The sequence below is a fragment of the Dipodomys spectabilis genome, unplaced genomic scaffold (assembly GCF_019054845.1).
Source record: "Dipodomys spectabilis isolate Male_0828 unplaced genomic scaffold, ASM1905484v1 ptg000238l, whole genome shotgun sequence".
NCBI lineage: Eukaryota > Metazoa > Chordata > Mammalia > Rodentia > Heteromyidae > Dipodomys > Dipodomys spectabilis.
Window position 1 is genome coordinate 2,516,527 of NW_024870915.1, and position 144,179 is coordinate 2,660,705.

Genomic DNA, 144,179 nt, shown 5'->3' on the forward strand with positions numbered 1-144,179 from the left:
AAATTAAAAAAAAATAAAGCTCCCTTGTTTGGAATTTTGGTCAGTTTTCTTTCCTAGACTGGGATTTGAACTCAGGAACATGGTAAATCTGTAGCAATGTGAGGGAAAGTGCAGATTTGGCACTACTTGAATTCAAACCCTGTGCCAAGCCAAAATTTAAAAAATTAAGTCACTGAGCCGGCAGGGGGAGTAGTTGTGGAGATGGGAGGTAAGAGATCATAGGGGGAAAACAAAGGAGGAGTTAACAATGCTCAATAGGGAATATACTCATGACCTTCTCATGTAACTGTGACCGTTCTGTACAACATTTTTACAATAAAAAACATACAAAAAAGAAACAATGTAGTGTTCAGATAAGCACTTTGGGGGTAAGGGAAGGATGTCTGAATAGATGTACAAAATTCTACACTGATTTTATTTAATGTTCAGTATGGAACTGAATAAACATAACTGTTTCTATTAAAAAAAATTAACTCACTGTCCTGGAACTGAGGCCAATATTTCTACCATTGGTGGGATTTGATCTTACTGTTCAGATAACTCTTTTGTACCATGGGTGAAACAAAGCTCACTGTCCTTGAGGAAAAGAAATTCAGGCTAGAGTTCCCATGGAAAATAACTCACTCATCATGCATGAATACCAGGGTTTGAATCCTCAGTGCCACATACTCAGAAAAAGCCAGAAGCTGTGGAGTGGCTCAAACAGTAGAGTGTTAGCCTTGAGAAAAAGAATCCCCAGGACTGCCAAAAACAATAGGCCAGATGCCTGTGGCTCATACCTGGAACCCTACCTTCTCAGGAGACTGAGATTTGAAGTCCACAGTTCAAAGACAGCGTAGGCAAGAAAAGCCTGTTAGACTCTTATCTCCAGTGAACCACCAAAACACACCCATCTGGTGCTGCGGCTCAAGTGGTAGACTGTTAGCCTTGAGCTGAATTGCTCAGGGACAGTGCCCAGGCTTGATACAAGAGACACAATTGGCAAAAAATTGAGGGTTAATCAAAGAACTTTTCCTATTTGCTAATTAGGAGAACATTCTCTGGAAAATGAACACTGATATACACCAGAATTGGAGTCATACCTCCATGCTCAAGTAAAGCAGAGCCACATGCCCAGCCTCTCAGACTATAGCATTGTAACCTTGTGTCCACAGGGTTCTGAAAGGTCCAATGTTGAAAGGCTTAATATGCTCCCCAAGCCCTTTGTGATAAGGAGTTGACTTGTATTGTCAATGTCATTACACTTCTGAACCTAGCCGAGCACCAGTAGGTCTCACCCATCACCCTAGCTCAGGAGGCTGAGGTATCAGGATCACAGTGTGAAGCCTAGCCAAGGCAGGAAAGTCTATGACATTCTGAATTCCACTACTGAAAGGTCAGATGTTGAAGAGCTTCTTGTGTTTCCCTGGGTGATGAGATATTACTTGCACTCTAAATGTTCTTAGAGTTCTTGGCCCATTGACCCATCCTGGGTTCAACTGAAGTTCTCAGGATGCAAGCCCTGGCACTGTTAGCAGGAAGAACTCCAGTGTAACACTATATTTGAAGGATAGAAAACAATTTCAAAAGCCAGGCTAGGTGAAGAGACCTAGGTCTGCAGGGTTAGGAGGCAGAACGTACACACTCCATAGGGAAGTGAGCTGCAAAACCACGTCATTCATTCCAAGCACAGCCAGCAATGGGGGGAAACCTGAAACATTTGTTAGGGTTACACCAGGGTCAGGCTTTTCTCAGCCTCTTCAAACAATGACTAATTTTCTTCCATCAGGTGAAGGGAGCCTCAGACTATGTTTAGTTTAGCAGTAGAGTGCCAGTTTATTGGGGGAGAGAGGAGGAACAGAGTAGAAAAACCCTGCTCTCTGGTCTTAGGGAGTGGGTTTTTACTCTCCACATGTCAGATTTGAAGGCCTTTCTTCTACCTCTGGCAGTCCTATCTCCTTCCTTAATTCTCCACTTTATTAATACTAATCCCCAGTCCAAGGAGAGGCAGGGTCATTTCTCTTCTGTCTCCAAGCAGCTGTGTTAGAACCTGGCTCTGCCCTTTTAAATCTGGGTTCTTCAGCTGCCTGAGAAGTGGGAAAGAGACAGTCTTCCTGCTCTGTGGTTATGTGAAGGTGATCCTGGTGGCCTGGCACACTGCAGAAGGCTGCGTGATTGGGAATTGTTCCCATCTTTCCTCCTGACGTCCAAGACCAGATTCATCTATCATTTTTCTATCTATCTATCTATCTATCTATCTATCTATCTATCTATCTATCTATCTATCTATCTATCTATCTATCTATCTATCTATCTATCTATCTATCTATCTATCTATCTATCTATCTATCTATCTATCTATCTATCTATGTACCTCCCTCCCTCCCTCCCTCCGTCCTTACCTACCTTGGGCTGAACTCAAGGCCTGGGCACTGTTTCTGGCACTCTACTCCTTGAGCCACAGCACAAATTCTGGCTTTTCCTGTGTATGTGTTACTAAGGAAGCGAACCCAGGGCTTCTTACATGCTACACAAGCACTCTTTCACTAATCCACATTCCCAGCCCCTCATCTTTTTCTTAATGGTAGTTTTACATAAGTATGCTACCATTTGTATCCCCAAGTATAATTTTCTGAATACTGCTTATTTCTATGAACTCTGATCTTCACTTCCCCTGCCTGATTTTTGACTGCTCCTGCATTGGCCTCATAATAAAATGTAAATAAAGGCTGCTAAGAGCTTCACTGTGCATCATATAAGGACACAGGCCTGGTACCCTGGAAGAGAAAAGCAATGGGGCTGACATGAAGAGTATGATGCAGTATGCACAATGAGAATATCTGAAAAATTAATCAGTAAATAAAAGCAGAAGCATTGCATACAGCCTGTTTGCACTCAGGGAAGTAATATATACATGTAAGTAAGTAGGGCACTGATACATAAACTTTGCCTTCTCTTTTTTAATTTATTTTTGTGACCATCCCATGGCTTAAACTCATGGTGCGATGTGTTCTTCAGCTGTGTTGCACAAGGCTGAGGCTCTACCACCACCACAGCTCCACTTCTAGCCATTTGGTCATTCACTGGACATAAAAGCCTCACAGGCTTTCCTGCCTGGTCTGGCCTGTGTCTCCTGCTTGGCTTTCTCTCTCAAAGCTGGAGTTCTACCCTATAGGCCACTGCTCCACTTCTGGTTTTCTTGGAGACAAGAGTTTCACAGTCTTTCCTGCTAGGGCTGGCTTTGAATGGGTTTCTTAGAATATCCTGCCAATCCTTAGTGTCAGTCCCTGGATTCAACCTCCAGGCCCAAGTTGAGGTTTTGGCTATGGCTTCCCTAATAGCTAGCCAAACATCAGCATGCAAGGTCATGTACACTTTGTCCTTTTCATTTACACCAGGACGGTCACAATGCAAAGGTAAAGAAAATGTAAAACCACCCTCTTGAACTTCTCCGTTTTATCTTTCTCCTTTTTTTTAATTTCTTGCCCACCCTGAGATTTGTACTTGGGCCCTAGGATCCCAGGGTCAGCTGTGGCTGAGATGCCAAGACATGAGTTCAAGCCCTGTACTTGGCCAATATAAAATAAAATAAAATAAAGCCCTGGCTTGGAATTTGCACCATTTTTCTGGCAGGCCTGGGATTTGAACTCAGCCTCTGGGTATCTCTGTAGCACTGTGGGTGAAGGAGAAGCTCATCATCCTTGAAGACAAGAAAATCAGCCCAGTTCCCAGGGCCTGAATTGAAGCCCCAGCACTGGAAAAAATACATACATGGGTTTAGTGAGTATGACATTTATTACCGTTATTTATGTAGTATTATTACACATATAACATTTCATTTATTACATCCTATCACACAGGATATATTTGCATATGAATTTATACATCATACTGAGACCCGGAAATTTTTTTCAGGAAAAAATGTGTCAAAATTGGCTTCTTACTCCATGAATAAATTTTTGGCAGGGCTGGGATTCCAACTCACTGCCTACAATGACCAATCCATAAATGGGGTCACAGTCTTAGCACACCAGCCTCTGGCAAAGTGAGTTGCCAGGAAGTTCTGAGGACCTATGATAAAGCCACTGTAGTGCCCAATATATATATTGATAGATGTGTAGATTTATATATATATATATATGTATTGCTGTATATATATACATATATATATTGCTGTATATATATGGAGAGAGAGAGAGAATGTGAGGATATCATTAAATTTTTTATATATAGTTACCAACAATTAGTTATTAAGTTATGTCTCCATTTAATGAAGTATCATGGTTGAATAATTATAAAACCATTAATTAAAAATTATTCAATATCCTTCCATTAGGGGAATCATACCAGGGTGCTAGAATGGAAGATATAAATCCAATAATTTTTGTTTCGCATTCTAAAATAGAATCATGAATTAACTGCAAATTAATTATTACTTTTATAACATTCCATTAGCATTCAGGTAAATAGGAACGAGTTTGACAGGATCTCCCTCCATTTGTGGGTGGCAGTCTTGGCATTCAAACTCCAGGGCTGGGTAGTTTACTTTGAATGCAAACCATTGGAATGACGCTGAAGATTTCAGATTGTCACGATTAAAAAAAGAACAACAAGAAGTAAAGAAATCCAGGTGTCAGTGGCTCCTGTATGTAATCCTAGCTCCTCAGGAGGCTGAGATGTACAGAATGCCAATTTGAATTCAGCCAGGGCAAGGAAGTCCACAACACTCTTATTTCTAAGAGATCACAGGAAAATATCCCCATGGGTTTGGGCTGTGGCTCAAGAGCAGATCACTACCCTTGAGCAAGAGGAGCTCAGGGATAGGGCGTATGTTCATAGTTCAAACTCGGACCAGCCAAAGAAAAACAGAATGCAGCAACTCCATGTCTCTGTGTATTTATGGATGATGTATGGATGATGGGCATTCAGCAGGTTGCCCATGCATAGACACCCAAACTGGGCAAGCTGGGACAAGCCTTCAGAGAGTACTAATTTTGAGCCAGTAGCTTGAACAAGCATCCTTCTCTGCCATTTAATAACTGAAGCCTGGAGTGCTTGCCTGGGCTGGTGTATGCAACGGGTGCTTTATGTTCTGGCTGAGGTGTCCCATTGGGACATACAGCAGCCAGCCACTGCCTCTAGGGAGACCACAGATTCTAGGCTATAGGAGTTGTGGAATTTTCTGGCTCCATATACCCTATCCCTCTGTAGGATGTGAACCTAGACCTCTGGCTATCAATCATTCATAATTCCTCATTGCCGAATCTCAGACTGGTCCCAAATCCTGGCAAAGATATGAAATGGCAAGCAATTTCTGTGCTGAAAAGGGTATGCAAATAAATCCCACCCTCATAGCTCCTGTTAGAAGTAGCCTTGAGATGTGAATGTGGCTTAGTCATAGATTGCTTACCTAGCAAGCATGAAGCCCTGAGTTGGATTTCTCAGTACCACATAAACAGAAAAAGTCAAAAGTGGCACTGTGGCTTAAGTGATAGAATGTAGCCTTGAGCAAAAACAGTTCAGGAACATGCCCAGAACCTGAGTTCAAGCCCCAACACTGGCAAAAAAATGTGAGCTTGATGAGACATACTCTTCTGGGATTCAGAGGAGGGCCAAGGTTATTGGTAAGAGGTAGAAGGTAGGTGCTGATGGCTCACCCTTGCATTCTTAGCCACTCAGGAGGCTGAGATCTGAGGATTATAACTGAAAGCCAGTGCAGTCAGGAAAGTCTATATGAGACTCTTTTCTCCAATTAAGCACCCCAAAAAACAGAGCTGTGGTTCAAGTATTAGAATGCTAGCCTTTAGCATAAAAACTCAGGGATAGCATCCAGTGCATGAATTTAAACCCCAGGACTCACACACACACACACACACACACACACACACACACACACACACACACACACACACACACACACACACACACACACACACCAATATAGAGTATTTGCCAGTCAGCCTGCGAAAGTTCCATCTCTAGCAACTCAATATTTAAAAAATGAGAGAGAAGGGAAGGAAAGACTTGTTCCAAGAGGTGATATAACCAGTGCCAAAATTCTACAGGAGTTCTAACATGTGGAACAGGACAGAGGGCCTAGAGCAGAAGGTACACAGCATGCACAAAGGTCCTGAGGTTTGGTGTAGTGCAGGTGGTGTGGGTGGAATGATGGTTGTGTGGCCTCAGACAAGTGTGGCAGAACATTCAAGGCTGGGTCAAGGTTTGTACTTGAGTCACAGATAGGGCAGAGGGTGGGATCCCAGAATGGGTACCAGGGGAAGATTGGCTTGTCTTTTCACCAAGGACCCCAGGCATTTTCTGTGGCTGGAAGTCTATTTTTCACAGCTCCTGACCCTCAGACCGCCTTTGCATGGAGGAGTAAGGGCAAATGCAGGGAAGAACTCTTGCTTAAGGAAAGCTTTTATCAAATGCCACCGGTGGCTCAACTCCTGTAAATCCTACTTATTCAGGATACTGAAATCAGAGATCATGTGTCAAAGCCAGCTCAGGGGAGGAAAGTGAGTGACACTCTTCTGGCCAATGAACTACCAAAAGCCAGAAATGGAGCTGTGGTTCAAGTGGTAGAATGCCAGCCTTGAGGGAAAAAGTTAAGAGACCAGAGCCCAGAGCCTGAGTTCAAGCCCCTGCACGGGCACAGAAAAAATAAAGAAAAGCTTTCAGGAGATCCAAGTCCACTGTGGAGAAAGGTCATTATCAGCTGGGTGATGGTGGCTCATGACTCCTAGCTACTCAAGGCTGAGACCTGAAGATCAATCAAGATTCAAAGCTAGCCTGGGCAGACACTTATGACAAATGAATCACCAAAAAGCTGGGAATCAGAGCTAATGTGGTTCAAGTGGTACAGCACCAACCTTGTGAAAACAAGCTAAAGGATAGCACCCAGGCTATGAGTTCAAGTCCCGTTAAACACACACACACACACACACACACACACACAACATCCTTAGCAGGTGCCAGTGGCTCATGTCAGCAATCCTAGATACTCAAGAGGCTGAGATCTTAGGATGGCAGCTTGAAGCCAGTCCAGGAAAGCCAGCCCAGGCAGGAAAGTCCATCACACACTTATCTCCACTAAACTACTAAAAAAGATGAAAGGTGAGCTGTGGTTCAAGTGGTAGAATGTCAGCTTTGAGCAAAGGAAGCTCAGGAACAGTGCCTAGGCCCTGAGTTCCAGCTCTAAGATTTTTTTAAAGACACCCTTTGCTACCCCCACAGGCCATAAATCCTTATTTTGGTCACCCTAGATCTCACTTCCACTCCTCCCACTTCCACAATACTGCCACAAGTGGCCGGTGTGTGGCAAACACTGGGTTAAGAAGTGAACGTACACAAGGGGAGGGTATAGGCTGGTCAAGACTAATGCCCCAGAACATTGAGGTATTGGCCATACCAGTCTCTCATACCACAGTTCCATGGCCCTGGAATCTAAAGTCTGCGCCTCTGTATTCTGGGCATCCAGAATTGTCTAGAAGCACATGAGAGGCCCAGCTGGGGCCAGAACATAGACTTTACTGTGATAAAGTACATTAACATTTACTAGACACCAACCAATACCTCCAAGCCACCTTGGCCTTACCTCCCATGTAGCCCTGGATCCTCCTTGCTTGGATGGCCTTCAGTCAGCTGTCAAGCTCGAATTGGCCAGAGCCACCAGGAACCCCACTTTCCCCACTCCACTGCCAGCCTGCTGAGAGAGATGTACAGTCAGAGGCCCAGCTGAGGAAAAGGACAGGACATCGCATGACTGAGGCCCTCCCTCTGAGGCAGAGGAGACCCCATGCCAGCTGTCACTGCTGTCCTAGTATCAACTGGAGGTGGCCAAGTATTGGGACAGCCAGACTTGTGCTCCAAAGAAAAGTTGGAACACAGATCTCTGGCAATTTAGGACTCATTGTAGACCCTGATAGGGGGCTAAAGGCAAGGTCGGTGTGGAGGGGCACCATCTGAGGTCAGAAAGAGGCAGACAGGCACCCAGGAAGGGGACAGGGAAAGATGAGGGAAAATCACACACACACACACACACACACACACACAAACACACACACACACACACACACACACACACACACACACACACGGACATTCCAAGGCCTCAGCAGTTCCTGAGAACAGAACCGTGAACTCTCGACCTTAGGATCACATCCGACCCATGAGAAGATGGCACGATCATACTCAGACTAACTGTAGACATAGCAGTAAGAGCAGTAAGACTCTTACATATCTTGAATGTCTCATAACCCAGCATGGAGTTTCCTGCTGTACATACTGCTATGTGGAAAACTCAGGCCACCTCTTTGTTTATTGTTGGTCATGAGGTTTGAACTCTGTGCCAGGGCACTGTCCCTCAACTCTTCAGCTAAAGATTAGCACTCTACCATTTGAGCCACAGCAGCATTGCCTGTTTTCTGGTGGTTCATTGGATATCAAGAACCACAGACTTTCCTGCCCAAGCTGGCTTTGAACCATGGTCTTTACATCTCAGCTTTATGAGTAGCTAGGATGACAGTTGTGAGCCACCAAAGGCGCCCGGCTTCAGCCACCTTCATATACCCAGAAGAAATACAATTCTTCAGGCCACAAATTTCTTGCAACCCTTTACTTTAGACTTTGATACCCAGCATCCAAATCCATCCTTCAACGGAGAGAATACAAACACAAAAATCCCACCCTTGCACCCATTTGCCCACTCCCTGCCTGCCATAGGCCTTGTCCTCTTGAGTTCTTGATAAGGCACCACCCATCTTACTGTGGATTCAAACTGGGGCAATCTTGGGGAATTCTTAGAAATGTCTGTACAATGACGCCAGCACCTGGTCTCTCAATCACAACACGCCCCCCCCCGTGCCCCAACACACACACCTCCATATCTTTTTAAGCAAAGATGTTTTACTTTCTTTCTTTTTTTGGTTGTAGGGCTTGAACTCTGGGCCTGGGTGCTGTCCCTGAGCTCTTGGACTCAAGGCAAGCACTCTACTACTTGAGCCACAGCACCCCTCCCGATTTTATGGTGGTTTTTTTGGAGATAAGAGTCTCAGGGTCTTTCCTGCTCAGGCTGGCTTGGAACCGTGATCCTCAGATCTCAGCTCCTGAGTACCTAGGATGACAGACATGAGCTACTGGCATCCAGCCGAATATACTTTTCCATGCTTGTCATCCTATCCCCTCAGAAGACTGAGATATGAGGACTGCAGGTGGATGCCACTTGGCAGCAAAGTCTGTAAGAACTCTTTATCTCCAATTAAATAGCCAAAAATGCTGGAAGTGGAGCTGTGATTCAAATGGTAGAATACTATCTTGGAGCACGCCCTAGTTTCAAGCTTTTTCTAGCATAGACCCACCCAAGAAAGAGAAGCAGGTGGACCACGGGAGCTCAAAGCTAACACATAATACTCAAGACTCTCAGAACAGACACTATCCGGCTATGATTCTCTAGATTCTATGTCCTACATCATGGCAGTCTTAGATGGGACTGACCATGCAGCAAGTTGGGACATTCAAGTACAATCTCATACTGAGGATCCCCTGACCTTATCAAAGAATCAGTATCTCTCACTGTCCTGTCTCAGCACTGGGCATTGAGGTGAGGTCTAGTTATCCAACCATATGATATGGGAACCAAAGGGTTTTCTGGTCAAGGGATGGAGACTGGGGGGATTTAGGTCCCTCCTGGGAAGGTGAAAAGAGCTGATCTATCCCAGAAATATTCTTGTGTTGCCTCTGGTTTTCCTACCAGCCTCTACCCATCCCTGCTACACCTTCAGCCTGCCCTCTCTGAATCCCAGATCTGCCATCTAAACTAAAGACTGAGCCAGAAGAGAGACACACTATGCCTCTGAGAATGGCAGTCACGGGGCCTTAGCCCCTCTAGATGAAGTCTCGGGGCAAAATGGGTCCCAACTCCCGCCCTCATTCCCAGGATGTATTGTGCCAGTGGCACAGTTTATGGTAGAGCAATGATCACCGGGAGTGTCATCTTTAGATTGAGTCCTGGAAAATCCCAGTCCCCAAGGATGTACTGCACAAGCATCCTGCAGTGAATGACAGCCATGTCATCAATGATGAACCCAAGGTGCCAGGACTTTTAATAGCAGTGTCGCTGGATCAAAAGCTGGTAGTCTACGTTGTTAGGCAAGCTCATGGCTCCAATGTCCTGACACGTTTGACCTGTGATCATCCTCCCTCTTCAAATTCCTGTTTATCCCTTGACCCCCTTGAAATTCTCTCACCCAATACCTCATTAGTCCTTGGAAACTTTTTTCTTATCTTACCAGAAAATAAACTCGATGAGGCCGGGGATAATTGAAACCTGATCAACTATCTTGAGCCCTAGGGTCTACCCGAGGGTGGTTCCCTCTATAGTTGGTGACTACAGAGCTCCTGAATGTCATGAACTTGCTGAGGGGTCAGTGGCTTGGTCCTACATACTGGCTTTAGGCTCTGAAACTGTCCCCACAGAGATTGTGAATGGTTGGCTCTCTTCATCCAGGGACTCCAAACCAAGGCTTACATGTTCTCCCTTCTTCCTTTCCTCTTTTTCTCCCTCTGTCTTTCCCTCCTCTCTCTCTCTCTCTCTCTCTCTCTCTCTCTCTCTCTCTCTCTCTCTCTCTCTCTCTCTGTCTCTCTCCCTCTCTCTCTCTTTACTTTCTTTGTGCCAGTCCTGGGCCTTGAACTCGGAGCCAAGGTGCGTCCCTGAGCCTTTTTAGTTAAGGCTAGCAGTCTATGACTTGAGCCACACATCCACTTCTGGCATTTTGTGTTTGGTAGTTAATTGAAGATACGAGTCTTACAGGCTTTCCTGCCTAGGCCAAATGCCTCAGTCCTCTGATTTCAGCCTCGTAAGTAGCTAGGATGACAGGCTTGAAACACTGGCAACCAGCTTTATCCAAGGTTTCTTCATGTGCTGTGAAACCAGTCCTGAAACATTTCATTGTCTATGAACCCCCAGAGCCTGGTGCACACTGTGATGCTTTGTTGGATAAATAAATGAGCATCTGTCTAGACAATACTACAGAAAAGTCCCATCTTATTCAGGTAAGAATCTTCTGTGGGGGAGTAAGGATTAAACCCAATGTAGCTCTTCCACAGTTCTCCCTCCTCCCTCTTCCCCCACTCCTAGTGCCACTGCACTTAACTGTTTTGGCTCCAAGGATGTGAACCATGATGTACTCGCTGGATTCTGGGGGCTATTGGATGCGTATCTTCTCAAAGATCCCTGTCCAGCAGCTGACCAGCTCTGTGGCACTCAATTCCCCACTCAGGTGTGAACGAAGTTGCTTTGAGCTGAATGCCTGACTCATTGGGCCTCCTCTCCCCCTGGGGCCAGACAGGATGGTCCACCACATCCGGCCCCCAAGTTTCATGTTGCAGAGGAAGGATCTTTGAGGAAGCCTGGGGTCTCCGACTCTCCCAGAGTCCAGTGCAGGTGCTGGGAATTATCTCTGCTCACAGCTGGCAGGCTGGGTATTGCAATGTGACAATCTCTGCTCTCTGCAACCTCCTCCACTGTGGTGGTCACCCTAGAGAGAGCTTGAGGAGATTCAGCAGCTTCAAGAGAGTCAGTCAAGGCACAACATTCAAAGCTGGAGACAATCTGGCTTGGGAACTCTGCCTGTGCTACTTTGAACATCATTGTTTGGCAGCTGAAATCATCCATCTAATTTCACCCATAATCCTAGCCATTAGTGGAAGTTTTAAAAAAAAACCTGGAAAATGTGCATTTCATTTGTCCCAATCAAACTTGAAAGGTTCCAACGTCAGTGGTCCCCTTTTCCTTCCAGACAGCCTACAGCAGGTTACAGAAACTGTCATTTAGAGAGCACTAGCTAACTGCACCTCTTGATACTGAGCAGGCTCCAGCAGGGGGAATGGATTTGCCTACCACTACCCAGCTAGAAACAGCCCAGGTGGGACACAGATTGGAGTCTGCAGGATCCCAGGGAGGACTGATGACAGGGCACTGCCCCAGGAGGGAATCCTCGCCACCAGTGTGGGCCCAGAGCCCTGGGCCTGGATGCCCACAGAGACTGTAAACACGCTATATAAGGTTCCCCTCTCATCCTTGGTCATGGTGAACCATCTTCCATGTCACACCATACGCCAACCCCTCAAACCTCATAGCTTCACAGCCCCTGCCCTGCCCTCTCCCCCATCTCATTCCCTAATTATGTTTGGCAGACACATTCCCAACCCTTGAATTACCTCCAACTATACACATGAGAGCAGAGTGTCTGGCTGGAAGAATGTGGCTGTGGTCACACTCACCTCACAAAACTTCTGCCTGGGAATAGGAGGACAGGTGTCCACTCTTGTCCAGGGGTCACACAGATCTCCTAAGGGAGGCCCATGCAGGCCCAGCAGCTACTGTAGGCTACAGGAAAGAGGAAGAGAGAGGTGGAAAGGGGAGGAAAGGAATGTCTACTGAAATCTTCCATAAAGGAGCCATGAAACTGTGAAGGAGAAAAAAAATTGTGGCTGGGCTTGTACTCGTTATTCATGAAAAAAAGAACAACAACACATACACACACAGAGAAATAAAATGCTTTTGCTGTTTTTTGACATGGTGGCTTAAATATATTTTCATTGTTCTCATCTCCCTGCTCTCCCAACACACACACACACACACACACACACACACATCCAGAACAGTGACAGAAGACGCTTCCATGCAGCACCTGCAATTTGCCAACTGATCACTCATCTGAGCACAGCAGGCTGTACAAAGAGAAAGATGCTCTCTCTCTCTCTGTCTCTGTCTCTGTCTCTGTATCTCTCTCTCTCTCTCTCTCACACACACACACACACACACACTCACACAGATTCCTCATCTGGGACAATGTAGAAGCTAGAGCATGTGGGTTCCCATTCCTGGTACCATCGTCAGAACCAAGGGCTCCCACAAAAGGAGATCACCACTCTAATGACACAGCACGACGCCACCTCTGCCCTTCTCTAGGGCCAGACCCTTCCCCTTGGAAACAACCAGCCTTAACTGTGCTAAGGATGTACCTGATGTGCTGCCTTTGTGTGCTCTATGCTCCTGGCCCAGACCTGTGCTCCTACAGCAGCAGAGACCAGCTATTGAGGCTGCCTCCCCTGGTGCATGTGCCTGCTCTTTTCTTTGCTCTATCTCTGCCCCCAATTCCCTTCTTTGCTGCCCTGCCTCTGCTGCACAAGTGGCCAGCCCAGTGTGCTCTTGGCTGCAGCAGCTATGTGGCCCTTAGCAACTGCCTGTCCTCCCCTTGGTCATGTCTCCTCCCCCTCTCAGCCACACCTCCATCCCTGGCTTTGTGCTGTCCTGACTCTGCCCTAAGGCTACCAGGCCATGGCAGAAACAGCCTCACCTCAGGTCAAGGCTTCCCCCCAACCCCAGCTGCTTCCCGGGGGATCAAATCTCCCCTCAGCCCAACTGCTGTGGGACTCTTCTCCTTCCACCCCACACACCAAGAAGGTGCACGGTAACCTCCGTGTTTGTGTGTGTGTGTGTGTGTGTGTGTGTGTGAGAGAGAGAGAGATTGTTGGGGATACCTACTTCTCAAAGACTCAGAACATAGGAACTTTTGGGATGACAGCACACAGCACATTTTTTAAAAAGAGCACAAAGAACCCTATGTAATGGACTCAGCAATATGCACCTTTTGAAGCACTCAGTACATAGGAACCTTTGCGATCCTCATGGTAATATAATGAGTAATAAATAAGACCTTCCATTTTGACATCAGTAAACTTAAATATCATAGTATTATGACATCATAAGTCAGAGTGACATTATAGACATATTGTGAATGCCTATTCTGTGATTTCATTCTATTTCAAGCGAGCAATATTGGTGGATATAAGAAATGCATTGTGACCTCAAAGCCATCGTGACATGAAAATCCCTTTATGACATCACAGTGCCATTGTGATATCGTTAACCTGTTGTGACATAACAACCCTGTCCTATCCATTGTGACCTCATCACCAATGTGACATCACAAAGCCATTGTGATATCACCTTGCTGTTGTGATATTACAATCACCTTGAGACCTCCCAAACCCTTTATGACATCTTTAGCACCTTTTAAAAAATACATGGCCTTTGTGACATGACAGTCCCTTTGTTATCCATATCCTCATTGTCAATTGAGATCAGATATGCCAATGTAATATCACAACGGATTTACAATATAATCATCGGTGTGACATCACATTGTCATTATGACATCAGCTCATGGTGACATCACAAATCTGTAATGACATCATAACACTAACACTATGACATCATCTTGTCATTGTGACATCATATATACATTATGAATGCCTATCATGTGATTTCATTATATTTCAAATGTGGCATGTGGGTTCATATAAAAAATACATTTTGACTTCATAACCGTTGTGACAACACAATCCCTTTGTGACATAACATTGCCATTGTGATATCTCTAAACAACTGCGAAAACTCAAACATGTCATGTCCTGATACGTTTTGTGACATGTTGCCACTGTGTTGTGTTAGGCCCATTGAGAGCTAAATCTATTTTCAACCTCATATTATTTCAGGTATGACATGAAATACTGTGACATCCTGAATAGTGTGACATCACACTGCTAGATGTAATGACCATTGTGTCACATTGTCACATCACAAATCTGTTCTGACTTCATCACATTTGTGCCAACAAATTCTTTGGAATCCTCATAAGCCCGTTCTAAATTTATATAATCATTGTGAATTAATGACAATTGAGGTCTGGAATGCCATTGTCACATCATCATTCTACTGCGACATCACAAAAATATTTTGAACTTATCACTATTATGGAATCCAACTAATGGTGACATAACCACAATCTTATTACATTATAATTTGACATTATATTGCAATTGTAATATTACTTTACCATCATGCTTTCACAAACCTATTATGACCTCATCACATCTTAGAATATTCATGGCCTTTGCGACATCAATCTCCTTCTGTGAACTTGTATCATTTTGAACTTGTAGCAATTGAAATTTGAAATAAGATGTGATATTGCAAACTAGTTTTGACATCACTAACCCATTTTTATATCATTAACACTTTGACAACAAAACCCCTGTTAGGGACTTTAGCACTTTTGACAAAATCATGGCGATTGTGTCATCACAGCTCATTTGTTTATGTCATTGTGACTTCATTCTCATGTCCTCACTTCAAACTAATGGCAATTAAGGTCTGACATGCCATTGTAACATCAAAAACCCTGTGCGACATCATCACGAGTGACATCAGACTGTTGCTATGATACCATCAGCTCATTGTGACATCACCAAGCTACAGTGACGTGATAGCTTTATGACATCGCATTGCCATTTTGCTGTCATAGACACATTCTGAATGTATATCCTGTGATTTCATTCTATTTCAAATGTGGCATATCAGTTGATTACAGAAACACATTGTGACCTCATAACAATTGTAACATTATAAACCCTGTGTGAAGTCATAACCAGTGTAACATCACATTGTTGTTATGACATCTTTAGCTTATGGTGACATCACAAAATGACAATGACATTATAACATTTGCATTTTGTCATTGTGATATCATAGTTACATTATGAATGCCTAATCTGTGATTTCATTGTATTTGAAATGTGGCATGTGGGTTGATATCAGAAACTCATTGTGATGTCATAACCATTGTCACATCAAAATCCCTTTGTGACATCAATTTGGCAATGTGACATCACAATGGCAATGTGATGCTACTAAGGCCTTGTGATATCACAATGGCCATGAATTCACAATGAGTTTCTGATATCAACCAACATGCTACATTAGAAATAGAATCAAATAACATAATAGGCAAATACAAAGTGTTATGACATCAGAATGACAATGTGTTGTTACAAAGCTATGATGTCATTATAGTTTTATATGTCAAAATGAGCTGATGTTGTCATAATGGCAACATGATGTCACAATTATGTCAGAGAGGATTTGTTATGTTTCAATGGTATTTCTGATGTCAGTTGTCATTAGTTCCCCATGAGGATATAGATACAAAAAGGCTCTGTGATGTCACAAAGGCCATGTGTGTTTTCAAAGGTGCTAAGAAGTCATAATAGGTTTGGGATGGCACAATGTGATCTGTAATTTCACAATGGAAATGAGATGTCCCATTGGGTTTTTGCTCTGAGCTTATGGTCAGCACCCAGGCTCTGTGTTCAACTCCAAAACCTAGCCACCAAGAGCCCAACTAGGAGTGGTCAAAGTTTCAAAACTTGATGAGCTTCAGGAGCCCTAAATGACAGGAAACATTGTGATATTACACATGTGCTTAGATTTAGCAAGCTTACAGAAACCTAGAAAGGCACCATTGCCAATAATGAATTATTTTATTAGGTTCAGCTCCCTTGTTGTCTACCAGAAGGATCCTTGAATAAATTGTAGAAATTCATGCATACATACATGCAGAGACATGGAGTTACATTTTTTTATTTGTTTTTGCAGGTCCGGGGGTTGAATTATGAGCTTAGGCACTCTCCCTGAGCTCCTTTTGCTCAAGGGTAGCAATCTGCTTTTGAGCCACAGCCCCACTCATGGCGATATTTTATTCCTGTGATCCCTCAGAAATAAGCGTGCTGTGGACTTTCTTGTCCTGGCAGAATTCATACTGGTATTCTCTACCTCTCAGCCTCCTGAAGAGCTAGGATTTCATGCAGGAGCAAATGACACCTGGCTTTCTTTTCTTCTTCTCATTCTTTTCTTTCATTGTGACAAACTGAAAACTTCACAGTGTCATTCTAATGGTTTGCATTTCGAAGTAAAATACCCAGGACTGGAGTTGAAGTGCCAGGACTGCCACCTACAAATGGACGGAGATCTTGAGAAAAACATTCCTATCCATGGGAATGCCTAATGGAATGTTATAAAAGTAACAATTAAATTTGCAGTTAGTTCATGTTTCTCTTACAGAATGCCACACAAAAATAGTGGATTATGTTTTCCATTCCAGCACCATGGTATGATTCTCCCAATTAAATAATACAGATTATTTTTACATTAATGCTTTAATAAGTATTCAACCATTGTATTTCAATAAATGAAGGCATAATTTAATAATAATTCATAATATATATAATTTAATAATCCTCACATTGTCTCTCTCTCATATATATTGCAAACTACACATCTATCTATCTATCGATCAATCGATCGATCTTTTTATATTTATATCTGTATCTATATCTATATCTATGTCTATATCTATATCTATATCTATCAGCCACTACCAAAGCTTGTTCCCAGGCCCTCAGAACTGGCTGGCAGCTCAGTTTGCGAAAGGCTTTTGTTCTACAACTGTCTCTTTCATGAATTGAGCATTGTGGGCTGTGAGTTCCAATCTCACCATGGCCAAAATTTTATATGTGGAGTCAGAAGCCAATTTTTACCCATATTTTTTCTTCTCTGTGAAAGTCCTGGGTCTCAGTATGATGTATAATCAATATGCAAATATATCCATGTGATAAGATGTAATAAATGAAATAAATGTTACATTTGTAATAATACTCAATAAAATAAAAAATGAGGATAACAAATGTAATATGGAGTAAATCCATGAATGTAAATAGATCTCATATATGAATATTACTTTTTTCAATGCTGGGGCTTGAATTTGGGGCCTGTAAACTGGGCTAAAATTCTTGTCTTCAATGACAGTGAGCTTTCTATCTGTCTCTCTCTGTATTCATTTATAGATGTATATACATATGTAAATACACACACATGCACACACACATACACTGCAATCTAAACATCTATCTGTTTATATATTTGCCATTCCTAGGATTTGATCTGAGGTCCTCAGATTTGCCCATCAACTTCACTTTCCTCAGACTGGTGTGCTAACATTTACCCATTCATGAAGTGGGCTTGCTGGGCCCTGAGTTCAAGTCACAGAACTGCCAACAACTGAATCCTGGTGGGAAAGCAAATTGTCCCACTTGTTTTCGTTATTGGTGAAAGTCCTGGGTCTCAGGAATGATGTACAATACAGAGGCAAATCTATTTCTTATGTACTAGGATGCAAAAAATGTTATATGTGTAATCATACTCACTAAAATACATAAGAAATAAATAAAACACAAAAATAAAATGAATACGCTAACCGCAAAAAGGAGTAGGCATGTATACAAATATTATTTTTTGAGTGCTGGGACTTGAGTTCAGGACCTAGGAACAAGCCTGACTTTCTTGTCTACCAGCAAGGTGATCTTCCCCATTCCCCACAGTGCTGCAGATTTATCCAGACACTGAGTTCTAATCTCAGGCCTGGCAGAAAAAAGGGCATGAATTCCAAGTCAAGGAGCCTCATAATATTTCAAATATTTTTAATGTATGTATGTATGTATTATTTATTTATTTATTTATATTTTGTCCATCACAGGGCTTGAACTGAGTTCGAGGCGATTCTTCTTCAGCTTTGATCATGCAAGGCTAGTGTGCAACCACTAGGCCCAAAGCCAAACCTGGGTTCCTGAGCCCCAAAGGCAGAAGGAAATAAAGGAAAAAAATAATTAATGCTACACAGGAAAAAAAAAAAAAAAAAACAACTAGCAACTTGCAGATGGCTGCTGGTTTTACATTTGTTTTCTTTGCAAGGTGACCATCCTGGGTCTGAATGACATGGTTGAAAAATGTTGGTAACATTGCATTGCTGAAGGCTGGCAGGCTACCAGGGAAGCCTTAGGCCAACATAGCAACATAGGCCCTGTGTTTGAAACGCAGTCCTGACCCCTGCCAATGGAGGGAGATCCTAAGAGTCTCGTTCCTATTCATAGGAATACCGATGGAAAGTTATGAATGGCAAGGTTGAATTAGTTGTTTCTGAATTAGTTGTTTCTATACAATTAGACAGAGTGATTTTAGGAGATCAATGGATTTTAATGAATATTTTTGACACATTCAAAAAGTACTATTAATTATATGGACGCAATAGTTTTGGAACAGTGGTTGATTTAATTGATAATTCATTAAGGATGAAAACAATAATATTAATTACATGGAGGCATAATAAATACCCAAGAATTGGTAGGAATGTAGCCTATATAACTGAACAATGTATAGACAACTCTGGCACTCTATAAAGATATATATTTATTTGTGTATAACCATCTGCATGTCAATCTGTTCTTATTTTGTCACCCCTGGGGCTCAATCTCAGGTGCTGGAAATGTTTGTCAGCTCAATATGCCCCAGGATGGCATACTGACACTCACCCATTCATGAATTGGGCCTTGTAGGCTGTGAGTTCAGATGTCAGCACTCACAAAAATTGAATCATGGAGTAAGAATCCCATGGTGACATGTTTTCGTTTTCCGTGAAAATCCTGGGTGTCAGCTGTGAAGTTTCAAACATAGGCAAAACTATATCCTATATAATAAATGTAATAAATATTTCATGTGTAGTAATAGTCAATAAAATAGATGGTAAATAAATGAATAAAACAAAAATTAAAATGAATAACCACACTAAGCACAATATGTGGTCAACATATGGGGCTCAATCTCAGGGCCTGGGAACTGCTTGGCAGCTGAATTGGCTACAGGCTGATGTGCTGACAGTCACTCAATCATGAATTGAACCTTCTAGGCCCTGAGTTTATATCCCAGTACTGCCATACATGTAATCAAGGAGTGAGACGCCAAGCATGAAACATGTTTTCTTTTTCTTTGAAAGTACTCGGTGACTCGATGTATAATTCAGATGCACATCTATATGCTATATAATAGGATGTCATAAATGTAAAAAATGTCCTAGGTGGAAGAATTGTCACTACAATAAATGAAAAACAGTTTAATTTAGTAGTGAATGATTCTAGAATAAAATTAGACATAACAATTATAGGACGTGGATTAAGTTCAATATTTTATCAATCATTAAAAGAATAAAAATTGCATGGAAACATAAATACCTAATAATTGGTAATAACACATAATGCATAATTTATTAATATCTAGACATCTGTCTCATTCTATAAAATATGTAATTATATGTATGGATGTATGTACATGTGTGATAAACAATAACAGGCTAGTGACTAATTATTAATTAATTCTTTATGAATTGTTAACAAGGACACATCATTAAATGGAGACATAATTTAATATTTAATAATTGATAGTAATATTATCTATGAATTAATAATATACCGACATCTTTTGTGTATATAATATTCATATATAGCAATCTCTTTCTATTTATACCTCATTCACTCCTGGGACTCAGTGTTTGAGTGCTCACCTATAAGCACGAAGCCGTGGGTTCAATTCCTCAGAGCCACATAAACAGAAAACTCAGAAGTTCTGCTGTCTTTCAATTAATTGAGTGCTAGCCTTGAGTACAAATGCTTAGGGACAGTGTCAAAGCCCTTACTCAATCTCCAGGACTGCCGCCAAAAAAGGTAGTATGCTCTAACTGCAACTATCTAAGGACAGGTCTTCAAGTACCTCATCACAGAGAAAGCTAGTAGTCTGGTGCTGACAGCTGCCACCTAACCTGACTTAACCAGATGTAAACTGCTGCAACCCAGCTCTATGGGTTACCCCATCATCCCTGCTTACCCTGACTTACCACGATATCCTGGCTTCTCAGGGGCTTTAAAACATGGCAGGAAGTCGGCTAGAGTCTTTGAAATATGGCTCGAAGTGTAGAGCTCTAGCCTTGAGCAAATGTTATTAAAACAGTATCCCCATGCTTTGAGTTAGAGAACCATGGCTAATCCCCCCCCCAAAAAAAAACCACCCCACTAAACCATTAGATGTGAACTTGTGTGGTTTGTGAAATGTTCCTCAAAGAATGGGGATTGTAATGACAGCTTGTGGAATAGTGCTATGTGCTGAATCCTTCATAGGGTGCTCTGTGCTGAGTCATGCAAAGAGTGCAATGTGCTATGTCCTACACAGAGTGCATTCTTCAATATGGTCCTTGTAAGAGCTCCAGAACTGAGATGATCATACAGAGAATATTGAGACTAAGATATGTCCCCTTGGCAGGAACAAAATTATGTATTCCTGAAGACTAGTGAGTTGTTTACTGCAGACAAATGTTTTGTTTTGTTTTTTCTGTCATGAACCTTGAAATAGGGGCCTAGGTGCTGTCCCTTACCCCTTGATCTCATGACTAGTACTCCATCACATGGAACCAAAAACCCCCTTTCAGCAGAGGCCACAGCCTAGTGATCTATACCTGAGGTCTGTTATCCTGCCTTCTCAGGAAGCTGAGATCTGACGATCTGAGTTCCAAACCATCCCAGACACTAAAGGTCCTATGAGACTATCATCTGCAATTCACCACTAAGAAATCTGAAGTGTAATCTTGGTGCTTGTGTCTCATGTCTGTCATCCTAGATACTCAGGAGGATGAGATCTGAAGATCATGGTTCAGAGCTAGCTTGGGCAGGAAAGTCCTTGAGACACATATCTCCAATGGACCACAAGAAAAGCTGAAGTGGGGCTTTTGCTCAAGTGGTATAGCACAAGACTTGAGCCAAAGAGCTCAAGGACAGCACCCAGGCCAGACTTCAATTCCTACAACAATAAAAAAAGACAGAAACAAACTAACAAACCTGAAGTAGAGGGCTGGGAATGTGCCTTAGTGGTAGAGTGCTTTACATGTATGAAACCCTGGGTTTAATTTCTCAGGACCACATCACTAAAAAAAATGCCTGAAGTGGCTCTGTGGCTCAAGTGGAAGAGGCTATCCGTGTAAAAGAGAAACTATATACAGTACTCAGGTCCTGAGTTCAAACTCAAGGAATGGTATATGCGCCTGCACACATGCGTGCTTACACACACACACACACACACACACACACACACACACAGACTAGAAAGTGATGCTGTTACACAAAATGGTAAAGGACTGGGCTTCTGCAATGAGCTCATGATCAGCACCCCAGCCCTGTGTTCAACCCCAAAACTTAGTCATCCAGGGCCCAACTAGGAGAGGTCAAAGGTTACAATACCTGATGAGATTCACCTGCCCTTGATGACAGGAAGCTTTGTGATATCACATATATGCTTGGATTTTCCAAGCTTCTGGAAACCTAGGAGAGACATCATAGGCCCATCATCACCCTCAATGAAACATTTCTGAGGTTCAGTGCCCTAGTTGTCTGCCAGAAGGACTCCTGAATAAGATTAAGCACTGTATCTGAACACCGGAATATAGTCTCCTAAAGGCAGGATAAGTGCACAGGACTTGGCCTGCCACTGAAGGTGACGCAAATGAAGGCTTCCTGTCAAACCAGAGCACTGGGGAGAGAGATAGCTAAGGCTACAGACCTTTAGAGCCTGCCCACACTCATCCTCACTATCTGACCCGGAGGGAGTTGTTTGTTACAGAGCTGTACAGGACTGAGGCCTTTTGTCTGCCTATCCAGAAAATGAGAGAGATTTCTTCCAGCAGGCCTGGTATGCAGAGAAACCCTCAGGCTACACTGGGAAAAGTGAGAGGAGGCCGGGAACATGCATTGTCATCAAAATACTCCATGTTATGAAATCATTGTATTGAATACAAATTTCCTAGCTTGGTGCTGTTCATCATAGCTACTCTGGAGCTTCACCAATAGAAATACATCCATATATACACAAAGACATGGAGGTACAAGTTCTCTTTTAGGGGGCAGGTCCTAGGGATGAACTATGAGCCTCTGCATTGTCCTTGAGCTCTTTTGCTCAAGGGTAGTGCATTAACTTTGAATCACAGCCCCACTTCTGGGTTTTTCTGTGATTTCTTAGAAATAACAGTGTCATGGACTTTCCTAAGCTGGCTGGATTCAAACTCATATTCTCTACATCTCAGGTTGCTGAGGAGCTGGGATTACAGTGAGAAGCCACTGACACCTTCTTTCCTATTTCTTCATTTTTTTAGTCTGGACAATCTTACTCCTTGAAAGGGTCATTAAAATGGTTTGAATTTATAAGTTAACTACCCAATGTTCTTTATAACTGCTTTCTCTGAAAAGAATTTTCTCTCCTCATCTTCTCCTCTGGTCACAGGTTTGAAGCCAAAAGTGATAAATGAATGTCACAGCATTTGGCAGCAAATGTTTACAGGACATGCCAGCTCTGTCATTTACCATTGAGTTGAAGTGAATTTACTGTCTCAGGGTGAGAGGACCAAAAACTGGAGCGATCCTCACACTGTCTGCATTGCACCTTTTCCCTATAAAATGATCTAACAATTATGAGTGTTGGGTGTCTCAAACCTTAAATATCTAGAACACACTAGAAGTATCTTCATGTATCTCTTTTTTTCTAGTGCATCTTGAGATTTCGACTAAGGGTTTGTGTAGAGAGGCTCCTAAGAGAATCCCTGAGGAAAGCCACTTGAAGCCTCTTCAGGAGATTGCCATTCAAAATCAGCCTGAGCAGGAAGTCTGTGAAAATCTAATCTCCAACAAACTACCAGAGAACCAGAAGTGGAACAGTGGCACAGAGGGTAGAGCTCCAGCTTTGAGGAAGAAAGCTGAGCAGGAGACATAGCCTAGACCAGGCAGGAAAGCCTGGTATGTGCTTATGTCCAATTAACCACCAGATGGCTGGAAGTGGAGCTGTGGAGGTGGTAAAGCTTCAGGCTTGGGTAAAACAGCTGAGGAATGCATTGGGCCCTGAGTTTAACCCATGGGATGGACACAAAAAAATTTCAAAAAGAGAAGGCCAAGTTTATGTATCAGTGCCCTACCTACCTATGTGTGTATATTACTTCCCTGAGTGCAAACAGACTGTATGAAATACTTCTGCTTTTATTTACAGAATCATTTTTCTGATATGCTCCCTGTGCATACTGCGCCATTCTCTTTATTTCAGGCCTATGGATTTTCTCTTCCAGGTTCCCGGCCTGTGTCCTTATATGATGCACAGTGAAGCTTTCAGCAGCCTTTATTTACAGTTTATTATGAGGCCAATGCAGGAGCCATCACAAATCAGGCAGGGGAAGAGAAAATCAGGTTTCATAGAAGTAACCAATATTCAGAAAGTTAACCTTGAGGACATAAAATGGTAGCATACTTAAGTAAAAAACTATCATTAAGGAAGAGATGAGGGGGCAGGGAATGTGGATTACTGAGAAAGTGCTTGCCTAGCATGCAAGAAGACCTGGGTATGATTCCTCAGTAGTACATACACAGAACAAGCTAGAATATGTGCTGTGGCTCAAGCAATAGAGTGCTGCAGACAATGTCCAGGCCTTGAGTTCAACCCAAGAACTGGCAAAGAGATAGCTAGCTAGGTAGGTAGGTAGACAGACAGACAGACAGACAGACACACAGATAGATGGATTAGATAGATAGGTAGATAGGTAGATAGGTAGATAGATAGATAGATAGATAGATAGATAGATAGATAGATAGATAGATAGATAGATAGATAGATAGATAGATAGATAGATAGATAGATAGATAGATAGATAGATAGATAGATAGATAGGTAGGTAGATAGGTAGATAGGTAGATAGGTAGATAGGTAGATAGGTAGATAGGTAGATAGGTAGATAGATAGATAGGTAGATAGATAGATAGGTAGATAGATAGATAGGTAGATAGATAGATAGATAGATAGATAGATAGATAGATAGATAGATAGATAGATAGATAGATAGATAGATAGATAGATAGATAGATAGATAGATAGATAGATAGATAGATAGATAGATAGATAGATAGATAGATAGATAGATAGATAGATAGATGAATAGATAGAAAAATGATAGATAAATCTGGTGTTGGATGTCAGGATGAAAGAAAGGAACAATTCCCAGTCATGAAGCCTTCTGCAGTGTGCCAGGCTACCGGCATCACATTCACACAATCACAGGGCAGGAAGACTGTCTCTTTCCCACTTCTCAGTCAAGGGCTCCAGAGCCAAGAGGGCAGAGTTAGGTTCTAACTTTGGTGCTTGGAGAGGGAAGAGAGACAGCCTTGCCTCTAGTTGGTCTTGGGATTTGCATTAATTACTTGGAGAATGAAGGAAGGAGAACCGACTGGCAGAGGTAGAAGAAGGGCCTTCAAATCTGATATGTGGAGAGTAAAAAAACCCACTCCCTAAGACCAGAGAGCAGTGGTTTTCTTCTCTGATCCTCCCCTTTCTCCCTCTAAACTGACTCTCTTTTGGTAAACTAAACATAGCCTGAGGCTCCCTTCACCTGAGGGAGGAAGGTTAACTAGTCATTGTTTGAAGAGTCTGAGAAAAGCCTGACAGTGGTTTAACTCTAACAAATGTTTCGGGTTTCCCCCCATTGCTGGCTGTGCCTGGAATGAATGAAGTGGTTTTGCAACTCACTTCCCTGTTGAGTGTGTACATTCTGCCTCCTAATCTTACATGCCTGGACTCTTCACCTAGCCTGGCTTTTGAAACTGTTTTCTGTCCTTCAAATACAGTGTTACACTGGAGTTCTTCCTGCTAACAGGGCTAGGGCTTGGATCCTGAGAACTTCATTGAACCCAGGATGGGTCAATAATGTTTCTTTCCGGCTTCTATAGCTGAAGAACTCTAAGAACATTTAGAGTGCCAGTACTTCTCATCACCAAGGGAAAGATAGGACGCTCTTGAACATCTGAACTTTCAGAAGTGAAAGTCAGATTGTCATAGACTTTTCTGCCCTGGCTGGTTTTACTGTGTCCTGAGACCTCTGCCTCCTGAGCTAGGGGGATGGGCCTGAGTTACTGGTGCTCTGCTAGGTTCAGAACTGTAATGATATTGACAATACAGGTCAACTGCTTATCCCAAAGGGCTTGGAGAGTATATTAAGCCTTTCAACATTGGACCTTTCAGAACCCTGTGGACACAAGGTTACAATGCTGGAGTCTGAGAGGCTGGGCATATGGATCTGTTACACTTGAATCTGGAGCTCTAACTCCAATTCTGGTGTACATCAGTGTTCATTTTCCAAAGAATGATCTCATAATTAGCAAATAACCCTCACTATTTTTCCAATTCAGTGTCTTGAACTCAAGCCTGGGCACTGTCCCTGAGCCCTTCAGCTCAAGGCAAACACCCTACCATTTGAGCTACAGTGCCACTTGGGGTCTTTTGATGGTTCACTTGAGATAAGAGTCCAACTGGCTTTCCTTGCCTAGGCTGTCTTTGAACTGTGGTCTTCAGCTCTCAGCCTCTTGAGATGCTAGGGTTCCAGGTGTGAGCCATTGTCATCTGGCCTATTATTTTTGACAGCCCTGGGGCTTGATTGTAGGGCCTGGGTACTGTCTTTGAGATTCTTTTTCTCAAGTCTAGTGCTCTACCATTTGAGCCACTCCATAGCTTCTGGCTTTTTCTGAGTATGTGGCACTGAGGATTCAAACCCTGGCATTCACGCATGATGAGCAAGCTGTTTACTACTAAGCCACATTTCTAGCCCCAACCTGACAATTTTATCCCTCACTTGCCTATCCACAAGAAAAGGCTTCTGAGTATAAATCATCGAAAGAAATTCCAATAAGAAAATATCCAGAGAAGGGGAAAAACAAGTCGTTTAAGGATACAGGTGGACCCATTGCAATAATGAGAAGTACAAGTTGACGAACTTTACAACTTTGGTGGAGGGGGGGAGGATTGGGTGGGGGGGGAGGAGAAGGGATGTGAAGGGTAAACAAAGGAGGAGGCTGCAATGCTTGATAAGAAATGTACTCATTATCTTGCCCATGTAATTGTAACCCCTCTGTACAGTATGTTCACAAAAAAAAAATAAATAAATTTTAAAAAAATGTCCAAAGATAAGACAAACTCACTCATACTTGGGAGAGAGTCTAAACATGTGAAGAATGTGACAAATGCTTAAATTTAATTATGTATTATATTTCAACACTTAATAAAATATTAATGAAAAATGAGTCAATGTCCCAAGTTATTGCGTATAATTTTAGCATAGATATGCAAAATGTAATAAATATTATGTGTATAATAATACTAAATAAAATAATCAATAAATAAATGAAACAAATCCATAATAAAAATCATAATATGAAATTAACATACATATATAAGTATATTTCATATATTACACATATATAGAATATTTTTTCCATTGCAGGGCCTTCATTCAGGTCCTGGGAACTCTAGCCTGAATTTCTTTTCTTCAAGGACAGTGAGCTTCGCATTCACCCAGATTGCAAATGAGTTACCTGGACCGTGAGGCAAATCCTAGCAATGGCAGAAATACTAGCCCCTGTTCCCAGACAGTGACTTAATTTTTGTTAATGGAAGCAGTTATGTTTATTCAGTTCTATACTGAACATTAAAAAAAGCAGTGTAAAATTTTGTACAGCTCTTCAGACACCCTTCCTTTACCTCCAAAGTGCTTCTCTGAGAACTACATTCTCTTTTGATTTGTACGTTTTTTTATTGTAAAAATGTTGTACAGAGGGTTATAGTTACAGGAGCAAGGTAATGAGTACCTTTCTTATTGAGCATTGTTGACTCTTCCTTTGTTCTCACACTACCATCCCTTCCCTCCCATCTCCACAACTACCTCCCCCTACTGATATCAGTGACTTAGTGTTGTTTCTTTTTTTTTTTTAATTTTGGTTGGCACGGGGTTTGAACTCAAGTAGTGCCAACTCTTCCCTCACATTGCTACAGATTTAGCAAGACCCTGAGTTCAAATCCCAGGCTAGAAAATAAAACTGGCTGAAATTCCACACCTGGCAGTCTTATTTTTTTAATTTATTCAAGTAAATAATTTTATTTTATTTATTTATTTATTTATTTATGCTAAACATGGAGCTGGAACTCAGGTCATGGAAATTCTGCCTCAGCTTGGATATCACTAGGCTGGGGTACAGTCTCCAGACCCATAGCCAATCATGAGATCCTAGGCCCAGAGGGCTTTCAGGAAGAAAAAAAAAAGCTGGAAAGCACAAAAAGTGGAGAGCTGCAAAGGGCTGGTTTTTTACGATTATTTTCTTTGCATGGTGACCCTCCTGGGTCTGAATAATATGGTTGCAATGTGGACCTGACCTGCCTTTGCTGATGGCTGGTGGTCTATCAGAGAAGCCATCGGCCAACTTGTCAACATAGGACCTGGGTTCAAATCCCAGTCTTGACACCAATGGCAGGAGATTACAAGAGACTCATTCCTAAGCATAGGAATACTGTTTGAAAGAGTAGTTCATGAATCCATCTAGTCTAAAATTGGATGCAATAATCCTAGAATGCTGATTGATCTTAATTAATAGTTTATTAAGCATGAAAAGAATAATATTCCTCAAATGGCTATATAATAAATACCTAAAAGTTGGTAGGAACGTAGTAGGTGTCATTAAATCATAGATAGATGGCTCTGGAACTCTTTATCAATATATATTTATTGGTATACCACCGTCTATCTATTCATGTATAGCTGTTTTGGCCAAACCTGGGTGTCGATCTCAGTGCCTGTGCACCACCTTACAGCTTCATTGGCTAGAGGCTGCCACGCTCAAACTCACCAATTCATGAATTGGGTCTGATAGGCACTGAGTTCAGAACCTCACACTGCCAGGCATGATGGACAACACATCTAAAATCTAGATGCTATGTGATAGGATGTAAACAATGTAATAAATGGTATAGGTGTCACCAGAGTCAATAAAATAAATGGTAAATTTTCACAATAAAAAAATAAATAATAAAAAAGAAAAGTTCAAACAATTGCATCTCCAATTAGCTAGCAAAATGCTGGACTGGAGACATTACTCAAGTAGTAGAATGTCAGGAGCACAAATGCCAAGCAAGAGTTTGAGACCCTGAATTCAAACCCCAGTACCAAATCTGCCCTCCAGCCCTGCCAAGATGCCCGTAAACAAGTAAAGCTTGCTTCTGTATTTAAAAAAAAAGCTCAGAAGCGGGCAACCAACCCTTTTACAAAAGGGTCTGGGAGTTTGCCTTGATCAGAGAAGTCAGGGAATCAGGACTGGGATCTGGTGGATATTTATCTAGTGAACCATCATTCCAGTCCAGTGGTGATAAATAGCACTTCAAACCAGTGGCTACCCTACCCTTCCTGGTGAAATGATTTTATCTGGAAGACTATATATGAACTTCTGAGCAATGACTTTGTCTCAAGTGTATATATATATGTCCATGTGCAGAAACAATGTAAAAAAGGCAAATATAAGTAATTCCAAATACAATTAATTCCACAATAAAGGACTTAAATGATTGTAAAAAAAATAAAAAAAAATTAATGAAACAAGAAATAAAATGAATAACCACACCAAACACAATATCGACTGAACATCTGTACAGAAGTATAAATCCTATCTTTAAAATGTTTATAAGGAGTATCTTTTCCAGGCTCAAGGTTTGAATTCAGGCCCCCTAGGAGGAGGGAATGGCAGGAGATCCTGAGATACTCGTTTCTGGACCTAGGAAGAGCCATGGAATGCAATCGATTTCATCTTTGAGTGTGCATTTCATGTATGATGCGAATAGGAAATGATAGGCAAGACTCATGGGGTACTGATTATTTGTAAAGAGCAGTAGATGAAGCATGACAATAATCATCACTGTCATGAAATGGAGTGATCAGGAAAGATCCAAGAATCGGTAGTCACACAGATTGGATTCCATCACAGGTCAACATCTCTCCTACTCTATACAAATATGTACTTATTTGCATACTACCTTCAGCTTTTAAATGGATGACTATTGTGCTTCCCACTCCACCTCCCCACCCCAGGGGGGACTAAATCTCAGGTCCTGGGAACAGCCCAGCTCCTTCCTGGCTCACAGCCTGGTGTGTTCATGTGGACCCATTCACCAATTGGGCCTGCTGGGCCTTGAATTCAGATCCCAGCCCTGCCAAAAGATTCATCTTCATATCAGAAGCCAATCGTTGCACCTGTTTTCCTTTCCTGTGCAAGTCCTAGGTCTCGGCTATGATGGAGAATATATGGGCCACCCTGTGGCCATAGGAATAAGTTGTTATCCATGTCAGCCCAGTTATACCTGTCACCATATCCTCAAGAAAATACACAATGCATCCATGAATAATATACAAAATAAAGAGAATAACTACACTCAATGCACGATGCAGTCCACACACGGATGTGAATATATATCCCATGTTTCAATGATGCATTGAGGAATATTTTGACTTCCCTGGGGCTTGATCTCTGTTCCTGGGAATGGCCCAGCTCCTTAGTCTCTCACAGGCTGGTGTGATCACGTGGACCCATTGGGCAGTACTGCTAACAATTCACCCTGATGTGAGAAGCGAGTCGTTGCATCTGTTTTCCTGTGCTGTGCAAGTTCTGGGTCTCGCCTAGGAGGAAGACTGTATAGACAACTCTATATTCATGGGAATAGGTTGTCATCCAGTTCACCAGAGTTATATCTGTCATGCTTTACTCAAGAAAATACACAATACATCAATGAATAAGATACAAAATAAAGAGAACGACTACACCGAAGGCAAAATGCTGCTCACCCATGTTTGGAAATATAGATGCTCTGTTTAATTATGAATTTATGACTATATTGGCCCTCACCAGAGCTCAATCTCAGATCCCAGGAATGGCCTAGCTTCTTAGTGGCTCACAGATTGGTGTGCTCACCATGACCCATTCACCAATTGGGCTTGCTAGGCATTGAGTTCAAATTCCAACACTGACAAAAGAGTCATTCTGATGTGAGAAGCCTATGGTTGCACATGTTTTCCTGTCCTATGAATATCCTGGGTCTCAGGGAGGATGGAGAATGCTCTATAGGCAACTCTATAGCCATGGGAATAGGTTGTCATCCATGTCAGCACAGTTATATCTGTCACCATACTTAATAAAACACACAATACATCCATGAATAAGACACAAATAAAAAGAATAACTACACTGAATGCAAGATGCATACCATACCTGTAGGTCAAGAGATACCCTATGTTTAAAAAAGGTGGGCTGGCTATTTTGTCCAGTGCTGGGGCTTCAAATCAGGCCCTGGACCAGGCCTGACATTCTAGTCTTCAAGGATGGTGAGCTTTCACTTTCCCCAAAGTGCAACAGAGCTACCCAGACCTGAGTTCAAATCCCAGCATGGACAAAAGATTCATCCTGATGTCAGAAGCAAGTTGTTGCACACGTTTTCCTCTCCTGTGAAAGTCATGGGTCTCAACTATGATGGAGAATGCATAGGCAACCCTATAACCATGGGAACAAGTTGACATCCATGTCAGCACAGTTATAACTGTCACCATATTTAGTAAGAAACAAAATACCTCCATGAATTAGAGACAAAAACGGAGTAGTGCACGGAACACAAGATGCTGACCACACATGTATGTCAGTATAGATTCTATGTTTAAATTATGGATTTATGACTATAGTGGACCACCTCCTGAGGATCAATGTAAGATCCTGGGAATGGCCTAGCTCCTTAGTTGCTCACATATTGATGTGTTCACCTTGATTTATTGGACAATTAATCCTGCTGGCCCTGAGTTCAGATCTCAGTACTACCAACAAGTGGATCATGGAGTCAACAGCCGAATGTGAAACTTGTTTTCCTATTCTCTGAGAATCCTGGGTGTCACGCATGATGGAGAACATGTCTACAAATCTAGATGCTCTGTGATAGGATGTCATCAATGTAATAAACATAATGGGTTTCATCATAGTAAAATCAATGGTAAATAAATAGACAAAACAAAAAATAAAAGGAACAACCACACCAAACATGTATGGACTGAACATCTATAAGTATAAATCCTAACTACAATGTGTATAAATAGTATATTTACAGGGCTGGGTCTTGAATTAAGGACTAGTGAACAGGCCTGATTTTATCTTCAAGTACAGTTATCTTCCCCTTCATCCACACTGCTGCAGATTTACCCAGATCCTGAGTTCAAATACAAAGCCTGGAAGAATAAACAGCACGAAGTGCAAGCCAGGGAACTAATTTATTTTTTAAATTTTTCTCAGCACAGGGCTTGAACTCAGGTCTTGGCAGCTCTGCCTCAGCTTTGATCACACTATGCTGGGATGCAGCCACTGGACCCACAGCTGTCCTGGGATCCTAGACCCCCAGGTCTTGCAGAAACAATGCTCAGAAAACATGTGGCCTTTTTACATTTTCTTCCTTTGCACGGTGACCCTCCTGGGTCTGAATGACACTGTTGCAAAGGATACTTCACCTTGCATTGCTGAAGGCTGGCAGAATACCGGGAAAGCCATAGGCCCACGTGGCAACATAAATAGGCCCTGATTTCGAATCCCCGTACTGACACCAACCAATGGCAGGAGATACTAAGAAACTGGTTCCCATCCATAGCAATAACAATGGAATGTTATCAATGTCATGGTTGAATGAGTTGATTGTGAATCATGCTCCTATAAAATTAGACAGCATCATTTCAGGAGGCTGATTGATTTTATTTATTATTTATAAAGAATTAAAACAATATTATTACTTACAAGAACACAATAATTTCAGGACACTGATTGATTTCATTCACAGTATAAGGATGAAAACAATAACATTAATTACATAGAGGCATAATAAATACCCAAGAATTGGTAGGAATGTATTCTATGTAAATGACTAATGTATAGACATCTCTGGCAATCTAAAAGATATATATTTATTAGCGTGCTGCCATCTGCATGTCAATCTGTTCTTATTTTGTTAACCCTTGGGACTCAGGGTCCTGGGAATTGCCTGTTAGCTCAATTTGCCCCAGGATGGCATGTTGACACTCACCCATTCATTACTTTGGCCTTGTAGGCCATGAGTTCCGATGCAAGCACTCCCAAACAATGAATCATGGAGTACGAAGCTGATGGTGACACATGTTTTCCTTTTCTATGAATATCCTGGGTGTCAGGTATGAAGTGGAATACATATGCAGACCTATATCCTATGTAATCAATGTAATCAATGTTCTATGTGTCATAATAGTCAATAAAATAAATGGTCAATACATGAATAAAAAAATAAAACTACACTGAATGCAATATGGAGTCAACATATGTATATAAATATAAATCATATATGTAAATTGTACATGAATGTGTCGTTTTCTAGAAGTGGGGATTGATTTCAGGCCTAAGGAACAGACTTTAATTTTTTTATTGTGAAAATACTGTACAGAGGGGTTACAATCAGACTTGAATTTTTTTACTTCAACAGACTTTAATTTTTTTATTGTGAAAATACTGTACAGAGGGGTTACAATCCGACTTGAATTTTTTTACTTCAAGGGGGCAAGCTTCCCCATCCCACACAGTGGAACAGAGTTACCCAGACAATGAGTCCCAGTCCCAGTCCTGGCAGAAAAAATGGCACCTTTATACTATGTAACGCCCAATTCTTAGGTATTTCATTATGCCTCCATTTTATTAATGTGATTGTTTAAATGCTTCATAAAGTATTAATTAAAATAAATCAGTGTCCTATATTTGTGTATAATTTTATCCTAGAATCATTCTAAAACTGCTCATTCAATCATGACATACATCACATTCTATTGGTAATCATATGGATAGGAACAATTTTCTTAGGATCTCTTGCCATTTGGAGGTGGTGGTAGGACCAGGACTCAAACTGTGTGCTCCAATTCCTACTTCAACCCAAGGATAGGGAACTCACCAGTCTGTCCAAGAAAATCAGCAAGACCAATTAGGTAGGCACCAGTGGCTCTCAGTAGTTCTCCTTAATAATTACAAGACTGTGATAGGACGAAGATGGTCAAAGTCACCCTAGGCAGGAAAGTCCTTGAGACCTCTGTCCAACTTCAGTGTCAACAAAGCCAGAAGCCCTGTGGCTCCTGTGTGAAGGCTGAGCCTTGAGCAAAAACAGCTCACAGACAGTGCCCAGATCCTGAGTTCAAGGTCAGGACTGGCAACAAATAAACATATACAAGTATCTATGCAGCCATCCAGCTAAAGCAGGTCACCCTCTTGTCCACAACTGAATTGGGCAGAGTTCCATGGGAAAAGTGCTAGGGGATCCGCTGTCATCTTGACTCTGCCCATGCTGCTTGCATCACAGGATTCTGGCCACACCCCCATTCTTTCATGTTTCTTTCTGACCAATGAGATACAAGAATGGCGACCACACCCACATTCCATGCTGCCCAGTAGCACCTGGGTTCCCTCTGTTAGTTTACATCACTACCAGCAATTGAGGAAGGTAGAGGTGACTGAGTGCTAAGCAGGAGACTAGATGTGACTTTGGAGTATAGTAGGAAATTGATGCACTCCCCAGCTCCCCCACGCCCTCCTTACATTCCTGAGGTGCCGGGTTTCAAGCTCAGACAATGGTTTGCTGCCAGCCGACCTAAGGCCCTGACCTGGTCCCTGCCCTTGGTCCTCTGCTCTGGGCCCATGTATCCATAATGCCGCAGCCCAGGCTGCTCACACCACCTGGAGCAGCCGCCAACAGCTTCTCCCAGCAGCACAGGTGAGTGACTGTCCCACCACCTCCACCCTGGGTCAGACTCCCCTCTGGGGTAACCATGACCCCCTGCTTGTTTCCTCTCCCTGGCTCTGAGGACCCACCTTTCTGTCTTGGGCATTTCTGAGATAGAGACTCAACATATGCTCAGGCTTGGCTGGATCGTGTTCCTCCTATCTGTAACAGGTATGATCCACCAGGCCTGGTCCTCTATAGTTGGGATGGTAGACATATACCACCATTCTCAGTCATCAGTTTAGATGGATTTACCCAAACTCTTAGTCCACAGCAGCCATTCTTGACCACAGGTGAAGCTCTGGGTAGGGCCTCAAACATGGGACCTCAGTCTCCTCACAGGCGAGTTGTGAGGAAACTGATTTATACAGAGGGATCTCTGGAGCATGTCTAGGAATAGAGGGAGCAGCATTCAGATAAAGTTCTCAGCTGCCGGCAATTCTGTGAGCATATGACAGGAAGATACCCCGAAAGGGCTCAGGTGGGGCCTGTTACGAATCGTGCAACAAGTGTGGGATTATGAAACAAAACATGACTCTCTTTCATCATTCCCCTATCCCCATAAGGAAGGGGAGCCTTCACTCTTGAGTTTTTCAGCTGGGGAAACCGAGGCACAGAAAAGCCAGGTAACCTACTTATGACCTCAACTTCACAGGACCTCGGCCTGACTTCTCTACCATGTTCCCTAGGACAATGGGTGCTATTCAGTCCACTTCTTGTGGTGGGAAGTCCACTTCTTGTCAGTCGTGGTGCTTGAACTCTAGGCCTGGGTGCTGTTCCCTAGCTCCTCAGATCAAGGCTAGCACTCTACCACTTGAGCCCATAGCGCCACTTCCAGTTTTCTGGTAGATCTTTGGAGATAAGAGTCTCACAGTCGTTCCTTCCTGGGATGACTATAAACCATGATCCTCATATCTCAGCCTCCTGTGTAGTTAGGATTAGAGTTCTGAGCCACCAGCACCCGACTTGTGTAATTCTGACTTTCTTTTTCTTTCTCACAGGAACTGGTTGAATGGGTGCTGGAGGAAGTGACCCAGCGTTCCCATGCTGCTGGAACCCAAGTGGCCCTCTCATTCTGGAGGTTGGTTGTGGGTCAGGAGCTGTCTCACTCAGCCTGTTGAAACAGCTCCATGAGGTAAGCCCCTCTGTGCCCTGGCTAGAATATGAGGGTTATTCATTGTCCATCCAGCCTTACTGGACTTATTGTATTGTATTGCTTTCAACATCATTTTGTAGAACCTGGACAAAATTATGATACATAGTTATGGAATGAAAATATAATGTCAACTTAAGAATGTCATTTAGGGCTCTGGGAATGTGGCTTCATGGTGCAGTCATTGCCTAGCATGCATAAAACCCTGGGTTCAGTTCCTCATATCACATAAACAGAAAAAAAAATGAAAATGGTGCTATGACTCAAGTGGTAGAGTGCTAACCTTGAGAGAGAGAAAAAAAGCTCAGGAATAATTCCCTAGCTCTGAGTTTAAGCCCCTGGACTGGCAAAAACAAACAAAACAAAATAAAATACATTTGGTTAGTAAATGGAAAACAAAGAACCCATACTTGGAATATATAAATGCTCCTTCCATACTGACACTGGACAATAGTCCCTAAGTCATGTATTTTACTTATATTAGGATACTGTGTTGAAAAAAATGTTTTGTTCAATAGGTCACAGCAATTAATGACAGGAATGTGCTTAGATGTCAGGTGAAGATTAACTCTGGAAATTCAAAGATTCTAGGATTTTGTGTGGTCACTGCTAATCACAAAAAGAAGGGTAGTCTAAGTGAGATTTGAAATCTTTTTGGTCAGTCATGACACCAAAAATGTAGAGGCTAAGTAACAGTTGTGACAGAAGAGAAGGAATAACTTCAGATGCAAGGAATAAATGATAGTAACTAAGGTATACCAGAAACTCTTCTAGAGAATCATTTTTGGTTATTGAAGTACTAGTTATCAACTAGGCTTACTACTCATTGCCTTTAGCATTCTAAGTCTCTTAGGCTAGTTCTTAATCTCTGTGTGATAAATGTATCTCCTTCTATGCTGTTCTTTCATATCTTATCTTGTTTGCTTTCTAAAAATCTGTCTTTCTATATTTCTCTATGAACATTTCCTAATACTAAACACACCTATACAGATGGCTCATGAGTCATTAATGTAACAACAAAGAAAAGGAGGACATATTTATTGCTACCTCAATTTTTCTGAAAAGCATCAATGTTATCATTTGGTTCAAATTTCCATTCTTTGGCTACAAAGTGTCATTCATTGCACATAAATGCAAATATGAGCTGGGTCCTGGTTGTTTACTCCTGTAATCCTATCTACTCAGTAAATTGAGACCAGAGGATTGTGGTTCAAAAAAGCCAACCTGGTCAGGAAAGACCATGAGACCCTTACCTTCAATTAACCACCAGAAACCAAGAAGCAGTGCTGTAGCTAAAGTGGTAGAGTATTCAGCATGACCTGAAGAGCTGAGGGACAGCGCCCAGGATCAGAGTTCAAGCCCCACGACCAATAAAATAAGTGAAAATATGACTTTAAGTTTCCCCAAAAGGAAGGAAAAGGTTAATAATCTTCCCAACAGAAAAAATAATTCCAAACTGATTCAGTGCACCTACTTTTGCTGAGTTATTGAGGTTATGGCTTCTTTGCTGGACATATTTTCTTCTTTTAAAAACTGTCAAATATTAGCTTTATAATAAACTTCATTTAATATTTCTTGTTTCAAAAGAGAAGTCCATGCAGTTGATTTCACTTAGCTTTCTTAATATCTTAGCTCAAAGCCACCACAGTCAGAAGAGTCTGTCAAACTCTTATCGCTAATTAGCACCAAAAAAACAGAAGTGGAGTTTTGGTTTGAGCAGTAGAGTACTAGCTTTGGAGGCAGTTGGGCAGGAAAGACAAGTGTTCAGGGACAGGGTTCAGCCTCTGGGTTCAATCCCCAGAACCAACACAAACTAAACAAACAAGTAAAAAAAACAAAACCCAGATATTTCTTTGGGACCCTCCTTAAAAGAGTACTGGTCTGAGAAGAGGCTCCTTTTGCTGATCATGCTCACTGGATCCTGCTTTTCTGGAATCCTTATTGCTATGGAGAACTCAGGACCAGACTAAAGGAATTGATAACTGACTCCTGAAAGAAGAGAATCATCTCAGGGTTAAAATATCTATCCATAAGACACTTTAAAACCTCCATGACTTTGTTTCTTTGCAGTTGAACCCTTTTAAAACAACCTTATTTCCTTTTTTTTCTATGTTGGCCTTCAAATGGCATATTATTTCTTTTTGTGATATTCTCAATTAGAAGTTTACAGAAGTTTTATATGAGTAAAGAACACACTCGAACAAGTCAGGGACAGAGTTTCCATCAAGCCTTTTGATATTTTTCTTGTACAGTAAAAAGGAAAGCAGAAGTTAACTTGAATTTTGTCATTCCTCTATGTTCAATTCTTCCCCGGGATCAGTTTCCACATCCAGTAACAGTTACTTCCACTAATAATCGATGGTGCTGCTTGAGGTATAATGAATATTTTCTTTCTTCACTGAAATAACACAAGGATATCTTTGGACCTGAGGTAACATGTGTTTCAGAGACAAGTTAGTAAAGAGAAAATATGAAATTTATATTGCTTATAAATACATTATCCATGAGTACATTGAGTTAAAACTTTTAAGTTCTCGGTAAATTAAGGCAAGTTTGAAATAGGAAGAAGGTTCTCAGACCATTCATTTTTGAGTGCATGTGCTGTGCATTATTTCCCATGTGCATATGAATTAACAGTAAGAGAAACAATAGCAATAATAAGAGAAAGAGAAGTTTTGTGTTTAAATATAAGGGTTCAATACATTATAGAAGACTCTACAAATAAGACAACATTGAAACAACAAAGCCAAATCCAGTATGTACATTTATGGGAGTGATATAGAGAAAGCATTACTCCTAAGTGGAGCATGAATTATGAGGCCACTCCCTTTCTAAATAACGCTTGCTAATCATGCAAATTTGTTGAAAGTACAAAGGAAGAATAATTCTTCCCCAGTGCAAGTCAGATATAAAAGCATGGATTTACCTAGGGAAAAAAAGTCCATCTTGAGAAAGCAGGGATTATACTAGAAATGAACTGGTGGCTGACATTTATTTTTCTTTACTTATATTTTTTTTGTTGGTGGTGGTTTTGGCACTTGAACTCTGGGCCTGGGCACTGTCCCTCTGCTATTTGGCTCAAGGCTAATGCTCTGCCACGTGAGCCACAGTACCACTTCCAGTTTTCTGGTAGTTAATTGGAGAAAAGGGTCTCTGGGACTTTCCTGCCCAGTCTGGCTTTGAACCTCAATCCTCAGATCTCACTGCCACCCAGTTAAGATCACATTTCTAACAGTGTACAGTTAGCATATGTAATGTGTATGTTCATCTACCCTTATATGAATTCTTGAGTTAAAAATCTGGGCTACAGCTTAGACTTTACACTCACAAAAATGTTTGTAGTTTAAAATTGATACTCCTGGAAAAATAAAACCTAAGAATGTAAAGGAGTCTGGGAAGTTCAGTTTGCATACAGCCTGGACAGAACAATCTTTGTGACATTACCTATAATTAAGCAGACAAAAGCTGAATTGGAAGAATGGCTCAGGTGATGGAATACCAGTCATGAGCAAGATTGATGAATAAGAGCTTGAGACATATACACACAGAGGCACTTATATGTGCAAACACAAATACATAAATGAAACAACTCTCAGAATATGTAGAAAAATTAGAAAACAATAGAAAATATGTCCTGAGTAAGACTAGAATCAAGTGATAATTTTTAATAGTAGAAAGTCCTTAGTGAAATTCTTCAAGTTTGAGAATATTACATAGGTAAGGACCAGAGATAGTAAGAGTCAAGTAATCATTATTCAAGGGATCAGATATATGGAGGAATGAATCAGAGACCCGTTCAGGTGCATCTGAAAATGTTCATATCCTGTGTCAAATGTTAGAAAATCTTTGAAAATAGTAGATAAACAGTCTGAGCAGTTACTTTGGTGGATAACATCACTGGAGAAGTTCATAATTGCTAGTCTCTACCTAGATTAAACAAACCAAGAAACTATGGCAGGGCAATGTGATACAAGCCTAGAATTCAATCAGTCAGTCTAATACAGGAGATTAGAGATTGGAATTACATAGTGATACCTTCTCTGGACCAGGTAGTATAATGTTGTATTCATAAAGCAAAACAGTCAAGAAAGGAATACACAGAAAGAAGTTTGGGCTAATTTTGTCATTATGTTTTGAGAAGTCAAGTTTCCTATTGAAATGCAACACATATATAATATTCAGTTGTGTTTTAAATGCTCTCTTCATTACAGAACATTCCTAGATGCAAAATGGCTCATGATTCCCATCCAAAATTTGGAAAAGTAAATAATCATCATTCTTTTGGATTCCAAAGAAATGATGAAGGATTACAGAAGGTTATCCCTGGAGAAAAAGCAAAGTTCATCTTATATAGGACTATGTAGATATTGCTAAATTAGAATTTCGATTTAAAATAAATATTTTGGTTTTGTTTGTAATCATATTCTATAGGATACTACAAAATTCTTCTTAAGTTGAGGGTTTAATTGACAAATTCACAAATGATTCTCACATTCCATTTGCCTAGAATATTCTTTCAAAAGAGTTATAATTAGAACTTAGTTAATAGATAATTCCAACAGTTCATGTATAAAATGATAATGTGAATAATATAGACAGAGTTGCCAACAAATGGATGAAATTAATTTATAAATTAAGAAATATAGCATTTTTTGAGGCTTTGGTTTAACATGGCATGAACAGAATAATTGTGTGACATCTTTCTTCTACATATATGTAACATAGGAAGCAATTTCCTTAATTACTTGCCTCTTTATACAATGAGAAAAAATGCTAGCTTTGAAGTTTGTTTTTATTTTTGTTTTGTTTTATTGATTTGTCCTTGGGCTTGAACTCTGGGCCTGGATACTGTCTCTGAGCCTGTTTTTGCTCAAGGCTTGTGCCCTACCACTTCAACCTCAATGCCACTTGTGTCTGGCTTTTTCTGAGAAGTTTATTGGAGATAAGAATCTAAGGAACCTTCCTGCCTGGGTGGGCTTTCAACAGTAATCTTCCCATCTTAGCATCCTGAATATCTATGATAGTTAAAAAAATTATAAAATATAGATAATATTTGCAAGTGTTCTGATGTAAAGGATACCACTGGGGGAAAAATTCATAAAACCCACTTGATTATGGTGTTCTTTCCAGAACAAGGAGGACATCACACAGAGGTGTAGTATTTTTTCACAATAGAGATAGGCTATTTGTGATGTGAATTAAGGGAATTTTGAGGTGCACCCTACAAGTTGGAAACTGTTGGGCTAGGATGACTTTATGAGCTAAATCTTGGGATTGATGGTCATAGAAATAATAGCTTACTCTGATAAACAATTGCTTACTCTTAAATAATTAATTGTTACAGATGCCTCATAGTTTTATCTTCTACCAGTATGTGGCTATTTTTCTATTGACTTCTCAATCTGTAACACCCCATTGGAAACTGCATCTATTGCAGAATTACATAACATGCAAACATGTACTGTTTTGAATCTCTCAGATATGGAATGTTCAGAATTTGAAAATGAGTAGTTATTAGTCATAGGAATTTTGAAGAGCACATATATCCTTTCCTCTTAACAATTATTTACATCTAAAATTTACGGTTTCCACAGAATTAATCTGTTTTCGGTTTTAGGATGAGAAAGTACTATATTTATTCTTTTTTGAAAATATAGGCAAGTATATTGTGAAAATATTGTCTAGTTGGATAACATTCAAGTTGATGACCCTCTGATTAAAAAGGGGTAATTAATTCAAATTAGATGCCAAATAGTATTGATTTTTAAAAAGTTACTACAAAAAGAATAATATTTATTATACTAATCCAGTGATATTTATTTCATGCTGCTTATTTTTTAATTTTTTTATTGGAAAAGTGAGGTACAGTTTGGTTACAGTGATTGTAAGGTACTGAATACATAACTTTTCAAACTTGTTACCCTCTCTCTCATTTTTCTCACAATTTTCTTTCACCCCAATACTCCTCACAAGTTGTAACGTACATTTCCAACATATTATCTTGTGAGTATTGCTATTGAATTGGATTGTACTTGGTCCTTTTTCTCGCCATTTGTTGTTCCTCTTCCCTTACCTAATTAAGGTAAATGTATGAACAAATACGAAGGGTACCAAAGTCAAATACAGCAGGGGATAAACCATAGGGGAAAACCCCAAAGAAAATAGAAACCACATAGTACATTAAAAAAAAAATCGCAAATAAAAATCTCTGTTTCCTTATCTTGGGGTTCATTTTGCTCAGCATCAGCTTATATGGTCATATATATGCATAACAAAGCCACTGGAAAATAATAGTTTCATGGACACTATATCATGAAAACAACATTTTAACTGTTACTGATGGTAAGGTGGGAATTAGCATTGGTGAATTCACGATTCTGATAAAGTAATTTCAAAAGAGTTTTAAAATTATGACAGGTAAATTTTAATTGTTCAAAATTTTTAACAATTTAGCCTATGAAGAAAATTTAAAATTGCTTGGGAAAATAGGCTTTCATGCAATGTGGGTAAAGATGGCTCATTTTCACACTAAACAAACAAACCTTAGAAACCTGGATATAAATCCTGTAGGTTTCCTTGAGAATTGTCCTTTCCCAGGAAATATACTCTTACTGTGTGAAACAATGTTGTAGTGTAATTTAAATTCAAAACTTAAAAAAAAATATCAAAATTTGTGAATTGACCTTTAATTATCAACCAGTAGTTCTCTGAAAAAGATAATTTGGGTCAAAATATTTAGGGAGAAAGTGCCATGCAAAATGAAAGGAGGTATTGGGTTTACACTTTTCTGTTTGTAATAGTTTCCAAATGTCTTTGCACGTGAAATACTGAAAAAGAGAAAAAAAATCTGATTGGATACTTCAAACCAATGATTTCTCATTTCTAAGTATCTCACAAAAAATATCCTTATTAACATGAGATAATGAGGACTTATCTTATTACATAAGCCAAAAAGTTTTGGGATCAGAAAAGAATTGAGCAAATTGAAAAGGTAAGAAAACGTGATCTTAGAAGCCGTAGCTAAGCGTATTGGCTTCAGTAGTGGAAAGAGCCCAAAACTTTTTGATATAGATTGTCATAATAATTTTGCTACCTTAAGTGATTTTACAGAGCCTATTTGGCTCACTACAATGTGGAATAGATTGAACGAAGACATGAAAATAAATTCCACATCCAAATAAAAGTTTTAAAAGAGAAACCATGAAGATGAACCAGTGGGCAAGGCCTTATAGTCCTTCAGCTTCACTAGACTTAAAGCCAAGAAGCTGTGATTAATTGGAAATCACACAAGAGCTAAAAGGAGGACATAGAAGTAGGACATAGAAGCATTGTCCTTTGTAACAGACACTGTCATCCAAGAAATGAGTGATTTAACTCTATTCTTCTCTATACAACTTGTTGAGCAAATGCAAGACGAAGAGAAAATCTATTGAAATAATTTTGCAAAGAATAACTTCACTGTTCCTGATATGGTATCTAAGGAGAATATTAAGAGAGAAGATAAAAGTGGAGTGTTTTTCGGTTTCCTCTAAGCATATTGTTAGCAAAATGTATCTTTGAGGTTAGAAGTGATTGAACCAAAAAGAGTTGGAGTATTTAATTTTGTGGGCACTTTAGACACAAGAAGACTTTCAAGGTAAAAGAAAAAAGAAGATCTAAATATTTGTGATCACAGCTTCTTGGACTGGTTTTTTGGAGACAAAGTTTTACATTAGAGTTTGTCCTCATTATCATAGATGATTGGTTTTCTTTGCAACCAAATGCAAGGGGGAAGTTTAATGTACTCGCTTGGACAAGAAAACAGATTGATAGAAAAAAATGGTACATAATATTTAGTGAATTACTTTAACCAATTACTTTGTCAGAACAAAGAAGGAAAGATATAATTCAAAATCACTTGACTTAAAAGTATGAAAAAAAGAGTAATGGAGAGATTTGAGAGAAAACAGGATTGTTTTCTCTCCAGTGGAGTAATGGGTTCTTGATCTTGTTTCTATCATTCTATATTCACAAACTATCAAGTGTGGCTCAGGACTAGAGGCTCCAGTTCACAGAAGAATATATTTGCAGCAGATGTAGGTGATTTATAACCTTGGACAATCTATTTAAATCTGTTGAAAATTCTCCCGTACCTCTTTGAACAGTTTTTTTTTTTTTTTTTTGCTTTTCCCAAGACTGCCCTTAATTAACAGCTTAAAATTTTGAGAGGTCATATGCAAACTCCTAGAGATTGCTGTTTGGTTGTGATTTTTGTGTGATTTTGTTTTTTAACTGCATTTCAAAGGTTGTGCAAATACGTTACAATTAAATATTTCCATCTAATGGTCCAATGCTCCTGGATCAGAGACACTCCTTCTATCATTCTCAACCAACCCCTTCTCCAAGATTTATTTCGATTTACCACTTCCTTTATCACATGTGTACATTGAGTATTCTAGCTGTACTTGTCCCTTGCTCTGTTTTTCATTCATTCTATGTCTTTACTATTATTCCTCTCTGGTTTCAACTTCCAGATAGTCATTCTCTTAAACTGTCTGTTAATATTTTGAAAGGTTTATATACATTACATGGAGTTTCAATCCTGCACATACTTGAACTTATGTCAACTTCTATTTCTATAATTCATTCATCCGGAATAACAATTTGCAAGTCTGGAGACGTGAATCACCTAGACATGATTTTATTCTATTCATTTGGAAGATTAATCTTTAGTCAACAAAAAAGTTTAAAAATGGCTTAGAATATATTCCTAAATACCAATTTTTATAAATGGCTTAGTACAATGGTTTGTGATTATTTTATTTTACATGGGATAGTATTTTCTGCTACCTATATGTTTTGGAAAAAAGAAAACTAATAATTACTACTATAGAGGAATATGATACATATAGAAGACAGATTTTATGTTTGTCACAATTCTGATGAGTACCCATATTCAAGAATTAAAATCATATTTCTTACTATGTTAGACAGACAAAGAAAACATAAAACAACATATGATAAGGCAACTATTTGTGACTTTTTAAAATTTACCTCATTATGTGATGAAATTTACTTTATTAGCTAATGTTTGGGTTTGAAATATTGGAGGCTGATCTATTTAACACATTTCTGCAAGGCACCTATTGAACAACACAAAGGGTGGGTGATATTATTTCTAAACTTTAATCAATGGTTGAAACTGTTTGACATTAGTGCTGGATAAACAAATCAACTGTATTGTAACTTGCTCCCTCCACTTGAAAAATTGTAATGTCACTAAGTATCATCTACTTGTCAAATGTTATTTTGGCGAATGTGATTTTAAAAAGTTTATTTGAAAAGGAATATGCTTTCAGGAGATTAAATGTAGGTTATCACTGGATTGAGAATGACAAAATCTTTATATTACAGAACCAAGTTTTACTGAAGTACCAGTGTTTTGAAGCACTAAGGATCTTCTTAATGTTTTTTCTGAATTATATTTGACCTCTAAGTCAAGTTTTGCTAGCCTTGGTAGACCAATTATGGATCTATCGTTCCAGGAACTATTTTTTGGCCTACTTATGCTGGACTGAAATCTTTCATTAATCATTAGGAAAGGGGTATTAAAAATAATCTTGTGAAATTTGTGATCTTGCTCACTCATATGGGCTGGTCATCTGTAAATTAGAAATTTGAATTACAGTACTTTCTCTCAGATTTTTTTATCTCATCATGTATTTCACAATTGCTTACTGCTAATTCGTATGTCTCAAGGAATTGGAGTCCTGAAATATTATACTAAATGAGAATTTGAGATGAGTCTTCAATTACTTTCTGTTGGCATATTGCATGGGCCTAAGTGATAAGTCTGACCCTTCTTATCTGATGATGTGGATAACTGTGACCTGGGATCCTCGGATCCCTCGGTCCTGCAGGAAAATAATACCTTTTAGGCATAATATCAGCAAAATTTGGGTGTACTCAGTAGGAATGATTCAAAAATATGGAGAAAACAGTTTGGGACCAGCAAGTTAAAACAATAAACAGAATAGCAGAGTAAAATCCCTTATAGATTAGAGGAAAACAGCATTGTTTTTTTTTATCATGTGAATTCAGATGACCAAGAACACTTAGAAGGTATCCCAAGTTAATACCGAAGATATTTCATTGATACTTTTATATTCTAATATATATTCTAAACCTAATTATTTATATTCCCATTGTATTTATTGGAATAAATAAATATAAATGTATTTCTTAAATTATCAACGGATTCTAGTAAGTTTCACTGGGTAAAATATAAAATCAGCACATATAAATATAAAATATATAACTATATATAATATAATAAAAAGGCACATGTTTTGCATTGCTCTGTTGTTAGGATATCAAAGGCAACTCTGTTTTAAAGATTTCTTCCATGATCTCTACCTCAGTGTTTGGTAGAGTTAGGCCTAAAGATTTACCATTTGTAGGTTTACAGACTGGAGGCAAGAGGAAACAATGTGATAAAAAAAAAAAAATAACAATTTAAGGCCTAAAATCGAGGAGAAACGTATGGACTTCTCCTGGAGCTATGGAAATATTTGGTGATATAAACGCAGTACTGTAAGTTCCTGCCTGGTTGGAAGGTAGACAGACCAGGACATTAGGTAATCATGCATATGAACAATTTTTCACCTTTCTGGCTTTAGCTACTTTTGAATTGGTAGGTATAATAAACAATTATTTTTTGATAAAATACCTTCTAGTCTGAACAGTTCTGTCTGAACTGTTCATCTCTCTATGATCCCTTGTAACTAAGATTAATTTTGTTGCAGTAAGACATTCTTTGCTGTCAGCGTAAGATATTCTGGTTGGTCTGTTCCTACATGGAAGAATGGGAAAGGGTCCGGGAGACATTTTCTGCCATTTGGGAAATTTTAAGCTGCAGAAGTTTAGAAGTAGCACTTAAGCAAGGCTTACTTTGAATCCATTAGCTCCACAAAGCTAACTCAGTTCATAAATAATTGAAAAGACATCACCTTTGGACCTAGCTATAAAAGCTTCAAAGTATGATCAGGTTTAAAATGAAAAAGACTTAAAATAGTCATTGACCAAAAAAAAAGTTGTAATGGGAGCAATCGATTGAACAATATAAATTTTTTCCACTATACACAGAATTTTAGGGAAATAAGATCAATAGCATTGCTAGGAACAATAAAGTTTCATTGTTACAATAGGCAACCAAAGATCTATTCCTATATTAAGATTGCATCATTAACTATTTAAATTTACAAGATAATACATGCTTCAGCAGCACATCTACTCAAATTACAATACAGAGAATAACATGGCACTTCCAAAAGAATGATATAGAAATTTGTGAAGTATTCTTCAGAATCAAGAAAAGAAAAACAGTTATTAAAAAGTTGATTACAAAGATACAAGTGAAACAATACATGTAATTCATAGAATTAAAAGTTTGTCTTCAGTGTATTAAATCTTCACCTTAGAAAGGCCTTTACATAGCATAACCTTTAGAAAACTTTTGAAATTAGATAACATTGTCATTTTATCCCAAAGAAATAAAATACTATAAGGACCTAGGAAAAAAGGAATCTTAAACTGTTTCTATATAGAATGCAATCTGAAAGGACACCTTTATTAATGAACCTATATACTATAAATCAATATAGAATTCAAAATATTATATTTGGAGAGAATGAAATAGATTATGGACATTATACAAAAAGAATACAGACTATTTTAAAATAAACGTTTTTAGACAAGCACCAGAATTATCTTTAGTTTCTGTACTACTCATTTCAACAGATTAGTTAAACCTATTTCTGATTTAAAAAAATCACAAACTCTGCAGAAATCATTATAGATATATACAAACAACTCTTGAATACATTTTGATATCAAAGTCAGGCAATTCACTTGGAAGAATACCATGGAATCCATGAATTTTTACAGTAAGATGAAAACGTGCCTTTAAAAAAACACGGAATTTAAGTAGTCATACAAAGGACTTCTATTTTACTACTGCATTATACTTTTTTTTCTAATGTTGGGGAACAATAAATAATGGACCTATTATTTTTGTTTATGGCCTTAAGAAGAAATTTACTACCATGAATTTCTGACAGGACAGTATCATCAATGTATATCTTGCTTCTATACTCTCAGTTTTAAATTACTGTCTAAGTATGTGCATTAGATAACTATAGAGGAAAAAGAAGCCACACTGGTGGTTTTTGTCTTTAATCCTAGCTAATAAGAAAGATGAAATCTGAGGATTGTGGTTTGAAACCAGAACAAGCGGGAAAAAAAGTCTATTCGAATCTGATTTGAAAGTAACCAGCAAAAGGTAGAAGTGGAGCTGGGGTACAAGCAGTAAAATGCTAGCCTTGAGAAAACTAAAACAAAAAAATAACAAATTCTGGGACAGAGCCAGGCCTTCAGTTCAAGCCTTAGTATTAGCACCAAACAAATGAATTAATGAATTAAAATAAATTAAGTGGTCACATGTGGAGAGACAAGTAAAATGAAACATGCATGGTGATTAGATTGTATATTATTTTGTAATAAGGAAAACTATCATTTGTACTAATCACTAATATTTGATTTGAACTTTTTGTATAATAAACTGAATGTATATGTGTGTGTACATGTGCGCACATATGTGTATGTGTATATGTGTGCGTGTGCTGATGCAATGTTGGTTGCCAATGTGAACAGGGTGAGGCTGAAAGAGCAGTGTTGCAATGTTTTTATTTATCAGCATTCTGTCATGTCATTTCATTGGAACCACCCTTCTGTACATATATTTTTCAAATAATAATGTCATCATAATCAAAATATTTACAACATTAAGTTAGATAAAAGAGATCACTTTCAATTCTTTTTATATGTTAGGTAGGAAGATACAGATATAATTAGGTAGTAAGTTATTGAAAACAAGGGAAACAATGAAGTAAGGTTCCCTTCTGTCCACATCCCTCCAGCATCTGTTGTTGTTAGAGTTCTTCATTTTTGCCATTCTAACTGGGGTGAGGTGGTATCTCAATGGTGTTTTGATTTGCATTTCTTTTATGGCTAAGGATGTTGAGCATTTCTTCATGTGTCTATTGGCCATCCTGATTTCTTCTTCAGAGAAGTTTCTCTTTAAGTCTTTAGCACACTTATTTATTGAGCAGTTGTTTCTTTGAGGATTTGTTGTTGGGAGATTTAATTTTTTGTGTTCCAAGTATATTTTAGATATGAGACCCTTGTCTGTTGTATGGCTATTGAAGGAATGAACCCACAGATCTATAGCCATCTAATCTTTGATAAGGGAGCTTAAACAATATAATGGAAGAAAGACAGCCTCTTCAGTAAATGGGGCTGACAAAATTGGTTAACTACTTGTAGAAAACTAAAGCTACATTGTTGGTGGGAGTGTAAACTTATTCAACCACTTTGGAAAGCAGTATTAGGTTCCTCAAAAGACTCCACATAGAACTCCACTATGACCCAGCCATCCCACTTTTGGGCATTTACCCAAATGATCACAAACAAGACCACACTAAAGCTACCAGCACAACTATGTTTATTGCAGCATTATTTACCATAGATAAGATATGGAACCAACCCAGATGCCCCTCAGTAGACGAATGGATCAAGAAAATGTGGTATATATTCCCAATGGAATTCTATGCCTCCATCAGAAAGAATGACATTGCCCCATTTGTTAGGAAATGGAAAAACTTGGAAAAAATTATATTAAGTGAAATAAGCCAGGCCCAAAGAAACATAGGTCCCATGGTTTCCCTTATTTGCAATATCTAGTATAAGTATGAGTCAAGTGGAAAAGATCAGATAATGTGATGTTAGGAAAATGAACCCTTAGATATGTATTTTAATGCTTTTTTTCTTCCATGCATTTGTTTCTAATGCATTTATAAGATTATCTCTTTGTTGCTTGGTATGTCCCTCCACCACAGTATAACCCCTGTTTCATTATATATGATGTCAGTATAACTTGTGGAGGAGATGGGGAAAAACAAGTCGTTTAAGGATACAGGTGGACCTGTTGCAACAATGAGAAATACAAGTTGTCATGTTGATAACGAGCTTTACAACGTTGGTGCAGAGGATTGGGTGGCGGGGTGGAGAGGGAGGCTGAGAAGGGATGTGAAGGGTAAACAAAGGAGGCTGCAATGCTTGATAAGAAATGTATGCATTATCCTGCCCATGTAATTGTAACCCCTCTGTACAGTATGTTCACAAAAAAAATAAAATTAAATTAAAAAAAAAAAACAGGCAGGAGTTGCTATCCTAATAGCAGATAAAATAGGCTTCATATTAAAATTACTTAGAAGAGATAAAAAGTTCCCTACATACTAATTGAGGGATCTCTCCTTCCGGAGGATATTACAATTCTAAATCTATGTTTGCCAAGCAACTGAGCACCCAAATTTATACAAGAAACACTACTTTCCCACAAATCTCATATGGATCCAAAGACATTCATTGTTTTAGGGACTTTAACACACCATTATCCCCACTGGATACATCAACTTGGCAAAAACTCAACAGAGAATCCGCAGACCTAAACAACTGCGTAGATCAACTAGATTTAACAGACATCTACCGAATATTTCACCCAGCAGTAACAGAATACATGTTCTTCTCAGCAGCCAATGGAACATTTTCCAAAATAGATCACATTTTAGCTCACAAAGCAAACTTGTCGAAATTTAGCAACATTGAAGTTATACCTTGCATTCTCTCACACCACAAGGGAATAAAATTAGAACTCAACACCAAAAGCCATCAAAGAAAGTCCTGTGACACATGGAGGCTGAAAAACACACTTTTGAACCACCGGTGGGTCATGGAAGCAATTAGAAACGAAATTCAAGTGTTCATGATATTCAACAAAAATGAGCACATAAACTACCAACTCCTCTGGGACAGAGCAAAGGCAGTACTCAGAGGCAAGTTTATAGGTCTGAGTTCCTACATCAATAAATTGGAGAGATCTGAAACCAATAATTTAAGGACACAGCTAAGCCTTCTTGAAAAAGAGCCGCAAGATAAACCCCAATCTAGTAGATGGAAAGAAATTAAAATTAAATCAGAATTTAATGAATTAGAATCCAAAAATCCCTAGAAAGAATCAACAAAACAAAGAGACAGTTCTTTGAAAAAATTAACAAAATAGACAGACCTTTACCTAGTCTTATCAGAAAAAGAAGAGAATACAGCCAAATAAATAAACTTAGAGATGAGAATGGAAACAACACCAGAGAAACAACCAAGATTCACAACATTATAGGGGAATACTTCTCAAAATTTTATGTTAATAAGTTTGAGAACTTGGCAGAAATGGACCTTTTCCTAGCAAATATTGACATGTCAAAACTAAACCAAGATGAGTTAAACCATCTTAACAGACCCACATCAAGCATTGAAATAGAAACAGCAATAAGAGGACCTCCCAGCTAAGAAAAGCCCAGGACCAGATGGTTTTACAGCGGAATTCTACAAGGCCTTCAAAGCAGAGCTCACACTAATACTATTCCAACTCTTCAATGAAATTGAAAGAGAAAGTTCACTACCGAATTAATTCTATGAAGCCTTAATTACCCTTATCCCCAAACCAGGCAGGGAATCATCAAAGAAAGATAATTATAGACCTATATCCTTCATGAAAATTGATGCAAAACTTCTCAACAAAATTTTGGCCAATCAACCTCAACAATTCATCAAAAAAAATCATAACCCACTATGAAACAAGATTCATTTCACGGATACAAAGCTGGTTCAATATACACAAATCAATATAATTCATCATGTCAACAAGAGCAAGGATAAGAATCACATGGTTATCTCAATAGATTCAGAAAAAGCATTTGACAAGATCCAACACCCCATTATGATGAAGGTTCTGGAAAAATTAGGAAATCATGGAACATTCCTCAATACAATAAAGGCATTATATGATAAACCTACAGGCAGCCTTATACTCAATGGTGAAAAACTAAAGCCATTTCCTCTAAACTCAGAAATGAGAGAAGGATGTCCACTCTCTCCAGTTCTCTTCAATCTAGTATTAGAATGCATAGCTACAGCAATAATACAAGATGCAAACATAAAGGGGATCCAAATAGGGAAAGAAGTAAAACTCGCCCTCTTTGTAGATGACATGATCTTGTATTTAAAGAATCCCACGGATTTCATTCCCAAAGTACTCAAGGTGATTCAAAACTTTGGCAAAGTAGCAGGGTATAAAATTAACCCTCAAAAATCAATGGCTTTTCTATATGCCAACAATGAGAAAAGTGAGGCTGAAATTAGGAAAGCAACTCCATTCGTAATAGCCCCACCAATAATAAAATATCTAGGAATTAACCAAAGATGTGAAGGACCTCTATGATGAAACTTTAAAATCCTGAAAAAGGTATCAAAACAGAACTTAGAAATTGGCCAAAAATCCCATTCTCTTGGATTGGAAAGATCAACATCCTGAAAATGGCAATACTTCCCAAGGCTATCTACAAAATCAATGAAATACCTATCAATATTCCAACCTCATTCTTCAATGAATTAGAAGAGGCAATCAAAAATTCATATGAAGAATAAAAGACCCCAAATAGCAAAAAAAATACTTAACAGAAAGAATAATGCTGGAGGAATATCAATACCAAATTTCAAACTCTACTACAAAGCCATAGTAATCAAAAAATCTTGGTACTCGCACCAAACAGACCTCAGGACCAATGGAATAGAATTGAAAACCAAGAAATGAACCTACAGAGCTATAGCTATCTAATCTTCGATAAGGGAGCTAAAAAAATAGAATGGAAGAAAGACAGCCTCTTCAGTAAATGGTGCTGGCAAAATTGGTTAACTAATGTAGAAAAATAAAGCTAAATCCTTATATATCACCCTGCACCAGAATCAACTCCAAATGGATCAAAGACCTCGGAGTCAAAGCAGACACTCTGAAAACATTACAGGATGGAATAGGAGAAACCCTAGCTTTCCATGGCCCTGGCCAAAAATTTCTTGATGTCTTTTTAAACGAATGTATTCACAAGTTGGAGAGTCTTTAATTCATGCTTAGGTCTTGTTGTCTATGATTTTTTAACCTTTTGTTTCTAACATTAATGATAGGTCAGACTGCGTTTTTGGGTATTTGAAAGATAAAATATTTATCTGGCGTCAAAGGTGATTTTTATATCAGTCTTCCTTTAATAGCATTTTAAAGTAGTAAATTTCTCTCAAAATGTTGGGTATAAAAAGCAATCAAAATATGTCTCATGGTAATCAACTTAGATGAGCTACAATGTGGAAATGATTGGTCCATAAGAACTGCAGTCTGTTTCCATCAGAATTGGGGAGGTCATTCTTTCAGTAAGACTGAGTGAACAAGAGATGTGGTCCCCAAGCAGTGCAGTGTTGAGTCATGGGTAGAATATGATTTCTTCTATTTTGAGCTAGAAATCAAGAATGATATAGTTTAGCAGTTCCTTTCACCAGGGAGGTGTAAATTGATTATGACCTTGGAGATTTCATATTACAGTTACCTATTTTCTAACGAAGTGAAATAATATTAGAGTTTACACAATAATTCTCGGAAATTTTCCTTGAATTAGTAGCCTAAGTGCTGGTATTTTAGTCATAAAATAGAATGAATTTATTTGATACAGTGTGAGATGTTTAATTTGAATCTATGTTTTGAGTTGTTCCTCACTTTTCCTTTTGTTTCTTTCACTCAATTTCTTATCTAAAGTGCTGAGAAACCAATTCTTTCTCAAGATAGTCAAGGAGAACATTGTTTATTCCAAACAAGTTCATTTAAACACTTTCATATCTCTGAATGGTATACAAATGCTAAATGCTGAGAAGGGTCTTTTTATTTTCACAGCAGTCCTTGGCATAAACAGACGGTTCATTAAATATATGAAGATACTATAACTACAGATGCTTGTCAGGAGGAGAAAAACCTAGTATTAATTGTTTAACAGAGGCTCCCCTTCTAGAGAAACAAATACGCTGCTTGATGCAGGATTAAACAAAAACATATTGCTAGGAGTATCCTAAACGATCATCCTTAATACAGAGTTCAGAGAGATGAATTGACCTCCTGAATAATTTACTTTTTCATCAACTAAAAGCAGGCTCCTGAAAAGAGAGTAGACTTTAGAGAAACGTGATGAGTTGTATGTAAATAGGTGTTTAGTTGATTTTGTTAATTTGTGACCTAATACAGGGAAGTAAAGTACACCAAGGTAAAAAACATAAAGAACTTCACATTGAAATGCTCATATGTGTGTGTGTGTGTGTGTGTGCGCGCGAGTGTGCGTGCATGCGCACGTGCACGCTCATGGGAGTATACGCACGCACATGTGCATGTGCTCATGCATGCATTCATCATTCTGGAGGCTTGATAGTGCCTGGGCACTGTTCCTACGATTCTGTTCCCAAGGATAGTGGTCTACCACTTGAGCCTCTGCTCCACTTCTGTTTTTTTGGAGATAATGGCATATATTTTCATGATTGAACTGGCTTGGAACAGTGGTCTTCAGATCTCAGCCTCCTGAGTAGCTAGCTATGCTGATTCAGCCTCTGAATATCTAGTTAAAATTCTGCCTGTCCTCTATGCTTCACTGCTCTTTTATTCTTTTCCTGAGGTAATCCCAAGCCTAATACGTATGTATTTCTAATGGCTTTAAAAATACTGTTACTGCTTGGCACTAGGGGCTCCCATCTGTACTCTTTAACTACTTACGAGGATTGAGAACAGAACCCAGGCCAAACTTTTAGTGGATTTCCTTCTCAACCTATAGCTCGGTGCATTGGATCATTTCCACCATCCTGCACTATCTACAGGCTAAGATTGTAAGGACTGCAGAATCCAGGCCAGCCAAGGTAGGAAGCTAGACAAGTTGGTGTGCAATTCTTGTGCCATTGTTGATGGGAAGTCTAAAAGGACAGATCAGGTGCATGTTCTTGTGGAAACGGAACAACTATCCTGAAATTAACCACTGATATGACGCCAGCCTAGCAAGAACAATACCCCAAGTTGAAATCCCCACAATTTCCCACAACCAAAATAAGTATATACATTAACATCCAAAAACTTAGTACAATCTGTCCTTTGCTATACTATCAGCTTTATCTGATTATCATATGATGTGACAGAATAGTTTCTTCATTAAACTTAAGATATATTTAAAAAGACATAGAAAACTTTTTCTCAATTATTAAATGCAAACAATTGGCAAATTGCCTCATTTCTTACCTATTTGACTACCACTATAAATTCTTCTTACGATTATTAATAGTAGTAATATATTCTGATGTATTACTTTATTTTGTAACAGTTTTTAAACATTTTGCTTCTCTGCTGAAGTTGAAGTATTTAAATAGCATCATCAAATTATATTCCTTAGGTTCTTAAGGCAGTTTTTTCAGAAAGTTTTAATCAATGGCTTCTAAGAATTCTTAATTGGTACATTATTTGGTTTATTTTAATTTCAATTTAATTTTATTATAAAGGTAATGTACAGAGGGGTTATAGTTACATAAATATGGTAATGAGTACATTTCTTATAGAAGGAACATTGTTATCTCTTCCATCAATTTTTTTACACTCAAAAAAAGAACTACTGATGGTTTTGCTGTTGCTATTGATCTATGGGTACTTTTGCTTTCTTGTTCATGCATTCTTTATTATAAAATTGATATACAGAGGATGTACAGTTACTTAAGTCAACTAAACAGTAGACTTCATTTTATTTTCTAAATTTCAAATTTTGAACTTAATTATTTTCTTTTGTTTCTTTAGGGTAATTCTTTTTTCAAAGTTGTAAAATTTAATTTTGCTTGATTTTTACACATGTAAATTATTAGACACGTATATTTTGCTTTTAAAATATTTAACATGTGAATATTTGAAAATTATTTTCTTAATTTTTATATGGTTGGTGAATTTAAATATATTTATTTTCTAATAGTTCTAAACATATTTGTTCAGGTAAAAAATACTTACTGTATTTTCAAGAAGCACATACTTTATTAAGATAGCTTTCATTACCTGGTCACTTTTTGGAAATCTTTGTACTGGAATTAAAAAAAAAATATGTTTGATCTGGGCATAGTGATTAGTGGCTTCCATTAACTAGCTATGGTAGGAAATGTAAATAGGGTTTGTAATTCGGGAGAGACTGAGAAACTATGAGACCTTCCTTATTATAAAAATATTCAGAGTGAAATGATTATAGGTATAGCCATCCATAACGAGATATAGAGCACCTGGTTATCACATTATAAATATTGAGTTAAAACACAAGTAACATCAGCCTTTTGTCAAAATAAAAGGATACAAGTTTCAAAATTTTTATTATTTAAAACTTATTTTAAAAGGTTCTCATGTCTTCTATTTCTTAATTTTCAATTTATTTAATCTATAGGAATTTAAGTATATAGTGACTATTTTATTCCTACTAAACTTTTAAATACTATGAGCGATATTATGATTTCATATATTAACATACTTTTATTATTTGTGATAATTTCCTGTTTAATATGATAATATCAATATTCCAAATGTGTGAAATGGTGTGTGTATATGTGTATGCATGTGTGTTTATGTAGTTTTTTTGTATGTGTGCTTTTTTTGTACTTTATAATGCTTGGGAGATCCCACCATTGCTTCACATATGCTAGGCCAATGTTTTACCATTGAGCTATACTATCTAGTTATAATCCAAATAGTGTTTTAAATTATGACTTTTGAACTTTCATTCCTAGTATGTTTTTTTCAAAATTATATATGATAAAATGTGATACATCTTCTATCCACTCGTTCCTAGTATGTTTTTCAAAACTATATATGATAAAATGTGAGCCATCTCTATCCACGTTAGCTATTTTTTTTGTTATTTAGAATACTTCCACAGCCTTTCCACTTCCAAACTCTTGTGTCTGTTATTGACAAAGGTTTTACTTTGCTTCTTTTCTCTCTTCGTTCTTTTTCCTTTGAGGGTTTACCTATTTTTTCTCCTATATCTTTGGAAATTATCATATCCCTATTAAAATTTCTTTACATTATAACAGGTCTAGAATTTTCTATTTTATTTTTTCCCATTTTCTCTGACTTTCAGAACAAACTATTAGGTGGATTAGGAAGAAACTTGATTCAGGACAGTTTATTTTTCTCCTTCTCTTCTCTGACATCATTCTGTTTTTTTGAAACACAATACCAGTGACAAGCAGATCCTATGTGGTCCATCATTCTTTACCCTCTCACTCTCCTCTGCTGTACAGCTCAAGTTATCATTCAGCTTTATTGTGCTACAGCGTTATCTAAATCTTAACTCATTCCTACATTAATTTTAGTTGTTTCAAGCATTCTCTAAAAACATTTTTCTATATATAATATCTAGGATCTTGTGTTTTCACAAGGTGCAAAATATGAGTGACTATCAAACATCTAGATAGCTCTGTAGAATATTGGTCCACCAGCTCAAAAAACTCGTATGTAAATTCAAGGAATACAGGTTTATAGGACAATCTTGTAAAATGGTGTAGCTTGAGCCTTCATACTAGCTTCGAATCTTATTACCATCTCAGCCTCCTGAGTAGCTAGGATTACAGGCATGAGCCATGGGCTCCTGGCCTACCTCAATCCTAATACAAAAACTTAAAATAAAAAAGATGATTATCAAACTAAATCTGAGATGTAAAAACCTATAAAACATAAATGTAAAAATTCATGACATTGGATCCGTAAAGTTTTCTAAAAATTTGACATGGAAAGCATTAGTGGCTAAAGAAAAGGAAGAATAAACTGGATTATATTAAGTGATAACCTGTGATAACTCATAGGACACTATAACAGAAATGAAAACATGTCCAACAGATAGAGGGCACATATTTGTTAATGCTACATTGTTAATGCTACAATGATTCTGAATCTTAAGTACTTTTTTTGGGGGGTCCGGTCGTGGGGCCTGAACTCTGGACCTGTGCGCTGTCCCTCAGCTCTTCAGCTCACGGCTAGTGCTCTACAACTTGAGCCACAGCACCACTTCTGGATTTTTTCTTTTTGCTTATGTGGTGCCTAGGAATCAAACCTAGGGCTTCATGCATGCAAGGCAAGTGCTCTACCACTGAGTCGTCTTCCCAGCCCCTCTTAAGTAATTTTATATCTTCTAATTCTATATAAATTTTTTCCCGAATAGGATATTTCTTTAAAGAACATATATAAATTAATAGTCAATAAGACGAGTATATGAAATAAGCTCCTCTTTAGTATCTAAAAAAAAAAAAGAAAACTCATTAGTATGATCATAATATAAAAAGATGACACAAAATATAGTAATTCATTTGTGGAGAAATTGATCATAGTGATTTATTTTTATAATACTGTGATCATTTTAGCAAGCACATTTTCAAGTCTTCAAAAGGTCAAAGAGAATTGTAGAGGATCCATGCATGACATTTCTATGAATGTATTAAAGAAAAGTAAAATAAAACTTGTTTGGATAGGGAATGTAGTTCATTGAGAGTGCACATGAATAGTATGTGTGAGACCCTGGAAATAATCCTCAAAAACAATTTTTGAAAAGACATACTTTAGAGAATGTATGCTGGAAAAATTCCTGTAGCTGAATTTTTCTATCTATTTTAATGTCTGTTCTAAAATTTACAGCATTCTATTTGAAGAAATGCAAGTTTGTGAAAATTAGGCTTTGAAAACCTATGAAGATACAATTCACTTCCAAAGCACTAAAATGTATATAGTAAAAGGAGATAGTATATTACAAGTGAATTACATGTCAGCAAAAAAAAAAAAAAAACTATTGTTAAAAATTCGATAAGATATGTACTCATTATCTTACCCATGTAATTGTAACCCCTCTGTACAGTACGTTCACAAAAAAATAAATAAATAAATTACATTTAAAAAAATAAAAAAATTCTTCAAAAAAATGCAGATTATTACTTATAAAGATGTTTTCGGTGTTGGCTAAAAACTCTTTGTAAACTACAGCGTTTAAAACAAAGATGTGAATTCTGTTTATTTTGAGAGTTTTTTGTCTGTTTATTTTTAATTTATACAGAGATAACTCAATCAAACTGTGTATGTGATAACTGGAATACCTAGGAATTATGCACCACTTACAAATTATTGATTACCTTTTCTGGAAGTAACATTTAGCAAATGACAGAAGACCCAAATCTATGCATCTGCATTTTATGAAATCCATAGGTTACTTGCTCAGTCCAATTGCTTTTCTCTACTTTGTTCGGAAAAAATTATTCTCAAGATAAGAGACAATAGCAGTGAAAAGAAACAAAATACACAATCATCTTGATTTATTTGTGAAAATAACAAATGAAATAAAACAATTCCACTTAAGAGACTCTAATATTATTATCTATGAAGATGTATCTGAATGCGAACATCCATTGAATTTTTGAATTTTAATTTCTACGAACATATGAAAACTAGAACAAGAAAACAAATATAGTCTTAGAGTCAACCAGCCTTGGAATAATTTTCTTAATTGTTTTGAAATTACAAAAGAATTGATATTCTTTTGTTTGGAAATCATTTAAAAATGTTTATCACTTATTATAATTCAAATACAAAGCAAGAATAATTTTATATAATCTTTACAATTATCATTCTATTTCTATCGTAAAATATAATAAGAAACTAGTCCCAATATATTATCTACCTATCATTATTCTTAATTCCTAATCATTACCTAAATATCTTAAACAAGCTAAATAGTCATATCTTCAATATATTCTATGTTTTACTTAATATTTTCCAGGGGGATGTATTCATGTTTCTAAGAAATGTTCACAGCAGTTAAAAGATGCTTTTGTGAAATTAATGTGATATATTTTGTTGTTGTGGGTGTTGTTTGCAAGGCCTGGGCATTGTCTCTAAGCCTTTTTATACTCAAGGTGAGCACTCTACAACTTGAGGAACAGAGCTAATTCCTGTTTTTAGTGGTTAATTGGAGATAAGAATCCAATATGTACTTTTCTGTCTGGGCTAGTTTCGAACACAATTCTAAGATCTCAGCAAACAGAATAGCTCAAATTATAAGCCTGAATTTCCAGCAATTGGTATGATGAATTTTTTTTTAATTTTAATTAGGTTTTAAGATGTTTGTTTCACTATAATATATATCATTCTACACATGAATTTAGATATATGTATATATTTCTGAAGACAGTTCTAAAAATGTATCTTTCTATAAATAACATATATATATATGTATATTTATAAAAGACAGAATCCCTGAAAAACTTGTATGCTACTCTTTTTGACCTTTTTTCATTTCAAAGATATACAGTCTATTTTTCTAAAACTTTCCTAGATTAAAATAACTAATATTTCAATAGAAAGTAGAGTTATTACTTTCAATGAAATTTTAGATATGCTGATGGTATTGTATCATTTACAATATATCACTTGAAAAATTTCTGTTCAAACAGTTGAATATTTGTATGTAGTACCAGGGAGAGAGGAAGTTAATTCATATTGGTTAGGAATTTGCAATGCCTCAAAAATCTCTTCCATAACTTGTGATAAGCACATAGTCAAGCTATCTGATATGGTTTAGTATTTTTTGTTTCTTTATTTGTTCAAAATTTTAATATGGATGCATGCAAAGTGCTAACATTAAAATTATGAATCAAAAGACAAGAACAAAATCATAGAAACAAAACACACTTTCAATAATTAGCACTTATGATGCTAATAATAATTTTGTAGAAGATGATGATCACAGTGTAGCACGATAAAGACAATGTTGTGATTGAAAAGGAAAAACCTTTAGACATCCTTGAAAGTAGATTTCCCACATTGAATACATAGTAATAGACAACATTGGATTACATACAATAAGAATAACAAGAGAGTTTCAATATCAAGAAATACAATCACATAAACAAGTAGAGACAGTAAAAACCCTAATGTTATCCCTGCAGTCTCAAATGAATATTGACTTTTCTTGTTGGAATTTTTTTAATAAAATCGTTTATTTCCACATTTTGATGGACTAAGATACAGTTTTCAACTTAGTATGATTATTTCAAATAATATTCTCATATAGATATTATTCAATAACCAATGATATTCAATAATATATTAAGAGTATGTTCTTCAATACAACTGGGAACACATGACACAATTTACATAGTACCACTTAAATATCTGTAGTTGCCTTAAAAGGCACAAACCTTAGAGCCAGGAGGTAAAATTTATTTTTATTTCTGCATGAAACAATTTGGGACTTTACACCAATAAACTGAATTTGACTCTTTCCTTATTTGCAAGCTAAGGTGGAAAATGTAAAGATTCTTCACTTTTCTCTTTGCTTTCTCTAGAAGTCAACAAATATATTCTTCAATATTTCTAGTAGGTTACTCCGTTTACATATGATAAATGTAAGGCCAACCGTCATTGTAGTGAGTAAATAATGATACTGGAATTTGTGTCTGAGTTCTTCATTCTGTTTGCTCTCAAGGAGAGTAATTTGGTTATGGAGAGGACCAGTATGAAAAGACTATGGGGAAAATGCATACTTTGTAAATGGTCGTTTTAGGAATAGGTGACCAGTGATGAATACTTGAAACAGGCTGGTGTCAGGGGCATAAAAATGGGTACATACAAATTATATTAGTGACAGAAACTGAGAAAATCTTGATCATTCATCTTATCTAATCTGCGCGAGCAGAAGGTTAAGAAGAAATCTGAAGTGCTTCCACATCTCTGGTTGGCAACTGTGTTAGTTATATTATTGGTAATAAGGACTACAGGTGGAAATAATGGATTTAGAGATAAAATTCTCTGATATTTCTAAAGTTTATGTTAAACAGATACAAAGAAAGGTCTGTTTAGACATCATCAAAACATCCAGTTTAGTATGTTGATGAATAAGACTATCAAGAAAATATGATCTGTGACATATCCTCTGAGTGACTATATATGACATTGCAAGTCAGAGAATATTCTTCAAATTTATGTAAATTGAAGGATGAGAAAGGATTGAGATGGATAAGGGATAATGGACTTCAAGGTGCATTGTATTAGCCATGAAATGTGGCTTAGTGTTAGACTGCCTTGCATATGTGAAGCCCTGTGTTTGATTCCTCAGTACTACATAAACAAAAAAGCTGGAATTGGCATTATGACACAAGCAATAGAGTGCTAGCATGAGGAAAAGAAGCTCTAGGACATTGCCAAGGCCCTGAGTTCAAGCCCCAGAACTAGCTAAAAATAAAAAGATGCATTGTATTAAGCTGGGCACTAGGAGCTCACGCCTTTTGTCCTAGATGCACAGGAGGCTGAGGATTGAGGGTTGAAGCAAACCCTGGCAGGGAAGTCTGTGAGATTCTTATCTCCAGTTAAATCTCAGAAAATTCTGAAAGTGCTGCTGTGCCTCAAGTGGTAGAGTTCATGTATTCATCCAAAGGAGTTCAGGGACAGCACCCAGGATAAGAGTCCAAACCTCAGGACAGAAAAAGAAAAAAAACTCACTAAAAACTATTCATAAACTTCTCTGTCAAACAGCAAATCTTATTCAACTAATTAAAGTTAATTAAAAAATATTATTAGAATAATATATGAATCATTTTGGGAACAAGACATAGATGGAATTGAAAGGTTGTTTACAGGGGACAAAATAAATTTTATATCACCCAGTTTGATTTGAAATTTGTTCTTCAGTCTTCTTACATCGTTTATGAAATTGAAAATATTGCCAGTTACTGCTTAATTTCCTTGAGGAACAGATTGTATTATGCTGTCTTTTCATACAAAACCATAGAGGTGATTTTTTTGCCTCTTCTGTTTTTTCTTAATTGTGAAAATACCTTACAGAATGGTTACAATTACATGGCCAAAGTAATGAGTAAATTTCTTATCAAACGTTGTTGCCTCCTCTTTTGTTTCCCCTTCCCATCCTTTCCCATCTTCCCCCTAGCCAAAGCTGTACATTTCGTTTTTCTACATAAAGTCTTGTCATCTCATTGCTGCAATGGGTCCACCTGTATCCATATTTAAACAATATATTTTTTCTCTCCAACTCACAAATTAAAACAACATCAAATACAGTGAAAGCAGGGGTTATATCCTGGGGGAAGGACATACAAAGCAACGAAGGAATCATCTTATATATATGTTAGAAACAATTACAAGAAAGAAAAAATCATTTAAATCCTTACCTTGGGGTTCATTTTGCGTAACATCAATTTATCTGAACTTTTCTGCTTGTCTCTGAAATATATTAGTTATGGCAAATAAGGGAAACCATGGGACCTATGTTTCATTGGGCCTGGCTTACTTCACTTAATATAATTTTTTCCAAGCCTTTCCATTTCCTAACAAATTGGGAAATGTCATTCTTTCTGATAGAGGCATAAAATGCCATTGTGTATATATACGATATTTTCTTGATCCATTCATATACTGAGGAGCATATGGGTTGGTTCCGTATCTTAGCTTTGGTAAATAATGCTGCAATAAACATAGTTGTGCTGATACCTTTGTTTGTGATCATTTGGATAAATGCCCAAAAGTGGAATTGCTGGGTCATAGGGGAGTTCTATGTGGGGTGATTTGAGAAACCTCCAGACTACTTTTCAAAGTGGTTGAACAAGTTTACACTCCTACCAACAATGCAGTAAGGTTCCCTTCTGTCAACATCCCCTCCAGCATCTGTGATGATTAGAATTCGTGAGTATAAACATTCTAGCTCAGATAGGTGGTATCCCAATGTTGTTTTGATTTGCATTTCTTTTATGGCTAGGGAGGTAGAACTGTTCTTCATGTGTCTATTGGCCATCCATCTTTCCTCTTCAGAGAAGTTTCTCTTTAGGACTTTAACACACTTATTTATTGGGCAGTTGTTTCTTTGAGGACTTGTTGGGGGATTTACTTTTTTTGAGTTCCAGGTATATTGTATGGCTATTGAAGATCATTTCCCAATCCATGGGCTTTCTAATGATCTTACTAGCTATGTGCTTTGCCATGCAGAAGCTCTGCAATTTCATGCAATCCCATTTGTCCACCTTTCTTTGATTTGTTGTGTTTCTGGGTCTCTATTAAGAAAATTTCGGCCTGTGCCAAGGAGACTTAGGGTATCTCCTAATCTATCCTGTAATGTTTTCAGGCTGTCTGCTTTGACTCCGAGGTCTTTGATCCATTTGTAATTGATTCTGGTACAGAGTGATATATAAGGATCTAGCTTTAATTTTCTACAAGTAGTTAACCAATTTTGCCTGCTCCATTTACTGAAGAGGCTGTCTTTCTTCCATTCTATTTTTTTTTTTTCGCTCCCTTATCAAACATTAGGTGGCTATCGATTTGTGGGTTCATTTCTGGGTTTTCAATTCTATTCCATTGGTCCTGAGGTCTTTTCTTATGCCAGTCCCAAGCTGTTTTGATTACTATGGCTTTGTAGTAGAGTTTGAAATTTGGTATTGATATTCCTCCAGCACAGTTCTTTCTGCTAAGGATCGCTTTCTCTATTTGTTGTCTTTTACTATTTCATATGAATTTTTGGATTGTCTCTTCTATTTCCTTGAAAAAATGAGGTTGGAATATTGATAGGTATTGCCTTGAATTTGTAGATAGCCTTTGGATGTATTGCCATTTTCATGTTTGTGATCCATACAATCCAGGAGCATGGGAGGTATTTCCACTTCCTAAGTTCTGTTTTGATTTCCTGTTTCAGGTTTTTAAAGTTTTCATCATAGAGGTCCTTCACTTATTCGGTTAATTCCTAGGTAATTTATTTTTGGTGGCGTTATTATGAATGGAGTTGCCTTCCTGATTTCACCCATGCTTTCCTCATTGTGGTCATACAGAAAAGCCATTGATTATTGAGGGTTAATTTTATACCCTGCTACTTTGCAACAGTTTTGAACCATCTTCAGTAATTTGGGAGTAGAGTCTGGGATTCTTTAAATAGAAAATCATGTGGTCTACAAATAGGGAGAGTTTTACTTCATATTTCCATATTTGGATCACTTTTATGTTTTTTGGGGCGGGGAGGAGGGGTCCAGTCGTATGGCCTGAACTCTGGGCCTGGGAACTGTCCCTCAGCTCTTCAGTTCAAGGCTAGTCCTTTACCACTTGAGCCATTGAGCCACTTCCATCTTTTTTTCTTTTTGCTAATGTGGTGCTGAGGAATCAAACACAGGGCCTCACGAATGCTAGGCAATCACTCTACCACTAAGCCACCTTTCCAGCCTCTCCCTTTTATGTTTACATTATGTCTTATTCTTGTAGCTAGACATTCTAATATTAAATTTAGGAGAAGTGGAGTGAGTGTACATCCTTGTCTTGTTCCTTAGTTAAGAGGAAATGGCTTTAGTATTTCTCCATTAATTATAATGCTGGCTGTAGGTTTGTCATATACAGCCTTTATTGTATTGAGGAATGTTCCCTGGATTCCTAATTTTTCCAGAACCTTCATCATAAAGGATTTGTTGGATTTGTCAAATGTTTATTCTGCATCTAGTGAGATAACTATGTGGTTATCCTTGCCATTTGTTGATGTAATGAGTTATATTAATTGACGTGTATATTGAACAAGATTCGCATCCCTGAAATGAATCCTGTTTGATTGTGGTGTATGATATTTTGGATGAATTTTTTATGTCGACTGGTCAAAATTTTGTTGAGAAGTTTTGCATCAATGTTCATCAAAGAAATGAGTCCATGGTTCTCTTTCTTTGATGAGTCCCTGCCTGGTTTTTGGATGAGAGCTATGATGGCTTCATAGAATGATTTTTACAGTGAACTTTCTCTTGCAATTTCATTGAAGAGTTGGAGGAATGTTGGTGTGAGCTCTGCTTTGAAGGCCATGTAGAATTCCGCTGTAAATCCATCTGGTCCTGGGCTTTTCTGAGATGGAAGGTTTCAATGCTGTTTATATTTCAATGCTTAATAAGGGCCAGTTAAAATGGTTTAACTCATCTTGGTTTATTTTCGGCATGTCGATATTTGCTAGGAAAAGATCCATTTCTGCCAAGTTCTCAAACTTATTAGCATGAAGTTTTGAGAAGTTTTCCTTATAATATTCTGAATCTTGGTTGTTTCTGTGATGCTGTTTCCATTCTCATCTCTGAGTTTATTTATTTGGGTGTGTTCTATTTTTTTTGATGATTTGCTAAGGGTCTGTCAATTTTGTTAATTTTTTCAAAGAACCAACTCTTGTTTTGTTGATTCTTTCTATGTTTTTATTTTGGATTCTAATTCGTTTAATTCTGATGTTATTTTAATTATTTCTTTCTATCGACCGAATTGGTATTTATCTTGTTGCTCTTTTTCAAGTAGGTTCAGGTATCTCATTAAATTGTTGGTTCCAGATCTCTCCAATTTATTGATGTAGGAATTCAGAGCTATAAACGACTCTGAGTACTGCCTTTGTCGTGTCCCAGAGGAGCTGGTAATTTGTGTCATTTGTGTTGAATATCATGAATATTTGAATTTTCTTTCTAAGCTCTTCCATGACCCTCTGGTGATTCAACAGTGTGTTGTTCAGCTTCTATGTGTTACAGGACTTTCTTTGGTGAATTTTGGTGTTGAATTCTAATTTTATTCTCTTGTGGTGTGAGAGAATGCAATTTAAACTATAATGTTTCTGAATTTGGACAAGTTTGCTTTGTGACCTCAAATGGGGTCTATTTTGTAAATGTTTCTGTATGCTGATGAGAAAAACATGTATCTGATGCTGCTGGGTGAAAAATTATTAGATATCTGTTAAATTTAATTGATCCATATAGGTGTTTAGATCTGCAGTTTCTCTGTTGAGTTTTTGTGGAGTTAATCTACTTAGTGTGGATAGTGGTGTGTTAAAGTCCCCTACTATTAATGTCTTTGGATCTATGTGAGCTTTGAGGGAAAGTAGTGTTTCTTGGATAAATCTGGGTGCTCTGTTGTTTGGTGAATAGATATTTAGTTCTGTAATATCCTGCTGAATGGGAAATCCCTTAATTAGTATAAAATGACCTACTTTATCTCTTCTCACTAATTTTTATTTGAAGTCTATTTTATCTGATATTAAGATTGAAACTCTCACTTGTTTATGGGGGCCATTTGCTTGGTAGATTTGTTACAGCCTTTCACTTTCAAAATGTTTTTTTTCATGGGAAAATTGTGACTCCTGAAGGCAGCAGATAAATGGATCTTGCTTTTTAAACCAACTTGACTGTCTATGTTGCTTAATTGGAGAGTTAAGTCCATTAATGTTGAGAGTTAGGACTGAGAGATGTTTTGGAGTTCCTGCACTGTTATCCACCTTCTGGGGACTGCGGCAACTTGGTTCTTTCTATGGTTCTTGGATTCTCAGTTTGGGTACTGTTTCTTGGCCTTTATTGTGATCTTGTTGGTTTTCTATGTGTAAGACATCTTTAAGTATCTTTTGTAGGGCTACTTTGGTGGAGATATATTGTTTCAGATTTTCTTTGGTATGGAAGGTTTTTCTTTGACCTTGGATTTTAAAAGAGAGTGTAGCTGGGTACAGTATTCTTGGTTGATAGTTGTTTGTCTCTAGGGCATGGCATACATCATTCAAGGCTCTTCTTGCTTTAATTCCCTCTGTTGACAAATCTGAGGGGATTCTAATTGATTTCCCTTTATAGGTGATTGATCTTTTCTCCTTGACAATTTTAAGGATCTTTTCCTTGGTCTGAATTGATACTGTGCAGATTATAATGTGGCAGTGCCATGTCCTGTTCTGGTCTGGTATATATGGGGTTCTAAAAGCTTCTTGTATCTTTATAATCCTATCTTTTTGCATGTTTGGGAAGTTCTCTGCTAGGATCCTGTTAAACAAATTTTCTAGACCATTAACTTCTGTTTCTAGGTGCTCCTCTACAAACATTATCCTCATATTAGACCTTCTGAACGTGTCTTCCAAATGTTGAATAGATCTATCCCTTATTCCTTGGATTTGTCTTGGATAGTTGTATGTTATTTCTCTATAATATCTAGGCTGTCTTCAATCTCCCAGATTCTATTTTCTGCATGGTTTAACCTACTGTCATGACTTTCTACTTTGTTTTTAATTTCTTTTCCTTCTAGTTGGTCAGCTTTGATAGCTTCAAATTCTTTGTTGGAGCTTTCTTTTAGATTTTGTATGAACTTATTTACTTCCTTAATTTGGTGTTCAGTGTTTATTTTCAAATGACTCAGTTGATTGGTTTTGGTTTCCTTGGTTTCCCATTCCTTCTGGCAGGCTCTATTCAGGATTCCATTTGTGGTCTCCCTGAATTCTTTCAGCTGTCTCTTTATGGATTCCATGAATGCCTCTCTTGATCTTTGTGTATTCTCATCCCGCTCTCACAATTGCTTTATTACTCTTTGATTAGCTTCCTCATGTTCATGCAATTCCTGTAGCTCTCTTTGACTGTTCTCAGAGAGCTCACACAAAACCTGTGTTTCTCTTTTTCTGTTCTCATTCTCCTCATGCAATGCCTGTATTTCTCTCTGCTTGTTCTCAGCCTGCTTATGCAATTCCTGTATTTCTTCTTAACTGGTCTCAACCAGCTCATGCACTTCTTGTACCAATCTTTGAGTAGCTTCTGCACTCTCATGAGATTCCAGTATTAATCTTTGGTTTGCCTCTCTCTCTCTCTCCCTATCATGCTCACACTGAGTTCTTTGCAGGTTTTCAATCTTTTCATTCACTATTTTTACCAGTAGTGTTTGTACAGATTTTTAGGAACTGTCCTCTGGATTATTCACTAACTATTCTGTCATCTGATTATCTGAGTGGGAGTTCAGATACCTGGACTTGCCATTTTTCTTATGTTTTTCTGGCTTTTCCTGCTCATTTGTTATGAAAGTAACACCAATTTTGTGTTAGAACATAATTTTAAGGCAAGCATCAACCAAAGTTCTGTAGTTGCCCAGTCAAAAAGCTGCGGACACAATCTAGTTAAACAGATACAATCTATTCAACATCAAACAACTGATGATTAATGGGCTAAGAACAGCAAAGAAAAAAGTGGCAAACCAGAAATTATTAAGTATAGGGAGAAATGTGGGGAAAAATAGGATTAGAGGGAGGTGGAGAGGTAAGATGAGAGTGAATTTAACCAAGTCCTAATCTCAGAGAGGGAAATGGATTGGACAGAATGATAGGAAAGACATTAAGAAAAAAAAAAAAACAAGAAAAAATGGAAAAACAAAAATTTAAATTTGAAAAGTGAAACATTAAAAATTATGTAAGTTATAGATAATATTGAGAGAAGAAAAGGATAGGATGAGAGGAAGGGAGGGATAGAAAGGAGACATGAAAAACACAAGACCACAGTAAAACCACAAGACCACACTAGAGCTACAAGCACGACTATGTTTATTGCAGCATTATTTACCATAGCTAAGATATGGAACAAACCCAGATGTCCCTCAGTAGATAAATGGATAAAGAAAATGTGGTCTATATACACAATGGAATTCTATGCCTCCATCAGAAAGAATGACATTGCAACATTTGTTAGAAAATGAAAAGACTTGGAAAAAATTATATTAAGTGAAGTAAGCCAGGCCCAAAGAAACATAGGTCTCATGGTCTCCATTATTTGCAATAACTAGTATATGTCTGAGTCAAGCAGAAAAGGTCAGATAAATTAATGTTAGGGGAATGAACCCCAAGATAAGTATTCAAATGTATATTTTTCCTTTCATGCAATTGTTTCTATCATATTTATAAGATGATTTCTATGTTGCTTTGTATGTCCCTTCCCTACGGTATAACCCATGATTTCACTGTATTTGATGTTGTATAATTTGTGGAGGGGAAGGGAAAAAACAAATCATTTAACTACAGATACATGTGGACCCATTGGAGCAATGAGATATACAAGTCATTATGCCGAAAAACAAACTTTACAACTTTGGTGGGGGTGGGAGGAAGGTCGGGTAGGAGGATGGTGGAGTATGGTAAGGGGTAGGAAGGGGAAATAAAGAGGAGGCAACAATTTTTGATAAGAAATGTACTCGTTATCTTGCCCATGTAATTTTAACTCCTCTGTACGTATTCTCACAATAAAAAAAAGAAAAAATGGAAAAAACAAAAATTTAAATTTAAAAAATGACACACTTAAAAATTATGTAAGTTTATAGATGATCTTGAGAGAAGAAAAGGATAGGATGAGAGGAAGGGAGGGATAGAAACAAGACATGAAAAATTAAAAAATAAAAATTCTTAAAATTAGTTACTTGAAAATTTTAAAGGTATAAAGAGATAATTAAAGAATTTAAGCCAAAGAGGTTGCGTATTAAGTAACAAATTTCTGGATTATGTGTGTACACAAGGGGGGATAAAGTCTAATAATCCACGATAGGTAAATATCTCTGGATGATCAGAGCAGCAATTAAGTCTCACAAAAAAGAAAGAGAAAAAAATGTAAAGAATAAAATAAAAAGGACCAAAAGGTCAGAAGAGATAACACACACACACACACACACACACACACATCTAAAATAAAAATTATGAAAGGAAGAAAAGATTAATAGAAAACAATTTTTAAAAAAATCAAAAATTAAGAAAAGGTACAAAGAAGAGTTCTTTGATTTTTTTTTTGAGGTGGATGGGGTGAGGAGGGGTAGAATGGGAAGATCCTGCATCTCCCCTGTGTCCATAACCAGTCTCTCTGTGGAGTCTCTGGTCTCCTTGTGGTGTTTGTTTTTCCTGTGGGTTGATTAGTTTCTTAAGTCAGTTTGAGCAAGCAGAAAATTGCTCTGCATTACCCAGGATTTTGTGATCCTCCTCCCATTCTAGTTCAGTGGGAGGGAGATCTGCTTGAGCATCACGAAAGAGGGAGATGGCTGTTTCCTCTAGTTTGGAGATGCTGTGATGAGGCTAGGTTCTGGGTAGAGTTGAGGTCTTTCAGCAAACAGTAGCTTTTCCCTGAGGGACTAGCTCCTGGGACCCTCACAGAGCCCAGCCTGGGGCCATTCTCAGGTTTTTGTTTACTGAATTTCAACTGATTGTCTAGGCTGCTGTATGGAGGGGCAGCCTCTGGCTCTCTTTACCCAGTGAAGAAAGTCACTCCTCCAGGGCGAGGCTCCTTTGCCTGGGCTGGCTGACTTTCCCTTGGGTGGAGCTGTGCCAGGCAGTTCCAGTCAGGTTCCTGTGACCTCCTAAATGACTCTTGTTTTCTTCCAAGGCCTGAGTTGGAGATAGCTGTTCAAATGGGCCTTTGTCAATATCAAAGATGGAGATCTCTGGTGGTGGTGGCAGGGAGGGGTGGCCTTCCCTCCTCTGTTCCCTTAGAAAGAGTGAGGATGTCAGGCTTCTACTCACTCCGGAGTATTGGTTCCTGGGCTGTCTCTGGCCTGCGATCTGCAGGATGAAGATATCTGCTCCTCCTCAGTTCTTACTGGTGTTGAGTATAATCTGCACACCTGCCACATCTGGCATCTTTTTCCAAGACTCTCTGTGTTATAGGTATGGAGGCTATGGCCACCTCCGCTGCTGCTGAAACCACCACAGCTGCGGATACCAGCAAGTGCTCAGATTTGTCTCCTTGCCATGATTTTCCCTCTCTGACCAAACTCTCCGTACTGTGATGGAACATTTGGTGTGATTCTCAAGCCTAGTACTATTCACTTGAACACTAAAACTGCTTTGTATGCCAGAGATTGTTTAGCCTCCTGCTTCTCCTCCGGATCTTCATCTAAACACATTTTTTGCCTCATCTGAACACATTTTTTTGCCTCTTATTGCAGTGTATCTGATATTTTCAAGTAGGGTTCTCCAAATATAATATTAATTCAATCATTTTTGGTCAGATTTATTTCCAGTGAATCTTATCCCTTATAATAATGAGAGCATGCTGTGTCAAACTCCTATCAATATGACAAAATACTTCATAAAATTAATTAAAAGGAGGAAAGGTTTATCTTGGCTTCTGATTTTATACATTTCAATTTACATGCCTTTTCCTCATTGCTTTGTGTTGGTGGTGGTCCAGTACCACATATCAGGAACATGTGATGGCCTTTTTGTATTCATGGAAGCCAGGAAGTAATGAAGAGGAGGAATAAGAGTGGGAAAGAGAGAAAAAAGATGAGAGGAAGAGGGAGAGGGTGAAGGAAAAGAGGAGACAGAGAAGTTAAAGAAGGAAGAGGAAGGAAGGACCTTGATATTAATATCCTCTTTGATTTCAAGTTCTCAGTGACCTAATCTCTTCAACTATGCCCACTTGAAAGGGTTCACCTCTTTATGGCAACATAGTGAATGCTAATTATTAATCACAATCCTTTATGATTTCAGATTTATTTTCTAGAGTAGTGGGTAGATCTTTCTATACAATTGTGATAACTTCTGTTCCTAAATATCAGAGATGCTATTTGGCATAGCAGTGGTTTGGTTATACCATTGCTGGAGAGATGAATGAAATATTTTGAATGCAAAGACATTTTATTTAGCAGATGAAGAAGCTTCAAAAATGACTATTTCATCTAACTCATAATGACTTGAATTTTTCATAATTTTATAGTATTTCCATTCAAGTATTTATCATCTATAGTGGGGCTCTTTCCTTCAAGTTGAAGGAAAAATAATCATTTATAGTAATTATTCTATAAAGTGTAGGTATAATATGAATTTCTTACCATTCAAAAATAAGTTATCTTCAAGTCTATAGGAATAATTGGATAAGTGGTAGAATATCTTGCTTTAGTTATCTTATACTGAGATTGATTCAATTTGTAAAAATCACTGTTGACATAAAATAAATGAAATGCAGTGTTTCTCTGAAATGACTTGGTAATCAAATCTCAGAAATACATGACCAGTAACTAAGATTTTTAAATACTCAAAAAATGTATGAAGCTACATTTTTATGTCAAAAACGTTTAGGTTAAAAAGAAGTGAAAATCATGTGACCGCATTAGATAATATTTAATTTAATAAAAATTTGCTTCATTCAGCCTGACAGAGCCTATTGCCTTTAGCTTACATGAGAAATTTGATTAATGATCCCTTTTTTGCTATTGAATAATGGACTATTTCAATTTGTCCAAAGATTCTGTCATTTAAATCTTTGAGTGCATATTTTTCATAAAAATGAAAACTTTTTCACAGTGCAGGTTCAGGTTTAATAACTAAATAAATATCAATGTTATTTGTTAAATTGATTCTCTCACATTCAAATAATATGAAATTTATTATATTCTTGGATATATGAAATCTGTGCTAAATATGGGTGTCTCAAGCTTGTAATCCTGGCTACTCAGGATGCTGGGGTTCAAACCCAGCCTTGGCAAGAAAGATTGTGAGACACATCTCAATTAATCACACACACACATAACAACACACACACACACACACACACACACACACACACACACACACACACAAAGCCAGAAATAAAATTGTGGCTCAAATGATAGAGCAATATCCTTGAGGGAAAAAAAAAAAACTAAGGGATAGGTCTTGAGTTAAAATCACAAGAACAACACTCAAACACACACATAATATATGTCTAAATGCTTATTTTAGATTGAAGAAATAAACAATATGAGGAAAAGTAATATTTGTTACATATCTTGCAATGTTTGTGAAGTTGTTTTTAGTATAATTTGTCTTAAGATATAACATAGGTAATTAAAATTAATATTAATCTAGTTAATAGTTATAATTACTCATAACACCTTAGAGTACAGCAGTTCGTATTTTTCTATAGCCATAAGAAATATTCTAGGTAAAAAAAGAAAAGAAGATTGGAAAAATAATAGAAAGAAAGAAAAGAAGGAAGAAAGAAAGAAAGACAGAAAGAAAGAAAGAAGAAAAAGGCAAGAAAGGAAAAAGGAAGGAAGGAGATAAAGAGAGAGTTAGGGATGTAGGGAAGGAAGGAGGAAGGACATAAGAAAGGAAGGAAGAAAAATAGGAAGGAAGGAAGGAGGGAATCAAGGAACAAAGGAAGGAAGGAAGGGTGGGAGAAAGGAAGGGACAATTTAATTTATAAAGTCTATTTAGCCCAACATAAACTGCACATAATTAATCCTTTAGTAAATTCAAGTTTGCAATTTTCACTTCGTTGCATGTTCTCTATGCATGAATGAAACAAAAAAATGAAGGATCATATATAACTAGGTGAATATGTTTATGTCTGTAGTAATATGTATGCAAATCTTTTTCTCTTTCTGTACATCATCAAATAACTATTTGCATACAATTTACATTTAGTTATAAATATTCTAAAAACTGATGAAACCAAGGGATGTCAATATATTTTATAATGTGAGTACAAGTATTTATAGTGCTATTAATATTAGTCTTCATGCTATATTAATTATAAAAAATTTATTACATATTTTATCAGAGAAATTAGCATCCTCTGATTTTGGTGTCTGTTTGAGTCCTACTAGCAGGCCATCATTAAAATCAAAGGAGATCTGTATTTGTTGGCTCAATCGAATATTTCTGAAAGCCATTAACTCATCAGAGCTTGTTCAAATACATCAGAAGGGCCGTAGAAAGGCTGTACCACGTTTACATGATTACCTATGATGTGATTCAAGAGCCACTGAACAATCATACTTCACTTTGCCATCACTATAATTATTCCAATTGCAAGAAGAATCATTCCCATAAGTCACATGATATAACCTTTTTCTTAAGTTATTATCTTCTATGAAATAATATCCTAATGATACAGCTACACTGAGTTAAAGAAAAAAATCGCAAACATATATATTGGAGGTTGTAACTCCTTTCATACGCACATGTTGAAATTGTATTCCCCCGTCTGGTGACATTAGAATCAACCTTTCAGAGATGACATTGCAATAATGATCCTGATAATAGAAGCCCAATATAACTACTCTGCCGTGTGAATGTCCAGCAAATAGATTATGATGAACCAGAAAGTGGACCCCCATAAGACAAGGAATTGCTTTGAACAAGCATTATTAATCAATGTTTAAGCTTCTAGCATATGGGTAATAAAATCCTGTTGTTTTTAAGCCACTTACTTTGAAGTATTCTCTTATAACAGCCCAATGGCTGACCAAAGGCAAAGTAGTTTTGAGTGAATATCACAAATTATGATAAAAAGACAGAAGGTGAATAGTAAAGGAGACCTATCTCAGCCATTCAGAGATTAGAAATGTGGAGAAATAGCATCATTTATGAAGGTTAAACATGGAAGAGAGAATGAGGAAAGCCAAAAGCCAAATGCCAAAGGCAGAGAAATTTAACAAAATATCATGAAGTTGAAACAAGTCTTGAAAGGGAGATCTGGGCTTAAAGGGCGTAGGGCACTTCTGCCCTAATGGAAATGGTGGACTACTACAGTCATATCACTCAATGTACATATGTGAGAATATAAGTAGGATACTTGAAGGGATAGGTGGTGTTGGGGTAAGGGAAGGAAGAAAAGTGGAAAGATGTCAATGTTCCACATGTATTGTACATTGAAATGCACATACATTCTATTAAACACTGACATGATGAAGTGAAACCCCTTTGCACAACTTGCTAAAGATTAAAATAAATTTGAAGTTTTAATGTCAAGAGACAAGAATCATAAAGCTTTAGAAATAAATAAGAGGATAGAATTGACATATTGTTATGACTTGTGTTTCTTTCATTATACAAAAATTAATGTGTCAAGTCTGCTGCAAATGTAAATTTTATTTTGCCAATTCTTTTTGCAAATTGCTTAAAATATAGAGAACCAAATTCCACAATCCCTTCACTTTCAATAAAAAATTCTTATAGACCTTTAGGTTTCCCAGTTGTTTCTAAATATCTTAATGTGATGCAGTGGAACCAATTTCATTCTACATTTAATTTTAAATTTTAAAACACTAAATTCTTCTAAAATCCTCTCACTCAGACGTAGGTATGGGTAGATAACTGACGTGGGCAGAATCAGAATTATTCAGAAGGCTGTAAATGGATGCTTACCTAATTTTCTCTCTTCTTGATCATAGAAAACAGACTGTCCTTGTTAGGAAAATGAGGGAGAATGGAAATGGAATAGGCCAAACTCCATAATCAACAGGTGAGGACTGTTTATTGATAAACAGCTAGGGGCACAGCCCTTCCAGCAGGTTTGGAGGTTGTGTGAGGGAGCTGGGACAGGATCTGGGCTTTTATAGGAGGTCTGAGCAAGGAGGTAGAGGTTAATGGAAAGCCCCTAGATCAAGGAAGGTGTGGGCCCACAATGGGATGTTTATAGCTAGGGTTAGGTGGATTGCCCTGCCTGCACTTCATAGGAATTCACATATACCTGGGATTTTGCTTGGAGTCTATATGGGCCTGGGGTAGTAGGGTGGGGGTCAATCCTTCATATTCCATCTTTAGATACATAAAAGGATAGGGCCAAGAGGGGAGAGGCAAGTTCTTCATATAGGATCTTTGGATACATAAAAGAATTGGGCTGAGAGAGGAGTATCATGGAGTTATGAGAACAAAGCAGATTCTAATCGTTTTGAACCCTGGAGTATAATAGGTGGAGTATAAAAAGGAGTCTTTTCTGGCTGCCTTCAGCTGGCATGGGGGGTGTCGAGGAGTCACTGCGGCTGGGGTCTTCAGGTCCATGTCTGTGCTTGGTCCAAGACAATGTAAGCAAAACCTCTGGTTGGCTGCAGTAATAGGATGGCCTTGACGTGGTCCCAGGTCTTGAGTAAGGGCTATTATCCTGTTAGAGAGAAACTTGAAAATGCGGAGATCAGGCGAAAGGCTGACAAGGTGGCAGGGCTGGTTGATATGAGTTACATAGGAAAACACACCCAGGGCACAAACCAGAAAAGTTCCATTTGGATCCAGTCAGAAACTAGGGCTGGATTGGAGTAGTTAAGGTAAAGGACCTGGTGAGAGACCTTGATCTTTTCCTATAAATAGCAGGTAACAAAGTCAAGAATGTAAATTCTTGTCCAGTTAGAAGTTAGACAGATATGGACATTAGATGGACAATCTTCTCAACTTGTTTCTATTGACCTCCTGGCTCTGGTTAATTTTTAAAGGACAGGCACAAAGTGGCTGATGTGACATCACCTCCTCTTATTCTTTTCCATCTTGTCCTGGAATCTAGCTGCTATTGGCTAGGATATGGGCTTTGAACTCAAGGCCTGAGCACTTTCCCTGAGCACTTCTGCTCAAGGCTAGCATCCTACCACTTTGAGTCACAGGGCCACATTTAGCATTTGGAAGGTTAATTTTTGAGCCAGCTTCCAGCCTGGCTCTTTGCTGGTTGTATAGGAGATAGAGTCTCAGGGATTTTTCTGCCTGGGCTGGCTTTGAACTGCAATCTTTGCCACAAAAACACTTTATTATTTCCAATTAAAGCAACAAGGAGATCAGTGGGAACAAGTAGGGCTTATGTGCACCCTGTCAAAAATTGATCAACAAATACTTCCCAGAGCTCTGCAATGACAGAACTCAATAGATAGGATGAGGGTTTGAGTATAGCTTGGCTGCCTGGAAAACCTGATAACCAAAGTGTATAAGAGGCTCTCTTGGCCTATGCATGTTTCAATTGCATAACAACATAGCTGTTTTTTTCAGGTTAGGCTGGGTAAGGTTTATAGAGAGTGTCCCACAAGAGTCTAGTTTTTGTAAATCTAAAGGAGTCTTTTACCAAGAATCAGCTGTTTGTGATCGAGTCAGGCAGGAGTCCAGAATACCATGGTGGTGGTAGCATACTCCAGGCAGGATCTGGGCTACACAGCATCCCTCGGATGAATGGTTAACTATTTACAACATTATACACAGACTGGTTAAAGACACTTGAATTTAGATGGACATAGAGAATAACATGCTAGTTTTAATGTTAAACCACAGCCAACAATTACATGAAAACTTTACTCATAAACTGTCTTTTAAGGCATACTCATACCATGTCCCAAATACTCGAACTTTCTGAGGACAGAAACAGATATGTAGAACAAACATTTTAAGAAAATTCTTACCTCCTTACTGGTGTTTTTCATCACAGCTGGTTAGTAGATGAGCTGGATCTCATTCCTTACCCTTGATAAAAATGTTTTCTTTTAAGAAACAGCACATTTGATAGGAAATATCAGTATCAAGAAATAGAAGAAGATAACTTTTTACACAGGTTTTATGTATTCTAATAAGATTGTGCTGAACATGTTCACACACTTACACTTAAACCAAAGTTTTAAGGTACACTTAGGTTTTTTAAAAAAATGAAAACCAACCATATGTGTTTTTTGGAATTCCAGTGGCAAAATGATATTGTTTTGCCCAATATGATAAAAACACGTGTCAATGTCAGAAAAGTAGGCAATACCAAACACAATGCAAGGCAAATTTTGACAAACAGAATTTACACCCTTAAACAAACATTGATAACAAGAGAAGAAATTCTTTAACTTGATTTTGGTGATGAGGCAGATTATATGAATTAAATATTTTAACCCCTAGAAGAGTGAAGAGAAGAGTGGAGTAAGGTTGGTGGAAGAGTGGGGGTTGTAGAAAAATTCATTATGTGGCCTTTGTCACATTCTAGGTGTCAGATTCCAGGACATGTAGAGAGAATTGGGAGAGAGGGTGGCTGAACAGCCACCATAAGGGGAAGAAGTAACACTTTTAATCTGAAGACATTTAAAGGGAGAATGTGGCATAATGAAGGTGCTGAAAAGTGAATGTTTGAATGAGTGGATAGAGAGAGTTATTGGAAGATGTGAGAGGGAAGGATATCTCTTCTGCAGTCTCCTAGAGAAGAAATTAAGAATAAAGATTTTGAAGTGAGTGGACTCAGGAAAGAGAAAAGGATTGGATTATTGTCTAAGTCCAAAAAGAAAAAGGACCGGTTTGTTTCTTTTATGGGATTTCTGTGTGGTAAAGGGAGAGAGCAGTAAAACAGAGAGGCTGTCCTCAGTGTTTTTGCCACCCATACACTTTCATTGCCAGATTAATAAATTTCCAGAGCAGAGGTCTATTTATTTAGGGTCTGGAAGGGAAGAAATTGTATTAACCATAGAAGAGGGTTGAGAAGTGTATAAGTATGGAGGGGTTTGTTTAGAGGGATTTGTAACAAGGCTGTTAGCTTGTTGTTTTATCTTTGGAAGCCCACCCCGACCTTGTGTCAGCTACACAGGTAGGCAGACAGGAAAGCACAGGGACAGGGGTGAGCTGAAGGAGTTTGCTTGACATAGGCAGACAGTCTTAGCCTAGAGAATCTGGACCAACTGCAAATAGCAAGAGTGTAGTTAGAAGAACAAGGAAAGAGAAAAGGATCTTTGGTGCTAGAGGTCATCAAAGAAAAGAGAGAGTGAGAGAGAAAGCGAGAAAAGGGGTGAGAGACATATTGAGGTGCTACAAGATGAGGAGTTAATTTTTAGAGGAAATAGATTGGAGGCTCATTGCAGAGAAGGGCTTGGTGAGCAAGGCTGGAGAGCGGGTAGGAGGGGACCTCTGGAGTGGAGGTCAGAGAAGGACTTGTTGAACAGAACAGAACAAGCAGATTAAGGGTTTTCTGGAGCAAAGGTAGAGGAGGGCTTAAGTATAGGGACCTGGACTCCTCACCGTTTTGTTGGAGAATTGTTTAAATCACTAAGAGGAAAACCTAAGGTTCCTAATTTAGGCCAGTGTTGGCCATGGTAATGAGACCAGATTTCGGAAGAAAAACAAGTCAGATTTTTTTTTTTACTGTAAATCAGTCAACCCAGTTTCTTAAGATTAGACCGCAGGCATAACAATGGGGTGTTTCTGGGAGACAATTTGGAAAATTTGGTAGGACTACTGAGTCTGTCCGCGCTCCGGTTATAAGCCTCCTGGATGGCCAATCCCAAAGTGCCATGTGGCATATACCGATAGGGCTGCAAACACGGAAGCAAACTAGGAGCCAAGTCATAGCCATATAAGGAGTTGATTTTACAGAGAGCACTAGTCATCGGGAAGACGGAAGGCGGGAGCCAGCGCCATCTTTGGTCGCAGCCGCACCATGCGCCCGCGCCATTTTTGCGGCCGGGCCTTATGGCCGTGCCGTCTTTGGTCGCGGCTCCCGCAGCTCTCCACAGGGTTTATGCATGGGGCCAATAATACCTCAAGCCACAGCGGGGTGGCTGTCCACTGATTGCACTGCTTACAAAGGCAAAGGCCCAGAGGTCTTTCATGTGGCTGTTTAGCCCAAAGTAAGCTCAGAGGGCTCTGTCCTCCCAGTGTAGAAAGGCCTTGAAAGGAGGAGGAAGGTAGCAGAAAGCCTCCATGAGAAGTGGCTAGGAGGTGTGTGGTTCCTGGGCAGAGGGCACCCAGTCCTCCTGGGTGTCAACACCATATGTTAGGAAAATGGTGGAAAATGGAAAAGGAATAGGCTGAACTCCATCATCAACAGGTGAGGAATGTTTATTGAGGAACAATGAGGGGCACAATCCTTCCAGTGCATTTGGAGGTTGTGTGAGAGAGCTAGGACAGGATCTGTGTTTTATAGGAGGTCTGAATAAGGAGGTAGAGGTTAATGAAAAGCCCCTAGGTCAAGGAAGGTGGGGAACTTTCTGTTGGACCCACAATGGGCTTAGGTGGATTTCCCTGCACTTCCAAGGAGGGCACACGTACCTGGGATTTTGCCTGGAGTCTGTATGGCCTTGCGACAATAGCGTGGGGGGGGGGGCAGGTCAATCCTTCAGTTCTAATTGGAAAAAGTTAGCCTTCCCAACTTTTCTGCATATAACACTCCGTAAACATTTTCTTATTAGAGGATAATTCAAGATTACCTATAAATTGATTGATAATGACTGAGCTTAACAGAAAGGTGAGGGAAAACTGTCTACACGTCAGTGAGGTTCTGACTTGTGTTTCACAAAGTGTTAGGAAAGCTCTCCATGAGAAATCTAGCAGCTGCATTTCTAAAAATGTCCTTTCGTGCTTACACTTTCTGATAATGTCTCAACTCATGTACTTCTTCTTGAAGATCCACACCATTCAATGATGCTGTATTAGATCCTTGTTACATTTTACAGACAGCTCTTGGTGATGAAATTTGTGCTTTTTATAATTGCTCTTCCAATTCCATCCACAATATGCAGACAAAAATTATCTGAAAAATTTGTATCTGTTGATAGTGCATATAGTTTTCCACCACAAATATAGAATGTAGTAAAATTTTTCATAGCAATTATACTGCACTAGGTTGTAGGCAGATTCTAATGTAAATAATATACTGTGTTTATGTAGAGAATTTGAGCATCCAAAATTTTAATATGCCTGTGGTCCTAAAACCAGTACCTTACAGATATTGAGTGACAAATGCATCATATAAGTATAGAAGTTTTCCTTGTATTTTTTATATATTTTTTATTGTAAATATCATGTACAAAGGGGTTACAGTTACATAAGTAAGGTAATGAGTACGTTTTTTATTGAGCATTGTTACCCCCTCCTTTGATTTTCCCTACCATCCCTTCCCTTCACACCTCCCCAACTCCCCACTTTACCCCCCCGCCCTGATAGTGTCTTGTACATCCCATTGCTACAATGGGTCAACATGTATCCTTTTCTTGGATCTTAAAGAAATACTGGCTTGATTTATGCTGATTCTACTTGTGTAGACACACCTAAAGCCACTCACCAAGTCCAAAAGCACATAAATGAAATGCACATCATCTTTTGTCAGTTGGTATAATTGTATTCTACACATTTATTGACAGGTTACAAATTATTCTCAAATTTTAATACATTAAAAATACTTTTTTTTTCCTTAATTTCTTGGCCAGGAAATGTTAAGACCTGTGTCAGCATTTCTAACTTTAGACTTTTCACATGGGTTGGTTAAGTGTTGACCTGAAGTCCAGTCTTCTGAGAACTCATATATATGCTTAGGAATTGATGGTAGTTGGATGTGAGGGCCCACTGGCTGTGACATCTGTCACCCCATTGATAGCTGGGGTTGATTAGGCTGATTTGGCTGTCTAGGCGGGTATCCCCTTCCTCCCTCACCGCTACGTGTGTGTCCCTCCTGAAACTGCGCGCTCAGTCGAAGAGGATGACCATTCCCGATAGAGGAGGACCAGTCTTAGGTCAAGGGTATATGAGTAGCTGAGCTCCCCTGCTAGAACCCCCAAACAAGCTCTCAAGGAATTGATGGTAGCTTTTGGAAAAGAGCACAAGGAAGGATGTCATTTAAAGCCTTATAATTTTATTCTTTACCAGGATATTCTACTGCTTTGGTTTTGAGACTGTCTACAACAGCAAGCATTCCATGGGGAGCAAGGAGACACCATAAGACCTTTACTGACTGACATTTCCGAGTTATTTGGTATCATTTGTATGGCATGTTGCAAGTAGATGCTGTCAAAAACTACCAATTTTAGGAGATAAGAGGAGTGGTAAAAGAACTCTTAGAGACAAATACATCTTCAACATATTGGGTTCCAAGCATTCCGTCTAAGGCATATTCAACAATTAGTGAAATTTGTGTTGGCTGTATCTATTTGTCTTTCTCCATGTGTGCATGTATATATATATATATGTGTGTATATTTGTGTGTATAGTAACATACATGTGTACATATAAGGGCATATACACACAAATATGCATATATAAATATACATATATAAATATATGTGCATATATATCAGCTGTTCAGTGATTTAATCTAGAGTTCCCAGCACACTGCCATTCTCACAAAATGTACATGATAAATTGCTCTGAGGATCTGTGCTCACTTCCCCATTACCTTGTGTTTCATTTCTGTGCACAACTTCAGCCTACTTTCTCTAGGAGAGCTTTGTTTGTGTTAATTACTACTGGTAATAAAAGAAAAATATTGTTTGAAAAAGAAAAAGAACTTTTATGTCACAAGTTAAAAGTATCTTATCCGACCCAATGGATGCCTATGAGATAAAATTATAATAGAAATAAAAGTGAAAAGGAATTGCTAGATCTGTTGTTTTGCCATTTAGAATGGCAAAGAATAATTTCAAAGCACTGTTATAACTCTTAAAGAATGCAAGGGTAACTGATGGTCCCTATCATGTTCCCAAAAAACCAGTGGATCCTAAAGGATAATAGTAGACCAGCAGAAATTCTAAATAGAAGACATGAGTCATGAAAGAGAAAGAGAGGAAATGAGAGAGAGAAAGAGAGAGAGAAATATCATAATACTGAAAGTGCATAACAGATAAACAAGAGATGTAGGAGAATATTCATACTCCTATCTTGAGACTCTCCATGTACATTTGAAGGTATTTGATGTGTGATAACCCATCAATATAAAAATATAAAGTGATTTTGATAATAATTAAAGATTACCCAGAAGAAATTATAAATGCAAAAACGATCTTCACAGAAGCAAACTCTCAAAGATATTTCATGCCTTTGAAAAGGATGAAGAGGCTGGAGTTAGTATAAATTTAGAACTATGACAATTCACAAAAACATAAAAAGATATTCATATATTTCCTTATATAACCTAAAGCAGAAAGCAAATGTTGTTTATATGATTTTTTAAAAAATTTATTTTTTATTGTGAACATACTGTACAGAGGGGTTACAAATACATGGGCAAGATAATGAGTACATTTCTTATCAAGTATTGCAGCCTCCTCCTTTTGTTTACCCTTCACATCCCTTCCCAGCCTCCCCCCGACCCCCACCCCATTCTCTCCCCCCCCCCACCAAAGTTGTAAAGTTCATTTTCAACATGACAACTTGTACTTCTCATTGTTGTAACGGGTCCACAGTTATCCATAAACGACTTGTTTTTCCCCTTCTCCACAAATTGTACCGACATCAAATATAGTGAAAGCAGGGGTTATACAGTGGGGGAGGGACATAAAAACCAAAAAAGAAATAATCTTATAAATGAGTTATAAACAAATGCATGAAAGAAAAAAAACATTTAAATACATATCTAAGGGTTCATTTTCCTAACATCACATTATCTGACCTTTTCTGCTTGAATCATACATATATTAGATATTGCAAATAAGGGAAACCATGGGACCTATGTTTCTTTGGATTTCGCTTACTTCACTTAATATAATTTTTCCAAGTCTTTCCATTTCCTAACAAATGGGGCAATGTCATTCTTTCTGATGGAGGCATAGAATTCCATTGGGCATATATACCATATTTTCTTGATCCATTCATCTACTGAGGGGCATCTGGGTTAATTCCATGTCTTAGCTATGGAAATAATGCTGCAATAAACATAATTGTGTTGGTAGCTTTAGTGTGGTCTTGTTTGTAAACATTTGGGTAAATGCCCAAAAGTGGGATTGCTGGGTCATAGGGGAGCTCTATGTGAAGTCTTTTGAGGAACTTCCATACTACTTTCCAAATTGGTTGAACAAGTTTACATCCCCACCAACAATGAAGTAAGGTTCCCTTCTGTCCACTTCCCCTCCAGCATCTGTTGTTATTAGAGTTCTTGATTTTTGCCATTCTAACTGGAGTGAGGTGGTATCTCAATGTTGATTTGATTTGCTTTTCTTTTATGACTAGGAAGGTTGGGCATTTCTTCAGGTGTCTATTGGCCATCCTTCTTTTTCAGAGAAGTTTCTCTTTAAGTAATTAGCCCACTTATTTATTGGAGAGTTGTTTCTTTGAGGATTAGTTGTTGGGGGATATATTTTTTTGAGTTCCAAGTATATTTTAAATATGAGACCCTTGTCTGTTGTATAGCTAGTGAAGATCTTCTCCCAATCCGTGGGCTTTCTATTCATCTTGAAAGCTATGTTCTTTGCCATGCAGAAGCTCTGCAACTGTACCAAGGAGATCTAGGGTTTCTCCTATTCCATCCTGTAATTTTTTCAGAGTGTCTGCTTTGACTCCGAGGTCTCTGAACCATTTGGAGTTGATTCTGGTGCAGGGTGATATATAAGGATCTAGTTTTAGTTTTCTACATGTAGTTAACCAATTTTGCCAGCACCATTTACTGAAGAGGCTGTCTTTCTTCCATTCTATTTTTTTAGCTCCCTTATCGAGGATTAGATGGCTATAGCTCTATAGGCTCATTTCTGGGTTTTCAATTCTATTCCATTGGTCCTGAGGTCTGGTCTTGTGCCAGTACCAAGCTGTTTTGATTACTATGGATTTATAGTAGAGTTTGAAACTTGGTATTGATATTCCTCCAGCTGTGTTCTTTCCATTAAGGAGCGTTTTTCCTATTCGGGGTCTTTTATTGTTCCATATGAATTTTTGGATAGCCTCTTCTGTTTCCTTGAAGAATGACGTTGGAATTTTGATAGATATCACATTGAATTTGTAGCTAGCCTTGGGAAGTATTGCCATTTTCACGATGTTAATCTTTCCAATCCAGGAGCATCGGAGGTTTTCCCATTTTCTATGTTCCATTTTCATTTCCTTTTTCAAGTTTTTAAAGTTTTCATCTTTGAGGTCTTTCACTTCTTTGGTTAAGTTAATTCCTATGTATTTTATTTTTTGTGGTGCTATTAAAATGGAGTTGCTTTCCTAATTTCAGCCTCACTTTTCTCATTGTTGGCATACAGAAAAGACTGATTTTTGAGGGTTAATTTTATACCCTGTTACTTTGCCAAAGTTTTGAATCAGCTTGAGTAATTTGGGAGTGGAGTCTATGGGATTCTTTAAATACAAGACCATGTCATTTGCAAAGAGGGAGAGTTTTATTACTTCTTTCCCTATTTGGATCCTCTTTATTTTTGCATCTCGTCTTATTGCTGTAGCTAGGCATTCTAATACTAGATTGAAGAGAAGTGGAGAGAGTGGGTATCCTTGTCTTGTTCCTGAGTTAAGAGGAAATGGCTTTATTTTTTCAACATTAATTATAATGCTGGCTGTAGGTTTGTCATATACAGCCTTTATTGTATTGAGGAATGTTCAATGGATTCCTAATTTTTTTCCAAAACCTTCATCATAAATGGGTGTTGGAGCTTGTCAAATGCTTTTTCTGCATCTATTGAGATAACCATGTGGTTCTTATCCTTGCACCTGTTGGTGTGATGAATAATATTAATTGATTTGCGTATATTGAACCAGCTTTGCATCCTGAAATGAATCCTGATTGATCATGGTGTATGATTTTTTGGATGAATTGTTGAAGTCAATTGGCCAAAATTTTGTTGAGAAGTTTTGCATCAATGTTCATCAAAGAAATGGGTCTATAGTCCTCTTTCTTTGATGAGTCCTTGCCTGGTTTTGGGAATGAGGGTTATGATGGCTTCATAGAATGTGTTCGGTAGTGAACTTTCTCTTTCAATTTCATTGAAGAGTTGGAGGAGTATTGGTGTGAGCTCTGCTTTGATGGCCTTGTAGAATTCCGCTGTAAAACCATCTGGTCCTGGACTTTTCTTAGCTGGGAGGTCTCATTGCTGTTTCTATTTCAGTGCTTGATATGGGACTGTTAAGATGGTTTAACTCATCTTGGTTTAGTTTTGGCATGTCAATATTTGCTAGGAAAAGGTCCATTTCTGCCAAGGTCACAAACTAATTAGCATAAAGTTTTGAGATATATTCCCTTATAATGTTCTGGGTCTTGGGTGTTTCCGTGGTGATGGTTCCATTCTCATCTCTGAGTTTATTTATTTCGGTGTGTTCTCTTCTTTTCTGATAAGATTTGCTAAGGGTCTGTCAATTTTGTTAAGTTTTTCAAAGAACCAACTCTTTGTTTTGTTGATTCATTCTATAGTTTTTTTGGATTCCAATTCATTTAATTGTGATTTAATTTTAATTATTTCATTCTGTCTACTGAATTGGGGTTTATCTTGCTATTCTTTTTCAAGAGGATTAGGTGTGTCATTAAATTGTTGGTTTCAGATCTCTCCAATTTGTTGATGTAGGAGCTTAGAGCTATAAACTTGCCTCTGAGTACTGCCTTTGCTGTGTGCCAGAGGAGCTGGTAATTTGTGTGTTCATTTTTGTTAAATAGCATGAACATTTGAATTTCCATTCTAATCTCTTCCATGACACACTCGTGATTCAGCAGTGTGTTGTTCAGCCTCCATGTGTTAGCAGACATTTTTGTTGGCTTTTGTTGTTGAGTTCTAATTTTATTCCCTTGGGGTAAGAAAGAATACGAGGTATAACTTCAATGTTTCTGAATTTGGACAAGTTTGCTTTGTGGCGTGAAATGTGGTCTATTTTAGAAATGTTCCATGTGCTGCTGAGAAGAACGTGTATTCTGTTGCTGCTGGGTGAAATATTCAGTAGATGTCTGTTAAATCTAGTTGATCTATGCAGTTGTTTAAAACTGTGGTTTGTCTGTTGAGTTCTTGCCAAGTTAATCTATCTAGTGGGGAGAGTGATAGGTTAAAATTCCCAAAAATTAATGTCTTTGGATCGATGTGGGATTTGAGGCAAAGTAGTGTTTCTTGGATAAATTTGCCTGCTCCGTTTTTAGGCAAATAGATATTTAGAATTGTAATATCCTCCTGAAGGAGAGATTGCTTAATTAGTATGTAGCGACTTCTTTATCTCTTCTCATGAATTTTAATTTGAAGTCTATTTTATCTCATAATAGGATTGCAACTCCCGCCTGTTTATGGGGACCATTTGCTTGGTAGATTTTGTTCCAGCCTTTAACATTGAAAATGTGTTTGTTTTTACGGGCAAGATGTTACTCCTGAAGGCAGCAGATAGAAGGATCTTGTTTTTTAATCCAACTAGACAGCCTATGTCGCTTAATTGGAGAGTTAAGTCTGTTAATGTTAAGAGATAGGACTGAGAGGTATTTGGGAGTTCCTCCCATGTTATCCACGTTCTTGGTGGCTGCGAAAACTGGGTTCTTAATATGGTTCTTGGATTCTCAGTTTGGGTGCAGTTTCTTGGCCTTTAGTGTGGTCTTGTTGGTTTTCTATGTGTAGGACATCTTTAAGAATCTTTTGTAGGGCTGGTTTGGTGGAGATGTATTATTTCAATTTTTCTTTGCTATGGAAGGTTTTTATTTGGCCTTTAGGTATGAAGGAGAGTTTAGCTGGGTACAGTATTGTTGGTTGATAGTTTTTTTGTTTTAAGGGCATGGCATACATCATTCCAGGCTCTTCTTGCTTTGATTGTCTCTGCTGAGAAATCTGAGGTGATTCTAATTGGTTTCACTTTATAGGTGATTAATCTTTTCTCCTTGACAGCTTTAAGGATCTTTTCCTTGGACTGAGTTGATCCTGTGTGGATTATAATGTGACGGTGGAATGTCCTATTCTGGTCTGTTCTATTTGGAGTTCTAAAAGCTTCTTGTATCTGAATAGACCTATCTTTTTGCATGTTTGGGAATTTCTCTGCTAGGATCCTGTTAAACAAATTTCCTAGACCATTAACTTCTGTTTCTAGGTGCTCCTCTACATCCATTATCCTTAGATTAGGCTTTCTGGTGGTGTCTTCCAAGTGTTGGATAGATATATCATATTTCTTGGACTTGTCTGGGATGGTTGTATGTTCTTTCTCTATAATATCTAGGCTGTTTTCAATTCCTGAGATTCGATTTTCTGCATGGTCTAACCTGCTGTCAAGACTTTCTACTTTGTTTTTTATCTCTTTCCTTCTAATTGGTCAGCTTTGGGGCTGGGAAGGTGGCTCAGTGGTAGAGCGCTTGCCTTGCATGCATGACGCCCTGGGTTCAATTCCCCAGCACCACATAAGCAAAAAAAAAAAAAAAAATGGTCAGCTTTGATGGCTTCAAATTCTTTGTTGAAGCGTTGTTTTAGATCTTGTGTGAACTTCTTTACTTCCTTAATTTGGTGTTCAGTGTTTATTCTCAAATCACTTAGTTGATTGGTTATGGTTTCCTTGGACTCCCATTCCTTCTGTTGGGTTCCATTCAGCATTCCCTTTGTGGTCTCCTTGACTTCCTTCAGCTCTTGTTAATGGATACCATGAATTCCTTTAGTGATCTTTGTGTATTCTCATCCTGCTCTCTCAATTCCTGTATTACTCTTTGCTTAGCTTCCGCCCGTTCATGTCATTCCTGTAGTTTTCTTTGAGTGTTCTCATCCTGTTTACGCCATTCCTGCCTTTCTCTTTGAGTATTCTCAAGCTGCTCACGCAAATCCTGTATCAGTTTTTGAGTACCTTCCTCACGCTCATGATATTGCTGTATAAACCTTTGGATTGCCTCCTCTCTTTCCCTATCACCATCATACAGAGTCCTTTGTAGGTTTTCAATCTTTTCCTGCATTGACATTTTGTTTGCCTCCTCTCTCTCCCTATCACGCTCATACAGAGTCCTTTGTATATTTTCAATCTTTTCCTGTATTGACCTTTTGTTTGCCTCCTCTCTCTCCATATCATGCGCATACCGAGTCCTTTGTATGTTTTCAATATTTTCAGTTATCATGTTTGCCAGCCGTGTTTGTAGAGCTATTTGGGAACTCTCCTCTGGATTATTCATTATCTGTTCTGTACCCTGATTATCATGAGTGGGAGTGGAGATACTCGGACTTGCCATTTTTCTTGTGGTTTTCTGGCTTACTCTGCCCATTTGGAATGAAAATAACACCAGTTTTGTGCTAGAACACTAACTTAAGGCAAGCATCAACCAAAGTCTGAATTTGTACAGTCAATAATCTGCAAATACAATCTAGTTCAACAGATATCTCTATTCAACATCAAACAACTATATATTAATAGGCTACGAACTGCAAAGAAGAATTTGGAAAACCAGAAATTATTAGGGTTAGGGAGATATGTGGGTGAAATTAGGAATAGAGTGATGTGGGAAGGCAAAAAGAAAATTAACTAAGTCCTAATCTCAAAGCAGGAAATAGGTTGGATTGGATGAAAGTAGAGAGAGAGGAAAAAAGAAGAGAAGGAAAAATAGAGACCAGAAATAATAGAAAAGTAAAAATTAAAAGTATTATGCAGATTCGAGAACAAAGTATTCAAAGAATCTGAATATCATGAGAGAACGGGAGGGATATAACGGAGCGGTGAAAAACTTAAAAATAAAAATACTTAAAATATCATATAGGTTTAAAGAGGTAGTACTGCTATTAAGGAATTTAGGTCTCAGATTTTTTGAATTGAGTGATAAATTTGTGGATTAAGTGTGCACACAATGGGGATAGGGTCTAATATTCAACTACAGGTTTATCTGAGTATGTGCAGAACAACAATTAAGCCACATAAAGAATAACGAAAGAGAAGAAAAGGTGAAAAGGATAAGAAAGAAAGAAAAAAAGATCAGAAGTTCAGTATAGCTAAACAAAAAGAAAAAATTTTTAAAAAGAAAAAAAATGTACACACACATGTATCCCTAAAATAAAAATTATAGGAGAAAAAAGTTACTAGAAAACAATTTTTTTCAAAAAAGGTAAAAATTAAAAAAAGTTTTAGAAGAGAAAAAAAATTTATAAAAGGTATAAAAAAGAAGAAGAAGAAGAAGAAAAAAGTTCTTTTATTTTTTGGGAGGGTTAGGAAAAATCCTGTATCTCCCTTGTGTCCATAACTAGTGTCTTGTTGGAGTCTCTGGTCTGCTTGTGGTCCTGTGGCTTGGTTGGTTTCTTAAGTCAGTTTGTTTGGACAGGCAGAAAAATGTTCTGCTTTACCCAGGATTTTGCGATCCTCCTCCCAGGTTAGTTCAACGGGAGGGAGATCTGCATTGAGTATCACAAAAGAGGGAGATGGCTTTTTCCTCATGTTTGGAGATGCTGTGTTGAGGCGAGGTTCTGGGTAGAGTTGAGGCCTTTCAGCAAACAGTAGCTTTTCCCGGGGGCTAGTTTGTGAGAAACTCTCAGAGCCCAGCCTGGAGCCACTCTCAGGGTTTATATTTACTGAATTTCAATTGATTGTGAAGGCTGCTAAAGGGAGGGGCAGCCTCTGGCTTTAATTACTCAGTGAATAGAGCCACTCCCTGGGCTGGCACCCGAGCTGGGTGACTTTTCCCTGGGCAGAGCTGAGTCTGGAAGGTCAGGTTAGGTTCTTGTGACCTGCTAAATGACTAGATTTCTTCCAAGGCCTGAGTTGGAGTTAGCAGCTCGGCAGAGCTTTGTCGGTATCCAAGATGGAGATCTCCGGTACTGGGTCGGGGGAGGGGTGGCCTTCCCTCCTCTGCTCCCTGAGGAGTGAAAAAGTCAGGCTTCTACTCATGCCATCTTGGTTCCTGGGTCGTCTCTGGTCTGCAAACTGCAGGATGAAGATGTCGATCCTTGTCAGTTCTTGCTGGTGTTGTGTAGAATCTGCTCACCCACTGTGTCTGGCTCCTTTGTCACTCTGTGATTCAGGTATGGCGGTTTCTGCCACCGCCACCATCGCTGTTGCTGCAGCGGTGGCGGCTGCTGGCAATAGCTCAGATATGTCTCCATGCCTGGATTTTCCCTCTAGGGCCTAACTCTCTGTCCTGTGATGGCACACTTGGTGTGATTATCTGGCTTAGGACTGTTTACTGGATCTCTAAAACTGCTTTCTATGCGAGAGCTTGTTTAGCCTCCTGCTTCTCCTCCGCCTTCTTCCCAGAACTCCCCTGTTTAGATGATTTTTAAAAAAAACAGTCTGTCGGGTTCTGGGAAAGTGGCTCAGTGGTAGAGTGCTTGCCTTGCATGCGTGAGGCCCTTGGTTAGATTCCTCAGCACCATATAAGCAGAAAAAATAGGCGTGGTGCTGTGGCTCAAGTGGTAGCACTAGCCTTGAGCTGAAGATCTGAGGGAGAGCACCCAGGACCCAGAGTTCAAGTCCCACAACCAACAAAAACCAAACCAAAAAACTAAACAAAACACAGTCTCTCACTTTTGTGACCTCAACTCTGTAAAACCACTGCTTCAGTCTAAGGCTAAGATTTTATGTATGGACATTAATCAACACTCCTGATTCAGACTCTACTTGAGAAAATTTTTCATGAATATTTTGTTCTTAATTTTGATTTCTGTGAATTCACATGCACCTATAAAAAATGGTCATCCCAGTAACATTTTCAAAATACCTCATAATGATGACTTAAAAAAGTTGTATTATATTGCAACAAGGGAAACAATGCAACAAATAAAGAAAACCAATAATTAAATATTAATGATTGATAAAATAAAAGCCAAATACCAGTGTTTCCAGTATTTGAAGTATACTATATATTAGATTTTGGTATTTGCTCAGAATCCTGTACTTTTAAAACTGGCTAAGATTATGATGTTTCAACAAGAGTTTTATAGGCTATGAGTACCCTTTAAATTTACACTGTATGATAACTATTTATGTCTCATCTCATCACTGGTACATGGCTTATATCATCATTTGTTCCTTGCTAACATATAAAGAAAAGAAGCCCTAAAGTTTCAACAGAAACTATGTAGTTAGAGTCTTAACTCTTTGCTCTGTTTCTTTACACAAAGACTTTGCATCTTCTCATTAATAAACTTTCTATAAACTCTGAAATGTACATACTTAGTAGTATATGTCAGCTACCATAAATTTAAATACTTTATGGAAAAGTTTTATGACCTGTCAAACAGTCTTAATTTTGGCATATATAAGCAAATTCCCAAAATTAAACATTTAAAACATTAAAAATTTTACATACCTTAACACTTGCTGCAGTGTTCATTATGACAGGTGCCCTGTGTAGAATAATTGAATTTCTCCTCCTACACATCTCTTGAACAACAAACATCTGGATTCGTTTTGTTTTTGTCATATCAATCTTGACTTTATTCTTAAATGTGTGCTTATGTAAGAAATACATGGTTCTAAAATTTCACAATTCTTTTGAACTTGCTTTTTGTTGAATTATCTAGTTTAAGAAAATCAATTCCAATTTATATATAAAAAATGTTCTGTGCTCAATTCGGCAGCACATACACTAAAATTGGAACAATACAGAGAATATTAGCATGGCCCCTGCGCAAGGATGACACCCAAATTCGTGAAGCGTTCCACATTTTTGCAACAACAGATGCTGGAGGGCATGTGGCAAGAAGAGAACCCTACTGCATTCTTGGTTGGAGTGTAAACTTGTTCACCCACTTGGAAAGCAGTATGGAGGTTCCTCAAAAGATTCCACATAGAGCTCCTCTATGACCCAGCAATCTCATTTTTGTGCATTCACCCAAATGATCACAAACAAGGCCATTCTAAAACTACCAGCACAACTGTTTATTGCAACATTATTTACCATAGCTAAGATATGGAACCAACCCCGAAGCCCCACAATAGATGAATGGATCAAGAAAACCTTGTGAGTGTGTGTGTGTGTGTGTGTGTGTGTGTGTGTGTGTGTGAATTCTATCATCCATCAGAAAGAATGACATTGCCTAATTTGTTAGGAAATGGAATGACTTGGAAAAAATTATATTAACTGAAATAGGCCAAGTCCAAAGAAACATAGGTCCCATGGTATCCCGTATTTGCAATAAGTTATATATGTCTGGGATAAGCAGAAAAGGTCAAAAGCTATGTGCATATGACTACATAAGTTGATGTTAAGCTAAATGAACCCAAGATAGGGACACAAGTGTTTTTTGGGTTTTTTTTTCCCTTTCTTGCTGTTGTTTCTAATGCACCTGTAATGTTCGATGTGTTTTTTTTTTTTTTTTTTTATATGGTCGTCCCACACAGTATAACCTCTGTTTTCAGTGTATTTGGTGTTGATGCGCCTTCATTTATATACACTTCTCTAATTTGGAGAGGGAAAGGGAAAAAACAAAATGCTTAAATAGAGATACTGGTTGACCCATTGTAACAATGAGTTGCCCAAGACACTATGTTGAAAAACTAACTTTACAATTTAGGCTAGGTGGGGGGGGGGGGTGAAGGGTGTACTTGTGGAGGTAGAAGGGAAGAGGTTTTTGAGGAAAAACCAAGGAGGAGGTAACAATGTTAGATAGGAAATGTACTCATTACTTTGCTCATGTAACTGTAACCCCTCTGTACAGTATTTTTACAATAAAAAACGTTTAAAAATGTTCTGAGATGGAAGAGTTTATTTCTATTATTTTAACCATATAATATCATTAACAAAGAAATTAATGCAAAACACTGACCTGAAGATATTTTGAATAAGTGTATGTGTGTGTGTGTGCGTGCATGTGTGTGTATGTGCCTGCATGTTGGCATGCTCAGAGTTTGAACCCAGGGCTTCAAGGTTTCGCTAGGCCTTCCCTCTCTAGCTTGGTGAGCTACTATGTGAGCTACATCTCCATTCCTGGACCTTTGCTAGTTCATTTAAATTTTTGAAAAATAATATTGTGAATTTTTTTTTGCCTTAATTGGCTTCCAACTCCTATCCACAGATCTCATGCTCCTGAGTAGATATGCCAAGTAGACAAGATTACAGGTATGATAAACCAGTACAAGGCTTTAGGAATAATTTCAAAAGTAGAAGAAACTTTAGTTCACGAGGGCCTGTTTTATTATTTCCTACTTTTAAAGCTTTTTGTAGTGATTATATGTGAATTTTTTACGTTTTGGGATTCTTAAAAGACAGTAAGTGATGGTATTTAAAAGTTTTAATGCTTTTTAAAAAGGATACTGGAACTGTGGGACAGAAGAAATTTGGCTCTCTTTGGACCTCAATTTATAATCTCAGCTCTGTGCATGATAACCCAATGTCACCAACACAGTCTGTGTTGAAGACAAAATGTGATAGAAAAAATTACCATGGCTATATTTTTTATGCTATTATTTATTGGACAATATCAATATTGAATTGAGTGTATAAGAGAATGAAGAGATTTTTACCTACATTTTTGTATTGCTGAAAGGCTTTTGGAAATTTTGACTCATTTCCTTCCTCACTATGTGTCTTTGGGTCATGCACTTAGTGCCTTGAATTACAATTTTTCTCAACACTAAAATGGTAATAACATTACCATTATAGCAAATTTTTTAAGACCTAAGAGACATAAAACTTGTGAAAAACTTAACATAAACTTCTATGAATGAGCTTTCAGTTTACCCAGCAGTGTTTTTAGTATTAAACAGAATGTGATATATATTACCGAAATCATTACATGTAGTAAGCAACCAGAAGTCTATTGACTATGCTGTGCTTCCAAGGAAGCCAGCTGGATAACTTCTCATGCTGTAAATCAAACTGGTTATCTCATGTCTTGATAGTGTAAAACTATCAGGGACAGAATAATGAAGGAATGTTGTAGACTGAGGTGAAGTCCATATGATAATGTGCAAAACTGATAAAACGTAAAAGTAACTGAGCAGTATATTGAGTTTTACATCATTTAAGGTAAATTGCAAAGGTAGAGAAGACCTAGAAGAAAGAATTCTCCTTTTGATATCCTATCATAGGTCCTTAGCAGGATGAACTCTTTTCTCATTCTTGTAGAGGCATCATCAGATGAGAGGAACTCTATTTTTTTGGTTGCTTCCTTCAATTTATTCTTCAGTTTGAAACCTGAACTACATTAGACTGCAAGAAACCAAGGAGAATTAGACATGCAGGCTTTGGAAAGAGCAATCAGCATAAAATAAATAAAATACAGATAGCCTTGTAAAAGGTCTAAATACATTGAGTTATATAGGCTGAAGCGTAAACAGAAAATGATTTAAACAATATCATGTTATTGAAAATTGAAAATTGTGAGGAGTTTCTCAATTTTTTCCTTTCTACTACATTGAATTAATTATTGATTTTGTATATAGAGATTAAAGATGAGATTAACAAGGAACTTGATTAAAAACCGACAAAAGTTCTGAGTAGACATGTTTTCCAAAATGCCCTGAAAATCACCAGTGGGTTTACAAAGTTGTGTTTAATACCACTTCTATGCTGGATTAATGCTTTGTGAACAGAAGTCATTAGAAAAATACAATTCAAAATTACTATGATACTACATCATAACTATTATAACTCTTATCAAAAAAATCAAAGGAACTTGGTGTGGTGGTAAAGGCTTCTAATGCAAGCATTTGGCAGGTTGGAGTAAGAAGATTTGAGTCTAAGGCCAGTCTGGGGTACTGAACAGAGTAAAAACCTGCCATTTCAAAAAACTCAAAACGTAATAATGTTGGTGATAGCGTCGAGAAAAGGAAATTTTTTCTACACTCTTGGTCAAAATACCAGTTATTATTCTCTTCTAGAATGTAGTATGGTTTTCTAAAAAAATACAGAGTTGAAATATCATCCGACCACCAATCATATGATTATTTCTCTCTGGGTAACTAGTAAATACATCTATAGTTCCTTGTTATTCACATTATTGACAACAGGCAAGATATAAATCGAAGTTTTGTGTTCAATTACATACTAATAAACAACTGTGGTGCATGCACAAATATATTTTTCTGTTTCATACCTAAACTAGCAAGAGACTTCTCCAGTTAGACACAACTTACAATGACCTGAAAGATGTATTCTAAATGAAGAAAAATGTTGTCTTCTGATCTTTGTACAAACGCACACACACACACACACACACACACACACACACACCAACCTAAAACAACAGAGAAATTTTTCAAAAAGTAAAGCAAACTGGAATAGCTGGGGCATTTATGTCCCAATATAGATTATAGTAGTTATACAGGATGACCAAGTACAGAGTTGTAATGTACAACATGAGGATGCAGGGAAAAACACTGGCTTTACATAGGAATGAATCTAATTAAGTAGGAGTTGTTCTTCCTTGTAGGGGTTGCTCTTTTAGTTGTTCTCCTTCAGTAACGGATGAGATGAATGTAATTCTTTAAATATACCGGCCTGTTTGTAGAAATAATAAACAAGATAGCAATAAGTATGCTCAACATAGAACAAAATGCCAAATTAAAATACATGAGATTATCCTTGATATAAACTAATTATTATAAATAAGGGAACCCATGGGACATATGTTTCTTTAAGTCTGGCTTACTTCACTTAATGTGTTTTATTCCAAGATCTTCCATTTCCTGACAAAGAAGTGGTATTATTCTTTCTGATGGAAGCATAGTATTCCATGTGTAGGTAGATATGTATGTGTGTGTGTGTGTGTTACATTTTCGTGATCCATTCATCTACTGAGGGGCATCTGGGTTGATCCCATATCTTAGCTATGGTAAATAAGCTTTCGTATGGCCTTGCTTGTGGTCACTTGGATAAATTCCCAGAAATGGGTTTACTGGGTCATAGGGGACTATTATTGAGTACATCAAGGATAATCTTAGTAGAGGAGCATAATAGCTCAATTGTTATTTGAATATGAGCATATAAGGTGATTCCAAGTGAAATGAACTCCAAAACATGTTATTTGTTGTTGTTGTTCTTAATATACTATGTGATTTCTTTTAAACCTTTTGTGTTTTCCCGACTTACAGGTTTATCCCCTATAGTCAATATATTTGATTTTGATACCCTGGGTTTTGTAATTATGTTAATTTCAACTAGGGAAGAGAAAGTGAAAAAAAAATGGAGAGACAAAGGACAAAGGGGAAACCTATGCAAAAGTGATACTCACAAGACAATATATTGGAAATAATCTCGGGGGGATTGGGAGGGAAGAGGGAGAAAAATGGGGATAGGAGTAACAAGTTAGAAAAAAAGGATTACCTTACTTATGTAACTATAACCCCTCTGTACATTACCTTGACAATAAAATTTAAATAAAAAATAAAATAACATACATGAGAGCAGCAATACAGGAGATGGGAGTGGGGGAAATACTGTAGTATACAATGAAGAGTAGAACAGCTGTAGAGAACAGGAATTTTACAGTAACATAGGAAGTAATAAGCTATCATACAGATTTTCATCCTCATGTCAGTCACTAAAAAGGGAAAACAAAATGCACAATCAGCGAACCAATAGAGATAAAATAGAAAACTAAACAATTAAGGTGGAGGGCTGGGAAGGTGGCTCAGTGGTAGAGCACTTGCCTTGCATGCCTGAGGCCCTGGGTTCAATTCCTCAGCACCACATAAACAAAAAGAAAAAAGCTGGAAGTGCTGTTGTGGCTCAAGTGGTAGAGTGCTAGCCTTGAGCTGAAGAGCTGAGGGACAGCGCCCAGGCCCAGAGTTCAGGCCCCACGACCGGACCCCCAGCCCCCCAAAAAAAACAAATATAAAAAAACTATGAACATGGAGAGATGACTTGGAACAATAACAAATGACACAACTAGGAAACAAATAACTAGCTGGTAAGTTTAAAAAATATTACCCATAATTCTATTAAATGTTTTTTACATCACAATTTGTTAGAAATATAATTCAAATCAATGTTTAATAGTATATCATTTTAATAATATGTTACTTATTGATTTCTTAATATTGAATGTTTAATATATAATTTTAGTAGCTATAGAAAAGAAAAAAGTGGAACTAATTTTAATGATATATTTCAGGAATTGTAAAATTGAGAAGCATTAAAATTTAAACAATACATCATTATTGTTTCATTTATGTAAATTAATGTAGTAATTCAAGTTGTATTCTACACTTAGCACTTAACATCAAATAATAAATTATTCCACATGAATTTGGTATTAGGTTGAAGGGTTCAATATTGTGGTAAAATTCACACCACACAGTACATGAGGGTATGACTACTCTCATCTATCTTAAATTGTGGAAATTTTATTTCTACGTGCATGTTAAATTCCTGTCTAGGTGACATCTATACAATTATATAAATTATATACACGAGGAGTATTTCAGATGATTCATAAATTCACGTTCAGTAATTAAGTTTTTATTATTTTGTATCAAATAAATATTTATAGAGAGACTGAATTTCTGAGTAGATGATGGTATATGTGTGCCAGATTATACTTACTGAGGGCTTATTTTATATTCCTGACATTGTTTCTACAGTTGGACTTAATTTTCCATAAGGGGTTAATTGTATTATATTGGGTATATGAAAGTAAACTGAATTTTGATTCCATTAATCCTTTGCAATTTGTGTAATCCAAATATAAATTATCCATGTGTTTGAAGTAATTAAAACAACAACAGATATAAGCAACATGAATCAGTCTCTAGTACAAGTATTTTCACCTTTATTTTGATAGTTGGTCCTCTTTTACACTACAGAATATTCTTGGGAAAATGTGCTCCAGGCTGGCCTCAATTGCAGAATATTATGCTTTGATCTATCATTCCCATTGTTGGTAACACAGAAAATCTACTGATTCTTGTGGGTTTTATACCATCCTACATTGCTGAAGGTTAACATCACCTTTACTAACTTGAGGAAGGAAACTATAGGGTCCTTTAAATATAGGATCATTTCACTTGTGAAAAGGGATAGTTTTACTTCTTCCCTATTTGGATCCCCTTTATGTTTTTCTCTTGCCTATTGCTCTTGCTAGAAAGTACACTACTATAATGAAGAGTAATAGAGAGAGTGGACATCCTTTCTCATTCCTGTTTTTAATATCTTCATGCTTCTACCTTTTGATATATGCTTATTATCATATCTTTGTCATATACGTACACTAAAACTACTAGCACAACTATGTTTTTACAGCATTATTATCGTAGCTAAAATATGGAACCAATCCAGATGCCCCTCAATAGATGAGTGGATCAAAAAAAATGGTATATATACACAATGGAATTTCATGCTTCTATCAGAAAGAATGACACACCTCTTTCTTAAGAAAATGGAAAGACTTGGAAAAAATCATATTATGTGAAGGAAGCCAGACTCAAAGGAACATAGGATCCATGGTTTCCCTCATTTTCATTAATTAATGTATGCTTAGGATAGTCCTGGCAGATAGGTTCACTTTTATTTTTTTCATTGTGAAAATACTGTATAGAGGGGTTACAATTACATGGGCAAGATAATGAGTACATTTCTTATCAAATATTGTAGCCTCCTCCTTGGTTTCCCCTTCCCATCTTCCCCACGTCCCCACCCATTCCTCCTCCCCCCCCAAGTGGTAATGTTTGCTTTTCCACATAATGACTTGTATATCTCTTTGTTGCAATGGATCCACCTGTATCGAATGGCTATAATCAAGAACTCTAATAACAACAGATGCTGAAGGGGATGTGGACAGAAGGGAACCTTACCGCATTGTTGGTGGGAGTGTAAATTTGTTCAACCACTTTGGAAAGTAGTATGGAGGTTCGTCAAAAGACTCCACATAGAGCTCTCATATAACCCAGCAATCCCACATTTGGGCATTTACCCAAATGATCACAAACAAGGCCACAATAAAGCTACCAGCATGACTGTGTTTATTGCAGCATTATTTACATAGCTAAGATATGGAACCAACCATGATGTCCCTCAGTAGATGAATGGATCAAGGAAATGAGGTATAGATACACAATGGAATTCTATGCCTCCATCAGAAAGGTTCACTTTTTAAACTATTAATATTCCCTTTTTGCTCTCCCTCTTCCTCTGATTCCATTTGTATGTGTGTGTGTTTGTGTGTGTGTGTGTGTGTGTGTGTGTGTGTGTGTGTGTGCATGCGTGTGTGCAGTAATGAAACTTGCCTCGGAGCCTCAAAACCTTGTTAGTTTTTTTTTTTTTTCACTCATGACTGAGTCTCTACTATTTGAACCAAGGTTTCATTCTGTCTTTGATTGAACAATTGAACATAAATGTCTCGTGGATTGCTACTCCAGCCATCTGTGAACCATAATCTTCCAGTCTCAGCCTCGTGAGATGAGATACTGGCATCCAGCTCTATTGCCAAGTGTCATTTGTTTTGTTTTGTTTTGTTGTTTGTTGATTTTGTGAATCCAAAATCTGTAAGGAAAACAAATAATTTATAATCAGGACTACTCACATAAAATGTGTGTTGTTTAAAGATTACCTTAATAATATTATCCTTTTGCATCCACATTATGTGATTTGATTTTTTGAACTCTCTTGTTGAAGTCAAGTCACTTATATATAATTTGAAACTTCTTGTCTGGGTTTTATAGTGTGTTAGCTGTTTCAAAACAGAATTTATCAAGGTTTAACTCTGCACTATTGAAGCAAGACCTTTATGATTATTCAATGTCCTGTAATCATAAATTTATTACTGATCGTCACACCATTTGAGTACAAGTAGTTTCCAATAATAACTCCACATATTTTAGACTTCAATGCCATGCACACTTCTGCATGCACACTATGCAAGGGCATCCTTTGTAATTCTCCATGTATTTTCACTGTTCTTCGCTCTACTCTCAAGTGCTAAGTCCTTTGATGGTTATGTTTATTTTCTCCCCTGTTCAACATTGCAACTTGGGAACTACTGGTATGCACTACTGTACTTCCATCCATTCTCCTTGTGTTTTGTTTTGTACCCCTCTCATCACAAAAGGCCAGAAATTGGGGATATTTTCTTCACTCTTTATCTCAGACATCTATCTTTATTTTCTAGCAATACATTCATTGAATTCTTTCTGTAAATTCTAATACCTTGAAAATGATTACTGCATTTTCATGGCTTTGTTATTTGGCATTAGGAAAGAACATGGGTCAGTAACTGTAACTTACGTAAAAGAAGATTGCAATCATGGCCAAATAGATGTTGTTCTTTGGATAATGTTTATTTCAAGGTCTGCCTCCCTGCTTTCTTTTCATTGTTTTGGTTTTTTTTCAATGTAGCCTTTTCTTCTGGAAAATATTTTTGGGCCTAGTGAAGATCAATTCCTACTCTAATAAGTCATTAATTTTATTGCAACATCATTTCACAGATCCTTCTGAATTTCTACAGGGTTTGTATAGTAGTGCTTCACATTCTTAGATATGTTTTAACATCGGTGCATCCAATGATAAAGACACATTGCTTAAGTCACCATCTTGAGAACTAAAAAGAAACAATGCTGCAATCTCATTATATGGCAATTTTCTGGTTTTAAATTCTTTTAGATTAAAATTGTTGCTGGAGAACAAACATTCTGTGTACAATTTTATATTTTCCTAATTATTTTTAGTATACTTTCCAATGTTATATAAAGTTAAAACATTACTACTTACTTATTTTTATGATTTCTAAAATGGTCAGAGTAAAAGTTCTATTCATTCACAATTTTAAGACAATAGAGTGTCCATTGTTTACTAAGTGAGACATTTTAAAATTTTTATTTGTGGTCCTTAAAGGTTGTGCTGGGGAATCAAGTGCAGTGCTTCATGTGTCTTAGTCCACTGTATGTCTCTGAGCCTGATGTGACCTGTGGTTTTATTTTCACTCAATTGGAATAAAGAAAAATTTCACTAGGAAGGAATTATTACTTGATTACTTACTGCAGTATCTCTTGCATACATAAAAGTAATATAATTCAAAACTGACAGGAAATGGTGTTCTATTAGGAGTAACGGTTTATTTTTTGTTTCTCCACTCTTCACTAAGTCTTGCCCCTTTCCTAACCCTACTTCCTATAAAACTTGACTGAATCCACTGGAAAGACACTTCCGGGCAGCCTCCTCCTTAAAAAGCCCAACCTTAACTAACCTACTCCCTGGTGCTCCTGCTATAAACTTTCAAAGTCCTGACTGCAACCAGATTCCTTCCTGAAAGTCCTCCTCTGCTACAGGGAAAGTATTCCTCCACTCCACCCCTTCCTGGAAACCCTGCTCTGTACCACCAGAAACCAGGCCACATCTATATCTCCTCCTTCTATGTTCCTCCTTGCTGCACCAAGAACCACACCTACATCAGGCTCCTCCCTGGAATTCTCCCTTCATCCACCAGCTACCCCACCCCTAACTACTCTAGTCTCTCAAAGTCCCATTGCTCCCATATTGTAGTACCTCTAAGCTCCTCCCTTCCCTTTCATACTCCACCCCCAATCAGACTTCTTCCTCAAGCCCTTCTTTGTTTCATCAGAAACTCCACCCATAACTAGTCTATTTCTAAGTGGCCTAACCTCTCAAATTCAGCCCTGAACATAAATTTTCCCACAAAGCCCATCATGCTATACCAAACACCCTCCACTTCCATATAACTGCCCTTGAAGCCTAGCCGTGGTTTACCAGAAGCTTCTCACACAGCACATCTTCTGGCGGGAAAGACAGCCCTGCTTCACCACAAGCCTCTCCACCTCCCATATCTACTCTTTCAATGCCCTGCATTGCTCCCCAGATAAACCTCCATCTATTGGGTCCTCCCTCAGATACACACCCTACTACACCAGATACCCTGACCATAATATCCTACATATTTGTAGACCTTCCACTCCTTTTCAAAGCCCCTCCTCCAATAGGCCCATGAATCCAAGCCCTGCGCTGCTCCAGAAAAACCTCACTAGAAAACCCCGACCACACTATCCCATCTCTCAACACCCACATTGCTCCACTTGAAACCTCTGCACCAGTTTGCCTCCCTCTGGAAGCCTCACCAGGCTCAACTGTAAATCCCTGTCCCTTCATAGTCCCTTGGTGAAGGTTACCTTGCACTACTGGAAACCCTGTCCAAAGTCCTTGTCCTGCCTTGCAACACTTAAATCCCCACTCAACCTTACTCCTCTTTTCGAAGTGGTGACTGGCTACACCAGAAACCCCGTCCTAACTAGTTTAGTCCACTGTATCCTATCTCTGCTTTCACAAAGCCCTGGTCCTGAAAAACTCCTCCATACATTGAACTACATCCTGCTCTGCCTGAAACCTCACCTGCACCCTAACACACTTCCAAAAGTCCTTCCATTCTCCACGAGAAACCCCCCCCCACTTTCTAGCCCACTTCTTCCTAGCACCGCCCTATCCTTTCAAAGCCAGACCCCAAAAAGCCTCTTCCTCATAGTTCCACATTCTTGCATCAGAAACCCCTACTTCTGTCAGGCTGCGTTCTCTTCCCTGCGTTATGGGAAACACCACCCATATCCCACAAGGCTCACAGTGCTCCACCAGAACCCCTCCTCTAAGTAACCTTCTCCTTTGTAATCTTGATCTTCCTCCTCCAAACTCTGCCCCAAACAGCCTCCTCCCCAGTGACCCCACCTTCTTCCACTTTAAACCTGTCCACCTGCCAGTCTCCATCCTAAAGTCCCACCTACTCCACAAGAGACCCCACCTCTAACAAGACTAGTCTTTCTTGTTCTGCCTACCTCTAGAAGATATGACAGAAGTAAATGATTACAGGTAATTTGAGTTAATCATTGGCTAATATAGGTGATTTGATATTGAAATGTAGGGTAAGTTTGAAAATATAATCACAGTAGTCAGATATTTTGCTAAGTAATTCTGTTTCACATTAAAAACACATCTCAACCAGAATTAAGGATTTACTTTTGCTGTCTGTCAACTTGTATGTCATTTGGGAAAATAAACTTCATGTCTTCTACGTGTGATAAAGGACTTTGAATGGTTTGATGTGCTGGCTCACATGTATAATCATAGTTAGCAATCAGAAATAAATAGATTACAATTTGAACATAGCCTAACCAAAAATTTAGGAAGTCTCAATCCCAACAAACTAGTGGATCATATTGAATCATGCCATTAAGCTCAGCAACACAAGAGGCTACTTCTTTGCCTAGTACCTGTGTCCATAACTGGCACACTTGGTGGCAGTCACCTCTCCTGATGCAGAAACTGGGCTGAGATTTCACCAAGAGGAGGGTGGAGTCTTCCACACCTTCCCAGGATAGACCTCAGAGAATGAAGTGAGCGTCCTTGCTTTCCTCTTCCAAATGGCATGAGATACCATGCTGTTGAGTGTTCATTATTTGATTCCAGTGACCTGTGGTAGAGGTGTAAGGTAACATTAAATTAAATTTCATATTCGCCAATTGAGCTGCTCTTCCAAGCCTGTGAGTTCAACTCAGCAAGTGTTCATTATTTGAGAGTTGAGAATACTGAGGTAGGGGAGAGAGGGAAGGTGAGCAAGAGGAGAAATAGAGAGAGAGAGATTGAAAGAGAGAGAGAGGGAGGGAGAGAGAGAGGGAGGGAGGGCAGGAAGGAAGGAAGGAAGGAAGGAAGGAACGAACGAACGAACGAACGAACGAACGAAGAAACAAAGAAAGAGAAAGAAAGAAAGAAAGAAAGAGGGGGAGAGAGAGAGAGAGAAAGAAGGAGAGAAAGAAAGAAAATAATTGAGAATGAACTGTTTGGAGTCAGGAGTCACATGGCAGAGGTACTACGTGTATTTGGTAGTAGGTTTGCCCCAGGCCATGCAGACCCTATGCAGACACCTCCTCACTTCTTGGCTAAGTTTCCACCCTTTATGTATTACCTAGGTATCTGGCACACCTCGAGGCAGCCACCTCCCCCTCCTCCTAAGTCACAACCTGGGCAGCCTCTGGTCACACTTTCCATCTGACCAGAGGAGAGTCCCAGGCCTTGAAGTAACATCTAGATCCAGTGTGGCCAGACTTGTCTCCCACCTGGCCACACCTCATTCGGTCCTTCGCCTAGATACATCCTGGCTCGAGGTTGGGTAGCTCTATTTTTTGTACATGCCTTTCCATCGTGTATGGCATGGGCAGCAGTTCAGTAAATAAACTACTTTACCTGACTGACTACGGTGTGGTGTCCCCTTATTGGCTACCTAATGAAACTCACGTAATTAATATACTTTACACTTCAAAGTTTCTAGTTATGAATCCATGGATATTTTTGTGACACATGTGAGTTCAGTATCTACAAAACATATGTACTAACTCATCATTTAACAATATAATTCGGCCTGGAATCTTTAATTGCAGCTTAATTAACCATAAAGTCTATTTTGTTTGCTTTCCTTTGTTTTTTTTTTTTTGTTTTTTTTTTTTTTTTTTGCTTAAAGTAATAAAAGAGTTGGTAGGACAATCTGAAAAGATCTCTGGCTTCATATTTTCTCATCACCCTGGGTGATAATCTGTGTGCTACCAGCTCAGAGGATGGGACTTTGAAATTCTGGAAAGTAGATGCACATCATTAGGCTCCATGGCTTCAGTATTTCTCAGATTATTTTTTAAATGTAATTTTTACTAAGGTGTGTACAGTGATGTTACCATTTCACAATTCATGTAATGTGTACGTTTGTCTTGTAGACAATGCAATCTTTTCCTGAGCTTTCTCCCAGCTTTTGTTTTGTTTTTGTTGTTGTTGTTGTTGATTGTTTTGTTTTTGTGCCTGACCTTCAGCTTGAACTCAGGATTGGGTGCTGCCCCTGAGTTTTTGTAATCAAGGTTACTCTACCTTTCAAGCCCCAGCTCCCTTTATGGCTGTTTGGTTGTTAATTGGAGAAAAAAGTCTCCCAGATTTTCTCACACCAGCTGGTTTTGAACTGTGATCATCAACCTCCTCAGTAGCTAGGATTATAGGCCTGATTCCTCAGTGTCTAGCTACTAAAGTGTTGGTTTCATGCTTCCCTGGTTGTGTTACAATTTTCTTCGACTCTTGTCACTAATATTACATATTGCCTGGCTCAAATCTGAATTGGTGGAACATGCTGGTATTTTGAGGAAGGCAGGAATAGGAAACTATAGGCCATAGGAAAATATAAGCTAAATAAATCATTTGGAACATGGCATAAAGACAAATAAGTTTATTGTCAGTTGACTGTGTCCTGTCTTTACTGTTAGTTCTGCATGGCCTGTGAATGATATTATACATATCCAAATGGCCATTGGCAGAAATAAGGTTTCTCATCCTGTCCTAAAAACAAAACAAAAACCAACCAAACTATTATGTATGAGTCCAGCAATTTCCTTTAATTAGAGAACAATCTGTCCTAATTTATGAAAAAAATGTCCTTTATTCAAGTGCTACTTTTTCTAACCACAAATATAATGAAATCTGTAGCAGACTATAGAATTGTATACTACTGCTGTCATTTTAATTCACAAGAAATTCAGACATTTAAATGTTCATTTATTTTTTTGTCAATTGTGTGGCTTGAACTCAGGGCCTGGGCACTGTCCCTGAGACTCTGTGCTCAAGTTAGTTAGCACTCTACCAATTGAACCACCGAGCCACTTCTGGCTTTTGAGTTGTTAATTGGAGAAAAGAGTCTTATGGGGACTTTTCTTCCTGGGCTGGCTTTGAACTGCAATCCTCAGATCTCAGCCTCATGAGAAGCTGGGATTACAGGCATGAGCCACTGGGAACTGTCTTCAAATAGTCTTTTTTTTTTAATTGTGAAAATATAATACAGAGGGCTTACAATTACCTGGGCAATGTAATGAGTACATTTCTTCCCAAGCATTGTTGCCCCCTCCTTTTTTCCCCTTCCAAACCCTTCTTATCTCCCCCACATACACCTCCCCACCACCACACCCCTCACTCCCCACCCCACCCCCCCGGCCAAAGTTTGGTTTTCAACAACGTCTTGTATATCTCATTGATGCACCGGGTCCACCTGTATCCCTATTTAAACAATTTGTTTTTTCCATTCCTCTCCACAAATTATACCAACATCAAATACAGTGAAAGCAGGGTTATACTGTAGGGGAGGGACATACAAAGCAACAAAGAAATCATCTTATTAATATGTGAGAAACAATCACAAGAAAGAAAAAAAAAACATTTGAATCCCTCTCTTGGGGTTCATTTCACTTAGCATCCAATTCTCTGGACTTTTCTGCTTGTCTCAGACATATACTAGTTATTGCAAATAAGGGAAAACATGGGACCTATGTTTCTTTGGGCCTGGCTTATGTCACTTAATATAATTTTTTCCAAGCTTTTCAATTTCCTAACAAGTGGGGTAATGTCATTCTTTCCAATGGAGGCATAGAATTACATTGTGTATATGGACCAAATTTTCTCGATCCATTCATCTACTGAGAGACATCTGGGTTGGTTCCATATCATTGCTATGGTAAATAATGCTGCAATAAACATAGTTGTGCTGGTAGCTTTCTTATGGTCCTGTTTTTTATTATTCGGGTAAATGTCCAAAAGTGGGATTACTGGGTCATAGGGGAACTCCATGTGGAGTCTTTTGAAGAACCTCCATACTGCTTTCCAAAGTGGCTGAACAAGTTTACACTCCCACCAACAATGCAGTAAGGTTCCTTTCTGTCCACATCCCCTCCAACATCTGTTATTAGAGTTCTTGATTCTAGCCATTCTAACTGGGGTGAGATGGTATCTCAATGTTGTTTTGATTTACATTTCTTTTATGGCTAGGGAAGTTGAGCATTTCTTCATGTGTCTATTGGCCATCCTTCTTTCCTCTTCGAAGATGTTTCTCTTTAAGTCTTAGCCCACTTATTTATTGGGCAATTGTTTCTTTGAGGATTTGTGGTTGGGGGATTTAATTTTTTGAGTTCCAGGTATGTTTTAAATATGAGACCTTTGTCCATTGTATGGCTAGCGAACATCTTCTCGCAATCTGTGGGCTTTCTATTGAATTTACCAGCTATATCCTTTGCCATGCAGAAGCTCTGCAATTACATACAATCCCATTTGTTCAACCTTTCTTTGATTAGTTGTGTTTCTGGGTCTCTATTAAGAAAATTTTGGCTTATGCCAGGGAGATCTAGGGTTTCTCCTATTCATGGACTCCACTCCCAAATTACTCAAGCTGATTCAAAACTTTGGCAAAGTAGCAGGGTATAAAATTAACCCTCAAAAACAATTGTGCTTTCTGTATTCCAACAATGAGAAAAGCGTGGTTGAAATTAGGAAAGCAATTCCATTCATAATAGCCCCACAAAAAATAAAGTACCTAGGAATTAACTTAAACAAAGAAGTGAAGGACCTCTATGATGAAAACTTTAAAAACCTGAGAAAGACAATCAAACAGAACTTAGAAAGTGGAAAAACCTCCCTTGCTCCTGGATTGGAAGGATTAACATCATTAAAATGGTAATACTACCCATGGCTACCTACAAATGGGATACCTATCAATATTCCAACTTCATTCTTCAAGGAAATAGAAGAAGCAATCCAAAAATTCATATGGAATAATAAAAGACCCCGAATAGCCAAAACAATCCTTAACAGAAAATATAGTGCTGGAGGAATATCAATACCAAATTACAAACTCTACTACAAAGCCATAGTAATCCAAACAGCTTGGTACTGGCACAAGAACAGACTTCAGGACCAATGGAATAGCATTGAAATCCCAGAAATGAACCTACAGACGTATAGTACTCTCATCTTCGATAAGGGAGCTAAAAAAACAGAATGGAGGAAAGACAGCCTCTTCAGTAAATGGTGCTGGCAAAATTGGTTAACTACTTATAGAAAACTAAAGCTAGATCCTTATATATCACCCTCCACCACAATCAACTCCAAATGGATCAAAGACCTCGGAGTCAAAGCAGACACTCAAATAGTCATTTTTAAAATGATGAACTGCTTAGTGCCTCTAGCTCACATATATAATCCAAGGTATAATTCAGATTAAAGGTATGAGAAACAAACACTAGTTGTGTGTTGTTCATGATGGTTTGTATTGGCAGGTTTAATATTGTTTTTTTCTTATACTACAATGCTCTTATTTTTATTTTCACCTAAGTAGGGGAGATAGATCCTAGCCAGTGTTGAATCTTCTTTGGTTGAGATGGAGCCATGTGGAAGTTCTTGCCTACTATGGCATGAAATGGAAATTCTCCTGCTCTGAGCTCCCTATGGACCTGGGATGATAGAAGTATTCCATTACACAGAGCCGGTGGTTGGGGAGCATTGCAGGTAAAACTACACTGGTCTTGAACTGTTGTCCCAGATAGCTAGGTTTACAGGCATATGCCTTCAAACCCTTCTTGTATTTCATTTCACTTTGAAGTAGTGTTCATACATACTTCGAGATACAATTATAGCACACTACATGTTCAATATATAGAATAGTCAATACAATTAGCACGTGTATCTCGTAAAACATTGAAGCTAATGTATTTTGGCAACCTCCTGACTCTGCTAGATATTTTTTGGAATATATTGATAATGTGCTCTAGAAGATTAGAAGTTGATAGGGATAGAAAAGTTAGACTATGTGTAGTAAATATATATTTATCTATTGCTGTTTTGAAGAACATTATCATATATTCACCATAAGAATACGACCATATATTCACCATGACAAAATGTTCCTGTAGTGTAGAATTTTCCTCCTAATCTGCCATCTTTTATCTTTTTTACATTCTCCTTATAAGTATGAATGTTTTTGTTTCTTATAATGTTTTGAAATTAATAAGATGGAATTAAAAATTCGTAGAGTCTACTGAAATTCTCATTTTGTTTGGTTTTGTCTTGCTAAATCATTAAGACCAAGGTTTCCTGAAAGTTATGCTAGCAGACTATATCACTAATTTGTATTGTAATTACATCTTATTATTGTATTTTGATACAGGGTTTTGCTGTTGCTGTTTTATGATATAGAATGTTGTGAAGCTGGACTGAAACTTGCAACCCCAATGCCTCCAGTAACAATGCTTTTTCACCAGGTTCTGGAGGCTCATAATTATAACTCTAGCTAATCAGGAAGTTGAGACCTGAGATTTAGTTCAGACAACCTGAGAAGGAAATTTTATGAGCCTCTCCTCTCTAGTTCACTACAAAAAAGTGTGCAGTGGAACTGTGGCAAAATTGGTAGAGCACTACAGTCAAGGGAAAGATGCTTCTGGATTGTTATATTGTCTCTGAGTTCAATTCCTAAAACAAACATATGCACACACATTCACACATACACACACACACACTCCCACACACATGTACACGCATAAAATTGCAGACAATGTTGTACCTTAAATTCTTATCCAGAGATTGGAAAACTGCCCACTTATTTGTGAAGGTTTTTCCTTGATTATTTTTAAGGAGGAAGATAGTTCATGGGACACAGACAACAATACTTTAGTGAGGAATACTTTATAAATGACTAGCTTATGAAAAGAACAGAAGCACAGTTTTTTATCTTTAAATCTTATATTCCTTCAACTATACTATATTTAAATAATAATCATTGAATTATGAGAAGACAATGAAGCACCTCTTCCCTTCTCCCCTTCCCCTCTGTCATAAAATGTGACAAAATTATCAAAAATACTCTATTATCTTACAAGAATGTTCACCTGTAAAAATGTCTGACTGTATGTGTAATGTTTGTTTTTCAATACATGTTTGATTTTCCCACCTCTAAGTACTTACCTTTTTTCAAGATGACAGCACACAGAAGATTAGGAAACAAAAACCTAACAATGTCCTGGGAAGTAGATGTCAAAAATAGATGTGAGAAGCACATGGAAGGCTGAGAGAGCCCTGAGAGGCAAAATGATTTGCGCAGGATGAGAGGAATAGTGACAAACTGGATCTGACCTTGGAAGGGCTCTTTGAGGCTGAGACCATGCTGGTACCTAGGCCTGGCTGAGGATGTTGGGATTTGACAATGTCCACATGTGTATAGAGTGATGTAGAAGGGGAGATTTCAGCCTCCAGTTTGTGTTTAGGATGGTCTTATGTGAGCAAGCAGCTTTGATCATTAGTCTCCTAGAGATGACACTACCTCCCTCACAATGGAATAGAATGTGGAACTCTGAGAGCCAGGCGAGTGGAACCGACAGTCAGCTCAAGCCAGCACACTTGGCCTGTGGCTCAGGAACAAGAAAGACTTTCCTGTGTTGCTTTCAAAGTTCAAGAGACTCAGGTCTCAGGCATGAGAGGTGTGAGTGCCTTACTCGATGCTGCAGATATTGGATCAGTGCCAAACCACAAATCCAATGTCTCAGGCCTTTTTATAAGAAGAAACCAAAGGAATCACAAGGCAACTCAGGCCAGGTACAATTATGACAGGAAACCTATTTAATCTCATCCTAGTCCACACTAGAACTTTCTTCTTGTGTGTGTTTATATGTGTAGACTGAGAAAATAGTTACTGTGTAGTTTTCAATCCACTCAATTACAATTAATCAATTCGAAGTGTACTCCCATTTCCATGTTTCAAAGATCTATTCTTTTTTACCACCTCATTGTCAAAATGAGTCAGACCAAACCCTGAATGTGCCTTATAATATATGGAACCTGGACTCAGGTTTGCTGGAAATTCTGGTAATGGACCTGGTCCCTGCCTACCAGAAAGGTGATCCCTTCTATGTTGCAAAGTTACTCCACCACTATAGACAGTGGGGGACAATGGAGCAGTTGCTGGAAATTCTGTTTAAAAAGTGAGTGTTCCTAAGCCAGGCGCTGGTGGCTCATGCCTGTCATCCTAACTACTCAGGAGGCAGAGATCTGAGGACCATGATTCAAAGCCAGCTCCGGCAGGAAAGTCCATGAGACTCTTATCTCCAATAAACCACTAGAAAACTGGAAGTGGTATTTTGGCTTAAGTGGTAGAGTTCTCTCCTTGAGCTGAAGGGCTGAGGGATAGCAACCAAGCCAAGAGTTCAAGCCCCATGACTGAACAAAAAAAAGTGAGTGTTCCTCCTTCAAACCCAGGGCTGAGACCACCTGGCATAGTATTGGAATACTTGGTAAGTCTCTGAGACTGTTTCACTGGGGTCTTATCAAAGGAGCTTGGGTTGAGAAAAAGAAGTGCACTCCCCAGCTAATTCCTTAGGACTGGGTTTCCAGAACATTTCATTTGCCTCATAAGCTAGTGGAGCCTTAGCAATTTGCTTGCTGAGAGACTAAGATTAAAGGAATGAGCCAGTTGCACCCAACATCTTAGGAAACATCACCCAACATCACCTAGGAAATCACTGTCTTGGAGGTCTTTAAAGGAATATAGACAGAAGAAAAGCTGCAACTTGAACTTGAATTTGGGGCCTGAGTGCTGTCCCATTTCTAGCATTTACCAATTGATCCCTAGGTTAAGTTCTGGTCTTTGGCTGGTTAATTGAAGATAAGTGTCTTTAGAATTTTACAAAGTAGACTAAGTTCAAACTGTGATCCTCAGATCTCACCCTCTTGATTAGTAGGATTAGAGGGATGAGCCATTGTGCATTTATTTGGACAGATGCATATAAGCATCCTCACAGAATTTCCATGAAATTGAATAGACATATCTCCACTTCTTGTCGGTCATGTTTACATTACCAAGTGGGACTTAGCCAGTCCCATGTGTGTCCTGTTCAGAAAAGGAGAAGCATAGATTTAATTTCCTTCTCTCCTCCCATTGGTACAGATCCTTCTACTATAACTGGGAGGAAGAAACACAAGTTAAAAAGTAAGTGGACATTGGCACAAAGAGAAGTTTTCTCCTTTAAAACTTGGTATCTTTGAGGTTTCTGAATCAATGTCAACTTTCTTCTTTGCACACCAGTTGTGATTTTCACCAAGGGATTGAGGCTTGGCACTTCAATGGATAGCAGATTACACTCTTACCTCCAATTAAACAGTAAAAGAAGAAGGCTGAGCTGTGCTTCAAATGGTAGCGTGCTAGCATTGCATACAAAAGGTAAGGAACAGTATCTAGGTCCTGAATTCAAGCCCCAGTACTGGCTCTCATACACAAAATACTCATGACAACTCCACAGTATATGCATATGTTAGCAAGGGATGTAGATGAATGGGATGATGACATCATTTACCTCACCTTTAGTCTCAAGAATTCCGTATAGCATAGCTCAGTCTGTGAAAAGCCCTAGGTGAAATCTTTCCTCAAAATCAGAAGATTCATCCTCATTTCCCTCAGCACATTCACACACACACAGAAAGGGCTATATTTTTCTAACTAATTTAGAAAAACATAACCATACACGCATGCTTCAGAATTATGTGCCCTTGTTTAGTTTTCATAGGGAGCACAATACGTCCAGGTTCTGGCTCATTCTTGTAATCTTAGCTGCTCAGGAGGGTGGGATCTGGAACACAGTTTGATGCCAACCAAAGCTAATAAATCCTCATGATTCTTATCTTCAATTAAGTAGCAAAAAGCCAGAGGTGGAGATGTGGTTTGAGTTGCACAGTGACAGCATTGAGTAAAATAATCTAAGCGAGAGTTCCAGGACCTCAGTTCAAGCCTGAGTACTGGCCCACTAGCATTCCAAAAGCCAAAAATGCCCAAAACACCAAATCAAAAATATGTCAAAATATTTTTTAACTTTTGAAGCAACATCCAATGAGGCTACATAGTTTCTGGTTTGTTGAAGATTTGGTGGGGAAACCCCAAATTCAACATGTGTTTAAGTGATGTAAACAACAAGCAACCAAATAAAATTTCCAAGTAAAAATTTTTCCTTAGTATTCACAGGGACCCCTGTCAAAGGGATTTTTTCCTATGATTTTTGAAAATCAGTGTTTTTCTTTTTATCAGTAAGGGAAATAGTACAAACCTTGACTATAAGTCATAAGAGTCATTGGAAGCTCCAAGTGAAGTGAATTTACTACAAAAAAAAAAAACACATTATTACAAGTTTCTATGCCTCTGTTGAGACACTACAAACCTATAATAGTGTGGCCTCTCAGAAAGAGGAGGGAGATGCTCAGCATCACTGGCCATAAAAGAAATGCAAATCAAAACCAAAACTACATTTAGATTCCACTCACCCCAGTTAGAATGGCCATTATTAAGAGAACAATTAATAACAGATGCGGGGGTGGATGTGGCTAAATTGGAACACTACTACACTGAATAGGAATGTAAGCTGGTTCAACCACTCTGGAAGGCAGTATGGAGGTTCCTCAAAAGACTAAATATAGAACTTCCCTAAGATCTGAAGTGGGCCCTGAGAGACTTGAGGTGATATCGTGTCTTTCCAGGCTTTTCCTTTGTTTTAGGGATTTCAGAGAAAAAAAAAAAAACAAACCTTTAAACAAAATTACTAGACCTTGGCTCCATTTCCTGGATGGAAAGAATGCCCCTATGCCCCCCAACCCCTTAACAACCTAAACCACCTTGATTGTTCTGTTATGGATTGAACAATAAAACAGAGAGGTTGTAATCTGGCTCCTACTGGCAACTTCTCCAGCTTACCATAAACTTCACCTTTTTCACGTGCTTATAGTAAACTCCACTAAACTCATTTGTGTATGCTTACTATAAATTCCACCTTTTGCGTGTGCTTCGCCTTACCCACTTAATTTGTGACTAATTTAAATCAAAGGTGATAGGCTGATTTAAACAACCATTATGTGACAAACTGTAACCTCATTGGCCACCTTCATGTAGTCTAGTATGACAGTGTAATCTTGTGTGTGTGTGACAATCTCATTGGTCATCTGCGTGACCAGGCTTGACCTTGTGAATTTTTCCTTTAAAAACCAAAGTACTTGGGCCGGTAGGGGTCGAGGTATTAGCTCCCGAGACTGTGCTATGGCCATGACTGGTCAGTGTAGGAACCTTCTCAATAAGGTTGCTTCTTTGGTAACAATTTTGTTGCAGTGTGCTCTGTCACTCCAGACAATGCAGTGGGCTTGACTGCCGGAGTAGGGGTCTTCTTACTACAGATCCAACAAATCCACTCCTCAGCATTTATTCAAATGTTTTCAAACTATGGCACAATAAGCTACCAGCACAACTATGCTCACTACGGCGTTGTTTACCATAGCTAAGATACAGATCCGACTCAATTGCCTCTCAATAGATGAATGGATCAAGAAAATGTGGTATATTTACCCAATGGAATTTTATGCTTCTATCAAAAAGAACCACAGCATTCCTTTTGTAAGAAAATGAAAGACATGGAAAAAAATCATATTAAGTAAAGCAAGCCATGCCCCCAAAAACATGAGCTCTATGACTTCCCTCATTTGCAATGATTAGCATTAGCCTGTTACTCCTGAAAGTGTATCATAATAACTCAAGAGTTATGAACATATATATGACCATACAAAATGATGCTAATTGAAATGAACGCTAAGACATAGAAACAGCAGGTCTTCTATTGTTTAGTTGTCAAGCTTGATGTAGCCAATGTACAGGAGCTAGTTTTTTTTTCATACTTTGTCATTTTTCTTTTCCTATTGGTTTTATCCAGGACAATTCCTGTCTTTGATTCTGGTACCCTGCATCCTGTATATGCGTTTATCTGTTTGGGGTAAGGGAAGGGAAATAACAAAATGCTGAAAGAACTACTAAAGGTGACCCATTGCAGCAATGATAATCATAGGACACTATGGCAGAAATTAACTTTACAATGTAATGGTGAGCGGGGGAGTAAAAGGAAGGGACAGAGGGAGAAAAACACTGGAGCTGGTAACAATGTTCAATGAGAAATGTAATTTACTCATGTTAATGTAACCCCTCTGAATAGCATCTTTATAGTAAAATAGATTTTTAGAAATATAAAAATTAAAAACTTTTTTTTCAAGAAATCTCAAGCTGATACCAATGGAACTTCTGAGTTCATGTCAAAGAGTTTTTTAGGACTTTCAAGAAGCTAGGACTAAGTACATATAACCACAATTAAGTGATAATGAGAAAAGTAGCTCTTTTTATTGCATTATATGAACAGAGGAAAATTTCTTTTCATTTCTGTTTACTTAGAATTCATGTTTGTGGTTTGCGTTGTTCCCAAATCAGACCAATGTTTTGTCCTTAGCTTTCTTTGGTATGTATAGCTTGGACATGTAATCTGAGGTATAAGAAGCATTTTTTGTTCAATTTGGATGCCTAGCATAGAGGCATTCCTCCCTCGCCAAGAAGTTAGACTGGAGGAGCCCTAACACTCGCTGTGGTTTCTCTTGCACAGATCACTGAGGAATTTAGCAGTTTGAGAAAGTGACTGCTAATTCAGTGTCTCTTACTAATAAGAATTATTGGTAGAATTTGAAAACATATTTGGGTAATAAATAGAATAGAAAAAATGTTGTTTCCTATTTTTTATCACTGCATTTCTTTTTGTCTATGTATAAAAGCCAGACTTACCCAAAGGGCCTAGAATAAGCAAGATGGTTTATACAGCTCAGATCGTTTCTTTCCACAGAAGATGACAGCAGAAGAGGAAAAACATGTCCACAACTGGCAAAAGGAAGAGAGAGTTTGATGTCTCCTTAAATCTTAGGATCGAATGCTCAGTGAGGAAGGAGCCCTTGGTACTGATGAGAGCTTAAGGACTTAACATTTCCTGTGTCATTCCTTCATAGGAAATAGTCATGTCTCCCATCACACTGTCGGTGCCATGCCTGACTAGTGACCTTGGCTGTGTCATGAGAAGGTCCATCAGTGCTCTGTCATGGTCAGTGGAGTGTCAGGATTGCACTCTAAGAGGACACACAAGAAGGTCTTAACAAGGCCTGAGTCAGAGTTTTGTCAGATCTAGATGATTTGTAACAGGCACTACTGTCTTCTGGCGAAGAATGTGGATATATTATCGGGGTCGTGCACACAAATTTATCACGAGTTAGCTTGCACCATTTCCTTATGAAAGCCAACAAAAGGTCATTAATGCCCTCTGGACATATTCTCATCAATATTTAGAGTTAAAAAGCTATAAAATCAAGTTCATCATGAGGATAAAACATGAAAACCAAATTGCAGGAGCATTTACAAAAAATGTTTTTCTGTATGTATCAAATGTGATAATATATTAAAAGTTAATGAAGCTGGGAAAGTTAAATTGATTTCTTTTTTACTATGGTTTCAACTGTCTTATATTTCAACTACTCAACAAAAAGAAGGTAGGCCAAGCACCACCAGTGGCTCACAACTGTAACTCTAGTTATTTAGAAAGCTGAGATCTGAGGAAAGTGAATTGAAGCTAGCTAGGTAGGAAAAACCTGTGAAACTTTGATCTCCAATTAACCGTTCAAAATCAAGAAGTGGAAATTTTGTTTCAGTCATAGACTGTTACCCTTGAGTAAAAATGCTATGGGTCAGCTCCCTGATTTCAAGCCCCAGTATACACACACACACACATTCACACACACACACACACACACACACACACACACACACACACACACACAAACCCTATCTCAAAAATAACCAGTGACCAGGAAACAGAAACAAGATGATATTTTTCTTTATTTTCTTTCATTTTTGTCATTTTAAAAATTTATTTCTGTTTGAGAAGTTAAACAGGTCATAGAAAAGGAAGGACAAAGGATGAACATGTGCAGCTCTGGTATTCAATTGGTACTATGTTAAAAATTACCTATGAAATTTGTTTGTGGGGAAGGATGAGAAAACTGGAAGAGATGAAGGGAAAGGATTACATTGTCCAAAAAGGAATGCACTCAGGGAAGTAGAGCTGTGGCTCAATATGAGTACCATTCTTCAACAAAAGAACTCAGAGACAGTGTCCAGGCCCTGGGTTCAAGCCTCATTACTGACTAAAACAAAAACAATGACAAAAGAAATGTAATCATTACCACACTAATGTGACTAAATCCTCTACAGCACAATAATAATAATAATAGTAATAGTAATAATAAAAAGAAGAAGAAAGAAGAAGAAGAAGAAGAAGAAGAAGAAGAAGAAGAAGAAGAAGAAGAAGAAGAAGAAGAAGAAGAAGAAGAAGAAGAAGAAGAAGAAGAAGAAGAAGAAGAAGAAGAAGAAGAGGAAGAAGGAGAAGAGGAGGAAGGAGAAGAAGAGGAAGAAGAAGAGGAAGGAGAAGAGGAAGGAGAAGAAGAAGAAGAACAAGAAGAAGAAGAAGAAGAGGAAGAAGAAGAAGAAGAAGAAGAGGAAGAAGAAGAGGAAGAAGAAGAAGAAGAAGAAGAAGAAGAAGAAGAAGAAGAAGAAGAAGAAGAAGAAGAAGAAGAAGAAGAAGAAGAAGAAGAAGAAGAAGAAGAGGAGGAGGAGGAGGAGGAGGAGGAGGAGGAGGAGGAGGAGGAGGAGGAGGAGGAGGAGGAGGAGGAGGAGGAGGAGGAGGAGGAGGAGGAGGAGGAGGAGGAGGAGGAGGAGGAGGAGGAGGAGGAGGAGGAGGAGGAGAAGAAGAAGAAGAAGAAGAAGAAGAAGAAGAAGAAGAAGAAGAAGAAGAAGAAGAAGAAGAAGAAGAAACTTAATAAAACCAAACCAGTGAGAGAAAAATTGAGAGAGCAAGGGAAAAGAAATATATCCATACCTGACATATGAGGGTAACTTCTGTGTAACTCACCTTTATAATAATAATACAAAGGAAAAAACAGAAATATAGTGCTGGAGGCATAACTCTATTGGAAGGTCAGACTAATATGTATGTGATAACAAGGTCAAACCCCATTATCAATTTCCCCTTCAAGAATGGCTCTTCTCATCACTTGTGCTTTCCGTAGCTAATGAAAGGGGGTGCAAACAGCTAAATAGAGAGAAAGGTAATCTGTCAGACACAGAACTGTATTTGCAAAGAGAAGTACTTGCTAGAAAACACGTTAACTAGACCGCATTATGACTCCATGTTTTCTGAAATAAACAGAACTAGTAGGGATTGAATACAGGCTCCACTGTATACTAGATGGGGACTCAAAACTAAATTCTCTGGATCTCAAATTCTTCACAGGTAACTTGAGCATAGGAATACTTATCTCACAGGATTATGAGATTTGGATATTATCAAACGTGGAGTGGGTTTTATCTTAGGTGTCTGTGCAACACTCAAACACTGCTGGAAGGAGTGTAAACTGGCATGATGTTTACTATATTACTTAATAATGATATAACATGCCTGTAATCCTACTTACAAAAGAGGCTGAGAAAACAGGATCAAGTTTCTAAGCCTGGACAGGAAACTGGATCAGACTCATCTCCAATGGCCTCTAAAAAAGCATGAGGTGAAGTTTGGTTCAAACCAAACTGGAGCATAAGCCTCAGGAACAGTGCCCAGGCCCTGAGTTCAAGCCTTAGGACCAACACAAGCACATGCGCGCGCACACACACACAGTCACACACACACACACACACACACACACACACACACACACACACACACACACACACACTAAATTTGGTATGTTTCTATCACCCCACTTAACAATACTTTCTCTCTTCCAAGCTCACCAGTTGTTGTTTTTTTGTTTTAAAATGGAATTGCTGTATAGCTCAAGGAGCTCTTAAACTGACAATTCTCCTGGGTGCTAGATTACAGGCATGCCTACTGTAATTGCCTTCATTCAGTGACTCTATTTATAACATTTTCGCAAGAAATTCATTCATACTCATGAAGATATATGGCTTAAAGCTGTTCACAGTAATATTCTACTGTAAAAAAATGTAAATAATGTAGCTGGACATGGTACTATGCTACCACATGGTAATGCCAGCCAATACTCAGGAACCTGACACAGGAGAATAAGGAGGTGAGGAAAGCCTGGTCTACACTGCAGAACCTGGTCTCCCAAGGAAAGAAATTCTGTAAGTATTAATCTACTATGAAACATACAATATGCTAAATTTATATAATGGAACAAATAGATCATTGTTAATGCAAATAAAATCTTGGCAGAAATTTTAAATACATACATATGCATATATTTAAACTTAGAGAAATAAAATTTCAGCGGAGTTCCGGGAAGATGGCGGAGGAGAAGCTGGAATCTGAACAAGCTCTTGCATAGAAAACAGTTTCAGAGTTCCAGTGAACAGTCCCAAGCCAGAGAATCACACCAAGTGTGCCATCACAGGACAGAGAGTTAGTCAAGAGAGGGGAAGCCAAGCAGACACATCTGAGCGCCTGCCAGCAGCTGCTGCTGCGGCGGCAGGGTCGCAGCAGCGACCATCGCCGCCGCGGGGGCACACCTGAGACACAGTCCAGGACGAAGGAGCCAGACACAGCGGACGAGTGGATTCTACTCAACACCAGCAAGAACCGACAAGGAGCGGACAACTTCATCCTGCACTTTGCAGACCAGAGACGACCCAGGATCCAAGACGCGTCGTGAGTAGAAGCCCGACATCCTCACTCCTTCTCTGGGAGCAGAGGAGGGAAGGCCACCCCTCCCCCCCCCCAGCACTGGTGATCTCCATCTTGGATAACGACAAAGCTCGGAGGAGCTGCTAGCTCCAACTCAGGCCTTGGAATAAAACGAGTCATTTAGCAGGTCACAAGAACTTAACGGAGAAGTGACCTGCCAGACTCAGTTCCATCCAGGGAAAAGTCACCCAGCTCAGGCGCCAGCCATTGGAGTGGCTCTCCTCACCGGGTAACCAGAGCCAGAGGCTGCCCCTCCCTCTAGCAGCCACCACAATCAATTGAAAAACAGAAACCCTGAGAATGGCTCCAGGCTGGGTGCTGTGAGTTTTTTTTTCACAAAATAGCCCCTGGGAAAAGCTACTGTTTGTAGAAAGGCCTCAACTCTACCCAGAACCTAGCCTCATCACTGCATCCCACTCTTTTGTGATTCTCAAAGCAGATCACCCTCCCAGTAAACTAACCTGGGAGGGGGATCTCAAAATCTTGGGTAAAGCAGAGCATTTTTCTGTCTGTTCCAACAAACTGACTTAAGAAACCAATCAAGCCACAGGACCTCAAGCTGACCAGAGACTCCAACCAGACTCTGGTTACAGACAAAAGGGAGATACAGGACTCTTCCCACCCCTCCCAAAAAAAAAAAAAAATCAAAGAACTTTTTTTTTTCTTCTTCTTCTTTTCTTTTTTCTTTTTTTTTGTCTTTTGTTACCTTATATATATAAAAAAATTTTTTTTTGCTTTTCTAAAACTTTTATTAATCTTTAATTTTTGCCTCTTCTGAAAAAATAATTGTTTTCCATTAACTTTTTTTTTTCTTTCTCCTCTTATAATTTTTATTTTAGGAATACATGAATGTGTGTTTTCCTTTCTTTTCTTGTCTTCTTTCTCTTTTTCTTTCATTCTTAATTATCTTTTGGTTTTTTGTCTAGCTCTACTGAATTTCTGATCTTTTCTTCTCACTTTCCTATCCTTTCCATCTTTTCCTCTTTGTTCTTCTTTATATGACTTAACTCTTGCCCTGCACATCCTCAGATAAACCCGTAGTTAACCAGTAGACCCTATCCCCCATTGTGTACACACTTAATCCACAAACTTATTACTCAATTCAAAACCTCTGAGACTTAAATTCATTAATAGCAGTACTACCTCTTTATACCTATATAATATTTTAAGCATTTTTTTAAAGTTTTTCACATCTCCTCTATGTCCCTCCCTTTCTCTCAACATATTCATATTCCTCTATAAATAGATGGTCTTTTAATCTCTAAAATAACATTAATTTTTACGTTTCTTTTTTTTCTGGTCTCTTTTCATTCCCCTTTCCCTTTCTTCTTTTTCTCTCTCTCTCTACTTGCATCCTACCCAACCTATTTCCTGCATTGTGATTAGGACATAGTTAACTCTCCCTGTGCCTCCCCACACCAATCTATTCCTATTTTTTACCCACATCTCTCCCTAACCCTAATAATTTCTGGTTTTCCAAATTCTTCTCTGCGGTTCGAAGTCCTTTAACATATAGTTGTTTGATGTCGAATAGATGTATCTGTTGAACTAGATTGTATCTGTAGACTATTGACTGTACAAATGCAAACTTTGGTTGATGGTTGCCTTAAGATAGTGTTCTAGCACAAAACTGGTGCTATCTTCATCTCAAATGGGCAGAGTAAGCTGGAAAAACACAAGAAAAATGGCAAATTCGTGTATCTCAATTCCCAATCTTGATAATCAGGGGTTAGAAGAGATAATGAATAATCCAGAGGAGAGTTCCCAAACAGCTCTACAAACACTGGTGGCAAACATGATAAATGAAAAGTTTGACAACGTACAAAGGACTCTGTATGAGCGTGATAGGGAGAGAGAGGAGGCATCCCAGAAGTTTATACAGGAATATCATAAGCGTGAGGAAGCTACTCAAAAACTGATACAGGATTTGCGTGAACAACTTGAGAATACTCAAAGAGAAAGGGAGGAACGGCGTGAGCAGGCTGAGAACACTCAAACAGATCTGCAGGAATCCCACAAACGGGAGAAAGCTAATCAAAGAGTAATACAGGAATTGAGAGACCAGATAGAGAACACACAAAGATCACTAAAGGCATTCATGGAATCCATTAACAAAGAGCTGAAGGAAGTCAGGGAGACCACAAAGGGAATGCTGAATGGAACCCAACAGAAGGAATGGGAGCCCAAAGAAACCATAACCAATCAACTAAGCGATTTGAGGACAAACACTGAGCACCCAATTAAGGAAGTAAAGAAATTCATACAAGACCTAAAACAGAGCTTCAACAAAGAACTTGAAGCCATCAAAGCTGACCAACTAGAAGGAAAAGAGATAAAAAACAAAGTAGAGAGTCTACACAGCAGGTTAGACCATGCAGAAGATCGAATCTCAGGGATTGAAGACAGCCTAGATATTATAGAGAAAGAACATACAACCATCCAAGACAAGTCCAAGAAATATGATAGATCTATCCAACACCTGGAAGACACCATCAGAAGGCCTAATCTAAGGATAATGGGTGTAGAGGAGCACCTAGAAACAGAAGTTAATGGTCTAGGAAATTTGTTTAACAGGATCCTAGCAGAGAACTTCCCAAACATGCAAAAAGATAGGCCTGTCCAGATACAAGAAGCCTTTAGAACCCCAAATAGACCAGACCAGAATAGGACATCCCACCGCCACATTATAATCCACACAGGATCAACTCAGAAAAAGGAAAAGATCCTTAAAGCTGTCAGAGAGAAAAGGGTAATCACTTATAAAGGGAAACCAATTAGAATCACCTCAGATTTCTCAGCAGAGACAATCAAAGCAAGAACAACCTGGAATGATGTATGCCATGCCCTAAAAACAAACAACTATCAACCAAGAATACTGTACCCAGCTAAACTCTCCTTCATAACTGAAGGCCAAATAAAAACCTTCCATAGCAAAGAAAAATTGAAACAATACATCTCCACCAAACCAGCCCTACAAAAGATTCTTAAAGATGTCCTACACATAGAAAACCAACAAGACCGCAATAAAGGCCAAGAAACTGCACCCAAACTGAGAATCCAAGAACCATAGGAAGAACCCAGTTTTCGCAGCCCCCAAGAAAGTGGATAACATGGCAGGAACTCCCAAATACCTCTCAGTCCTATGTCTTAACGTTAACGGACTGAACTCTCCAATTAAGCGACATAGACTGTCTAGTTGGATTAAAAAACAAGACCCTTCTATCTGCTGCCTGCAGGAGTCACATCTTGCCCGTAAAAACAAACACATTTTCAATGTTAAAGGCTGGAACAAAATCTACCAAGCAAATGGACCTCATAAACAGGCGGGAGTTGCAATCCTAATATCAGATAAAACAGACTTCAAATTAAAATTCGTGAAAAGAGATAAAGAAGGTTGCTACATACTAATTAAAGGATCTCTCCTTCAGGAGGATATTACAATTCTAAATATCTATTCGCCAAACAATGGAGCACCCAAATTTATCAAAGAAACACTACTTTCCCTCAAATCCCATATAGATCCAAAGACATTAATTGTTGGGGATTTTAACACACCACTCTCCCCACTAGATAGATCAACTCGGCAAAAACTCAACAGAGAAACCGCAGATCTAAACAGCTGCATAGATCAACTAGACTTAACAGACATTTACCGAACATTTCACCCAGCAGCATCAGAATACACGTTTTTCTCAGCAGCACATGGAACGTTTTCTAAAATAGACCACATTTTAGGCCACAAAGCAAACTTGTCTAAATTCAGAAACATTGAAGTTATACCTTGCATTCTGTATTACCACAAGGGAATAAAATTAGAACTCAACACCAAAAGCCACCAAAGAAAATCCGGTATCACATGGAGGCTGAACAACACACTGCTGAATCATGAGTGGGTCATGGAAGAGATTAGAAAGGAAATTCAAATGTTCATCCTATTCAACAAAAATGAACACACAAAATACCAGCTCCTCTGGGACACAGCAAAGGCAGTACTCAGAGGCAAGTTTATAGTTCTGAGCTCCTACATCAACAAATTGGAGAGATCTGAAACTAACAATTTAATGACACATCTAAACCTCCTTGAAAAAGAGCAGCAAGATAAACCCCAATCCAGTAGACGGAAAGAAATAATCAAAATTAAATCAGAATTAAATGAATTAGAATCCAAAAAAACTATAGAAAGAATCAACAAAACAAAGAGTTGGTTCTTCGAAAAACTTAACAAAATTGACAGACCCTTAGCAAATTTTATCAGAAAAAGAAGAGAACACACCCAAATTAATAAACTCAGAGATGAGAATGGAAACATCACCACGGAAACAAGCAAGATTCAGAACATTATAAGGGAATACTTCTCAAAACTGTATGCTAATAAGTTTGAGAACTTGACAGAAATGGACCTCTTCCTAGCAAATATTGACATGCCAAAACTAAACCAATATGAGTTAAACTATCTTAACAGGCCCATATCAAGCATTGAAATAGAAACAGCAATAAGAGACCTCCCAGCTAAGAAAAGTCCAGGACCAGATGGTTTTACAGCGGAATTTTACAAGGCCTTCAAAGCAGAGCTCACACCAATACTCCTCCAACTCTTCAATGAAATTGGAAGAGAAAGCTCCCTACCGAACACATTCTATGAATCCATCATAACCCTCATCCCAAAACCCGGCAGGGACTCATCAAAGAAAGAGAACTATAGACCCATTTCTTTGATGAACATTGATGCCAAACTTCTCAACAAAATTTTGGCCAACCGACTTCAACAATTCATCCAAAAAATCATACACCACGATCAAACAGGATTCATTTCAGGGATGCAAACCTGGTTCAATATACACAAATCAATTAATATTATTCATCACATCAACAGGAGCAAGAATAAGAACCACATGGTTATCTCAATAGACGCAGAAAAAGCATTCAACAAGATCCAACACCCCTTTATGATGAAGGTTTTGGAAAAATTAGGAATCCATGGAACATTCCTCAATACAATAAAGGCTGTATATGACAAACCTACAGCCAGCATTATACTCAATGGTGAAAAACTAAAGCCATTTCCTCTTAACTCAGGAACAAGACAAGGTTGCCCACTCTCTCCACTTCTCTTCAATCTAGTATTAGAATGCCTAGCTACAGCAATAAGACAAGATACAGACATAAAGGGGATCCAAATAGGGAAAGAAGAAATAAAACTCTCCCTCTTTGCAGATGACATGATCTTGTATTTAAAGAAACCTATAGACTCCACTCCCAAATTACTCAAGCTGATTCAAAACTTTGGCAAAGTAGCAGGTTATAAAATTAACCCCCAAAAATCAATGGCTTTTCTGTATGCCAACAATGAGAAAAGTGTGGCTGAAATTAGGAAAGCAACTCCATTTGTAATAGCCCCACAAAAAATAAAATACCTAGGAATTAACTTAACTAAAGAAGTGAAGGACCTCTATGATGAAAACTTTAAAATCTTGAAAAAGGAAATCAACACAAATTAAAAAATGGCAAAACCTCCCATGCTCCTAAGTTGGAAAGATTAACATCGTGAAAATGGCAATACTTCCCAAGGCTATCTACAAATTCAACGCAATACCTATCAAAATTCCACCCTCATTCTTCAAGGAAATAGAAGAGGCAATCGAAAAATTCATATGGAACAATAAAAGACCCTGAATAGCAAAAACGCTCCTCAACGGAAAGAACACTGCTGGAGGAATATCAATACCAAATTTCAAACTCTACTATAAAGCCATAGTAATCAAAACAGCTTGGTATTGGCATAAGAACAGACCTCAGGACCAATGGAATAGAATTGAAAACCCAGAAATGAACCTACAGACCTATAGCCATCTAATCTTCGATAAGGGAGCTAAAACAATAGAATGGAAGACAGACAGCCTCTTCAGTAAATGGTGCTGGCAAAACTGGTTAACTACATGTAGAAAACTAAAGCTAGATCCTTATATATCACCCTGCACCAGAATCAACTCCAAAAGGATCAAAGACCTTGAACTCAAAGCAGACACTCTGAAAACATTACAGGATTGAATAGGAGAAACCCTGGGTCTCCTTGGCTCAGGCCGAAATTTTCTGAATAGAGACCCGGAAACACAACAAATCAAAGAAAGGTTGGACAAATGGGATTGTATAAGGTTGCAGAGCTTCTGCAGGCAAAATGACATAGCTAGCAAGATCAACAGAAAGCCCACGGACTGGGAGAAGATCTTTACTAGCCATACAACGGACAAGGGTCTCATATCTAAAATATACTTGGAACTCAAAAAATTAAACCACCCAACAACAAATCCTCAAAGAAGCAACTGCCCAATAAGTAAGTGGGCGGAAGACTTAAAGAGAAGCTTCTCTGAAGAAGAAAGAAGGATGGCCAATAGACACATGAAGAAATGTTCAACATCCCTAGCCATAAAAGAAATGCAAATCAAAACAACATTGAGATATCACCTCACTCCAGTTAGAACAGCAAAAATCAAGAACTCTAACAACAACAGATGCTGGAGGCGATGTCGACAGAAAGGAACCTTACTTCATTGTTGGTGGGAATGTAAACTTGTTCAACCACTTTGGAAAGCAGTATGGAGGTTCCTTAAAAGACTTCACATAGAACTCCCCTATGACCCAGCAATCCCACTTTTGGGCATTTACCCTAATGTTTACAAACAAGACCACACTAAAGCTACCAGCACAACTATGTTTATTGCAGCATTATTTACCATAGCTAAGATATGGAACCAACCCAGATGCCCCTCAGTAGATGAATGGATCAAGAAAATGTGGTACATATACACAATGGAATTCTATGCCTCCATCAGAAAGAATAACATTGCCCCATTTGTCAGGAAATGGAAAGGCTTGGAAAAAATTATATTAAGTGAAGTAAGCCAAACCCAAAGAAACATAGGTCCCATGGTTTCCCTTATTTGCAATATCTAGTATAGGTATGAGTCAAGCGGAAAAAGTCAGAGAATGTGATGTTAGGAAAACGAACCCTCAAATATGTATTTTAATGTTTTTGTTTCTTTCATGCATGTGTTTCTAACGCATTTATAAGATTATTTCTTGGTTGCTTTGTATGTCCCTCCCCCACAGTGTAACCCCTGCTTTCACTATATTTGATGTCAGTATAACATGTGGAGGAGATGGGGACAAACAAGTCGTTTAAGGATTCAGGTGGACCTGTTGCAACAATGAGAAGTACAAAATGTCATGTCAAAACCAGCTTTACAATGTCGGAGGGGGGGGGAGGGGGGTATGATTGGGTGGGGGGGAGGTGGGAGACTGGGAAGGGAGGTGAAGGGTAAACAAAGGAGGAGGCTGCAATGCTTGGTAAGAAATGTATGCATTATCCTGCCCATGTAATTGTAACCCCTCTGTACAGTATGTTCTCAAATAAAATAAAATAAAATTAAAAAAAAACAAACAAACAAACAAAAATAAAAAAAGAAATAAAATTTCAAGTGGTATTATCTGCATCTTTGATTCTACCTGTCACCTACCTATTTACCGACACATTGATTTCTGGTTAATCTTCACAAATCACTGTTCTCTCACATAAGTACACAAAATTGCAAAAGAAAAAGTACAAAAATACATTATCATTAATACAAATGTAGTTTAATCCCTATCATAATAATTTGGAGAAAACAAGCATTAAGTTAATGGCACTGAATACTGCTCAAGAAGGGCAGTCTAGGAAAATGTAGATTTTGTGTGTGTGTGTGTGTGTTTTCCATGAGTGTGTGTGTGTGTGTGTTTTACATGAGTAAATAATGGAGTTAGAATTAGACCTATTATTTGGGAGCTAATTCAAGGGTTGGGAATGTGTCTGCCAAACACAATTAGGGAACAAGTAGGGGGGCGGGTTATGGCAGGGGCTGTGAAGCTAGGAGGGTCTGGGAAGTGGTGAATGGTGTGACATGGCAGATGGTTCAACACATCCGAGGATGAGTGGGCAACTTTACCCAGGGCATTGAGGGTGTCCATGGGCATCTGAGCAGGTGGCTCCGCGCCCCTCCTGGTGGTGTGGATTGCCTCCTGGGGCAATGCACCGTTGAGCAGACCTCCCTGGAGTCCTGCAGACTGCAATCTGTGTCCCACCTGGGCCATTTCCAGCTGGGCAGTAGTAGGCAAGTGTGTTACCCCTGCTGGAGTCTGCTCGGTATCAGGATATGGCAGCTAGCTAGGGCTCTCTGAATGCCAGTTTCTGTAACCTGCTGTAGGCTTTCTGGAAGGAAAAGGGGACCACTGACTTTGGAACCCTTTAAGTTTGATTGGGCAAGTGAAATGCCACCTTTTCCAGGGTTTTTTCTTGAACCTGGCAATTTCCACTAACACTTGGATATATGAGTCAAATTAGAAGGACCATTTCAGCCGCCAGTGGCATTCAAAGTGGCACAGTCAGAGTTCTCAAGCCAGGTGGTCTCCTACTATGAATTTCGTGCCTTCACTGCCTTTCTCTGGCAGCTGCTGATTCTCCTCCGGCTCTTTCTAGGGTGACCTCCACAATTGAGGATGTCGTGGGGAGCAGAGATTATTACTTCACCATCCCCAGCCTGCCAGCTGTGAGCAGAGACGATTCCCAGCACCTGTTGTGGTTTCTTTATTTTCTTTGTTGTTTGTGGGGCCTGAACACTGGGTCTGGGCACTGTCCCTCAGCTCTTCAGCTATAGACTCCCACTCTACAACTTGAGCCTCAGCCCCACTTCCAGCTTTTTCTGCTTATGTGGTGCTGAGGAATTGAACCCAGGGCCTTATGTATGCAAGGCAAGCACTCTACCAGTGAGCCACATTCCCAGCCCCACGCAGCACCTGTATTAGACTCTGGGAGATTCAGAGACCCTGGGTGCCTTGAGAATCCTTCCTCTGCAACATGAAACTTGGGGGCCAGATATGGTGGACCATCCTGTCTGGCCCCAGGAGGAGTGGAAGCCCCTTGAGCAGGCTCTTCAGCTCATGGCAACCTCATTCATATCTGCGAGGGGAATTGAGTGCCACAGAGCTAGTCAGCCGCTGGACAGAGATCTTTGAGAAGATAGGCATCTCAGAGGCCCTGGAATCGCAAGTACATTATGGCCCCCATCCTGGTAGCCAAAACAATTAAATGTGGTGGCACCAGGAGGGCAGAAGAGGGAGGAGGGAGAACTGTGGGAGAACTACATCAGGCTTTGCCCCCACCCAGGATGTTTACCTGAATTGGATGGGACTTTTCTTTAGTATTGTAGACAGATGCTCATTTATTTATCCACAAATAGTTATAGTGTCCACCAGGCTCCGGGGAGGTCATAGACGATGGAATGTTCCAGTGCTGGTTCCACAGCACATGAAGAAACCTTGGTTTGAGTTGGATGCCAGAGCTTCACACCTGTCATCCTAGTTACTTAGAGACTGAGATGGGAAGTTCGAGGCTTAAGGCATGGGCAGGAAAGCCTGTAAGACTCATCTCCAACTAACTACCCAAAAGAAAATGCCAGAAGTGGATGTGTAGCTCAAGCCATACACTGTTGGCATTGAGTAAAAAGAGTCAAAGGCAGCACCCAAGCTCCGAGTTCAAGGCCCAGGAGTGAGAGAAAGAAAGGAAAGAGAGAGAAAGGAGGTATGGATGGAGGGAAAAAGAAGAAAGGAAGGAAGAAGGGAGCATGTGAGCGTTGGTTTGGAGTCCCTGGATAAAGGGAGCCAACCATTCACACTCTCTGTGCGATCAGTTTCAGAGCCTAAAGCCAGTATGTAAGACCAAGCCACTGCCACCTCAGGAACTTAATGACATTCAGGAGCTTTGTGGTTGCCAACTGCAGAGGGTACCAGCCTCAGGTAGACCAGAGGGCTAAGACCAGGTTTCAAACATCCCCGGCCACAACAAGTTTGTTTTCTGGTCCGAGGGCTAGGGAGGTGTTGGGGTGAGGGAGTGTCAAGAGGGTGGGGGCAAGGCATAAGAAGGAAAATGAAGAGGGAGGACGATCGCAGGTCAGATGTGTCAGGACATTGGAGTCATGACCTCTCCTGACAACCTAGACCATCAGTGATAGAGCCTTCGACCCAGCCACATGGCTATTAAAAGTCCTGGCATCTTGGGTTGACCGTTGACCACCTGGCTTTCATCTGGGTCAGGATGCCTGTGCAGAACATCCTTGGGGACTGGGACTTTCGAGGGCTCAATCTGAAGATGACACCCCTGGTGTTCAGTCCTCCAACAGAGACAGGTAAGTGTGCCATGGGCACAGGACAGCCAGGGAATGAGGGCAGAAGTCGGGACCCGTGTTGCCCCGAGACTTCCTCTAGGGAGCACTAAGATCCCATGACTGCCATTCTCAGAGGCAGAAGTGGGTCTCTTTTCTTTCTCAGCTTTTAGTCTATATGGCAGATCTTAGATTCAAAGAGGGCTGACTGAATGTGGGGCAGGGTTGGGTAGAGGCTGGTGACAAAACCAGAGGCACTGGGCTCTGAGCAGGGTTGTTTCTTTGAGGATACTAACAACCCAGGAAGATTTCTGGGATGGATCAGCCCTTTTCTACTTCCCAAGAGGGAGGGACCTAGAGCCCTCCAGTATGCGTCCCTTGGCCAAGAAATCCTTTCGTTCCCACATCCGGTGATTAGATAACTAGACCTCACCTCACTGCCCAGTGTCAAGGCAGGACAGTGAGAGACACTGAGGCTTTAATAGGGTCAGTGGATCCTCAGTATGAGATTGTACTTGAATGTCCTAACTTGGTTGAACTAGCTCCCTGAGGTAAGCCCCTCTGTGCCAGGGCTAGACCATGATGGTTATTCATTGTCCATCCATTCCATGAGTCCTTCCCCACTATCTTCTGTTAAATAGTGAAAGGAAAATGGATAAGGAGACGTTGGGTTGTCCCACCACCCAGAACAATACCAGGCCTCTGATCCTCACCACCCCTTATCTGGCCAGACCTTGGTTATTAAAAAAAATGAATTCACTCTTTGTCTACTTTGCTTTGCTGGAGTGTGTCGTTTCTGGGAGGGGGGCTGGTATGCAGAGAAAAGACCCAAGACCTGGCACCTCTTGGGGGACATTTGTTATTGTGCCAGAGCCAAGTCATTGCTATAAATAAGGAGAAAGCCATCAAACTGACCCGGAAAAATGTTCAAAAGTAGGCAGACTGTTCAAGTATCAAACCCACCCATGTCTGCTTCCCACTCACAACAACGGGGATGCAGTGCAGGTGGCCCGGCACTGGCCCTAGGAGATTATAAATGGATGGTGGCAATCAGGTGCCGGTGGATCCCACCAGTCATCTTGAATATTTGGGAGGCTGAGGTCTGATGGTCATGACTCAGAGCCAGCCCAGGCAGGAGAGTCTGTGAGATTCTTATCTCCTATAAACCAACTCCCCCCTCCAGAAAAAAGCCAGATGTGGTGGTGTAGTGTAAGTGGTAGAGCCTCAGCCTAAAAAGAAGCTCAGGGACGACACCAAGGCCCTGAATCCAAGCCCTAGGACTCACAAAAATAATAAAGTAAATGAATATTGGGCACCAGTTATCTTACTACCAGAAACGATGGATTCAGTCTTCTCTCTAGTACTTTAGCCAAAGGTAAGGGGCTTCCCTCGATGTTCCTCTAAACCTATCCTTCTCTCTATTAGCTCTCCAGGCTTCAGTTGCAGGATAGAATTCAGATCATCCCACTTGAGGTGACCTCATGTACCCTCCCCTACCCTCCTTCCTTGGGGTGGGGATCCTGGATGGACACATCACTAGGAGGATGAGGCACTGCAGAGATAGGGGTAGGTATCACTGAAATGCATACTCTTTCTCTGTCTGTCTGTCTGTCTATCTGTCTGTCTGTCTGTCTGCCTGTCTGTCTGTCTCCGTCTCTCTCTCTCTCTCTCTCTCACTCTCTCTCTCTCTCTCTCTCTCTCTCTCACACACACACACACACACACACACACACATTCATCTAGGCCAACTAAAACTAGCCTTTTCAAAGACTATCTCCTTAGATTAACTGACCTAGGAAAGGAAACTGATCCCCTTTAACTGACTATTTTAACTAGGGCTTGCTAATTGACATGAGATAAACAGAAGCTGAAAAGAAAGGCTCTGTCTTGCCCATGTAATTGTAACCCCTCTGTATGGCATTTTCACAATGAAAAAAGAAAGGCTCTGGTGCCCATTACCTCTGGCTCAGGCTCATGCTTGACATCCTGGCTACTCAGTAGGGAGAGATCTGAGGATCAAAGATTGAAGCCAGCCATAAGCTGGAAAGCTAGTGAGACTCTTCGCTTCATGGAACCACCAAAAAGCCAGAAGTGGAGCTGTGGCTCAAGTGGTAGAGCAGGAGCCTTGAACATGAAAACTCAGAGATACAGCTCCCACATCCTGAGTTCAAGCCCACAAAAAATAATGGCCCCATCTTGTTGCCCCCATACTGTCTGGGCCTCTAGTGCCCTCTCACAGATTGTGATAAAGCACCAGTCCCTGGGTAGTGTATCAGAACATTCATAAATTGGTTGGTGTAAGCCTGTCCTTCTCCTTTGTGTGCTCTCAACCCACACCAGCCGGAAGGCAGAGTGAGACAAGGCTGGCAGCCTGCAGAGTGGAGAAGATCCTCCTCTGCCAGAACAATTGAAGTGGACTTGTTAGAGTCAACACTTGAAAGGGGACCTTGCTGAACAAGGAGGATCTAACAGGGAGCACAAAGAGCAATGATGCTGTAGATAAAGGACAACATAGCTGAGTATGTTCATTTCCAGCCAGGGATACTGGTGAGAAACTCAGTACAGATGTTCAAGAATGTCCTGAGACAGGCCCGAGGGGTCACAGAAGAACAGCTATCCAGGGTTGGGATTGTGTCTTAGCAGTAGTGGGCTTGCCTAGCACACAGGAAATCCTGGGGTTCGATTCCTAGGTCCCACATACACAGAAAAAGCCAGAAGTGGTACCGTGGCTCATGTGGAAGAGTACTCGCCTCAAGCAAGAGAAGCTTGGGGATAGTGCCCAGGCCCTGATTTCAAGCCCCATGAATGTCAACATAAAACAGCACTCCAAGGGACCTTGGTGACAGGTGGATGGCTATGCCCTGTAGCTCTTAGTAGATCCATCCATGCTGTGTGTCTCCTTCTTTGACCGAAAGGAGCTGGACACTCCTTCTAACCTGGGCACCCCTGGACCTAGTTATCAGCAACCCTCACAATATCTTCCACCGGGACATGGAGCAGCTGGACCCAGAAATCCTCAGGTACCCATTGGTTGGGGCAGGGGGATACAGGGCAGGCCCCAGAAGTCCTATTGGTTTTGATCTGCTCCGGATGACCAGGCCATCCAGAGGAGGCAGATGAGAGCTTAGAGAGGGGTCCAGATGTGGAGGGGGCCCTTTAATGCCCATGGCCCTACCCAGATTCTGAGCCTCCCTTTGCTGTCCCTGAAGGAATTAGAGGAGAGTCTAGGTGGTAGTGTCTAGAGAAGGACTAGGTGGAAATTCTAAAGAATGAGAAACCACAAACCATGCACTGGTGGCTCACGCCTGGCTCCCGAGTAGGGAGGCTGAGATCCACAGGATCTTGTTTCCCAGCCCAGGCAGGAAAGTCCCCTGAGGGTTTCATCTCCAATCTTCAATCGGAAGTGGAACCATGGATCAAATGTTAGATCCCCGGCCATGAGGAAAAATCATCATCAGGGACAGTACCCAAGTCCTGAGTTCAAGCCCCTCAACCAAAAAAAAACAGAAAGGGGCTGGGAAAGTGGCTCAGTGGTAGAGCCCTTGCCTTGCATGCATGAGGCCCTGGGTTCGATTCCTCAGCCCCACATAAGCAAAAAGAAAAAAGCCAGAAGTGCCGCTGTGGTTCAAGTGGTAGAGCGCTAGCCTTGAGCTGAAGAACTGAAGGACAGCGCCCAGCCCAGAGTTCAAGCCCCATGACTGGACCCAAAAAATTACAAAACAAAAAAGCAGAAAGACATCCCTTGCTTGCATTAGATGGTTAATGAGTAGGGTGCGGTGGTTGGGAGACCAGGTGCTGGCCTCAGTGTACAGACATATCTAAGAACTCTCCAGGTTTTCCTGAGTGTGAAGTCACAGAAGGGTGGGGGTTGCTTTACCCAGAACTCAGAGTTCTTGGCCTGTCTTAGGCAGGAAGTGAGTGAATGGGAGCAGGGGTGAGAGGGTAGCGTCAATTATATTTTCTTCATCCATGGAATAATGGTTTTGGATGCTGGTGTCAAAGTCCGAAGTGTAGGGTTGTAGGTGGTTGGTGGCATGACAATTTGGATTTCCCCTGGTTGTAGTAAAGTGGGTGAAGCCAGGTGCTACCAGTGGCTCACAACTGTCATCCTAGCTACTCAGGAGGCTGATATCTGAGGATCGCAGTTCAAAGCCAAAGATAAAGTCTGTGAGACTTTATCTCCAATGAACCACCAGAAACCTGGAAGTGGTGCTGTTGCTCCTGGTAGAGTGTGCACCTTCAACTGAAGGGCTGAGGGACTACACACAGGCCCAAAGTTCAAACCCCATGACTGACAACCCAAAATAAGGTAGCTGAGTTTTCTGGATAGCGGTGTGTACAGCAGGAAATGCCATGCTGTGTTATGAGCCATTCCAAACGTGTGAGAGGCTCTGAGTTTTCTCATCATTTGGTCTGAGGATAGTAATGCCATCTTCTTGGGGGTTCGGATGTTCAGTTGCTCAGGGACTGCGGAGGCCTTGGGATGCTCCTGTATGTTTTTGTGTGTATTTTCCCCTTATCTTCCTCTGTCCCCTTCCTGGACACCTGTCTACCTCTTCTTGACCGTGGATGATGCCCCTCCTCCACGGCAACCTTGCCTTTAGCCCCCTATCAGTGTCTACAATGAGTCCTAAATCGCCAGAGACCTGCATATTCCAGCTTTTTTTTTTGAGGCCCAGTCTAGCTGTCCATATCTTTGTATGCCTCCAGGGAATTCTGGGTCAGCAGGGCTGGCTGGCATAGGTTCTCCTCTGCCTCTGGAGGGGTGGCGCTCAGTCATGAGATGTCCTGTCCTTTTCCCCATCTGGGCCTCTGGCTGCATATCCCTCTCAGCAGGCTGGCAGTGGAGTGGCGGTAGGGTGGTTGCCAGTGGCTCTGGTCAACTTGAGCTTGATAGCGGACTGAAGGCTGCCCAAACAAGGAGGATCTGGGGCTACATGGGAGGTGAGGTCAAGGTGGCTTGTAAGTATCCGTTGGTGTCTAGGAAATGTCAACGTACCTTATTGCAAGCAAGTCTATCTTCTGGCCCCAGCTGGGCCTCTCAGGCCCTTTTGGACAATTCCGGATGCCCAAAATACAGAGGCACAGACTTTAGATTCCAGGGCCAGGGAACTGGGGGATGAAAGACTGTTATGTCCAGTACCTCAATGTTTTGGGGCATTAGCCTTGACCTGGCTATGCCCCCAGTGTAAGTTCACTTCTTAACCCAGTGCTGGCCACACACCAGCCAATTGTGGCAGTGATGTGGAAGTGGCAGGAGCTGAAGTGAGATCTAGGATGACCAAAATCTGAATTTATGGCCAGTAGGGGTTGGGATGGCAAAGGGTGTTTATTAAAACAAAAACAAAACAAAATCAAAACAACATCTCAGAGCTGGAACTTACTGCCTAGGCACTGTCCCTGAGGTAACACTCTACCACTTGAATCACAGCTCACCTTTTATCTGTTTTAGTAGTTTAGTGGAGAGAAGAGTCTTACAGACTTTCCTTCCTGCACTGGCTTCAAGCTGCCCTCCTAAGAGCTCAGCCTCTTGAGTAGCTTGGATTGCTGGTATGAGCCATTGGTTCGTCCTAAGGATATTAATGTGTGCATGCGCACAGGTCCGTGTGGGTACGTGTGTGTTCCGGGGCTTGCTTTCTTGTCTTCTTGTTGTTCTTTTTTTAAATCGTAACAATCTGCAATCTTCACGGTGTCATTCCAATGGTTTGCATTTGAAATAAAGTACCCAGACCTGGAGTTCAAATGCTAAGACTGCAAGTATTCAACCAGGATACTTCATTAAATAGAGGCATAAGTTAATAACTAATAATTGGTAATAATATGTATATAATTTAATATCCTCACAGTCCCTTTCTCTGTGTATATATGTATATAATTATATATATCTCAATCTACACATCTATCAACATATATATATATATATATGGCTCTACTGTGGCTTGATCACAGGTCCTCAAAACTTTCTGGCAGGTCAGTTTGCCGGAGGATGGTCTGCCAAGTCTGATATCCCATTTATGGTTTGGGCACTCTAGACTGTGAGTTGAAATCCCAGCATGGCCAAAAATTTATTCGTGGAGTATGAAGCCAATTTTGATACATTTTTTTTCTTCTCTGCGAAATTCCTTGGTCTCAGTATGACACATAATCCATATGCAAATATATCCTATGTAATATGATATAATAAAAATGTTATATGTGTAATAATACTAAATAAATAAGGGTAAAAAACGTGATATGCAGTAAATCCATGTATGTAAATAGATCTTATATATGAATATTATTTTTTCCAGTGCTGGGGTTTCATTTCAGCCCCTGGGAACTGGTCTGAATTTCTTGTCTTCAAGGAAAGTGAGCATTTCCCCTTCACCCACAGTGCCTCAGAGTTACCCAGACCTTGAGTCCAAATCCCAGGCCTGCCAGAAAAATGGTGCAAATTCCAAGGCAGGGGCTTATTTTACTTTATTTTATTTTATTTTGGCTAAGCACGGGGCTTGAACTCAGGTCTTGACATCTCTGCCACAGCTGGCCCTGGGATCCTAGGACCCGATTTCAAATCTCGGGGCGGACAAAAGTAATAAATACATAAAAAAGAGTAGGATAAAACTGAGAAGTTCAAAGAGGTAATTTTTCTTTATTTTTCCTTTGTATTTTGACCATCCTGGGTCTAAATGACAAGGCCCAGAATATGTACCTGACCTTGCTTTGTTGATGTTTGGCAGGCTATTAGTTAAGCTGTAGCCAAAACCAGCAACTTAGGCCTGGAGACATAGGCCTGTAGGTCGAATACTGGGACTGCCACTAATGAATGGTGGGAGATACTAAGAAACCAATTCCCATATACCTCCCTACGAATAGAATGTTATAAAAGTAAAAATTAAATTAGTAGTTAGTGTACGATTATATTATAAAATTATACACAACAATTATACTACATTGAAGAATCTTCAATTAATACTTTATTATGTATTCAATCATGACACTTAAAAAAGAAAGGAATAATATAATTGCCAATAATCAGTATAATATTCTTTATGCAATTTCAGAGTATACAGATATCTCTCTCCTGTTTTATACATATACATCTATTTTTCTATCTACCAATCTACACATTTATCTGTTCATACACTTGTCACTCCTGGTGCTCAATGGTAGAATGCTTGCCTAGTAGGTAGAAAGCCCTGGGCTCGATTCCTCACTACTGTGTACAGAGAAAAATTTGGAAGTCATGCTGTCGCTCAAGCAGTTGAACACTAGCTTTGAGCATAAAACTTAGGGAATGTGTCTAGATCCTTACTCAAGACCAAGGAATGGCACCGAAAAAAAAAAAAAGATAGAATGTTCCGACTGCAACGATATAAGGATAGCACTGCAAATACCTCATCACAAAGCAAGCTGGGAGTCTGATGCTGGCAGCTGCCATCTTACCTGATTTAGCTAGAGGTAAACCACTGCAACCCAGCTCCACGGAACCAGAAGCTGCTGGCTCGCTCACCGCTGTCATCCAAGGTACTCAGGGACTGAGATCTGACACTGGTGGCTTTAAAACCCAACCCTGGCAGGAAATCTGTGGAACTCTGAGCTGAGGCTCACAGTGGTAGAGCTCTAGGTTTGAGCAAACGACCTTAGATCAGTACCCCCAAACTTTCAGTGCATTCCCCGTGGCTGACTCCCCACCCCACCAAAAAAATCCCACCCCTCTAAATCATTTGATGTCAATTTTGTGTGGTTTGTGATGTGGTTCTGAAAGAATGGTGATACTGATTAAAGCACCCTAATTCTAATGACAGTGTGGGGTACAGCTATGTGATGAGTCATTCATGAAGTGTTGTGTGCTAAGTCCTTCACGGGGTTCATTTTTTCATCTGGTCCTTGTAAGCACTCCACAAGTAATATGATGGTGCAGATGAGAACGTTGAGGGATACATATGTCCCCATGTCAGGGCCAAGATGATGTATGTACTGAAATCTAGTGCGTTGCCTCCTGCAGACAATTGTTTATTTTTCTCGGTTGTGAACCTTGAACTCAGGGCCCAGGCGCTGACTCTTTCCTGTTGGGCTCATGGTTAGCATCCTACCACATGGAGCCAAGGACCCCCTTGCAACAGAAAGTTACAATCTAGGCATCTGTAGCTCTGTAGCTGGGGTCTGTCACCCTGCCTACTCAAGAAACAGATCTGAGGTTCTTCGTTCCAAGCTATCCCAGACACAAAAGTCCCATGAGACTATTATCTCCTATTCTCCGCTTAGAAACTTGAAGTGGATGCTGGGCACCAGTGACTCACGCTTGTCATCCTAGCTACTCAGGAATCTGAGAGCTGAAGATCATGGTCCAAAGCCAGCCTGGGCAAGAAATTCCATGAGAAGGACTCTTCTCTCCAGTGACCCACCAAAAACCTGAAGAGGTGCTGTGGCTCAAGTGGTAGAGTGCTTGGTTTTAGCTGAAGAGGTCAAGGACAAACAGGCCCCATGCCTAGACTTCTACTCTTCCAACTTACAAGAAAAGAAAGAAATCTGAAGAGGAGGGGTTAGAGTGCTTTGCATGTATGAATTACTGGGTTTGATTCCTCAGTAGCACATCACTACAAAAAGCCTGAAGTGGCCCTGTGGCTCAAGGTGTAGAGTGCTATCCTTGCACAGGGGAAACTCAGGTACCGCTCTGAGGTCCTGAGGTACAGTTCCAGGATAAGTGTATGCGCGCACACACACACACACACACACACACACACACACACACACACACACACACACACACACACAAAGATACCAGAAATAAAGCTGTGACACCAAATGTTGGCAAATCACTGAGCTTCTGTTCTGAGCTCATGATCAGCACCCAGACACTGTGTTTAACCCCAAACCTAGCCATCCAGGGCTCAACTAGGAGAAGTCAAAGGTTTCCAAAGTCTTATGAGCTTCACCAGCCCTAGATGACAGGAAGCTTTGTGATATTACAAATGTGCTTAGATTTAGTGAGCTTCCAGAAACCTAGGGAGGCACCATTGCCAATTAGGAATCTTTTGATTAGGTTCAGCTCCCTTGTTGTCTGCCAGAAGGACCCTTGAATTAATTGTAGCAGGTTATTTCAACACTGGAACTTAATCTAAGGAAGACAGGATAAGTGCAGGGAACTTGGGCTGCCACGGGAGGTGGCACAAATGAAGGCTTCCTGTCAAACAGAGCACTGGGGAGACAGATTGCTTGGGGTACAAAAGAGGCCTTTTTCTCCTGGCCTTCAGAGTCTGCCTACACTCATCCTTACTAATTGGCTTAGATGGAGTTGTTTGTTACACAGCTGTCCTGGAGTGAGGCCTTTTTGTCTGCCTGTCTAGACAATGAGGCAGACTTCCTCCAGCAGCCTGGAATGCACAGAAACCCTCAGGCTACACTGGGTACAGTGAGGGGAGCCCCGGAACTTGGAATGTCTTGAAAGCACTCTCTGTGCTATGAAATCATTCTATTCAAAGCAAATTTCCTAGCTGGGTGCCTTTCAACATGGTGACTCTGGATCTTCACCTATAGAAGTATACACATACATACATGGGGATACATAGATTTACTGGCTTTTTCTTTTTTGACAGGTCCAGGGGTTGTACTATGAGCCTAGGCACTCTCCCTGAGCTCCTTTTGCTCAAGGGTTGTGCTCTGCCCTTGAGCTTCAGCCCCACTCATAGGTTTATATATTCCTGTGATCCCTTAGAAATAAGAGTGTCCTGGACTTTCCTGTCCCGACTGAATTCAAACTTGCATTCTCTACCTCTCAGCCTCCTTTAGATCTAGGATTACAGGCAGGAGCCTCTGAGACTTGGCTTTCTTTTCTTCTTGTTGTTCTTTTTTCATCATGACAATCGGAAATCTTCACAGTGTCATACTAATGGTTTGCATTTCGAAGTAAACTACATAGGCCTGGAGTTCAAATGCCAGGACTGCCACCTAAAATGGAGGGAGATCTTGAGAGAATCATTCCTATTCATGGGAATGCTTAATGGAATGTTATAAACATAATAATTAAATTGACAGTTTGTTCATGATTCTCTTATAGAATGCCACACAAAAAGTATTGGATTATGTCTTTCATTCTAGAAACATGGTATGGTTCTCCTAATTAAAGAATACTGACTACTTTTACATTAATGCATTAATAAGTATTCAACCATGATACTTCATTAAATGGAGGCTTAATTTAATAACTAATAATTCATTATATATATAATTTAATGTCCTCACATTGTCTCTCTCTCATATATATATATATATATATATATATATATATATATATAGCAAACTACACATGCATCTATCTACCTACCTACCTATCTATCTATCTATCTATCTATATCTATATCTAAATCTATATCTTGGTTACAAGTATGTCTTGATCACACATCCTCGGAACTGACTGGCAGCTCAGCTTGCCAACGGCTTTGTTCTAAAACTGACACTTTCATGAACTGGGTATTGTGGGCTCTGAGTTCAAATCCCAGCATCCCAAAAGTTTATATGTGGAGTAAGAAGCCAATTTTGATACATTTCTTTTCCTTCCCTGTAAAAGTTCTGGGTCTCAGTGTGATGTATAATCCACGTGCAAATATATCCATGTGATAAGACATAATAAATGAAATAAATATTATATATTAATAATAAAATAAAGAATAAATATAAAAGGGTAATAAATGTCATATGGAGTAAACTCATGTATGTAAAAAGATCTTACACATGAATATTGATTTTTACAGTGCTGGGGCTAGAATTCAGGCCCTGGAAATTGGTCTCAATTTCTTGTTTTCAATGATGGTGAGCTTCCCCTCCCTCAGGTGCCACAGAGTTACCCAGACCCTGAGATTAAATCCCAGGCCTGCCAGAAAAATGGTGCAAATTCCAAGCCAGGGTCTTATTTTTTTTGGCCAGGCCAGGGGCTAGAAATCAGCTCAGAGCAACTCTGCATCAGCTTCGATAATCCTAGGCTGGGGTGCAGCCTCTGGACCCACAGCCCATCCTGAGATCCCAGGTCCTGAGTTTAAATCTCGGGACTGGCAAAAAAAAAAAAAAAAAAAAAAGGTGAAGGGCTGGGAAGTTGGCTTAATAGTACAGTGCTTGCCTTGCATGCATAAGCCCCTGGGTTCAATACCTCAGCACTACATGAGCAGAAAAAAGCCAGAAGTGATGCTATGGCTCAAGTGGAAGAACAATAGCCTTGAGCTGAAGAGTTGAGGGACAGCGCCCAGACCCAGGCTTCTGGCCCCACAACAGACAAAAAAAGGGGGGGTGGAGGAAGGAGAAGGATAAAACTGGGAAGTTCCAGAGGGCAGTTTTACATTTTTTTTTTCCTTTGCATTGTGACCATCCTGGGTCTAAATGACAGGACCCGAAAAGTGTACATGACCTTGCACTGTTGAAGTTTGGTGGGCTATCAGGGAAGCCATAGCCTATACCAGCAACCTAGGTCCGGGGTTTGAATCCTGGGACCGCCCCCTACAAATGGCGGGAGATCCTAAGACACGCATTCCGATAGACATCCCTATGAATGGAATCATGTAAAAGTAACAAATACATTAGCAGTTAGTGTATGATTATATTAAAATTATACACAATACTCATAGTACATTGACTAATTTTCAATTGATACTTTATTATGTATTCAACCATAATACAATTAATAATATAATTTAATAATATACAGACATCTCTCTTGTTTTATGCATATATATATATATATATATATACATATATAAAACAATCTACATATGTATTACTACACTTGTCACACCTGGGGCTCAGTGGTACAGTTCTCGCTTAGTATATATGAAACCCTGGGTTCATTTCCACACTATCACACGCACAGAAAAAGCCAGAAGAGGTGTTGTCACTCAAGCACAAAAAAACAAGTTAGAAAGTTCTCACTGCAACTATAGAAGGCCAGGATTTCAAATACCTCATGACAGAGCAAACCGAGAGTCTGAAGCTGATGGCTGCCATCTGAATAGCTGAAACGATCCTTATCAGAAGGAACAGTGCTGAGGGAATATGAAAACAGAATTTGAATTCATCTACAAAGCCATAGTAATCAAAACAGCTGGGTACTGACACGAGAACAGACCTCAGGACCAATGGAATAGAATTGAAAACCCAGAAATGAACCTACAGACCTATAGTCATCTAATCTTCAATAAGGGAGCTAAAAATGTAGAATAGAAGAAAGACACCCTCTTCAGTAAATGGTGCTGGCAAAATTGGTTAAATACTTGTAGAAAACTTAAGCTAGATCCTTATATATCACCCTGTACTAGAATCAACTCCAAATGGGTCAAAGACCTCGGAATCAAAGAAGAAACCCTGAAAACTTTACGTGATGGAATAGGAGAAACAGTAGGTCTCCTTGGCACAGGCCGAAATTTTCTTAATAGACACCCAGAAACACAACAAATCAAAGAAAGGGTGGACAAATGGGATTGCATGAAATTGTAGAGCTTCTGCAGGGCAAAGGACATAGCTAGCAAGATCAATTGAAAACCCACAGATTGGGAGATCTTCATTAGCCATACAATGGACAAGGGTCTCATATCAAAATATACCTGGAACTCAAAAAATTAAATCCCCCAAAAATAAATCTTCAAAGAAACAACTACCCAATAAATAAGTGGGCTAAAGACTTACAGAGAAAATTCTCTGAAGAAGAAAGAAGGATTGCCAAAAGATATATGAAGAAATGCTCAACCTCCCTAGACATAAAAGAAATGCAAATCAAAACAATATTGAGATACCACCTCACCCCAGTTAAAATGGTTATAATCAAGAACTCTAATAACAACAGAGGCTGGAGGGGATGTGGACAGAGGAAACCTTATTGCATTGTTGGTGGGAGTGTAAACTTGTTCAACCACTTTGGAAAGCAGTATGGAGGTTCCTCAAAAGACCCCACAGAGAGCTCCCCTAGGACCCAGCAATCCCAATTTTGGGCATTTACCCAAATGTTCACAAACAAGGCCACACTAGATGTACCAGCACGACTATGATTATTGCAGCCTTATTTACCATAGCTAAGGTATGGAACCAACCCAGATGCCCCTCAGTAGATGAATGGATCAAGAAAATGTGGTATATATACACAATGGAATCCTATGCCTCCATCAGATTTAATGACATTGGCCCATTTGTTAGTAAATGGAAAGACTTGGAAAAATTATATTAAACGAAGTAAGCCACGTCCAAAGAAACATATGTCCCATGGTTTTCCTTGTTTGCTATAATTAGTATATGTCTGAGTCAAACAGAAATGGTCAAATAAGTTGATGTTAAGGAAATGAACCCTAAGTTATGTGTTCGAATGTTTTTTTTTCCTTTCATGTGATTGTTTCTAACACATTTATAAGATGATTTCCTTATTGCTTTGTATGCCCCTTCCCATGGCATAACAATAACCCCTGCTTTCACTGTATTTAATATCGCTATAATTTGTGGAGGGCAAGGGAAAAAACAAATCATTTAAATAGGGATACAGGTGCACCCATAGCAACAATCAGATATAAAAGTCGTTACGTTGAGAACGAACTTTACAAATTTGTTGGTGGGGGGAGGAGGATTGGATCGGGGGGAGAGGTGAGGATCGGAAGGGATGGGAAGGGGAGACCAAGGAGTAGGCTACATTGCTTGATAAAAAATTCACTCATTATCTTGCCCATGTAATTGTAATCCCTCTGTACATTATTTTCACTATTTTATATATATATATATATATATATATATATATATATATATATTCATTGTTAGAAAAACAAAAGAATCCAAGGCTTGAAGGAAACTCTGTCCCTGACTTTTTTCGAGTGTGTTCTTTATTCATATAAAAATTGTCTGTAAACTTCTTCTTGAAAGTATTACAAAAGGAAACAATGTGCCATTTGAAGGCCAGAATAGAATAAAAGGAAATAACGTTGTTTTAAAAGTGTTCTATTACAAGGAAACAAAGACTTGGAGGTTTTAAATTGTCTTATGTGTGGATATTTCACTACTGAGATGATTCTGTTGTTGCAGAAGTCATTTATTAATTC

The 144,179-nt window shown here is 38.9% G+C and overlaps 1 non-coding gene across 1 annotated transcript; it reads left to right on the plus strand.

The window, feature by feature from the left end:
• The first annotated feature begins 92,204 nt into the window (after nt 1–92,204).
• On the plus strand, nt 92,205–92,311 carry LOC122124499. The gene has a single exon (XR_006150573.1). It is a non-coding gene; the product is annotated as a U6 spliceosomal RNA (small nuclear RNA).
• Nucleotides 92,312–144,179: the final 51,868 nt, after the last annotated feature.